Below are 109,118 nucleotides of genomic sequence, written 5' to 3'. Positions count from 1 at the left end.
CTAACCCTAATCCGATATGGTAATACCGATTTCAGCGCTACTTCTCTCATCGGAGAGGAGTACAGAAACTGGTTTAAAGAGCCCTTTATATCGATATAAAGGGCCTCGTTGTATGGATGGGTGCAGCATTAAATTGGTTTAATGCTTCTAAAATCGGTTTAAATGCGTAGTGTAGACCAGGTCTGAGTTTACGTGCTTTGAAGTAGGGCCTACAGCCATTGATACTGAACTTAATGGGGAATTTTGTTTAAAAGCTAAGATAGAGCGGGACTATTTGTGCACTATGGTAGTACCCAGCTTGAACTGGCCCCTAAACAAATAGCTACTCAGACTGGTTCAGCCTCATTGTCATGGAATTCTCTCCTGGCAAGTAAATTACTATAAAGGAAAAGTGCTATTTTGACTGTACATGTTGCTCTCATTATTGGATTTTTGTTTTTTGTGTTTTGTTTCCTGGGAAAGAATGCATTCAAAGAAAATGGACTGGGATAACTGTTGGTTGTGTGGGTTTTTTTTAAGCTTTTAGGTAATTTATATTGTCTAAAGGAATTTAACATTGATTCTTCCTTTAATGTTTCACTGACATGAAAAGCTAAAATGAAAATGGAATCTTCTTTTTGTGTTTGTCTCTATATTTCAGTGGACTGATTAGAAGGCAGTTGCTCCTCTAAAATAGATTGCAGCAATATATTTACAGGATATATTGAACTGAGGAGTGTAAAAGAAAAAATAAGTTGGATTTGCCTGGGTACCACTATTAACTTATATTTTTCTGTTTAAAAATCTGTATCAGATGGAAGAAGTACTGTCTAATGTTCAGAAATGTTGTAGGTACCTCTTAATTGAAAACTGGCATAACTGTATACTTGTACACTGGCACAGAATTTAAAAACAGTTTTGTAACTAACACTTCAGAGAATGCTCCTGTTTTCTGTCCTTTGTCAAATCACACAGCATTTGAGGTTCAGACACTTTTTAAACGTTGTTTCCTTGATATATTGTCATAGATCAAATACTAAAAAATGGTTTGGGAAGTCACAATTTATTTGGTGGGATTCATTTGAATATTGCCTAGTTCTGGATGTTCACTATTTTTTTCCCCCCAGCAATATACTATGACTAACTTTCACAAGCACTTGGAGAAATTTTAGGCAGCAGTCTGAGGGTATAGAAGAGATTTCCAAATAATCACATCAGAAATCCAGTGGTTTCTTTACAAAGCTGTTGTTTTATTCCTCTCTGATTTTTGCATGGTTTCTGTTAAGGTTTCAAGGTGCACAAAATGTCCTTACCTGAAACCCATAAGTGGAATTTGTACTGTTTTAAAAATGTTAGTTTTCTCTCTATATATATTCTGTTTTTTTAATACCGACTGACAGTAGTGGAATATCAGATTTCTAGATCAGTTGTTCCCACCATCATCGTGTTTAGGAAAATGATACACTCTGAAGATGTAAATGAATAAATGTATGAGGTATTTTTGTATTTGAATTATGTATCGTGTATGTTTTCCCCCACTACTTCATCAACCAAACAATAAGTATTGTTTTCTACTTGTGATAAATGAATGTTAATTGCAAATAAATATATTGTTTAATAGTTAACACATTTTTTGTTTGAAATCAGACTGAAAGTGTGTAATGCCTTATTTGTCGCAAATGTGTTATTGGTATGTTTTCTAAAGTTAGAATTTTTTAAGTTTATTAACTGTTCAAATCAGATTAAAAGTAGTTTTCCATATTCTTAAAGTGATTTGGCATTAGCTACCTAGGCATTTGCATGGCTCCCACCATCAACATAGTATTCGATCATCTCCTAATAGTTGTCACAGTTCCAGGGTAAACTATGTTTTGCCCCCTCTATGGTCGCCCCTTTAGGTCTTAGGTCTTCTTCATCCCTCATAGATTCTAGGATTGGAAGGGACCTTGAGAGGTCATCGAGTCCAGTCTCCTGCCCTCATGGCAGGACCAAATACTGTCTAGACCATCCGTGATAGACATTTATCTAACCTACTCTTAAATATCTCCAGAGATGGAGATTCCACAAACCCCCCTAGGCAATTTATTCCAGTGTTACCCCCTGCATAGGAACTTTTTTCCTAATGTTCACATCTAACCTCCCCTTGCTGCAGTTTTAAGGCACATGCCTTCTTGATCTCTTCTCTCCTGCTCATTACACCCCTGTGGGACCTTGCCGGGTCCCCCCTGCAGCGCCTTCCCTGCTCGGTGACTTTCCGCGTGACATTCTTGCTCAAATTCCAGCTGGAGCGCCCTCTTGGCCGGTGATTCCACCCTGTCCGATTGCCTGGCGCAGTGTCCTCCTCCGGGACCCCCGTACCGGCTTTAACTCTGGTCCCCTCCTCCCAGGGAACCCTCCACCCCGTATCCCTCTTCCCTTCAATCGTTGGCTTTACGCAGTCTCTGTTTAGCCCCTGCCCGTGGCAGGTTGCAGACTGATGTTCCAGCGCAAATCATTCACAGGCCAAAGAGGTTTGGGGGGAACTGGTGCCTATTACCCCACCTACGCTGGCCCTCTCTAGGCGACCCAGTAACTAGGGAGGGGCCTAGGAAAACAGCTGGCAGTGAGGAGTTCTCTGCCAGGGCTCCCAGGCCTTAGCCTTTTCCCCAACGCCCTCCTTTCTAGGGTTTCCCCCCGGGTGTTTTCCCAAGCAGCGCAGCTTCTTCCCTCCCCAGTTCAGAGAGAGGGACTGCTTACCCTTGGCTTCCCTTTGGCCGCCTTATTTTAGGCCCTTGGTGGCTTTTTTCCCAGTTTGGGCGTGGCCCCAGCTGCAGCCACTTCCTCAATCAGGCCCACCTTTTAAGAGGCTGCTTTCTTCCAGCCCCGCCTTCCAGGTATTTTAAAAACCCCTCAGGCAGAGCAGAGGGTCCACCACCCTGTAACCACACCCTGTTAAGATACCCTGAAACTGCTAGCAGTCTCAGGTTTTTCTCTTTTCCAAACTAAACAAACGACCATGTCTTCCAGCCTTCCTTCAATAGTTTCATCTATTCTAGATTTAATCTTTGTTTTGCTCTTCTTACTGGACCTCTCAATTTCACACTATCTTTCTTGGAAAATGCTTGGCCCAGAAACTGGACACATACTCATTGAGGTCTAAAACAAGCCGCAGAGTAGAAGAGATGACATTTCCACACAACATTTAATGCACCCAGAATCTTTCGTTTTGTTTTGCACAATTCACACTGTGACTCATATTAGCTTGTGGTCCCTATGACCCTAGTTCTCTTTCTGCATACTCCTTCCTAGACCGTTTTCTTCCATTCGTAGTGTGAAACTTGATTGTTCCTTCCTAGTGGAGCACTTGGGTGCATTTTGCTTGTGTTAAACTTCAATCCTTGTTTACCTCAAGACCATTTTCCACAGTTCCGATCTTTGAATTTATAGACCCTATCCTCCAAAAGACAGTTACAAATCCCCTTCATTCTGTACTAATATGCAAACTTAAAGCATACTTTTCTTATGCAATTATCTAAATCGTTGATTGAAATATTTGAACAAAGTCAGGTCCCAAAAACGACCCTTGCAGAGCCCCAGTTGTTATGGCCTTTTCCAGCAGGGATGGGAGCCATAAAACTTACTCTCTGAGTACGTTATCAGCCAGTTATGGCCACCCATCTTAGTAGCCCATTCTTAAATCGTATTTGCCTAGGTGTTACTATTAAAGAGATATTATGCGAGACTATTCAAATGGCCTTATAATTCTGGTCAACTATATCACTCATCACAACGCCTTCTCCCTTATCACAAGACTTTGTTATCTATCAAAGAAAGGCTATTTAGATTGGGTTTTGATACCGATTGTGTCTTTATCAAATCCTGCTGGCTTTTTCCCCTATCACCTTTCCAAGTGTTTACAGAGATTTTTTTAATTATTGTTGCCATTATCTTCCTGGCCAGAAGTTAAAAACTTAACTGGTCTGTCGTTTTCCTGGGTGTTTTTCCCTTTATAGATGGGGCACTAATTGCCTTTGTCCAGAGTTACTCGGAATCTCTCCCCATTCTCCATTGATTTCCGAGAGATAATAGCTAGAGAGCTCGAACCTCTTCCTATTACGCTCCTGATTATTTCTAAGGTGTATCTTCACGGCCTCGTGGACTTGCCAGCATCTAATTTGCTTAAGTTTTTACTTGTTCTCTCTTTATTTTATCTTCTAAAAACTTACCCCTTTCCAATTAGGCAACTTCACCTATGTTTAGGATTCCTTTCAGACTTCTCAGTGAAAGACCGAAACGAAGTCATTAAGCATCTCTGCCATTTCAAGTTTTCCTGTTACTGTTTCCCTCCTCACTGAGCAGTGGCCTACCCTGTTCATGGTCTTCCTCTTGCTTCTAATTGTATTGATAAAAAGTTTCTTGTTCCCTTTATTCCGTATTCTAGTTGAGCTCCTTTGTGCCTTTGCCTTTCTGATTTCCCGCTGCATTCCTGTTTTGCCATATTCATCTTTGTATCTGTCCTAGTTTTCATTTTTTATATGTTCCCTTTTTAATTTTTAGATCATGCAAGATCTCGTGGTTAAGCCAAGGTGGTCTTTTGCCACATTTTCTATCTTTCCTACCCAGCGGAATAGCTTGTTTTTGGGCTCTTAATAGTGTCCCTTTGAAAAAGTGCTAACTCTCCTCAGTTGTTTTTCCCCTCAGTCTTGATTCCCATGGGACCTTACCTATCAGCTCTCTAAGCTTACCAAAATCCACCTTCCTGAAATCCATTGTCTCTATTTTGCTGTACTCTTGTCTACCTTTCCTTAGAATTGTGAACTCTGTGATTTCATGATCACTTTCACCCAAGCTTCCTTCTACTTTCAAATTCTCAATGAGTTTCTCCCTATTTGTTAAAATCAAGTCTAGAATGGCTTCCCCCAGTAGCTTTTTCAACCTTCTGAAGTAAAAAGTTTGTCTGCAATGCAGTCCAAAAACTTATTGGATAGTCTGTGCCCCGCTATGTTATTTTCCCAACATATATCTGGATAGTTGAAGTCCCCCACCCCCACCAAATCTTGGGCTTTGGATGATTTTGTTGGTTGTTTAAAAAAAGCCTCATCCACCTCTTCCACCTGGTTAGGTGGCCTGTAGTAGACTCCTAGCATGACATCACCCTTGGTTTTTACCCCTTTTAGCCTAACCCAGAGACTCTCAACACTTCTGTCTCCTATGTCCATCTCCACCTCAGTCCAAGTGTGTACATTTTTAATATATAAGGCAGCACCTCCTCCCTTTTTCCCCTGTCTGTCCTTCCTGAGCACGTTGTACCCATCCACACCAACATTCCAATTGTGTATTATCCCACCAAGTTTTGGTGATGCCAACAATGTCATAGTTGTATTTATTTATTAGCACTTCCAGTTCTTCCTGCTTATTAGTCATACTTCTTGCATTTGTATATAGGCATCTAAGATACTGATCTTTTTATGGATGTGTACCTCTCTGTTTAGACCAGGAATTTAGGCTTGCAGTCTCCCTGAAGTTCACTGTGTTTATCCCATCAGATGTGACCTTAGTCCAGTGTTTGCTCTTCTGTTTCCCAGGGTCTCTGACAGAGTTACCAGTAACCAGCCAGCTTTCACATTATATTTATTTAGGACAAAAGTATTACATAGGCATGCTAAACTTATTGGATGCCACCTGTCTTCCACACAGAGACCCTGGCAGATTTCCAGTCCTTCAAAACTTTCCAGCAAGGTTTGACCTCTTTGTCGCAATCTCATGTCAATTTGAGGATCCAGTAAGAGTCCCGGAGACAGTTCAGCCTCCCATTTTATAAAAAAGGCGATTCTTTATCTGTTGTGTTTCTTGACCCCAGTGTGAACCAGTGTATGCAATTTCCCCAGGGGATAGTACTTTTCCAGAGTTGTTTACTAATCCTGGGATTTGCAGTAATTACCCCCTACTGATTTTAGTTCCTGCAGGAAGGACTGTAACTCTCATCCATGGAGGCAGAATACAATCCCTAACTCACAAAGATACATATAACATATATACATGGCACATCTCAGTATAATAGTCTTTTGGAGTTTCCATACTTCCAAGGACTCGCATCTATCATAACAATCCCCCTCTTTCTCATCTTTAGCAGAAGTACCTTGATTCATAGTGCAGGCAGGATGTTTTATGTCTGCACATAAGAGTGTGTGTGTGTGTGAGAGAGAGAGAGAGAAGAATTTACTTGGGGAAAGCTAAATTGCAAATGAATTTTGCATTTATTTCTGAATGTGATGAGTCCTGTGATTATTCTCATCTCTTGTAGGAGTCCATTCCATAGTCAGGGTTCAGTTCCTGTGAAAGTTCTTCTCTCCTGGACTCATGAGCTTTTCTAAATTAGTTGACCGTTCTCTTGCTCTAATGAAGTGACCCTGACATGGGATATATATATATAGTCATGGAGGAAGAGGTGAACTTGCTTAGGTTGAGCCAATTGTGTGTAGGACATTGAACTGTACTCTGAGGACTGGGTGATGTGCTGACCACAATCTTTGTTGCTAAGCAGACGGCTGCTCCTTTTTATTTCAGTCAGATTTTTCAGGGGGTGTGACTTCATTCCCACATACAAGTTGTAGAAATCCAGCCTACAGCACATGAATGTACAGATCACCATCAGGGCCAGAGCAACCATTTAGGCGACCGAGGCAGTCGCCTAGGGCACTGGCATTGGGGGGTGCCATTTTCTTCAGCAGCAACCGCGGCGGCCGGATCTTCAGCCACCCCGGTCGCCGCCGGCATTTAGGTGGAGGGAGCTGGGGCAGGGGAGCACAGGGAGGGCCGCCTGCAGCAAGTAAGGGGGGGTAGCACGCAGGGGAACTCCCCACTCCAGCTAACCCCTGCCCCGCCTCCTCCCGAAGCACACCATGGCTGCTTCACTTCTCTCGCCTCCCAGGCTTGCAGCGCCAATCAGCTTAGGTGCCGCAAGTCTGGGAGGTGGGAGAAGTGAAGCGGCCACAGCATGCTTGGGGTGCTCATGCATGGAGCAGGGGTGAGCTGGGGCGGGGGGAGGGGTGCCTCAGAGCGGAGGATGGGGAGCTGCCGCAAGGGGGGTGCCCCTGGGCAGGGGGAGGGGAGCTGCTGTGGGGAGGCGCCTCAGGGTGGGGGCGCAGGGTGGAAGTTTTGCCTAGGGCGTGAAACATCCTTGCACTGGCTCTGATCACCATGATTGTGCGTGATAGGATGGGGGCACAATCTTCTGGCCAGTAGTATATGGAGATGGCATCTGTGATATTCCTGTGTTACACTCGAGATCATAGATAAGCACCTAAAAGACTTAGGCTTTGAATGCTATTTTCAAAAGTGACTTAGGTGCTTACAAGCCTAAATATCATCCACAGTCAGTGGGACTTAAGGCATTTCTTCACTGCAGTAATAATCTCGTGGCCCCTAGTCTCAGAGCCTGAGTCAATTAACTCAAGCTTGTGAGATTTGGGACTGTGGAGCTAAAAATTGCAGAGTAGACCTTCCAGCTAGGTTTGGAGCCTGAGCTCTGAGACCTCCTCCCTCACAGGGTCTCAGAGCCCAGACCCAAATATCTACATCACAATTTTTAGCCTTGCATCTCAAGCCCTACAAGCCTGAGTCAGCTGACCCCGGCTCTGAGACTTCGTGCCTGCAGTGTAGACTTATCCTATTCCTAAGGCTCCTAAATCTCAAGTGCTTTTGACGATTTTTACCCTGTATTGTCACTGACATATAGAGTTCTATATTCTGTGTGCTCTGTAATCTAATGTAAAACCAATGCTATAAAACCCACGTGTCCTGAAGATTGGTGCCTTTTTTTCCAAACGTTATAGTTACAAATAAATACAGGTTGTTTCTGAATGTAATCAGTCCTGAAACGAGTGGTGTGTCAATGCAGCCATGTTAGCCATTAGTTTATGTGATAGGGGATATGTTAATTCTATCCCGACCATGCATCCGTGTCTGCACCACCAAAAATAAGTGTTCCCCAGCATCCGTATTAGATTTTTGTGTCTATTTGTACTCATGTTCCTATTTAACCTGTTAGTTATACATAAATATCCATTGATGATCTGCACATTTTAATGTTTAATTCTCACACTTCTTTATTTGAGCTGAGATTTCCAGATGGATCCAAAGAGTTAGATTCCTGATTCTGACTGAAAGTCAGTGGGACTTGGATGCCCAGCTGCTTTAGGCTTCTTGGAAAATCCTTGTCTTAGTTTATATGAGAACTGCTCTATTCAGCATAGCATGCTAGTTTCCAAAAAGTGATTTAAAATACAATAGTGTGTGAAGGTCAAAGTTTAGCATAAAAATGCCCCAGGAGAATGTTATTTGGTTTTGTTACCCCCACAGGAAAAGGAGCTCTTAAAGTCTGCTGCTGATCTTGCCATGGTATAAATCTGGAGTAACTCCACTGCATTCAGTTGAGAGAAACTGATATAAGCAACAACACAATCAGCCAGGCCCAGGAAGGGTGGTGGGAGAGGTGGCAGTTGTTCTCATCTCCAATCAGTTATATATTGCGGTGCTTTGCTTTGAGGGACTTTTATTTCATTTTATTTGGCGGGGGGGGGACTACAGCATTCTTAAAATGATAATACATGACCTTAACAATTAGGCATTCATTTGCCTAGCATTCTGACTAAATGTTTCTGGTGTCTTGCTTTGTGAAATTTGATCCTCTGTGATTGCTTTTTCCAACATTTAATGCTGGTTCAGTAATCAATGTTTCTGTGTCATTTGGACAGTGCTGAGAACAGATGGCTACAATATCCTTTCCATTTGTCCTTAGTCTTTTCCTTTGGGTTTACTGGTGTGTTTATCATCTGAAATTGTTTGCATTGGTTTTGATGTGACTTAGTCCCTCTCACCTTCTTTTGTATTTATATATGTTGCTTGATTGTATACTTTGACCATAACTCACAGACCTCTGCTGGAAGGTTCCATATTAGAAGCATGAACTACAGTACCAGGTATCATGGAAAGTGCTAATTCATCTAGGCACCTGCTGTCTTGTTTTCTTTCCTTGATGACTTTTTCTGATGACTTGAAAAGGTGGACTGGGAGGATTTTGGCTTCATTTCTTTGCAATTTTTTTTTAAAGCTAAGCTTTGACTTTCTTTTAGCACATGATGGAAGTATTGCAGGTCGGTCTATTCAAGATGCACCAGCAGAAGACTTGCACTATCGACCTCCCAACTGTCTTCATCCAGGTCTGTAAGTAGCAGAGAATGACCTCCCAGGCCCTGCCTAAATTAGGAAAATGGGAGGGTATTTTATAATGGTGTCACCGTGCCTCAGTGAGTCACAACTGAGAATAACAAACTAAGGACAAACTGCTGAGAAATAGGGCAGACACACCCCAAAATTGGTGGTTATTCTTCCACAAGATATACCAAACCAGCAACAAAAGTAAATGTCTATCTCACCACACTGGCTAACAAGAAGTCAGAAATGCAGCCTCGGGCATTCCAGTCCTGTATTCAACACCCAGACACTAGACTTAATGATGAGTGGTTACTGAAAACCAATTTCATCAAACAAAGGGTTCTTCTGATCCCAAAAATATAATAGGTTATTAGAAAAATGTTCTCATTTAAGTTTACTCCATCATGAAAGTTCCCATTCTAAATCTAAAACATATTTAGAAGTCCAAATAAAACACAGGAAGTATATATCACACTTGAATCCACTGTGCATTTGATTAACTACCATCAAATATGACCTGTGATACGCAGTTGGTTATAATGATCCCTTGTAGACTTAAAAAAAACCTTCTGTGTCTGGCATAAGACATATTGAAATGGCACCATAGGGTTATACTGGTACAGCTTTGAGTTATCAGAGGAAGGATGGTCCGGGGGGGACTAACCTAGAACTTGGAGACCTAGGTTCAATTCACTGCTCTGCCATAGACTTCCTGGGTGACCTTTGGCAAGTCCCTTAGCCTCACTGGGCCTCATTCCTCATCTGTAAAAACAGGAATAACAGCTCTTGCCCTGCCTCACAGGGATTTTGTGAGGATCAGTGCATTTAATATTTTGAGGCACACTCAGTTACTGAAGGGGTCACATAGGTACCTGGGTAGATAAATCAGTATATTTTTTGCATTTCCACTATCAGTTTACCCTAAAGACTATTACTGCAATAGTAGTGGTGGGGAGATGCCTTTTGGAAACAAGCCAGGGGCATGGATGTCCAGCTTGCTTAGACAATATGCTACGTGAAATTGAAGTCTTAGGATGTGCAATAGTCTCCAGGTCAGATTAGAGGCATACTGTTAGGGATCCTTAAACTTGTGTTCTCATCTCTGCTGTGTCTGTTTTGGAATACAGAGAGCTTCAGTCTCCAGGACTCTCAATCCGATAATATTCCCAAACGTGTGTGCATGCACGCTCTCTCTCTCTCTCTTATAAAATAAGAATATGGTATTTCTTGTTTGTGAAATGTGTTTTAAGAGACATAAGTTTGAAATCTAATCAGTTTTTTTCAAAGAGCTAAAATCTTCATTTAAAAATAGTACTTCAATTTTTAATGAGTGTTTTCTTCATCTGTAACAATTGATGGAAATCACCACCTTCTTCCCACAAAACAATTAACTCAACTTCATGATTTGCACATGGCTCTTTTTGGAGATAAGAGCTTACAAACAAAGGAACTTGGAAATTCTCTCTCCAACTCCTGCAGTACTCCAGATGTTTGACCTTGTTGTATCTCACAAAAGAAACTTTCCCTAGCCGGCTGCTAAGATAGCTATTCTCCTGCCCTATAGCAGTCAACTATTTCTACCAAGAACTTCAATAATTAACCAGTTGAATTAGGCATTTGAATAATAGGTTTTGATTTCTGCACATTAGTAACCTATATTTCAGGCATTAGAACACAGCATTCTTAAATCTACCATTAAACATGGTATTTTTGTGTTAAGACTGAGATAACTATACCAGCTATCAGAAAATCATAGGTCAACCATAAATTAAGCTGATGAAATAAACAGGAAAACGTCCGAACTAAAGTATCAGAGGGGTAGCCGTGTTAGTCTGGATATGTAAAAGCAGCAGAGAATCCTGTGGCACCTTATAGACTAACAGACCTTTTGGAGTGTGAGCTTTCGTGGGTGAATACCCACTTCATCAGACGCAGGTAGTGGAAATTTCCAGGGGCAGGTATATATATGCTAGCAAGCAAGCTAGAGATAACGAGGTTAGTTCAATCAGGGAGGATGAGGCCCTGTTCTAGCAGTTGAGGTGTGAAAACCAAGGGAGGAGAAACTGGTTCTGTAATTGGCAAGCCATTCACAGTCTTTGTTTAGTCCTGAGCTGATGGTGTCAAATTTGCAGATGAACTGAAGCTCAGCAGTTTCTCTTTGAAGTCTGGTCCTGAAGTTTTTTTGCTGCAGGATGGCCACCTTAAGGTCTGCTATAGTGTGGCCAGGGAGGTTGAAGTGCTCTCCTACAGGTTTTTGTATATTGCCATTCCTAATATCTGATTTGTGTCCATTTATCCTTTTCCGTAGAGACTGTCCAGTTTGGCCGATGTACATAGCAGAGGGGCATTGCTGGCATATGATGGCGTATATTACATTGGTGGACGTGCAGGTGAATGAACCGGTGATGGTGTGGCTGATCTGGTTAGGTCCTGTGATGGTGTTGCTGGTGTAGATATGTGGGCAGAGTTGGCATCGAGGTTTGTTGCATGGATTCGTTCCTGAGCTAGAGTTACTATGGTGCGGTGTGCAGTTGCTGGTGAAACTGAAGACATACCATTCCTGATATTCATGCATGTTTTTGCTATCAATCTGTGAACACAGGGGGCCTGAATCTTCTACCTTTATTCACTACAGGCTTGAATCCTGCACTCAAAAGTTACATTTTTATTACTAATATAATGTTTAAAAATGCTCATGAATAAATTGGTCTTCAATTAGCTGCAGAATGCAAATCTCTCTGTAAATCAGTCTCATGAATGCAAACCATAAAAAGCAAGGAAATAAGCAGGTGAGTCTTTCGTCATCCCAATTACCTCCCTTAAAATTCTCTTATCTTAACTGTCAGTTTACAAAGCTTTTTAGGAGGAATTTCCCAATTTTGGGGGTGGAAGGGAGACAGTAAATGGTGGCTACGTGGATGGAGAGATGAGAGAAGTCAGGGGCATCTGTGACCGAATGCACCCCAGGCATTCTCACCCTACATGCTTCTGCAATAATTGTCATATAAGATGTGTGTTGTGAGGTATCACTTGAAAACTAATAACTCACTGGTCAATAATACCATGATGAAACGTGTAGCAACATTATATGTTAAGTTATAAGCTGAAATGAGGTTTGAAATGTGTTTACCATACTGGTCTGGGTAAGCCAGTTTCTCAAGAAGAACAAGCTGACACTTCTACCCAGGTGACAGAGTTGCCCATCAACTTTGATGACAAGTGGTCATTCTTGGGCAAAGAAGAGGGGCAGAGACAAACAGTTCTCCATCTTAGCAAACACCAGCATGGAACTTCTTTCACCACCAGACTCCTTGTCTCTCTCCTCAGAGTGAGAATGAATTTTATTAAGGATTAACCTTCCGGAAAATGCATTTCAAAGGGTGACTGAACTGTGAAAGTGAAGGGCAAAAGCACACCAGCTTCTCTCTCCCTATCCATCTCTCTTTTATCTAAGAAGACAATAGAAACCGCCTTTGGGAGAAAATCTTGGCCTGAGAATTTGGTCAGCTCAGCAGTGTTACTGGGAACATGTGGTAGGGGATTTCATCTTGAACCAAGTCTAGTCTGTTAAATTTTAGTATTAGGAAATGTTTCTATCTTTATTTCTCTTGTAACCATTTCTGACTATAATGCCTTATACTTGTTCTCACTAAAAATTTCTTTTTATAGTTAAATAAATTTGTTTTATTCTTTAATCAGAACTAATCCAGTGTTGTGTTTTAAACTGAATTGTGTGGGTAACTCCAATTAAAGTAGCAAACTCTTGGACATTAATCCCCTTCAAGGACAACAAACCTAAAATATCTGAATGTCCAGGAGAGGGCTGGACAGTGCAGAACACAAGTTTTGGAAAATTTGGGACTGGGAGTGTGTTGGGTAACCCTGCAAGTGATAACAAGACTGGTGGAAACCAGTGTGAGACTAAAGTGTGTGCCTGTGTGCTGGCAGGCTGAAGCTATACACAGAAACTCAGGATGTGTTGCCTGCGTGCTGTTTGTGAGGGGCCAGGTTGGGAGCTACATCAACAAAGCATTGTTGTAGAGCAGGGCAAAGCATTGTTACACAGCACCTCACTGGTTAGGAGAACCCAGAAAGTCATAGCATCAAAGGCAGAGGTCTTGAGTTGGAGGAGATGGAAAATGAAGGTCTTGTGGAGGAAGAGAGGAGAGATGAACTGCAATGTGTGGAGCTCAGAGAAGTGGGAGGGAAGACGGATGATCAGGGCTACATGCTGCAGAAGGGAAATAAATAAGAACCATGCTGCTAGTAAAGATATACTAAAGGAGTTATAACTAACCACTACTTTCCTTTCATTTTCTTTGCTCTTTGTTTTTTTCTCTCAGTTCTATGAGGTAAACATAGCATTTTTGAATTTACACCAACGTTGTACAATCTGCTTTTAACATGCCATGTTACGTCTCCAACCTCAAACGTAGCCCATGGAAAGGACTGGTTTTACAGCAACCTTTCACCGTTCCCGCCACAAAATTCCACCTCTGCTTGGATGCCTCCCTAACACAGGCTTTCCAACTCATTTCTCTCATGACTGAAATGCTGAGTGATACCATCTTTATTCGTCCTACAGGAGCAGGCTAGGGCACAAACTGAATATGTACGTTTTTAGATTCTTCTCGTCACATTTTAAAAGTCAGTTTAAGCCTACAGTGTTAATTTTGTGAAACAGAGGTTTTGCATAATTAAACATCAATGGGAATTTTCCCATGATATTTGTAAAGTGCCCATGGCAACAGATTTTTATTCGCAGTTAAACATTTCCTGCAGTGTTTGCAAACAAACACTCCACCCTTGTGTTCCTGCATGAGAGTCAAAAGGAAAGGGAGGATGGGCCAGATCCAAAGCCCACTGAAGCTGATGGAAGTCTTTCTTTCATTGATTTAATTGTGATTTAGAAAAGGTCATATTAGAGCTGGTAAAATAGTATAGAAAGTGATTTCTGAATAAATGTGAAGATTTCACTTTACGGTTACTTTTGAGGGACTCGTGAGCATTCTGCTGGCAGGAGACATGTCTGAGGATATTTGTGACTCATGTACATATTATGAAATTTTAGCCTGATGATTTTTCTGGAAATTTGTTATTTGCTAATCACCATTGTAAACAGATTGGCAATCAGAAAACAGAAGAAAATACCATATGACTCATGTGACCCAGTGCATATAAATACCAACAAGCAAAAGTGAAGGTCAAAGAGAATAGTTTTCAAATAACCTACAAATGGACACTTATTGCCACAAACTATTCAGAGGATACTTTGGAAACCAGAATATGCAGATTATTAGAGTATCAGAAATCTGATTCTGTTTATGAATGATTCGTAAACTAAAAAGGGCTAAAATTACAACTACTATTAGTTGCAACAGATAATCTGATTAGCTTTACTGTCTACAAGCAATGAAATGAAACTGGCTAATCTATTTTCACTGTCAGTAAATAAATGTATATTTTAAAAGTTCTTTGTTTTAACAATCTATATAAGAACATATAGAAAAGTTAAAATCATACTTAAAAAATCTAACATTTTTCCTTGAACTACAAAAACACACCAACATACACAAACCACACTCTCATTGGCAAATTCCCTTAGCTTTCAGAATTGCCACCAGTCTTCTGAATGCTTAATCACTCGATTGTTAAGAAAAATTGAGAATGAGGGGGAAAAAGTCTCTCTGGAAAAATTATATTCATGTGGTCTCACTACATGAAGTAAAGACCCAAGTGTAGGAATATTGCCAGAATGACATTTTTAGAGATGAAGAATTACAAGAGAGAAATGTCTTCTAACGTTCCCTTTACTGCCCTCTTGGCTCACACCCTTCTGAGAGTGGTTTTATGCAGCTTGTTGCTATGAAATTACAAATTGTTCCTGTAAATAATGTTTCTATACATCTGATACATGCTGGCCTGGCATAAAAGCTCTGCACAAGATTGTAGGTGGGGAGGCAAAGTGTTAGGAGATTTGCCAGTCCCGTCCCTTGTGCAAGTTAGGCTACTCCTGGCTGTCTACCACTCACGGGCAATTTGGGCCTTTTCCCCTGAGAACACTCTGCACTGGAGTTAGGAATATCAATGGCAAAGAAGCTGCTACAGTGGCTTTGTGCCCCCAAAGCTTCCACAGAGAAGGGAGAATCCCCAGGGGTCTGAATCCACTGGCTGTTTTGTGCCACTGGAAAGAAGCAACCATAGCTGGATTGAAACTCTAGACACTAGTATTTTTGTACTTTTTAGACACTGTTTGAAGTAGGAGCCACAACTAATTAATTTGTTGGCTCTTATTATAACTCGCACTTCAACATTTATTTTTATTTTTTGAGTGCTATGAAAGTTTAGTTTGAGGCATCAGGAATAATTTAGTCTGGACTTAGAAGTATGTGAAAATGTTTGCTGCAATTTGATGCTTGTGCCTGTCACTCAAATAGACCCAAGCAGAAATACTGGGTTAGATCCTCAGCTGGTGTAAATCAGCATCGTTCCCCTGGCTATGATACAGCTACACTGCTTTATATCAGTTGAAAGTCTGGCCCCCCAGGAAAAAATTCTGCATTTCTGCAACAAACAGCATTGTGGCTTATGTTGCTGGTCTTTTTGAAGGGACAGCAGGTGAGGGACGCATCTGGGAGCCATTTGCCTTTGCCCATCCTTCCAGAAGGGCTGGATGCAATTCCCTTTGGCCCCAGTGAGCGCCATTCCTGCAGTTGGCTAGAATGGGCCACTTGACAGCAATAGGAAGTACTTCCTCGGTACACAGATGCTGTTGAAAGCTTTGCTTTTGCAATACTCCCTTCCCTTACCAGCTTTGGGAGCTCGTGGCCTGAACTTGTTTTCCCCACATGTTAACGCTTTATGATTCCTCATCCCTACAGCACCAGGGTGGTTGATCTACAGTGCTTTCGGTATGTCCTGTGTTCAGATTAACTAGTTTACCAGACAGAAGGCTACATGTACAGGATTCCTAGCCCCAGAGGCTTAACACACTTTTTTAGGCCCAGAATCCCTTATTTACATGAGTAGTCTTTATGCTCACACTGACAAAACTGTCTCCTTTAAAAATATGTAAATAGATAATAATCCTAAATTTTGGAGAGAAGTGATTTATTTGCCCTGTAAAGAAGCTAACAATAAACAAAACAAAAATACAGTGAAGTCAGTTAGGGCTATGTGAAAAGATTAGTAGTGAAAGGTGACTATTAAAGACATAGCCTATGCTTATTATGGATGCCATTGAACATATGATTACAACTGTGCTCAGACTTTCACAGATGATGTTCAGTGTGATTAAAAATACTGCGTAAAACCCAGTTATCACTTTTTTTATTTCACTTATGTAGTAGAGAGAGCTTGGGACCTGGTGCAAGACCTGAGGCCTGAACCAAAGTCACCAAAATCAGGGCCTGTCATAGAGCAGAACTTTGCTTACAAGTTCACTGTCCGGTACACAAACTTGGCAAAAACACAGCTAGTGTTGCAAAAACACAAGCACTCCTAAGAAGTACTAGGTATTCACATAAACACATTCCAGAAGGCTAGCACAGGTACAGGCCACCATAGAGTTACGGCATAAACACAATTGTGGGAGATGATACAGGAACACACTGACCTTGAGCAAGACAAGGACAGGACAGGACAGGACAATGGATAGAGATGTTTTGTTTGACCCAACAGGTACAAGGGCTAGGGTTGGTAACTGTCAGGAATGTTATACATAACTTGTTTGTAACAACATATAAAAGAGAAATGAGAGGAGGGGCACCTTTGTCCAGCCAAGGGGGCAAAAGTTAGTACCATTGTGATGGCCCTACATGTGTTAATGTATCTGAAGATGAGCCAGGGAGCTAGTACCATGTTTTGTCATCAACAAACTTGGCCGAGTGCCACCATCACTGAACCAAGTCTGTGGGTGGAGGTCTGCTGAGCCAGCTATCCGTGCAGAGCTGGGACAGCACACAGAACACACACACACACACATGCCAACTGACAACAACTTTATATCTTCATCACTCAAAAATAAACTTTTACATATTCAGGAAAATTGTAGAGGTTAGACACAAATAATTAGTGTTGCTAACAGTTAAACACCAGTCATGTGAATAGCACTGTGCTTATGTGTAAACGGTGTCTTAATTAATTACTTTACTTTTGTTAGTGCATCCAATATGAACACTAGATGAGGTGTGTAAGGTTGATGTATCTTTCTTTTTAATTTATCAGTACATACGTTAGCTTGTTTAGATGGTATCACACAACTATATATTTCAGGCAACATTAAAAAGGATTCACATGTTTACATATTTTTAAGGAAGACAGTTTTCTAAAATCATTGAAGAACACAATTGTTGGTACAGTTTATTGTAAATGATGATGAAATTTAAAGTGGCAGGACTTCTAATACTTGTAATATTTGTCCAGAAAAATCAACAAGCGAAGACCCAATGTTTTATTGAAGAGCAGAGAAAGATTGTTTACTCTCTGAATCCCCCCTATTACAGTAGAACCTCAGAGTTACAAACACCTCGGAAATGGAGGTTGTTCATAACTCTGAAATGTTGGTAACTCTGTTGGTAACATTGTGATTGTTCTTTTCTAAATTTACAACTGAACATTGACTTAATACAGCTTTGAAACTTTACTATGAAGAAGAAAAATTCGCTTTCTCTTTATTTTTTTAGTAGTTTACGTTAAAACAGTACTGTACTGTATTTGCTCTTTTTTTTTTTTCTTTTTTTTCTCTGCTGCTGCCTGATTGTGTACTTTCAGTTCCAAATTAAGTATGTGGTTGACTGATAAGTTCCTAACTCTGGTGTTCCTAACTCTGAAATTCTCCTGTAACAGATTTAGAGCATATGCATACAGCATAATAAAAGGATTGGCCACAGGCTGGTTGTGTCCTAGAACAAAAAAATCTAGGAAAAAGGTAGTTTAGAATATATGAAGTCATGCTAGTGCATAATCTTGCTACACAAAATCTATAACATGACATTGGGTCCAGGTAATGGCACTATTTGGCACACTCAATCTTGTTCAATACATAATTTACCATACCTTCCTCTGCCCTCATCCCATTTTTCAGCCCCCAAATCTGTAATTCTCCATACATGTGATTTAAAAAAATACATATTGCCTTTTCAATTCGCAAGCAAAAACAGTAAAAGTTGAAGGCCAATGGTCCAGTACTTATGTTTATTATTGTAGGGTTGCTTTTATGTATGCCTATGACAGGAAAATACAATAAAATGTGCGGAGAAATCTGACTTCAGTTTTAATCTCTCAATGGTTTATTCTGCATAGTGAATTCTTAAAAATAAGGATAAGAAAAAACAGACTGTCACTTTAAAGCTTTCAGGTGTCTATTCTAATCCATGTCACTTGGTGCTTCATGGATTCAGTGAGCTGTTCCACTGTTGGTCTTTTGGCATACTGTGCATCACAACAGTGTGGTCTGTGATACAGATGGGCCTACAACAAGCAAAACAGAATATAAAATAATCAAACATTCTGCATTTACAGCCTCAGAGTCATGTCCATAGCCATGCCCCTGCATCCCTTGCTGAGTTATAAGGTGTATCACTAGGTCAATTGTATAGCTGATGGCCCTTGATGGGCCATCAAGCAGGCTAGCCAGTGTTGATGCCAAATTGGGGATGTCCCCCGGATGCATGGCACAAGTTTGGAACTACAGACATACCATACATATAATTTACAATACAAAGGTGATACAAATGCACAAACGAGATTATCACACCTGGAAAATTATAACATTTTTGCAGATACCTTACATAGCATATCTGGCATAACTCATTGCAATTTTACAATATTCATAATATCCTAAAGTGTCCCCCAGATTCCACACAGTGTCACACATGCAGACATCTGAAAAGCAGATAGCAGTACAGAGTGACTTGTCCAAAACCCAGCCCTCCAACACTGTTTTGTTGCAGTGGTCCATGCTAGAGTAATAATCTTCCTTACTCAAAAGAAAAATGTTTCCATAATTCATTTCATGCTAGAGAAATCCCACATAGCATGTAGTTGTTTTAATAAATCTATGCAGTTGCGCTAATAAATAAATATTTGTTTATAAAGTGCACTGTAGCTGAAGACCATTGTTAACTTAATATTATATGATGCAGAAATTTTTTTTTTCCTTTTAAAGTTTTCTAATTCTGCATGGCAACATTGTGAGTATATTTCATGGATATTTTCCTTCCAGTGAGAAAATAAGTTCATGGGTTTCCCTCAGTACCAAAATGAAACAAAAGATTACAAATATTCCTACATGGAAAATTCTCTTGGGGGTTAATTGTGTACACAAATCTTAACTTTTCAATTATATTTCATATGGCAGTTTTTTGTAATCTAAAGTAAATGGTAGATACTAGAAAGAAATTATCTTTAGTGGTCTGTAATCTTTTTTCACCATACTTTGCTGGGATACTATGCAGTTTTAGAAATCTAAGAAGCACTGGCAAAGCATGCTATCAGATGAAACGTATGTAGTAGAAGTCAAGATGAGGTTAGATAGTCAGTTTATGGCCTAAGCACTGCTGCAGTGGTTTGTTCTTTGCTTCTTGATAACCAGCATGGGGGGATCAGAAGCACAGTTTGTGATTGGTTGGAGAGTTTAACTTCAGTGTTATCCACCAGTCTTGGGAGTATCTGCTCTCCCTTTTGCAGCCTGCCCTGACCTTGGCATTTCCAGTGAGGGCTGCTCTAGACACACAGGGTCACACAGCATGTTTCTCAGTATTTTAAGCCTACGTGTTTGTCTAATTGTCTGCTTCCCAAATCTCCACTGAACTGCTGTTAATGCACTATTCTTGCAATTTCTATCAGGAATCCTGTATACTACTTGAAAAATCTTGCTTGCTTCTCACTTCTTTTGAGGAAAACCTTCCAGATCCTGGGTGCTATCAGAAAGTAAAGCATGTTGCACACTGGGGTTTGTATATCTTAAACATTTCTCTTTGGTGTGGCTCTTGATATTATCCTAGAAGCCATAAAACAACAATAACCTCTGATAGGTTTTTTGAATGTTTTGGCAACCTCCTATTCAGTAGATATTCCATACATTTTGCATCTATAGCCTTGAAGAAACCTTGTCTTTGTCAGTGGGTAAAGACAGCTTTTGAAGCACAGCTTAATCATTAAGGATAGCTATGTACACAAAAATGTCACTTTGCATTTAGCAGCAGTACCTCCAGTTTGCACTTGCCTGTCGGAATTAGGAGGAAAGATTAAAAATATGAAATATCTGTCTATTGGCTAAGTGACAATTCAGAAGGTATAACAGTTTAAGTATTTGAAAGATGGAGGAGGAGGGAGAAGAATTATTTGGGATATACAAGGGATGGAATTCAGAATAAGGAGATGGCAATAAGGAAAATTCAGGCTGAACAGGTAGAAAATCACCTAGTAGAGAGATGCACTGAACTGTTGAATTCCCTTCAGAAGTAAGTGTAAGACTTGCTATTGTCTTTATTATACTACAGTACTGCCTAGAGGCCCCAACAAGCTTTGAGACCCATTGGACTAGGCACTGTAAGTACACAAGGTGGTACCTGTCCTGAAGAACTTATAATCAGAGTAGACAAGACAGCAGTGAGAGAAAGGAGGTGGGGTTACCATCATTTTCACACTGAGACACAAACTGTGGTTTGCTCAAGGAGAGAGAGAAAATCTATGGCAGAGTCAGGAATTAAACACAGATCTCCTAACTCCCAGGCAAGCACTCTAACGACATGACCACCCGTGTCTTTAAGGGACACTGACCCATGTTAAACACTGAACAAAGCACTAGCGCATTGGCTGGGGAATGGACTAGATGACCAAACAGGTGTTTTTGCCTTGACTCCTTTGATGCTATCACTGATGTGGCTTCTGAATTTTGAAATAACTGAAATTTTACTTTGTTGACTGCTAAAGGCTCATGCCAAAATCATTCCACCTTTAATAAAAACAATCATTAGAAGAAAGCCACTGCTTTCTCAATGACTGGCACAGTTTTGATACCTGACTATAAAAGCTTTTTTGCTCATTTATTGCCCCTCAGATTGCAAAAGACTTTCTTATAAAAGCTCAGTGGCTATTTCTTTGCTCCAATCTATTTCTGAAAATTTGCTCTAGTTACTGTTGCACTAACGGTGAAGTTGAGGAATTGAGAAGGTGAGTCTCTCAGGTTGAATGTATTTCTGTATAGCCCATTAAACATTCTGCTCAGCTACTCTTTATCCCATCACTTAATCACTTTGGTTTTAGCAGTGCTGCACTACCGTTTTTATAAAATCCATTTCTGTTTCGGAAATGTCAAGTGTTATTTCACTGTACCACATGTTGTATCATAGCATACACAAAATAGCTGTGATATGAATATTCAGACTATGTACCAGAACAGGTTGCCATATGAATGGGTCATGTAATGGTGATATTTCTGATAGCAGGATCACAGGACTGAAAAGCTGGGAAATACTATCATAATCTGTATTATGCAGTGGATTTTGTACCCCTTTAGTGAAAATACTGACCCATTGAAGTCCCTGGCAAACTCCTATAGACTTCAGTAGAATCACGATTTTACCCCTTATTTGCAGTGCTAGTGGTGATGGTGTATAATTAGAATTTTATTCCATCTGTCCATTATACATTCACCTGATTTGCTGGGCAGATGTGCATAAGCTTACATACAAGTTCACTAAAATTATATCAGCTAGAATTAAGGCATATGCAAATAATAATAATAGGAGCTATACCAGTCTCCTAGAGATCTTGAAAGGTCATTGAGTCCCCTGCCTTCACTAGCAGGACCAAGTACTGATTTTGCCCCACATCCTTAAGTGCCACCTGGACAGCCCCAAGGAAAGATTCAACTAATGGCTCAGTAGGTGCAGAATGACAGTAGAATGTGCTTTTAGTAGACTGATGGGTCACTAGCGTTGTTTACTCATTAGATTAGATCTCAGTGAGTAAAACATCCCAATGGTTATAGCTGTATGTTGTGTACTGCATAATATATGGGAAGCAAAGGGGGAAGAGCTGCTGCCAGGGTAGAGGGGAGTGGTGGAGCAGATGTCTGCTGAATTTGAGAAGCCAGATGGCAGGATTATTAGAAGATCCCCATGTGGAGCTATGTGTTTGAGGGAGGCTTTTTCACAGTCAGCCACCATAGTGCACTCTTGTGCTATCTTGAGATACTGTCTGTCTTGTGTACTTTAAATTATATATATTTTGCTTTGTGCCTGCTGGTATCTATTCCATTGTGCCTGCTGCAGATTATAAATACTGCTGGGCTGGGGGCTTTGCCTGCCGCTATGAACAGTGTGATGCTTGCTGTATGAATATGGCTGGGTGTTCTCCTGATGCTACCAATTCTGTGGCGCCTTTCAAACATCCTTCATACAAGGGGGAGTAGAAAAATAAAACAATTAAGAAGAAAAGAGCCATCTTACTGAGCAACAGTACTGCATAATTAATAACTTAGCAGTATTGGTTTCTGAACTGTGTTCTTTCGCTATCTTCTCTATTATGTTCCTTTCCCTCTGTGGACTCTGTATAGTCACTCTGCCTCCCTTGCTGTCTGAATGATTTTTATTTTTCTTTCCTTTCTATTTCCCACCAGCCCCTCCCCACATGGTGCCTCCTTCTGCATGAACATTTTGATCAGTAGTATTATTATTTTACTATTATTTTCTTCACATAATTCTAAGTGAGATTCACTGATTAAGTAGATATTCTTTTTTCTGGTTTATAAAATTTTTTAAAGGCTGAGCCGGCATGCAACCCAGCTAGAACTAGAGGGAAACCAAGAAAATAAATGGGGCAAGACCCACTGCTTGAGAACCACTTTTTTAATAACAGCATAGGCTTCATTCCACTTTCACACCACTACAATCCCAGTATGAACCTTAATTGAGTCACTCCTGATTTAAACAAGTGCACCATATGTACAGAACTAGGGTACCAGATAATTGGTTGTAATTTACAATATTATTTATTTAAGCAATTAACTTTTTTCCAGTTTGCCAAAATTTTCCAGAATTGTCATGTTGTTTAAGAACCCTTAGAAATTAAGATATAATTTGACTTTCTAGGTCTCTTGTTACAGAAGTGAAATAAGTAAAGACAGGTCAAACTTCGTTGTACTTTCCTAGAATCGTAAGGATGTATTTAATTATTCAACCCAACACCCAGATTCGTAAAAGTATTTAAGTGTTTCGCAAAATGAGAATTGGAGTCCTAAGTGCCTAAATCACTTTTGAAGATGGGACTTGAATGGTGAAGTCACTTGGGCCCAGATCCTCACTTCCTTTGAAATCACTGGGGTTAGATGCCTAAGTACCTTTGAGGATCTGGATCTAAAGCTTTTCTAATTGAGTGGAACAATGCCTACATACTGTTCAAAATCTGTGTCTAAGTCCCTAAATGAGGGGAGGGCAAGGGAGAGATCTTGTCTTTGCTTTAACAAATTGTAATATACTCAGATATACCAGGGGGGTTGGTATCAGAACCTAGATAGATAATTAATAAATTAAAGCCCCAGTTTTGTCAGAGTAGTGAATTCCATTCTTCGACAAGTTTGATCTAAACAGATGACACATTTAGAAAATACATTCTACTTAAATTCTCGCATTACAAGACATAATATATGTAAATGCTTATAAATTCTCTGTAAGCTTTACCTTCAATTCCCCACAAAATATCGTCTGAGATCCTGCCTTTTCCACATCCTTCTCTTCCAAACAGGACCTGAAAAATTTAGCTGACTTCTATGAACCAGAAGCAAATACTAAAGACTTGGAAAGCCAGAGGCATGTCACTGGTGAAAAGCCAAACCCATGTCTATATCTGAAGGGAAGTGTAAAGCAGATGGGATTTCTATCAGGGCACTGCACTACAATTTTGTCATATATGTTTCAAAGCCCAGGTATGACCACTTTTCTGTTACTAACCAGTACTCATTTTAGTGTGATCTTAAAGAGACGAACCATGGCCAGTGGGACCCACAATTGGCCGAATGTGCGGAACCAGCAGGTAAAGAAATCGGCCCGGCCCATCAGGGTGCTTATCCTGGTGGGCCGCATGCCAAAGGTTGCTGATCCCTGGTCTAAAGTCAGGCACCAGAAAATGAGGAATACACTACATGTGACAATGTCATGACTTGACTAGCACCATATCAGAATTCTGTGGCACAGGCAGGAATAGAATCGAGTTCTTTAGGCAGCACTGAACTACTTCAACCATAGACCATCTCTTCTCTTTCTGCAGTCCCCTACCTCATTCACTACACCAGGGATCGGCAACCTTTTGCCTGGAACGGCGAACCACGGCCAGTGGGAGATGTGATCGGCTGAACCTGCGGACGCTGCAGGTAAACAAACTGTCCCGGCCCACCAGCGGATTTCTCTGACGGACTGCATGCCAAAAGTTGCCTATCCCTGCACTACACACTTAATTTCTGCAACAAATGGAGCAGGGGTCCCATAGACAGTAGTCTCCTTAACTTACATACCCCTGATTCATCCCCAAACCAGATCCAGTCTGTGCACTGAAAGAGGCAGGCAACCTTAATTCTGGCATTTGCTAGCTTTCAAGTGCTTGACTTTACAACCTTAATAATGTCTTTTAATGTGTTTAGTATTATGTGTGTAATATAAGGAGAGAAATTGAGAAGCTTGCAGCATTCTGAATGCGTACACAGCCTTCAAACTTCGGAGTGGAATATAGTTTATGTATATTGCATAACCCTCCCTCCCCCTCTAAAAATATAAAACCAAACCCACAACACTGTTAAAACACCTGGCATGGAAAATTTCAGCCCACACAGTTAAAGTCCGGCTAAATTACAATGAACGACAGGATTTATAATAGGAAATGTCAAATAGCCTTCATAGTAGGCGGTGCTACCAGTCCCACCTATAATTAAATTAAAAATGTTTTTAATTGTATCATATACAAATCTTCCTAGGAAGGCAATGAATGTATAGTCAGGGCTTATTCTTGGGCAAACTCTAGCCAGAAATAACTTTATACTTTGGATCCCAGTGCTGGGGTGAGGGCTCCCTTACCTTGTGCCCAATTACCTTCTGGAATCTGGAAAGAGTTACGGTGTTCCAGTCACACCCTCACTCCCTAGCCAGCCACTCCTACTCCTAGGGCTCTTTGGGATGGTGGTTATGCCAGCTCCATGCCACAGGCACTCCTGTGCCACAGCAGTTCCACGGGTGTTGTCACCTAAAAGGAATGTCTCAGGTGTGGGAATCTCCCTCGCATTCTCTGCACTGAAGACTGATACAAAGACTTCGTTTAGCTTTTTTGGAATGACCTTATCTTCCTTGAGTATTCATTTAGCACTCTGATTGTCACTGTTTGGCAGGCTTCCTGCTTCTGATTTACTTATTTAATTTTGCTGTTAGTTTGTGTCTTTTGCTAGTTGCTTTTCAAATTATTTTTTAGCCTGCCTAATTATACTTTTACACTTAACTTGTCAGAGTTTATTCTCCTTTCTATTTTCCTCAGTAAGATTTGACTTCCAGTTTTAAAAGGATGCCCTTTTGCCTCCAACCACCTCTTTTACACTATTGTTAAGCCATGGTGGAATTTTTTTTTTTGGTTTTATTTATTTATTTGGGTATACATTTAGTTTGAGCTTCTGTTATGTTTTTTTAAAATAGTTTCCAAGCAGCTTAAAGGCATTTCACTCTTGTGACTGTTCTTTTTAATTTCTATTTAACTAGTTCCTTGTTTTTGTGTAGTTCCCCTTTTGGAAGTTAAATACTACTGTGGTGGGTTTCTTTGGTATTTCCTCCCCTACAAGAATGTTAAATTTAGTCTCTTTATGGTCACTAGTATCAAGCAGTTCAGCTACATTTTCTTGGGCTGGGTCCTGTGTTCCACTTAAGCCTAAATCAGGAATTGCCTCTCCTCTTGTGGGTTGCAGGACCAACTGCTCCAAGCAGTCATTAATGGTGTCCAGAAATTTTCTCTGCATCCCATCCTGAGGTGACATGAACCCAATCAATATGGAGATAGTTGAAATCCCCCAATATTACTGGGCTTTCTGGTTTTGTAGCCTCTCCAATCTCCCTGAGCATATCACAATCACCATCATCATCCTGATCAGTAGTATATTCCTACGGCTATATTCTTATTGTTCAAGCATGGAATTTCTGAATTTCCATGGTACTGTTTAATTAATTTCAGTTTTTTACTATATTTGACTCTGTGCTTTCTATCACATATCATGCTGCTCCCCCACTAGCACAACCTACTTTGTCATTCCTATGTATTTTATACTCTAGTATTACGGTGTCCCATTGATTAACATCATTCCACCATATTTCTGTGATGCCTATTATATCAATATCCTCATTTAATACCAAGCACTCAAGTTCATCAATCTTAACATTTAGACTTCTAGTATTTGTATATAAATAAGCACTTACAAAATTTGTCAACATTTAATTGTCTGCTTTTACGAGATATAATTGAATGAGACTCTTTTTATTTGACTTTCTCTCCAGTTCCCATCTGTACTTTATCTACTTCTATCCCCTCCTTTTTTACTAGAAGACTATCCCATTTAACAAATCCTCATCTAAAGAATGTCTATCTGAACTGTGTGTTCCTCTGCACCTGTCGGCTTTCTCCCAGCCATTAGTTTAAGAACTCCTCTACAACCTTTTTAATTTTACATGCCAGCAATCTGGTTCCATTTTGATTTAGGTGGAGCCCGTCTCTGCTGCAAAGGCTCCTTCTTTCCTAAAAGGTTCCCAGTAAGCCTTAATCCCTCCTCCTAACACCGTTATCTCATCCAGTGAGACCCTGCAGAGCCAGTTAGACAGGCAGAACCACATGTGGAATTGAAAGCATTTCAGAGAATGCTATCAGGGACTTTAATCTCTTACCTAGTAACCTACATTTGACCTCCAGGACCTCTCTTCTACCTTTCCCTATGTCACTGTTACCTACATTGTAGTACAACCACCACTCTTCTGCAGTCAGCCCTCCGGCCAAGTCATGTAATAATTCTAAGGTAACTAAAGGTCCAGTATAAAGTTCAAAATGTCCAAACTTCTGCTCATCTCAAATGCTCATGAAATCTTTTGCTTCTTTGCCCCTATAGAGACACTCTTGAACAGCTTCTTCCCCAGCAGGGTTACCTCCATTTCCCTTTGCTAGGGACTCTGAGCAGTTTACCTCCGAGGAACTCCTTGCTACTTTTAGGTCCTAACTCATTGCTCTTCTCCTCCTCCCCTGAGCCTCTCCCGGGGGGGCTCTAGCTATTTCGTCGCCCCAAGCACAGCAGGCAGGCAGCCTTCAGCGGCTTGCTTGCGGAAATCCCCAGTCCCGCGGATTCAGCGGCATGCCTGCAGGAGGTCCACCGAAGCCGTGGGACCAGCGGACCCTCTGCAGGCATACCACCGAAGGCAACCTGCCTGCCACCCTCGCAGCGACTGGCAGAGTGCCCCTCATGGCTTGTCGCCCCAGGCATGCGCTTGGTGTGTTGGTGCCTGGAGCCGCCCCTGGCCTCTCCTCTCCTTTCCTCTCTGGGTGATTCAGCTTGACTGCCTCGGACTTTTCCTGGAGGGGAACTCCCCTTATTTCTTTCTCTAGGGTCCACCTTTCTTCTGAGTTCCCAGCTCTATTTGAATAGTACTCACCCTGCTCCACCACCACAGCTGGGGTCAGTCTTTCTAATTAAGCCCCATTACACCCAGTGGGATCAGTAATGAACTAATGGCAGCTCCTCAGTAAAGCTAGGGATAGCTGCTAAATGATAGGCAGAGCTTGCCTCAAAGGACTAGCTAGTCCATGACACATCTTATGGGCCACTATGGTCTGGTTGCATGTTCCAGTGGAGTTTTTTGTAACCATGAGGCCACAAAATGATACATTATTGGATGTCACACCAGCCACAGGTGCTTGAACTAAAATTTTTACTACCACCCATTGTTTACATGTTGCCTCTTTCATCTGCTGTTTGTGGTATGCAGCATCTCATCTCGCCATTCTCCTTTTATTCAAAGATTTTAAGTTTCCTTATAGCAGCCTTTCTTAAATGTTTTGAAGGAGAGTGACAGCAGCCTTCCTGCTAAGCAACAAAGTTAGTAGTGGGAGAACACAGGGCACTCTGTGGTATTTCTGTGAAACAAGGCCCTGGGAGAACTCCAGGGGTGGAGGGGTATTTCTGCTGTGGCAGCACAGGTAGCATCTGTCTGCCTCAAAGGGCCCAACTTTAGAATCCATCAAGTTCCAAAGCGAGGCTCAGGGCAGCAACTGAACCACCTAAAGCTATGACAAGTATTTGTTTTGCAGTGCTGTTGAACACAGGAGCCCCAGTCACGGGCTGGGCACTGAAGAAGCACAACAAAAAGATGGTTATAGGTTCTTACGTGTCCCTAAACCTCTGACTACCTGATGCCGGGGCAGGGACTGGCTCACCTGATGATTACCTGTTCTGGTCATTGCCTCTGAGGTGCCTAGCATTGGAAGAAAGGCTGCTGGGCTAGCTGGACCTTTGCTCTGACCCAATATGGCCGTTCTTTCATTCCCTGCTCGGCTTACAACTCAAGGAACCAAAGTGTTGTGCGGGCTGGTCCTGCCACAGTGTGGGAGCACCACGGGCCAAGAACTGCCAGCTGCGGGGCTACTACCTAGGCTGGGGGGGCGCAGTAGGGCGCCAGGCTTTGTTTGCTGTTTAATTACTGCCCAGTGTCCCACGACCTGTGGACCGCAGCGAAGTGAGGCAGAGACCCCCCTTCCCCGCCTCCAGGTTTGGCCTCTGCGGGCCGCCTGCAGCCCCGCCTGGCCCCCGGAAGCCGCCGCGGTTGCGCTCCCCCAGAGTGGGCTGGGCGGCGCTGGCGGGTCCCTCCCCCTGCGCTCCCACAGCCCGCCGCACACCGCGCACACAGGCTCGGACGGCAGCAGCAGCAGCGGCCGCCGCCACCAGGCATGGCACAGGGCTCCGCCTCGCCATGGCAGCAGCAGCGCGACACAGCACCCTGGACTTCCTGCTCAGCGCCCCAGGTCAGCTCGCCCGCCGCGCTCCCCATTGCTAGCGCCCCGAGCGGCGGCTGGTGCTCCGCCGCTGGCCAGTCAGGCAGCGGGCAGGGGGAGCTCCTGGCTGCAGGCCCTCCGGCAGCTCCTGCCGCCCATGCGAGCGCTTCCCTGCTCAAATCCTTGCGCTCCTTCCTTCCAGATATCCCCCACCCTGCACCCCCCTTCTTCTAGGCACGCAGCTGATTCCCTCCGTGCAGGCATCCGGCTGCCCTCCCTCCGGCGTGTAGGTTGCTCCCCCCCTCCTGCAAGTCTCCCGTGGGCTCCCCTCCCCCATGTTGTAGGCCCCCCCCTGTCGTAGCCCCCCTCAGGCATGCAGCTCTCCCTGCCCTTTCTGTATGCAATTGCCTTCTCGCTTCAGGAGTGCAGGTTCCCCCTGCCCTGCATCTCCCCGTACGTGCGGAGCTCCCCCGCCTCCCCCCAGGCATGCAGATGCGTCCGCCACTCCGGGCGCGCAGCTCTTCTCATGCCTCGCCATGCAACCCCTTTCCTGTCCGTCTCCGTACAATTCACTTCTCCGACCGGTAGGGGAAAAAAAATACAAAGTCCGCTCGGCATCGGCGGCCTGCCTAGCAACGCATCTAGTGCAGCTCTGCTTCGCCAGCCTAGATGCAAGTGTTAGTGCAAATAAGTGGATTGTCGCTTAAAATTGTGTGCGCCAGGGGGAAGGATGTTGCTGCTATTAAGCATTTCTTTGGCGCGTGCATAACCTTTTTCTGTCCTTGGCTGGGTGACTGTCTCGTGGCGAGGTTATTTTTATTTTTCTGCATTTATCCTGGTGGGAAATGGGATCTGGCCAAGGTAATGCTTGGCCTAGTGTGGAAATAGAGCGAGGCAAAATGAAGTATTTGTGTTTGGGAGGGTTGGAGGGAAATACAACAATATGATATGGAGAGAGGAAACAAGGAAGTGCTCGGATTTCAGAGACCTGGTTTGGAAATGTGCTTTGTCGGCCTCTTGCAAAGGACAGGGGTAGCTAAGCTAGAAAAGACTCAGGTTTTGTTTTTAATTGTTTATCCTTTTGTTAAGGTGCTATAGGAAGGGAGTTGGTGAGGATGTGCATTCATGGCTTACATGCTGTGATTTAGCATGAAGACTTCAGTCTGTGAGATTGACTTATGCATGTACTTGTCTATTGGACCATATGAATTGGAGCTGTAAACTCACTGAACATTAAATCTCACCAAATGAGGGTCATTCCATCCTCATCGTATCCACTCACGATACTCCACACCTGAATGTAGCCATTATATGAACAACATACTCTCATATGTCAATATCTGTACTTTGACCCATTAACCTTTTACACCTCCAGTTGGGGATATTGCAGATTATGTATTCCTTATGCCATCATCTTAAACCGAATTTTACACCCCTTGATAATCTGTACGTTATTCCCTGATAACCAGAAACTTCTACAATTTAAACTCTGTACCGTTCACTTTTTTTAACACCTTAACATTTTAAAATCTGTTCTTATTAAAAACTAGATATTTTTGTTAAAAACCTCCTATCCATATTAGACTTTCTGAGGTTGCCTTGGGGAGGAGACATTACTGTAAAATGGGATGTCCTGAAAATCTGACCTGTGGCATTTTATTATGTAGTCTATTATGACTTGTCAGCGAAATGCTAAAAGTAGCATTTTTCTCTTATTTAAAATGGGGCAATAGGAATTTTTGAGGTAACATGCTGATTTTTTTCTGGGTCAACACAAAGTAGGGGGACGCACATCCAACATAATTTATTATAATTTTATAAGCTATCTCTGAATTTCTTATCAGGTGCTGGTGTGCAGAATTTCTGGCAGTAAGTAGTGATAAAAGTGAGCTCGGATCAGATTTTAACTACTGACTGCAGCCACAGACTGGTCAGTTGCATGATGGGACGGCAGGTTCCAGCCAAAACTCAATAAAAGTATTAATTTTATTTGGTAAGTTAGATAGGTGATACATTTCACTTTTGGAGAGCATTGTAGTAAACTTTGAGTGCCAGTCAAAGTCTGTAGATTGAAATTGATAGCTTCGTAAGGAGGCAAGTAAACACTTGATTACTTTGCTAGTTATTAATTACTCTGACAATACTTATTTTAAATAATTTTTTTTAGTTGTTGTTGAATGCACTCTTTTTTACTCCTGGGGGAATTCTGCACCACTGCACATGCACATAATTTATGTCCCTTGCGGTTTTCTTTGCTTTCCCGCAGAAAAACGACTTTCTGACTGGAAAGCAAAGGGAAGCCACAAGAGTGGTCATGCGACCCTCCCCAGAAGTATGTTGCAGGGCAGCCATCAGAGAGGTAGGGGATGGGGATGGGGAAGACCTGGGTGGTGGCTCCTATCCTGCGCTGGGCTCAGCTGATAATCCCAGCTGGGCTGAGGAGGATGGGACCCCCTCTTCCCCTGCACTGCATCCAGGGCTGGATAAGACCCACCCTCAGATGCAGGAAGCTCTGCACACTTACCCCCACCCCCTATTTCCTGCATCCATCGCTAGGGGAGGAGGGATCCATGTACAGGGAGCTGCTCCCCCATCCACCCAACCCCAGTGCATCCAGATCCCAATCCCCTCGTACCCCAGACCCTCCTGCTGAGCCTCATTCCCTGACTTGAAACTCTAACAATGAGCCCCACTCCCTCTTCACCTGGACCACCCCAACGAGCCACCCACACCCAGATCCCCACCTCACTGAACCCCAGCCAGTTGCACCTGAATCCCCACTCCAGTGAGCCCCAGTCCCCCAGCATCTGGACCCCTCACTGAGCCCCCCACATCCAGATGCCCCTGCCGAGCTCTATACCCCCCCACACACCCAGACCCCCAACCACATTCAGCTGGACCCCCCCCACAGAGTCCCATTACCATTGCCCCCACAACCCCCTCCACCCACCAACAAGCCCGTGTGCATCCAGCTCCCCCCTACACCTGGATCCCTGAGCCACCTGCACCCAGATTGCGCCACACAGAACCCTCTCAACCCACACCTGGATCCCTCACACACTAAGCCTCTCCATGCTTGGATCCTGCCTGCCCACACATGGTGCACATGGCTTGGAGGGGCAGAGCCCTGGGGTGTTTCTGCAGGCCCGGTCTTTGAGCTGTGTGTGGATTGGATGTAGCCTCACTGCTGAGTCTGTGTCGGAGGGGGTGCTGCACAGTGATCTCCCACATCTGTGCAGTTAATGGCCTGTCTCCCCAATGCCATGCTGGAATATCCACATTTATTTAACAAATATAATTTGCAAAATTTTGCACTGAGTTTTTATTTTTTTGGTGCAGAATGCCCCTAGGAGTACTTTTTCCAGGCTGTTTGGGTTTGGGACAGGCATTCCCCTGTGTTAAACAAATCCTTTTTAGGAATTCTGTTTCAGTGAAGATAACATAGATTCTAGAAGCTTCAGTGCAGGATGATACATTTTTTAGTGAACCATTGAGAACCAAAAGGATATCACAGAAGGGAAAATAATTGTAAAAATTTGTGTACTTAACAACATATTCTGTCCTCAATACTTTTCTATGCCCCCCCCCCTTTAGTTAATGGAGGCAATGTTTTCAGGTGTTACATCTGCCTTATTGTGTCTTTAAAATCCTACTTTCCTATTGTTTTTACAACACTTTTCTCTTTCCAGCTAGTGTGTGTGAAGTACTCACCTTAACAACAAAAGGGGAAGTTGACTAAACAGGGAAGAGTTATCCAGTACATCAGTGAATGAGGAAAACTACTTTTACTCTTGTGTGTTTCTGGAGGTGAACAGTCTTTGAAGAGGAGTGAGTCTCTTTTCCCCAGATGACAGTGTCCTCAACTCAAGTTGTGGGTTTTTTTTATATTGAATTTCACCTCTAATATAGTAGTGGCCCAAAACAAAATATTGGTATGATTTCTGTAGTGAAACCAGTATATATAATCTATAGAAATAAGTTTTGGATATAAAGGCTGAATCAAAGGTTATTAACTAGCTTGTTTTTTATCTCCTATATGGGCAGTACAGTTGTTGAACAGAAAAATAACAGCTGCAGCTAGCAGTGTTGCAGGTTGATGGTAAAGTGCTCTGGAATGTTATGAAACTGCTAACAAACTGTTGATGTATCTTTGAACAGTTCTTGTTTGTTAGAGTAATGTGTGTTATCTATATGCCTTACCTTTCTCTGCCATGGGACAGCAACTGGAGAGTCTTGTTTTAGTATATAACTTTTCAAATGTCTCCTACTCCCAAATACCAACTATATCATTCCAGGCTATTGAATGATATTGTGGTTTAGGAAACGTTAATGTATGGTAATATATTTAGTCATGACTCTCTGTGAATGGACAGTTTATATAAAAGTAAGAAGACCTTGTGATACCTAATTATATCTAGTACTTTTAGTAGGTGAAATATAGACAATATAAAGCAGATGATTAAAAAGTATACTTAAGTTTCTTTCCTCTGGATACAAGCTAGACTGGGCTTTTTTATAGCAGCCTATGGGGGATTTAGGCATTGTAGCACCTACTGGAAGTCCTAATCCTGAGTTAGGCACCCAGGCCCGCTATGCAATGTATGGAGAGAGAGGGCCTAAGAAAGAGATTAATAAAAGCCAACATGTTCAGTGGGGAGCCACCTAAACTCAGCATTTCCTATTGACTAGGAGAGGAGGAGTATTGTGTAAGTTCCTCCTCTCAAAGAGAGTTAGGTAACTAACTCCAGGCCAGAGGGAGACATCTCCCTCCACTCAAGGTTCACAGTTGTGAATCCTCTCATAGAGTTAGGTGTCTTAACAGGGTCAGCCTTCTCTGCTTAGTGATCTCAGGACTTGGGCGACTGTGCACGAGCCTAGCTGTTGAAATGTAGGTGCCTCAGGGACTCTAAACTATGGAAACTTTGATCCCTAAAGTGCCTGTGTGCCTACAGGATTAAGCAGTAGCCAAAAGGATTTTTATGAATTCCAATGGTATCTAAATGTTGGTATGTAAAAGGTGGCATTTACAAAACTCCTGTCAGCTACTGTAGGACCAAAGTTTCCCCCCTGTGAATCCCACACTTAATATTTGCCTAACTCCCTTAGGCATTTATGAAAATCTGATTGTGTAAGCCTATGCATAACTTTACACACTATGTAAAGCACATGTATAGATCTTCATAGGATTGAGGTCATAGAGATTTAAACAATAAAGTAGTAGCTACCTGTTGAACCAGCAGTTCATAAACTCTCTGTTGAATGAACACTTGCATTTATTTGGCAGACCAGTGCTTCCTCCATCTAGCTTCTCCTGTACCTCACACATTGCAAAAGACAAACCTGATCTCCATCTTTCCCAGCCTTAATTTGAAATGGGAGGGATATGATTTTGTGTTTAAAACTCTTGAGTGGGAGGGGAGGGGAGAGGAGGGGAGCGATGGATCATTCAGTTGAAATACCTGTCAAGCCCTGTCAGCAAGAACATGCAAAGTCTCCATCCTCCCACCCGCCTGTGGGATCATGACATAACAATTAGCTAGTCCTCTAAAGCGTCATCTAGGAAAAACAAGGAATTCAAGACTTCATGGTTATCTAGGCTGACTTCCTGTATAATATAAGTCTGGTAAATCCTGGACCACAAAAATATCCGGGCTCCCAAGTGGCAGAAAACATACCACATCCCTTGGTAAAGGGTTGGCAAGAGCGATACTGTACTTTAGAGCTTTGGTAGAGAACCTGGCTGTAGACTAGGTTAACTAATTCAAGAACTGTGAAGTTAAATATGGTGGTGGTTGAAGCTTGTTAGATTGCGGGCCAGGTGAAGTATTTTATTTTCTTCTTTCAGAGGGGTAGCCGTGTTAGTCTGGATCTGTAAAAGCAGCAGAGAATCCTGTGGCACCTTATAGACTAACAGAAGTTTTGGAGCGTGAGCTTTCGTGGGTGAAGACCTGCGTCTGACGAAGTGGGTATTCACCCACGAAAGCTCACACTCCAAAACTTCTGTTAGTCTATAAGGTGCCACAGGATTCTCTGCTATTTTCTTCTTGTCTCTCTATTTGGCACATCTTGGATTCTTTTCTGTACACAAATCTGTGTTTATTGGGTGCTCTTTATGGACTTGTTATCTGCCACACTTACCTGTATTAGTTATTTTAAACAATTTGAGGGGGGGGGAAGGTACTGTATTAGCATCTTCATTGCCTTTGATGTTTTATAATTTCCTCTTTCTGTTCTTTTAATGGGTTTTTCTTTTCCTTCTTGCTGGGTGAAAGACCCACAGAAACAGGACTAAGTGTCTGTGGGGGAGGAAGAGTGAAACTAACTCCACATAGTCAAATTATCACAGGGTATGTTTACACTATGGGGTTATTCCAATTTTACATAAACCGGTTTTGTAAAACAGATTGTATAAAGTCAAGTGCACGCAGCCACACTAAGCACATTAATTCGGTGGTGTACGTCCATGTACCGAGGCTAGCGTCGATTTCCGGAGCGTTGCACTGTGGGTAGCTATCCTATTGTTCCTACAGTCTCCCCCGCCCACTGGAATTCTGGGTGGAGATCCCAATGCATGATGGTGCAAAAACAGTACCGCGGGTGATTCTGGGTAAATGTCGTCACTCAATCCTTCCTCCGTGAAAGCAACGGCAGACAATCATTTCGCGCCCTTTTTCTCCTGGATTGCCCTGGCAGATCCCATAGCATGGCAGCCATGGAGCCCGTTTTGCCTTTTGTCACTGTCACCGTATGTGTACTGGATGCTGCTGACAGAGGTGTGTCAGCAGCAGCATTCATTTGCCTTTGCAAGGTAGCAGAGATGGTTACCATCCCTATTGCACCGTCTGCCATTGTAAATTGGTGATGAGATGATGGTTATCAATCATTTTGTACCGTTTGCAATTGGGAATTGGCGATGACGGTTATCAATCATTTTGTACCGTCTGCTGCCGTCATGGGTGCTCCTGGCTGGCCTCACTGAGCTCGGCCGGGGGCGCATGGACAAAAATGGGAATGACTCCCCAGGTCATTCTCTTCTTTATGTTTTGCTAAAAAATCGTCAGTCCTGCTGAATATGGGCAAGTCTACTAGAGAGCAGAGACACAGCCGCTCCGGTCCGAGCCCCGAGATCCGCAGAATTGAGCTGCATGCCATCAGGGGTGCCCCTGCAATAACCACACCCGTTCGCTTCCTCCTCCCTGCAAACCCTCCTGGGCTACCGTTGCAATGTCCCCCCATTTGTGTGAATGAAGTAATAAAGAATGCAGATAAGAAACACTGACTTTTGAGTGAAAAAATGAGGGGGAGGCCGCCTCCAGCTGCTTATGATGTCCAGCAGGACATTACAGGGTGCGGGGGAGAGGACGCAGCCTCCCGCTGCGTATGATAGCCAGGGAGTACAGCATTCTTTTATTTAGCACGACAGGGTCGGGGGTGGCGGTGGGGGGCGGGCGCTGATGGAGCTCAGGCTCCAGCTGGTATTCTGAGTCGGTTATCCAGCATTTTTGTACCGTCTGCGAGGGGGGGGGGGGGGGGGGAGGGGGGTGGCTGACGGGAGTCATCCCATTTTTGCCAGCGGCTCCCGAGCTGACCTCGCCGAGGCCAGCCGGAGCCTCCGGATGGTTTTGATGACGGTTTTTCCACCATTTTGTCCCAATGGCTGCATCAGGAAAAGGAAGGGAGGGGATGTGCTGCTGCTCATCGCCGCAGCACCGTGTCTACCAGACGCATGCAGTAGACCATCGGTGACATTGAAAAATGGCAAGAAACGATTTTTTCCTTTCTTTCACGTGGGGGGAGGGGGATAAATGACGAGATATCCTCTGACCCCCCAGACAGTGTTTTACCCATACAGCACCTGGGAGCTCAGCCAAGAATGCAATGCTTTTTGGGACGCGGGGACTGTGGGATAGCGGGATCCTCAGGTCCCCTCTCCTCCCTCATGAGCATCCATTTGATTCTTTGGCTTTCCGTTACGCTTGTCTGCAGCACTGTGCTGAGTCCCTGCTGTGCCTCTATCAGAGCCTGGAGAATTTTCAATGCTTTTCATTTAGTCTTCTGTAACGAAGCGTTGAGTAGAACGATTTGTCCCCATACAGCGATCGATCGTACTCCTGTATGGTCACATGTTGAGCTACTTTTTGGATTTGGGACTGCGATGGAACCTGTGCTGATCAGAGATCAACGCTGGGCAACAGGAAATAAAATTCAAAAGTGTGCAGGCTTTTTCCTTTTACTGGCCAGTGCATCCGAGTTTAGGTTGTGATCTGGCCTGAAAGCCCCATGGTGCCTCCCCCCCCCGCTACTTGATAGATAGTCTGCCCGGGGCCCAGTACCGTCGATTTGCGGCCACACTAACCCTAATCCGACATGGCAATACCGATTTCAGTGCTACTCCTCTCGTCAGGGAGGAGTACAGAAACCGGTTTAAAGAGCCCTTTATAGTGATATAAAGGGCCTCGTTGTATGGACGGGTGCAGGGTTAAATCGGTTTAACGCTGCTAAATTCAGTTTAAATGCGTAGTGTAAACCAGGCCAGAGTAAACAAAAGGGACTTTGCCCTCTACTCTTTTGGTTATTGTAATAATAGTAGTGGTTTTTAATTAGATGTGTTTTGTGGATTTTTAAGTTGATATCCCTTTAATGCTTCCTCCTGTTAGATATTTCTATTACATATTGTAGAAATAGATAACATTTCTTGCCTCTGAAGAAACCATGATAAACTGCTCAGGGTGGTTGTGACAGGGTGCTGAGTGAGAAGCACTTGATCAGCCCCTGCCACTCCAGGCTCAATCAAGGGGAATGGATTGGGGCTTGTTGCCAGTGTCTGCCTGCTAAGGAGCAGCACCTGCCAGCCTCATTAACCAGGGCTATAAATGAGGGCCTCCCTCCCAGGGAGGGAGGCCAGGCACACAGGGAGGTGGCAGCCAGGAGCCTTCTGGTCTGTTGCTGCTCAGGCCTGCACTTGGCAAAGCTGGCTGAGAAACCTCTGTGTAGGTGGAAAGTGGTGGTGGAAAAACAACTGTAAATAAAGAACACTGGTGTTAGATCAAGCTGAGGCATCTTGACTGATTGAAGAAGGCAACAGGGGCCGAAACCAGAGAGGCCCAGCATGTGCCGTGCTACAGTGGTAAACTGCTTCATCAGTCCAGGTTTTCTGCAGTTAGCAGCGGAGCTCAGCCCCAACTGCTGTAAAGCGCTATGCTCCTACCTAGTGCATCTTCCCGCCCCCAGTTGCTCTCATTCAGGAAATCTAGTCAAGTGTCATTGGTCCATTCCTCCTCTGCAGTCCAACAGACAGCCTGCCTTCATTCCAGGATTCAGCAGCCCATTTACAACACTGGAAGTACTAGACATGACAAATACTAATCATGTTGCTTAATGCACTTCTGGAAAGCTCTTGGGTAGTATGGCTTAAGAATCTGACAAGAATAATAATAGAGCTGGTGTTGGATGAACAGACATATCAAAGTCCTGAATCAAACATCTTTGTCTTCTAGTTCTATTTAATATTTTTGGATGAAAGAGTGTCATAAACAGATAGTAGAAGTTAATAGAACAGAAGTACTTTATATCTCTTTTGACTGTAAAGGGGTAACAAGTTCGGTAAGCCTGGCTGTCACCTGACCACAGGACCAATCAGGGGACAGGATACTTTCAAATCTTGAGGGAGGGAAGTTTCTGTGTGTGCTGTTAGTTTTTGGTGGTGGTTCTCTCTTGGTTCTGAGAATGACCAGATATGCAACCAGGTTTCTCTCCAGTCTTCCTGATATAGGTTCTTATAGATTCAAAATATTAAGTACTAGGTAGATAAGGCGAGTTAGGCTTATGTTTGTTTTCCCTTATTTGCAAATGTGTATTTGACTGGAAGAAGTTCAAATTTGTATTTTGTTGAAAGGATTTTAATTTGTACTTGTATACTTAGGCTGGGAGGGTATTCCCAGTGTCTATAGCTGAAAGACCCTGTACCTATTCCATTTTAAATTTACAAAGATAATTTTTACTGTTTCCTTCTTTAATTAAAAACTTTTCTTGTTTAAGAACTTTTTTTTTTTTTTATTCTGATGAGACCCCAGGGACTGGTCTGGATCCCACCAGGGAATTGATGGGGAGAAAGGAGGGAATAGAGGGAAGAGAGGTTAATTCCTCTCTTGTTAGGATTACTTTCTGTCTTAGGGAGAGTCTGGGAGGGGGAAAGAGAACGAGGGAGGAAGGTGAATTTTCCTCTCTGTTTTTAGATTCAAGGAGTTTGAATCACAGTAATCTTCCAGGGGAAGCCTGGGAGAGGCAACGGTGGGGGAAAGGGTTTACTTTCCTTGTGTTAAGATCCAGAGGGTCTGGGTCTTGGGGGTCCCCGGGCAATGTTTTGAGGGGACCAAAGTGTACCAGGCACTGGAATTCCTGGTTGGTGGCAGCACTACAAGATCTAAGCTGGTAATTAAGCTTAGAGGAATTCATGCTGGTACCCCGTCTTTTGGACGCTAAGATTCAGAGTGGGGAATTATACCATGACAAAGGGCCAGGTGACATTATGTAAAATGTGAACAGTTTTGGTGTGCTAATAGCTATAATAAAATAGTGGGCCGGATCCTCAGCTGCTGTGACTAGACGTGGATCTAAAGAAGTCAGTGGAGGGGAGCTATTCTATCTACCAATAGAGATGAGCTTGGAAAAACATACTGCTTCTTAGGAAAACCTGCATGAAACGTTCATTCTTTTTTATCAGCTATAGTTAAAAGTGGCAGTCAAGAAGAAGCAAATATCTTCTATTAAATCTGTTAAGCTTGTGGAGTGGAGCGGAGCTTCATTCAAGCACACTACTACCAGGAAAGTGTTTCTTGGGGCAATCGCATGCAGAGTTTACCATGCACACAATTATTTTATAAATTTGTACTAATTAATTTACAAGCATACTGAGGGAATTTTTTTTCTTTGGTCAATCAGTGAATTTCAGGCACTTAAAAGGAAGTAAGATGTATTCTCTTCCTCATGCATTGGGATTTGTAAGTAACATCCCAGGCATGTGTACATCAGTACATTCTCCAGTGTTGGTATTGGAGAACTTGAAATACTAAGTGGACTCAAAATGTAGGCTTTCCTTACCATCTGCTGTTTGGTCTTTTGCCGTAGGAGTTCATTAAATATCTTGCTTCTTCCCACAGCAAGATGTTAATTGAACCAAACACAAATACCATTCATATGGTCCTAAATGGGGAAATGCCCATTATAAGGCTAAGTGTGTAAAGCATAAAAGGATAATGTCACTCAGTGGGTTAGCCTAAAATGTGACCTATCTTTTCCTTAACTGTTTGCAAAGTCTGTACAAAGTTCTCTCTGTAGTTAAAAAGGCAGCCAAGTAAGAATTGGGAACCCTATAATAATGAGTGTGTGTGTGGGGATGGGGGAGAAATGATAAAAACATTCATACTTCAGTTTTGAAGTGTTAGTGAGCTTATTAATGCTAAACAAGCAGAGAAGGGGAAATGATTTTAAAATACCTACTGTTATGATTGGAAGCCCATAAGCAGTACTTGCTACTCTGTTGGTTCTGCAGCATCCATTAGCTGCTATTCCCAGAACATTGCTGGCATTATGAAGCTGTTGTACAAACAATAATGGTTAGCTGTAATAGGATGCTATGTAAATTGAAGTCCATTTTTTTAAATGTTATACTTCAGCTTCACTCAAATTGTAGGAGAAACAATTTTTTTTTCTTTTACAAGCCATCCTCTTTTTTATACTTTTTAGACTGTAAGTCTAAGACTAATTTAAATAAAATAAAAAATTAAATAAAATAAAAACCAAACTTGCCCAATAGTCTACTGTATTGTCTACGTAAAAATAATTGACGACAATAATAATCTCTTGTGTTTTTATGTAAAGAGCCTATTTCCACTACAGGCAAGTCTTATCTTAGGTGGGGGTTTCAGTCCCACTGCCCTTTAAATGCCCCCCAACCCCTGCCCAGCCGCTGGAACTGCGGGCGGGGTTTAAAGGGCTCCTCCAGGCCCTTTAGTTTGCCACAGGGCCTACCAGCCACCTCTGCAGCTGTGAGCCCACTGGGTGATTTAAAGGCCCTGGGACTCCCAGCCACAGCTGGTGCTCCAGGACCTTTAAATCTTGAGGCCACTCCTCCCCACTCCAGCCATACGCGTAAAGTTGAAATTGCGTATGTTAAATGCGCGTAAGTTGTGAGAGACCTGTATTATGATGATGATGTACTATTTGGTGATTACTCCCTCTATAGCCAAGCTAATGATTCGAATGTATCTGATGGCAGCAAAACAGACTTCTTTGAGGAAGAAACTTGATCTGAAAAGTTCTGAGACTGGTTATTTCCTTAAAGTACTACCACTAATTAGAACAATAATTGAAAGAAATTAAAATATAATCTCCAGTCTTAAAACTCAGGATGACTTTGTTTTTTCCCCCCACTAGGGTTTGTTCGTCTCTCCTCTTCCCCACCCCAAGACTACGTTTGCAGAGCCCCAGTGGTGGGACTGCTAATGTAGACAGTTAATCACTGGCATTTTAACCACCATGTTGCGTATTCCTGCTCTGAGGAGTTTTGGATGACGCAGTGGACAAAGGGCTAGTGGGTGCCTAGGTCTCAGTATGCTAATGCTAGGAGTGGCAGAGCTGAACCACTGGAAGAATTTTGCCAAAACAGCCTACTGTAGATACTGCTGAAGTGACTTTGGAACTACTGATGTTTTTCCATGGCATCTGCAGTCTGTGTCAAGACTGTGGAGAAGATGTTACAATCTACAGTCACTTGGATGGAGTGCTGCCTGTTGACTCATAAGTATTGCTTGCTTACAAAAGGTTGGCTAATGGTGATGGAGTGGGGGAAAGGGAGGATGGGAAGGATGCACTGTTGCAGCTTGCCTAGGTTCAGTCATCCCAGTGTAAACTACAGTAGTGGCAATTCTCTTGTGTAGATGCAGCTAGAGAGAAACTGAGTTGTAGTCAGTTTCACTCATTGCAGGGATAACTTTCTCTGGTGCAATGGAGCAGGAGTGAATTCTCCTACAGCCTTGGGAGCCAGTGTTTTGTTCTGTTGTTTCCATACTCTCCTCCAGGATTTGCCTTCCAAGGAGTTGCTGAAAGTATGTGTGAAACTTGATTTCAGATTACAGGCACTCTCTTTTTGTCTTGACTTGTTTTTGTTTTCTAACAGTGAGTATATGTTTACACTGCAACTTCCCTCTGCCCCTCAAGTAGCAAGTCTCAGAGACTGAATCAACTGCTTCGGTCTTGCACTGTGAGCTAAAAATAACAGTGTAGACATTCCTGTCCTATAGTGCTATCCCAAATCAGTTGACTCACCTTGTTACTTCCCTGCCACTGAGAGAGACTTTCTGGTGCTAAACTGGGTGTCAACTTCCTGTCACACCAGTCTGTTAGCCACCAACCAACCTCCTGTACTCCTTCGCTTTGCCAGGTCAACTTTTAGGTGTACCCCAACTCCCGCCCACTTGAAGAGTGTTCCCCTGTCACTGGACACTCACAGAAATTACCAAGTTTGCAGTCTCCAAAGACACATTGTACACACCAGCCTCTTTGGTTCAGGTGAGGCTTCACATTTTATTTAATATTACTGAGATGAGTTTATAATAAAACCAAGAATAAGTTTATTAATAAGAGCAGAGCTTCGAGTGGTACTGAGTAAGGATAGTGGAAAAAGAATTGGTTACAAATAAAACAAAAGTATAATATGCTTCTAAGAGAGTAAACTTAACTTTAGCCACGTTATAATCATTTGTCTCAAATAGTTTCTCGCCCTCAAAATCCTTCTGAAAAGCTTGCTGACTTTTCAATTAAATCAGGATCCAGACTTCTCTTTTTATGAATCACCTCCCTCCATGAAGGTTTCAGATAAGATGTCTTTCTCCTCATATTTCCCAAGTTTATTGTCTTAGTTTCCAGAATCAGGATGACATCCTGAGGTTCAGATTCCCCCTTGTTGGTTTCACATCCCTCTGTCACCTGTTTTTCCTGCTGCCTTCATATGCAAGTAAAACTTCCTTTGTGTTGTTTCACAATGCTTACTTTGCATTAGAGGCAACTATCCTCCTTCCAATCTGGAATAAAACCTCTCTCTCTTTTTAGCATAATATTAGTAAGTATCCATAATTTCCCATAGATTTCACAATGATATTAATGACCAGTTTGTCACTGGCTTTCATTTAATCTCGCACAACATTTTTTATAGACAGAAACTGTGACAGCAATATGTTAAGTATAATGAGTTTTTCAGGCCTGATAGGTGTAGTTGATATAGAGTAGTGAACCACCAATGGGGCTCTGTATGTTGCACCTCTTCCTTGCCATTGACTCAGTAGGATTAGCCACTGGCTGTAGCCATCGATTCTAAGTCCTCATAACCTGTGGACTAAGGGGCACCTGTCCCCCTCCTTAATAGCCAGACTTCCCCAGGCGTTGCTTCACACTTGTCTGGGTCACCCTGAACAGCAAAGAGTTCTGTCACCCCTGAAGGCGTGAAACCATCACCCAGAGTCTTCCGCGCACCTAGTGGAGTTCTGGGTTCCAGCTACTTCCTAGTTGTACTAGTGACTCACTGCTCCTAGCAGATCTTGGGCTACAACACTTTCTAGGTTTTAAAGAAGTGAGCTGTAGCTCACGAAAGCTCATGCTGCGATAAATTTGTTAGTCTCTAAAGTGCCACAAGTACTCCTGTTCTTTTAGCACTTTCTAGCTATGCCTCGGTTTCCTGCTCTAAGTGGAGCTCTGGCCTACAGCATCTCTTAGCTATACCAGAATCTTGCCCCTCCCTCCGGTCTTCCTGCTGTCAATGGAATACTAGCCAACAGCATTTCCTTTTTTTTTTTTTTAGCACACGTCTTCGCTCAACCTGCCTCTTCTGCTGCTTTCTTTCTTTTATTTCCTTTACCCTAAATAAGCAGGAACAAACGAAAACTCTAACCTTGTGCTTTTCTCCCTCACTTCTGAATCTGTTATGGTCTGCTTAGCAAGTGTTTGGCATGTGAACCTCAGCTCTCTGATATAGGCATGCAACTCCTGACTACGCCGTGATGTTTTCTCGAGACATCCAAAACTGTAGGTTGCAGTGTAACCCCTCTGCCTCAGTGTGAAAGAGAGATGCTGGTGCTAAACTCAGCAGGCCATGTTATGCTCCTTATTTATACCCGTGTAACTCTCTTATGTACAGTAGGGTTATACCAGGGTAGCTGGGTGACAAACGGTGACAAACAGAATGACAATCTTTCTGTTCAAAGTACAAAAAGGATTAGAATCCAGCTCCCCTTTGTGTTGTGTTGGCATTGGAATACAAAGAATACTAGAAATCAATAAAAACTTATTTTATTTTAAGTCAAGTGTAACCCTGAGTAGACATGTAGTAGATATGCTGAATGTGATGCCTTTTCACATTACATTCTGAAAAGTGACGACTGCTTTAAGCAGAGTGGATACAAATCAGTGAACAGATTTTGTATTTAAATACATTTTTCTTTTTAAAAATAAACCTGTCAAATTAAACTTGAAATTATGACAGCTTACATTAATGCCTACATTTAGTATAATCTTTTAACCCTTTAAATAAATATGCACTGGATATTAAGGAGGGGAAAAGTACTTTCAGTTTCTATTGGACAGAAAATCTTTTGCCTCTGGTTGCACAAGCACCACCCTCTAGGCTTCTGCAGTCCTCGTTCTCTCTGTACAGGTAGTGATAGGCACATGCCAATGCCCGAATCCTTGGAGCGATCTCTGCCATGTTCAGTCCCATATCCACTGGACACTACACAGTTACCAGATCTGCCAATCACAAAGGAACAGCACTTGCCAGGTTGTTAGTTTCAGCTCAGGATCAGCATTTTGCTTAACATCACAGATAGAGGTATATTGAAAACAAGAATAAGTTTATTATCAAAGATTCAAGTAATAGTGAGTAAGAATAGTGGAAAGAAATGCATTCATCTTAAACAAAATCATTAGATGCTTTCTAGAAACTAAATTCAACCAAAAGGTTAACCTCCTGTCAAAAATGCTTGTCTCACCCAAAGTCTGCAGCCAAGGTTGGCTGAGACCCCTACTTTCATGAATGCAAACATGCTGACTTTATTTCATAGGTGCTGGATACCAGGGTATCTTCTTTGCCTTCTAGAAATATTCCCCCCCAAGGTTTCATTGTCTTTACTCCTAGACAGGATACTCTCCATGGCTTGCTTTTTTCCTGCGGGCTCCTTTCCTGTGGAAATCACATCTCTTTGCTAACATTTGACTTTGTATGTAAATTGGCAACCATTGTGTTAGCTAGCAATGCTTAATTTATATTCCCACAGAGAGATGCACATTTCTTACCTCCTGTCTGTTCCTCGTCTGAGGCATGTCACCTTTTGATGACCTACTTTTTACCTTATGTGCTTAAGAACATAATTTTCTGGTACAGATACATAACTCCTTTCATAGTACATGTACATACGTTTCACAATGACATTTATGACCAGTGTGATACTGGCTTTTTGAAACCTCACATGACATGCTTTGATGAGCTAGAATGTGCACACCAGATCTGAGATTTGTGTAACCCCTCTCTACACCCATTTCAGTTGGGTTTAAGAGATTGTTGGGTCACATGCATATTCCAACAGTAATAAAAAAAAATCTGAATAAATGTATACTTAAACTATATAACTACTTAAATAAATGTGTATAGATAGTGCATCCACTTAATTAACCAAAAAAAAAAAAAGTACCGGATTTTGGTACTTGATTGCATATCAATGAGTTTTAATTGTTATATCAGCCAATGAGAATGAACCAATATTTGTTTCCCTAAACAAAATACGATTGCAGCATGAGATTAAAATCGAGGTGCCTTAAATCATTAAAATCAGCAAGCAGGAAACTTTGCTTTCATCAGTGATGTTAATCAATTCATCTTGGCTTTAAGTAATTATGTGATAAGTCCTTGGTCTTGCCCTTAGGTACACTGTATCTTGGAAAAGGAATTAAGTAGTTAATATCTTGCAGTATTTTATTTTCCAAGACACAGAGGTTGACAGCACAGTGGCATGACTTAAATACTCAACTACCAGTGCGTGAAAAAGTTATTGGATGCCTACTAGCAGAAGGCCTGAATCTGATAGGCAAAGGTAGATATGAAAGATGAGGGAAGCCCAACAGCCGTATATGGGGGATCAATAACGTTCGAAGAAGGCCAGAACTCCTGCTGCCTTGGATTCTGGGAGGGAGGAGTTACTTGAGGCTTCATCTCTCAGCATCTGGGTAATAGGTGTTTGAAATTCAATCCTTCCCTAGCTGCTAGAGGAAAGCAGCTTTCTGTCTCTATGTTTTGCATTGCCTCATTGCTGCTGAAAGAATGAATGGAGGGTTTCTGTTATTGAATCCCTCCCTCGGAACTGTTAGTTGCAAGGGAGAGAGCGTGGGTGTCTGCTAGGGTATTATTTTCTCGTCCCTCCCTTGTGAAGGGATAACTCTGCACCAGGCTAATCTTTCTTCCCATGCCTCTCTTTTACTGGGACGTAGCCAGTGTCTGCCTGTGATGCTGCTGGGTTGTTTTCCCAAAGATCAGTAGCTTGAAACTGATGTGATTCTTGATAATGTCACAGATGTCAGTAGAGTTCTGAATAGCAGCAGGGAAACTGGTCAGTCTCATTTAATTTCACTCTGCTGCTACTTGGCAAACTTAAGGATGGCAAAAGGGACTGGAGCCATCTGTGAACCCAGAAAACACATTGCTTTGTCTTACATTTGAATAGTTTATCATTTTAGCCAGAAGGACTATGTCATAAACAGACAGTGAAGGGTTAATGTCTCTTTTATCTGTAAAGGGTTAACAAGCTCAGTGAACCTGGCTGACACCTGACCAAAGGACCAATAGGGGGACAAGATACTTTCAAATCTTGATGGAGGGAAGTCTTTGTGCTGTTTGTTTTGTTCTTTGTTCTCTCTTGGAGCTAAGAGGGGCCAGACGTGCAACCACATCAGTCTCCATTCTTTCTAACACAGTCTCTCATGTTCATAATAGTAAGTACTAACTAGTTAAAAGGCGGATTAGTTTTATGTTTGTTTTCTTTATTTGAAAATGTGTATTTTGGTGGAAGGATATTTTACCTCTGTTTGCTGTAACTTGTACTTAGGCTAGGGGGGATGGAGTCCCTCTAGTCTATATAAGCTGAAGACCCTGTAAACATTTTCCATCTTGGTTTTACAGAGATAATTTTTACTTTTTTCTTTCTTTAATTAAAAGATTTTTTCCTTGTGTAAGACCCAAGGGAATTGGGTCTGAACTCACCAGGGATTGGTGGGGGGAAAGGAGGAGGGGGGTTAATTCCTCTCTGTTTTAGGATCCAAGGAGTTTGGATCAGTGTACCTCTCAGGGTAACCCAGGGAGGGGGAAGGAAGGGGAATGGTTTATCTCTCTCTGTTTTAAGACCCAAGGGATTTGGGTCTTGGGTTCCCCAGGGAAGGTTTTTGGGGGACAGGAAGTGTACCAAAACACTATGTTTTTGGTTGGTGGCAGCGCTATCAGATCTAAGCTAGGAATTAAGTTTAGAGGGGTACATGCAGGTCCCCACTTTCTGGACGCTAACGTTCAAAGTGGGAATAATACCTTGACACTTACATTTGGATAGTTTATCATTTTAGCCAGAAGGACTAATAAACTTTTTTTTAATGGAAGATTAGATTCTGTAGAAATAGCTGGCCTAAGACCTCATGCTTGCTGGGAAAAGCTTTCCATTTACCATTGCTGTGTAGTTTTTGCATGGTGGTGTGGTGTGTTCAACCCAGGCCGTACTTGAAGAACTGGTCTGCATGCAAACTGTTGCTGAAAAAGCAATCAGCTGTTCTAATTACAGCTGGTTGGGTGGCAAAAGAGCCCTTTCTTTATTTCTGTCAATATCAAACTTTTGGAAAATCTCTATTTTTATTTGCACCCTTTTGTTTTGGTGCAAGTCTCTGTGAGCATTGTCTGTGAAAGAAGTGGTATATCACTGTGCCACTGCGCTCTCTCTCTCTGTCTTTCAGCTATCTTGCAAGAAGTACGCCTTTTATGGAATTAGCATGCCAAATTCTGACAGGCATGATTAGTGTCTTTAAGCCTCTTTTCCCTCCTGGCTTAATTGAAAAACATTCTTTGATTAGTTGGAAGTATTTCCTAAAATGGTCCCAGCTCCCCAGCAGTGCTGAAGGGACCTAAAAGTTGCTTGGTTAAACTAAGCAAAACCATAAAATACTTAACACAATAAGAAACAACTTGTATGTGTGTGTGTTAATTGCATTAGGGCAACTGTTAAGTAGGAGTCATCAAAAATAGAAAAGGAATGGAGCAAGGTCATTGAATTCCAATGAGCAAGGAATATTATTTGTGCTGTGCACAAGCCAGGAAAAGTGCTTCTCATATTGAGGAAATGTAGTTAGGCTCTGTGAGTCAAGCAGCTGTTTTGGAGATTGATTTATCATCTCTGACAAGTGAGGCTAATGCATGTTTATGCAACTAAAAATCAAAGCAGATACTGAAGTGTGACCTTTGTTTGTGTTTCAAACTTTGAAACAAATGGCCCGCCCTTCCCAAATAGCTTAAATCTCAACCACTCTGAAAGTATTTTAAATCTGGCTTTGGGATAGATAGACTTTATATTGGACTGAAGATTTTTTAGTGATGACCAGTTACAAAAAACATCGTATGGGCTGGTGACTCTTGGGTCTGATTTGATTTGTCTGTCTGCGCTGGCCCTGATCCTTCAAGGAGCACTGTGATGGTGAACTCTAATGCTCACCCAGAGCACCCTTGCGGGATGATGGCTTTAGATGGTTAAACTCCTCAAGTCAGGGAGTATGTCTTCCTTGTGTCCTCCTGAGCTCCCAGTGCTTCACAAATAAAAACATGGGTGTGACTTCAGATGAGCAGGAGTCCAGAGGCCAATAAATACACCCCATACAAAAGGAAGAGGTTTTTTTAGTATTTAATGCCAAAATTGAGACATTTTGTAGCCAAATAGACCAACTCAAAGCAAGGTTTAGGCAGTTAATGTCCAAGCAACATGGTAGTAAAAATACCAGCACCTTGTCTAAGCGAGTGTTCCCACTATTAGAGGTGCACCAGTGGTCTCAACAATAGGTCCCTAGCCCCACCTCCCGTAGACAAAATGCCCAGATTTAGGTACATTATTTGGGCACTGCACTACTATTTCCCATGTTTTAAATAACACCAATAGTACACTAGATTCTTTGACTTGGTATTCTGTCGACTTAGCACTGTCCACGTGGGGACTTAAGTTAGCATAGCTACACTGCTCATGGGCATGCATTTTTCACACCCCAGAGGGATCTAGGTTTTGCAGACCTAACTTTCTAGCGTAGATCAGGCCTAAGTCTCCTCACCTTAATTTGCAACCCTGGCTTTCTCTGTCCTACATTATCCAGTTTAGCTTCTAAACTTGTTGGGGGAATGACCATATTTCTCATCTGTAAAGAGCCATGCAAACTATGGTACTATATAACAGGGGTTCTCAAACTGGGGGTCGGGACCCCTTGGGGTCGCAAGGTTATTACGTGGGGGGTCGTGAGCTGTCAACTGTTGTAGAATCAGCAATGATCTGTATGCTCTGTATAACCTGTATGCTCAAATGGTCTGTTACACTCCCCGCACCCCCCATCTCCTCTCCCTCTTTGAATACCTGTGAAGTGTCTTTCCCCCACCCTCCCTCCTGGAATGCTTGTGGGATGAATGGGCTGGTTGAACAGCTGGAAGATCAGAAGCGCTCCTAGATGTCTGGGGCTCTAATTAGGCAGCACTCACACACCCAATGGATGGACACTGGCTGAGGTGGAGTGTGACCAACCAGATGCAGCCAAGTCATCTCTAGTGCAGGCCATGAGGAGCTGATCCTTAAAAGGGGAAGAGGCTGTGTGCTCAGGAGTACACTCACAAGCTTGTACCTCCTGTGGAGGCCCTTCGCGGGACCCACTGTTGCATTCCATCCTGCCTCGGGAAGACTTACCTTCAGTGCACCATCCATCACTGTGCTGTGGGACACTTACCTTGAAGGATCCTGACATCTCCAGTGCCATGCCTTTCCTGGGAGCATGAGTATGCGAGTGTGAGTGTGATACCCTCCCCCCTGCCTTCTTTTGAGCTTAGCTATCAATATAATAAACATGCTGCTTTCCGCAAACTCTGGTGGTCATTAGTCCTCCTTAAGCTTACTAGCTGACCCAATTTCGGATAACATCAGCCTCCACCCCAAATCCCGCTTTGCCTCCAGCATTTATATAGTGTTAAATATAAAAAAAAGTGTTTTTAATTTATAAGGGGGGTTGCAGTCAGAGGTTTGCCATGTGAAAGGGGTCACCAGTAAAAAAAAGTTTGAGATCCACTGATGTATAACCAATGCTTATACAGCTATGCAGTTGTTAAGAATGGGAAGTAAAAAATGGGCTATCCAGTTGAAACTTCATGGGGGATTTAGATAGAATGGAATTTCCTCAGGATACTGGGATTATGGTTTCTAACAGACTTTACATTCTGCTTTTACTATGTTTAATTATAGGCTGTGGGGTGGGGGGCTGGCTACCAGTTTCTCAGTACACAGTCATATTCATATAGGTTTGAAACATTTTAATCCACAATGACTGTTCTTGTGGCAGAAGTTTGCAATTCATCTTGTTTAAAATGAAGTTTTTGTCTTTGAAGCCAAACAGAAATATGTGTCCTTTAGTGTCCTTTTTAAAGACTGAGTAAATACATCCTGCCATGTCAATTTATCAATTTTCTCAGAGCTGAAGTTGTCAGGCGCAGTTGATGCAGAACTTCAAGCAATTAGATGTCTCGCAAAACTAATGCCACTGTGAACATACACATTTTTAGTTATTATTTCACTTATGTTTTAGAGCAATGTCCTCTATCTTTTGTGTCTAGCACGATGGGCCTCTGGATGCTACTCTAATACCAGTAATTATTAACAGTTTTTTAATTCTGTAACCTGAGAATTGAGACTATAAATGTGCTTTAAAGGGACATCAATTTATACATCAAACTGGATTTTTTAACTGACCTTTTACAGTTCACTTCGTGCATCTGACAACCCCTTAAGGTATTTGCAGTGTGAGCACAGGCAGAGCGTAGCAACTAGACAGTTGTGCTTTGTTTTGTTTTACATGTATTGATGTCTGAATTTTCACAACTGTCCACTCATTTGTATATTTTGGAGGGGAAGGGAAGGGAGGGAGAGACTTTTTTTTTATTTTAATGTTATTTCAATTGACAAAAATTATCAGGGAATTCAGGCACACAATTGCTTCAGATCTCCTGACAATTTGTGTGACTTGCAATCACATTTTTAAAAAGAAACAAGGTTTCTCTTATACTCCCCTTCCTGTGTGAATACAAAGAGAAAAGTGAACATGTTCCTTACTAGGATTCAAGAAAAAAAGACAACTACTTGAGTATCTGTAATATAATGGAATGCAAATAGACTAGATCCGTAACTATGGTGAATCTTGTCCATGTGCATTGTGTTGAATTGATGGCAATGGTCCCAGTCCTGTAGCTCCTACTCATTTGTATCATATTGGCCTTGTAGCTGGAACTCATCAAAGCATTTTTGTTTCAGTACACATGAAAGGATAGAATCATGCTTGCCTCTCATAACTATATTCAGTTTGCACTGCTTGTGAGAATTAAACATAGCAAAAACTTTAGTCACTAAGGCGTTGTCTACAATGCCACTTTACAGCTCTGCAACTTTCTTCCGTGGGGTGAAGCATCCCCATGAGCACAGCAAGTTTCAGCACTGTAAAGTGGCAGTGTAGACAGTGCACTAACGCTGGGAGCTACTCCCCTTGTGGGGGTGGTTTTTTTACAGCACTGGGAGAGTTCTCTCCCAGCGCTGGTGCCGCGACTACACAGCCAAGTTAAAGCACTTCCGTGGCAGCGCTTTAATGTTGCTAGTGAAGACATACCCTTAGGAAAGCTGATGTTGCTCTGAATTCCCACAGGTAGCAAAAGTTTCAGAGCTAAGGTACAGTTTTTACAAAGCCTGGTCTGCACTAAAAAGTTAGGTTGACCCAGCTACATCACTCGTGCGGGGAAAAAAAATAATCCATGTCCCTGAGCCGTTTAGTTAAGCCAACCTAACCCCTGTATAGGCAGTGTTAGGTTGATGAAAAAACTATTTCATTGACCCAGCTACTGTGCCTCAGGGAGGTGGATTACCTTCGCTCACAGGGGAATCCCTCTTGTTGGGGTAGGTAGTGTCTACAATGAAGTACTCTAGCAGCGCAGCTGTGCCGCTGTAGCATTTCAAGTTCACACAACCTTTTAGTCCAGTGTTTTCCAAACTTGGTATGCCGCTTGTGCAGGGAAAGCCCCTGGCGGGCCAGGCTGGTTTGTTTACCTGCCGTGTTCGCAGGTCCAGCTGAGCGCAGTTCCCAGTGGTGGACGTGACGTCCCAAGTTTGGGAAACACTGCTTTAGTCACTTTTCAAAGTAGAATAGCAGTTCAAAGTTAACCTGCAAAAAGTAAAAGTTCTCTCTTCTTGGCTTATGATATGTAAATAAGATCTGACCCAAATTATAATCCTCCCCATCCCCCAAAATAATTAATTTTATTTTTCGGTGACTTGGTTAGCGATATGGATAGGTAGGACTGGAGTAGAAGATTTCTCAGTTTGAAAAGTAATCTTCTGAAAGCAGTTGTCCCAACTGCAATGGCTTTATCAGTTTTTTTTAAAACTCAATTTCAAACAGCCTAGATAAAAATTCCTTCCTTTCTGGGTTGCTCTTGTTTTCACTGTCTTATCACATCACTCCCTAGTGGGATGTGGTATTTTGTTTTGTTTTTTACCTTTTTTCCCCACTCCCCAGTCCACCAAGGAGTAAGTCAGCAAAAACAGTGAAGTCAAGACATGCAAACATAAAAGGCAAAGAACTCCTTTTACATCTTCTCCATGCAAAATTTCCCTTTCTCTAGCAGTCACCTTACTTTTATTACACTATCTCCTAGAAGCTCCAAGTGGGCTAAGCATTATGAGAATTAAAGAAATTCATTTTTACTCTTGGTCTGTATACATTGTGTAGTTTCTACATTCCTATTTTGATAGCATAATTTTAGAACTTCTCTACTACTGTGACCATCTATAAGGAAAAATAGCTCTCTGAACCCATCTCCCATATTATAGACATGAGGAACCTAATAAAACAGAGCAGGTACACAGGAAAACCCAATGTTGATCCACTTTCCCATGTACAGTTGAATAATAGGTGAGTCATTTCCACCCAGCTTCATGAATATTCTGCTTAGTCAGAGATATAAATCAACTTGAAATATTGGTGGCTGCTCACATGTGGAAATTTATTAAAAATCCAGTTCCCAAATGCCTTGATAGTCTTGGTACAGAGCTGTGCTTCCTGCATTCTGTGTCTGCATGGATCTAGTGTGCATAAAACAAAGGATTTTCCTATGGTGTTTTTCTTACAGAGAACAGAATGCTTCTAAACTTAGTAGTGGGGGAGGTGTTTGTTGCCAAGGCCAATTGTTTTTAGTGGACATATTTTCACCAACTTGAAGCAAAAAGTTGTTTGAAAGCTCATGTTAGAATGGGGTTTGTTATGCTCTTCATTTTCTTCTTAAAAACATCCCTTCAACAAAAGCTACAATTAAAAGCTATTATTACAAGAACAAACAGCCTCCCTAAACTTTAGAAAACCAGGAAGCCTAAGACTCTGCTCAAAATAAGTAAATGTGAGAAACATTTGAATGAATAAATTGTTTTGCTGCTATGAGAACCATCACATTTAGCGATGAAGTCTCTTCAGAGGTCGCTGAGCTCCCAAATTTCCACCTCTTCCTAAGAGTATATACATTCTTAGTTTTATAAGTTCCACTCCTGTAATCTGCTCAAGTGGGTGAATTTGCCCTTCCTTCCCCCCACCACAGCAATAAATTACCTTTGGGATGGGGCCAGAAATATTGCATGCTATCAGGTAAATGAAAATGTACTTCTTAATTATATGACTAATGCCCTTGATTTCTGCCATTTCTACAGCTGTACGTAATCCACAGATTTATTTGCCACTTCCTAAATAAAAAGAGTGCAGTGGGGGGGCCTCTGCCCTTCCCCCCTCAACCCCAGTTACTGTACATGTGCTGACAAATTCACATGTTGATAATACACATAGCTAGTGTCTCTATAGATACAAATTTCATAGGGCCATACTGTTATATCATGGGATATATACACGGTAAGAGCAAATGATAGTGTGTGGTAAAGGATCAGACTTGCTGCTATTGAAGCCATATAACTATGGACTACAGAGCACTGGTTTTATATATTTGCAAGTTCAAATTCATGCATCCAATGCCTTGAACTGTCACAAGTTGTCAGGCACTCAGATTGCTCTTTTCCCAGGCCACTTATATATTTTCATATTGTGTGGAGGGTGAATACATACTAACACCCACTGGCATAAATATGTGTGCTATACAGTAGTATTTGCATAGGTACGCTGTTTCAAACTATGCATATTCAGTGTCATATCTTACATCAGGTTTATGAGTTTTGCTTTGTGACTTAGTCCATGGATTTATTTAGGAAAAAAGCAGTCTTCAAAACTGGAGAGGTATTCAACAGTGGAGTCTTTGTGACACTCTATACCTCAGGGATGGGGGAGGCACCTTGTAAGCTCCATACTCATAATTTTTATATAATTGTGATATTTCATATAAAGCATGCCAGGTAAGGACTCGTGGGAAGGGCTGTGATCTGCTGAAAGCCATTGTTCTATCTAAATGTGTATATAATTAGCACATATGAAGTTATGAGATTGTGTTGTATGGTTGTTACTAAAATATGCTGTGAGTTGGAGAATTGCCCAGATATTAGATCCCCAGGAACAATAACAAGGGAGCTAACCAATGCCCGGGCAGGTGTCGAACAACCATCAGCAGCTGTTGTCGAGCCAGGGAGTTACAGTTCAGTGATTCACCTGCACAGGGCCACGCCAAGGGAATTTCTCAATTTTGCCTGGTGACTTTGCCCATCAGACATACCTGCACTTGTGTTCTCCAAGCACATGGAATGAGGATGTAAAATAGAGGACAGAGGCCTCATGGTTTGTCCTGTATCTTCTCCCAACTATGCTGAATGCAACAAGAACGCTGGAGCTGAGGAGACTAGTCCCCAGACTAACAGGAAGAGCCTGCATATGAAAGATGGTAACCAACCTGCAGTATCTAGTGGGGTGAGAAAAACTGCTTAGTCCAGAGTGCCTAGTCTAACAAGGTTGAGAATTTAGACTGCGTGTTTATCTTTTATTTTCCTTTGGTAACTACACTGACTTTTGCCTATCACTTAACACTTAAAATCCATCTTTTGTAATCAATAAACTTATTCTAATGTTTGTCCTTATCAGTGAGTTTGACTGAACTGCTTGGTAAATCTGCTCAGGTTATAAAGGCTTGTGTATGTCCACTTCCCTTGGATGAAGTAGTGAACCAATAATAAACTTGCATTGCTCAAGAAAGGATCTTGAGCAGTTCAAGATGGTATATTCCCTAGGGTTCAAGGCTAGGAGCGAGGGCTGGGGGGAAAGAGATTTGGCTGGTGTGATTGCATGAATTGTCCCAGAGCCGCTCATGAATCTAATTGAGTGTGGGGCTCCACATACCATTGTACTAACTGGTAACAGCACATGGAGGGGTTTGCTGCTTGTTACCAGTAAGTAGGGTGACCAGACAGCAAATGTGAAAAATTGGGACAGGGTGGGGAGTAATAGGAGCCTATATTAGAAAAAGACCCAAAAATAGGGACTGTCCCTATAAAATCGGGACATCTGGTCTCCCCTACCAGGAAGACATTGTGAGAGACAACCCAAATTAATGAGTTAAGGGGGCACAGCGGTCGCACTGTCCCTGGTTGCACCTCATCACAGTCTTATTTAATTTATTTTATCTGACTAGCAAGAACTAAACAGATAGATAGAAGTTCATGTTGTATTGAAACCATCACATCAATTGTGTTCATACCTTGCCATGAGTTTTAAGGAGCTCAGTCTGTTTATCTTACAGAGAAGTTTAAGAAGCAACTTAATTGTGGTGTAGGAGTAGCTACAGGGAGAGAACAAACCAGAAATTTAGAGGGCTTTTTTAATCCAGGGGATAAAGACATAACAAGATCAAACGGCTCAAAATTAAAACTGGAACAACTCGAACTGGAAAAAAGATGTGTAATAAACAAGAGGGTAATAAACTATTGGAAGAGATTGCCAAGGGGTGTTGGAAACTCTTTTACATGGAGACTTTAAATCAAAGTTGGATGTCTTACTAAAAGAGATGGTCTGGTTCAGCTGCAAATTATGGGGCTGAATGCTGGAATTACAGAGTGAAATTCTATGGCTTGTATTGTGCAAGAGATCAGACTAGCAGATCATAATGGCTCCCCCCGCCCATTTTGGCCTTAAGACAGCATTTAAATTCATTGATTTTTATCAGTCAGCAGCCTTTTGGCAACTGTAACTTCAGAGGAATGTCTGTAGCTATTTCAAACTGCCTCTTCTAGAAGCACATGGTTATGCAGACTGGATGTGTAAAACTTATGCAGATATGACGTCATTGTACATAATAGTAATTCTTGTTTTGTATTCTTTGATATCTAATCCCTTGCAGCTCCTTTCCTTTTAATGCATAAATGCCAAATACTTAGATAATTATCAATTCTGTACTTGACATTTTAAATAAATGCAATCTGTTAAATTTCCATGTGAACTGTAAAGAAATTTCTCTGGCCTGAACTTGCATCAAAATTTGAGCGGAATGGAAAGGCTTTCTTTCAGTTGAGTTGTTGTTATGGTCAGAAGATACACTTTGCCTTGCCTGGGGTTGCTCACTATATTGATCCTCCCGCTCTGAACTAGGGTAGGGGGGCAAGTTCACTTATTTTTAAAACGGGGGAGTGATGGGGGACGAGGTGATGGGTGTCAGTATTCCAAATACTTCCTGGCTACCCAGTGGTTATGATGATGCAGTTGCTGCAGTTGCTGCAGCAGCATCCAAGTGAAGGTCTGGAATTCATTTAGGGCATGTCTACACTTAGCTTCAGTGTAAACACTGCCTACTCTGACAAGAGGAGTTACTCAGTTGGCATAAGTAATCCACTTCCCTGAGAGTGATAAATAGGTCAGCAGAAGAATTCTACCATCAGCCTTGTGCTCTCTACACGGAACTTAGGCTGCCTTAACTATGCTTTTCGGGGGTTTGGATTTTCACATCCCTGAGCGATGTAGTTATGCCTACCTAATTTTCAAATGTAGACCAGTCCTTTGCGGTTTTCACTTTAATCTGCTGGCCTGGAAAGTGTTGTGTATATAATTAAACTAACTAGGCACCCATCAGTTTCATTTTCATGCTTCTGTTTCATTTCCTGGTTCTTATGATCTTGTAGGAGAAAGCAAGAAGGAAAGGAAAGAAACTGGGAGGGAGAATCTGATGGCAGGGAGTAGTGGTGGGGAGGATGTGTGGGGGATGGGATGGACAACACAAGAGACAGTATCAAGGGTAGAGTCTAAATTAAAAAATGCGGAACCAGTTTTCTTGCCAGGGAGTGACTGTACCAGTACTAGCAGTGCAGACAACAGAAGCAGGGGAGGGTGTTCAACACCCAGTCATGAAAACCTTCCTTCATAACACTGCTATAAACACCTGAGTCTAGTCTGTGCTAGTGCTTACACTAATGGTGTATCCATACTGCTGCTGGACAGGAAGTATAAAAATTGCTAGTGGATATGGAGCCAGGGAGAGGGTCTAAAACTTCCTAGAAAATGTAGAGTATGAAAGAAGGCAAAAAAGAAAAAGTTGTAGTTTTTTGAGGCGGGAGGGTAGAGATTGCATTTGATTATGTTTCAGCTGTCATTATAAGGGGAATAGCTAATTGAGCTAATTTGCCAAATAAACTTAGAAATAAAATCTCCCCAGTAAAGTGTTTGAATTTACAGCATCGCTTAACACTGCATGCATATTGTGGAGGTTTGGAAGGAGAGTCCAGTTACACTTGTGCACATGTGAACACTACACATGAGTAAAATTAGTAGCCGTGTCAGCACACACATTCTTCAGTGCTTTTCAGTAGATCTTGTTTTTTTCTTAATTCTAATTAAGCATTAATTGCAACCCGGGGACTGTAATGAATGAGATGTAGAAGATATGGTAAATGTGAACTCTTGCTTTGTTAGCTCTAACATTATTTGATCTTTATCTAAAAGGCAGTGCAGTGCCTTCCCAGCTTAATACATTTGGCAAGAGAGATGAATCACATCATTCTTGTGACCTGGTTGACAGAGAAAAATAAGGGAAATATTTTTTTGTTCCTCTCTAGAATTTCAGTTGGATTGGTGAAATTATATGGATGATAGTCCAGGTGTCTGAGTACAGCTTTTACATAATGTCAATCAATAATCAGGTTGGCAGTTTAGTCTAGTAGTCTCTGTACATGGTGGAAGATAGAGGTTCCTAAGTTTTAGGGCTTGTCTGCCTGAGGAAACTGACCATCTTAAGCAGAGTAATGGTTGAATAAAGTCATTTTAACACTGGAATAGTGTCTGCATATAGCTATATTGGCATAACTATAGTTATAATTATTCCACTATAGCTAAACAATATATTTCCCTGTGTACTAGACTAGCTGCTTGTTTTGCTATGCCTGTCTTGCTGGGTAGTCTTAGGGCAACAGAGGTTTAATTGGGGCTTGGTGTCTTTTTTTTTTTTTTTTTTTTTTTTTAAACTTGTCTCAGAGGGTTATATTTTGAAGCTTAATGCAATGTACATCAAAACCTGAGTTGTATGACACTTTTCTGCCAGTTTTGCACTGAGTCCCATGTAATTTTACCAGAATCACTATTTTAGCATGGAAAACTAATTCCAAGGTCAACTAACTTAAGTCACAATTTAGTTTTAGCATTTCACTCTGATGCAGCTTCTAAAATACCATAACGAGGAAGCAAAAGATGCAGTCTCTTTATTGTATGCACATCAGACTTTTGTGCTGTAGCTTGATTGTTTTATCTATAAAGGGATGATTACTGATTTACTAAAATGGATTTCTCTCTTTTTTTGGAGATAACACAGCAAATGAGTCTCAGATGTTACTTGCATTAACTCAGCGCGATCAAACTAGGGTTGACTTTGGACAAATGTTTATGTATATTGGATATGAACTCTAGCAGAATAACTGGATTATAGTTGGCAGGTTATAATGGCCTCCTCTTAAATAAGGAAATGACAATTCTGCTCCTCCATCTTTTGGGGTTGTCTAATTAATGTAAGTAAATAACTAAGGGAACAGGCCCTAAGTAATTTCATTTTAGTTTAGAGTTGGCCTGTGAAAGTCTACTAAACCCTGGAACATCTTTAGTTTGATGACTAAGGTCCTGAGCTTTTACTGAGTTCTGTGCAAACAGACCTCTCTGTTCCACAGACAGGGATCAGCACATAATTTGATTTCTCGCCGCAGAAAATGTCTGCCGCAATATGAAATGTTTAAAATTTTGCAAGTAGCAGGATTTTCGAAAAGGGCTATTATTTGGAAGAGATTTAACAATCTATAGCACAGCTATGATGCAGCACTCAATCAAGGGGAGAAAAGGAGAAGATGCTTTTTTTCATTTGGTAAACTACCAGGGTGGATTAAGGTGCCATAGAGTACCAAATTTTTTCATTTTGTTTTATTTTCACTTCACAATGTAGAGAAGGCGGATAATGCTCAAGATAATCAGTGGAGACCTGCTTCTTTAAACCTTTGGGACAGAGTATGATAGCATTTCTGGCATTCTTCTGTTATAATACAGGATGGGTTTGAATTTTTGTGTAGGGAAAACCTGAACCCTGACATCAAAGAAGGAATGCTGATAGGTTTAGGGAAACTACAGTATATAACTGCTATAGTTAGAAGGGGACAGACCTAGATCTAAGATTGATTTTCCTCAGGTGAAGAGAGAAACTCTAAGGTGAAAGTTTGTAGCTAAGGGATACAAAGCAATAGTAAGTACTAATGCATGTTTCTCACCACCACCACCAATACCAACAGTGAGTTGTATTTTTTAATTGACTGTCAAGAAGCCCTCCGACAGAGACTTCAGTCTGCAGGTACTCTCTGTTGGTCCTTACTTTTCTATCAAGAAAATACTGATTTATGCACTGTCTCAGATTGGATGTCCCAAATAAGTCACTTTTAGAAGCCTTGGCCTGTATATTTATTTTTTAAGAAAAAGTATCAAACCCTTCAGTTAGGAATACAAACTTGATAATGCAAATTGTTGTCTACTTGAGTCTTGCTAGAACAGCCAGAAATCAATAATACCAAGAGAGGTGTTAACTTCTAGCATTCATCTTAATAGTTTGGTAACTTTTAAGTTTCCCTTTTCACCTGAGGAAATCATCTTATTGCTCCAAAAAGGAATCAGGAAATGGCTCGTGTCTTGAGTGGAATTGATTGGCTCATCTTGCCCAGTCAGTCATTGTTATTGGAGAGAATGTTAAAAGTCCTAACCTGGGGAGAATACTAAATTGCGAGGTCATCGAGTACAGTAGCTTCTCTATTATCAGGTCTCATCATAATTAAAATAGTATAAGTTTGGAGTCTTCCTTTCATGGTAGAAGTGGTTGAGTAATATTAATCCTGTTAAACTACTTTGTCCTATGATCACCCAAATCTTAAAAAAAATCGTGTCTGAGGGAACGTCCTTGACCAGAAAGATGTCATAAAGGAGGGAGGGGACAAGGCACCCCCATAGGGTACAGTTGCAGACTCAAAAGCCGCTGCCTCAGTGGGGGAACAAGGGCGGTCCAGGTTATAGCTGCCAGACTGCAGCCAAGAACTATAGAACCTTTTTAAAATTATAAATAAAGCAGCAGGTGTGTGTAGTAAACTTAACCTTTGTCTGAGAATGTCTTAACTGACTGTATTTTCCCTTCATCTTGCAGCTGATTGCAATGCCATTCTTAAAGGTCTACAGCCTGTTTTTCAAGAGCAGGGAATGACAGAAACAATTCATAACTGGGAGGATCATGGTTACTTGGCAACTTACATCAACAAAAATGGAAGGTGAGTTGGATATTGGAGCCTGGGTTTATATTCTGACCAGATGAGTGAAGGCATCTATGAGCATAGTTATAACTGTGTGAGAAAAGCAGCATTAACACCATCTGAGCTTCTGAAAACAATCTATAAAAGGAACTGTATATATGAAAACCTCTGCCCAACCCTTCATCCCTAACAAAACACACAAACAAACAAAACAGCCCCAAAGGAACAGAACAGTTGGGTACTGGCTGAGACTTAGTTTAAATACTATACTTAACTAAAACTCTTTTGAACACACTAAATTTAAAAGGTGTCTTGCTGTGTCCTTGTTGTTTTTTCATTTCACCTTCTTCCCTATCTTTATTTGTTTTTTTTCCTTATTCTAGATCATGGTGTGTCTCTTACTGTTTTTCAGCCTTATTTTTCTCCCCTGTCCACGCAGTACTTGCTTTACTTCCTTCCCTATATATTTTTTCTCTTATTTTATTTCTCCCTTGTGGCTTCCGAAAGGATCATGGAGTCTCCTCAGCTGAGCTGATCCACTGTTCCTTTGTGTGTGTGTGTGTGTGTGCGCGCGCGTGTAGGTGTAGGCGGGGGGTACTTCTGTTGTAGCAGAATGAAATTAACCCAAACTTTATCCAGTTCCATTGCTACCCAAAACTCTGAACAGTAGCAGTGAAAACTGACCACTCTAATCAGTTTACCCTCTGTTGCAGCATAGGAAGCATCTGAGAAATAGACAGCCAGGAACTGTTTCTCTTCAGACTTAGGACAACCTGCATTAAATCACTTAACATTCCCAGTGTGAACTGAATTCCATCTTTGCAGTCAAAATGGCTAGTTTTTTTGTTTTTTGTTTTAATGAGATGATAAATTCTGCAGAAATCCAAAGTTACACTTCTTCCAACTCCCTTTGAGAGAACTTCCTACTTGCCAGGGATTACTGTGTTTGAAGCCCTGCTATCATTTATCACTGCTGCTTTAGCCTCAGGATTCTCATATTTCCAATGATAAGATCGTTATATGTAACCACATTTTAGCTTTAGAAAATTGCAGCATGTGAATGATACATGTACTAACTGAAGTGCATTCTCTGGAGAGAAGAAAAATGAAGTCCCCAGGGCTTCTGTTTTTCCCAGATCTGAAGAAGAGTTCTGTGTAGTTTGAAAGCTTGTCTCTCTCACCAATAGAAGTTGGTCCAATAAGGTCACCCCCCCCGCCCCCGGTCTCTGTAGATGTATTAACTTGGTATTTTTGCCCCTTTATTGCCATTGCTTTTGGCTATTTTACAAACCCATTGTTAATTTCCAAAAATAAATTGGTTATGGTATGAGTGGGATACACTTTCATATAAGCAGATCTAACTGAGACAAACTAATAAAACCAGGCTCAGTTTATTCCCCTTAGTTGTTTTCCCATGCGGAAATAGATTTTGTTTTGAAGGACTGCATATTTAAGTATAATTGGCCTATTTGACGCTTCACATCAATTAGATTAGCTTTACTGCACTCATGCTTGACCATTTTGTAACTTTGGCTCATCCCTGAAGGCAGAAACCAAAAGCTGTGCAGCTTGACATGGGTTTTATGCTTTGTGGGTTTTGTTGACTTGTGTCAAAAGACCTTCATATTATTCCATAGGCAGTGGCTGGAGTTAGTTACCTAACAAAACTATTTTGGCTTTGACAGGAAACCTTGTAACTCTGATATTAAGGCCTCAGTGGAGGGTGCTGTAATTGGACCCATCTTGCTGCACAATGTATCTTCTTTCTGGGCCTGCACGAGGAGCTTTCATACTGGGTTGCTGGGTCTTGTCAAGCACAAACAGTCCACTCTGAGTCAGAGGTGAAGCCCAGGAGGGGAGAATAGCCATCCTTAATATCAAAGTGCTCGCTTTGGGTAGTTTCAGTACTTGTCTATGCCCTGAACCAGGCAAAGAAAGCTGGGCCAATGCAGCGCCACATGCAAAAGTGCTAAACCTAGAAAAACGAAAATGTTTTGAACAATTCCCAAAAATATTGTTAAACACTGTGTATATAATGCAAATTGTAAAATGAGCATGCTACTTTTTAGTTGTAGATTCAGAGTATTACCACTGCTGTCGACAAAAATTCGTCTGACAAAGACATTTGAACAGCCCTTTGGAAAGCTGCAGCTGTTAAATGAATCAGAGCTGATTTGCGGATTAAGCTGCACTTTCCTGTTGTCATTGCCAAAATAACAGAGCCTCGTCCTTCTTTGTCTGAAGTTAAGCTAGCAAAAGTCACATTTGGCTAGTCTACCTGTTCCATTTAATTCATGATTTACTCTGACAAAGAACCTAATTGAAGAAGGCTCACTTGAAAAACATTCACTAATCATTTTGTCAACACAAACGTAGGAGAAATAACCATTCACACCCCACGCAGAGGCAAGACACTGCCCACTTTAACCAATCAAATCATTGCCAGTAGTGGTGTGAATGAATATTTTCTTTGCTGTACCAGCCTCATTGACCAAACACTGAGCCGACAAATATACCAAAGATCTCACAAGTGCATTGTGGGACCGCAGCAATTTTTGGTTTTGATCAATACCTTTAAAATTACTTTTGCAAATTGCATTAGCTTTTAAAATGGTGCCTTGTGTTAAGCAGCACATTTCTACCTGAAATGTTGTTACTGACTCTCATTACATGTAGTACATGACATTGTAGGGAAAATCATTACTGCACTTTCAGTGTATTTTTACTTTGTGCATATGTGCTGGCACCTTCCATACAGCAAAGGAACAAGAAAATAATGATGAAAAGAAAATGTAAAACTTCAAAAAGTGGCAATGGAATTCAGGGTGAAGGGGGCACTAAAGGTAGTATCTGTAACTGTTTTAAGTTTAATTTTTTTTAATTGATGGTGCCATATAAATGAATGCTGTATCTTACTGTGTTCTAGTGGCAGCTTTGATTGTGTGTGTGGGTAAACTTGAGAGTTGCATGTGGTGCCTGGGCAGACAGTGTATGTGGGGAGAGTGTGCTTCAAATCCACACTCATGGTCTGCCTGCACAGCTGCTTTAAAAGCAAAATCCCTCTTTCTCATTAAAAAAATAAAAAATAGATGAGATACTTCTCTGAGTAGCTGTGACCTTCACTGTTTTTTAAACCTCTGTTCAGCCTTGGAACAGAGTAGAGCACTGTGATTTATTGGCATTTTGTCAACCACGCTGGTGGTTCTGTAGATTATGATTCTGTCTTGTTCTACAGCAGGGGGGCGAAGGATTTTTTTGATCTCATGTTAACACCTCTTTTAAAAAAAAGCTAGTCTGGACACTCTCCAACCCTTTGTTTCAGGGCTTGTCTTCACATACAGCGCTATAGCAGCACAGCTGCGGCACTTTAGTGGAGATGCTCCTACGCTGACGGGAGAGCTTCTCCTGTCTGTGTAGTTAATCCACCTCCGTGAGAGGCGGTAGCTATGTCGTGGGAAGAAGCCCTCCCATCAACAAAGCACTGTCTATACTGGGGGTTAGGTGGGTTTAACTTCGGCACTCAGGGGTGTGGATTTTTCACATCCCTGAGCAACTTAGTTTATACTGCGATAGGTCTGTAATGAAGACCTGGCCTCAGGCTATAAATTGTATGGTTTACCCTCGGAATCATCCTAAGGTTAGAAGGCAAAATCAGATCTGTAGTCACTTGCTAACCCTGTCACTGTCTCTTGTAACATTGGGTATTTCTTAAATGCCTTAATTTTCCCATCTGTATAACTAAAATAACTACTATGCAGAAGTGATGTAGCGATGGCTTTCATTCATGTCTGTTAAATGCTCTGAGATCTGGTGGGAAGTGCTAATAGATGTGCAAAGTTTGATTTATAAAAATAATACCATTGAAATGTCTCAATCAGGATTGGCTTCTGTTCTCTCCACTTTTAAAATGTTGTCTTCTGTCACTTAGGTATTCCTCATAATAGGGATCTATCTAGGAAGATATTTAGGCTGCCTTATGACATGCGAAGAAGGCCTGAAATGGGGGTGTGATGGGTTGCCTCCCTCCTATCTCCCCCATAATCCTCTCTCAACCCTTAATTGAAGGGGGGAGGGTGCTGAATCCTTCACAAGGTGGACTTCTCTTTAATTTTTTATTTTAATTTAACAGGAGTTAACTAAACTCTTGACCCCAAATCTCCGTCCCACAGCTTCAAGCGATATAAATAAGTCACTTCCTAGTTCACAAGGACATGAAACCTGATGAACTGATGTCCTCTAATTGATTTCCAACCACCCCTAGCAGAAGGCTGGACAAGACAACCAACATGGGTGAGACCTGAATGTCAAATGTTAGAAACTAATAAAACAAGCAAACCCTGCTCCCCTAGCGTATGCATGCTCTCACCCTGTCTCCTATCCTCACCCCCCAACCCCCTCCAAAAAAGGCAGCTCTGTGATTCCTTCAACATGTGTAGAGATAAGGGTGGCTGGCAGCATCCAGGCCCACAGCTGCAGCAGCACCAAGGCCCCATGGCTGAAACTGAGTTCTGTTCAAACTCTACCTCCACTACCCCTTATAGGAGGGAAAGACTGGCTTGACTTGGGCTGTCATCTCTTTTCACTTTTCTGCCACCCCCCACCACCCAAACTGAATGTTAATAACAGAAGTCAGATGTAGGAAAGGAGAGTAAAGCAGTTTTCTTCATAATCTTGTAGATGAAAAATGTGTTGCCTCTGTTAAAATATGAACAGTATAATTTGGCATTTAAACAGGCTAGACTATTTTATATATGCAGTATTCTGCCAAGTGGACTCTTCTTGCATATTAAATAGTTGAAGTACCATCTAAACAGGCCAAAAACTGCTTGCATCTGGAATTACTGGAAAACAAAATCTTTGTATATAGTTTCCTGTGGGCAGGGAGAGTCACTTCAGGAGTCTCAACCTGATAGACCTCTAAGTGCTACCATAATAATAAATTTTTTAATATTTCTATTTTACAGACTACATTGACTATTTTCAACTAGTCTCGTTATTAATGTAAAAATTAGTCTTGTTTTAGAACTTTCAAAATTTAAACTCCAGTATTAATCTACTTTTCAGTCTTAAAAATTGCTGATTTTAGAAGTGACATCTTTGAAAATTCTCTAATAATGTAAGTAACTACAGATCTGATGCAATACCATTTCAAGTTGCTGAAACGTCTCTCTTTGATTTCAGTGAGCTTTAGATCTGGCTCTAAACAAGAGGCCTGAGTTGGTGGGATGTGGTAACAAGATACTTTATTAGATTCTGCTCTCATTTGCTTCCCGATAATTTTGTGACTTCAGTGGGGTTAAAACACACCCCCCAAAACCTTTAAGTGAGAGGACTCTAGCCCATTGAGTCAATTATCCCCTTCTGGTTGCCTAACCAACTCAAAGTTAGGTCTAACTTAATAGTGACAAAAATTTGTTTCCTTCTCTATAGTCTTTTTTTTTATAGATATAAGAAATACTGAGGCAATGCTAGCAATTCAAGAAAACTGAACACCTTTTGATGGCAGCCACTCTATGGTTACTTACAGTGTGATCTCTCACTGGTCTATCCAAAATGTCATATGCAATTTCAAATTCCCTGTGGAAGCTGTATGAAGCATTCTCATTGGATGTTGGGTGGTGAAGCTAGCCTGTGATCATTGGCAACTTGTGGAAACTGACTGGTAGTAAGAGAACACTTACCTTAGGAAAGAGGATGAACTTTGAACAGAGCGTAGTAACTTTTTTGATTTTGCTGAGTCTTATTTACTGAGGAAGCTAACAAGTCTCCTGGCCGCACCATTGGACTGTTGCTGCCCTACTGTTGTTGTTCCATCAGTTTAGGTAAGCAGATTCAAAAGCTGACTTTAGTTAAAATGGTGCAACTTGCCTTTAGAAAAAGGCTAAGAAAAAGGCTAGGACTGTCTTCTGTTTAGAGGCAGGAAGTATGGGCTAAATTTACAATTTGAATTAGAGACCCTATGAACCACTCAGATGCCAGTTTGGGGAAGAAAGGAGGCCAGACAGCAATCTTCCACTCATGTAAAGCCTAAAAGATCCTGTGGTAACGGTTAAAATAAAATATAGATAAAATCCACGTAGGTCTAGAAAAGCCTCTGCTTTATTTTCTAATATCTGCAATAAAATAACCTTGCCTTTATATTGTGTCTCTGTTTTAAAATGTTCACAAAGTATGTATGTATTGGGGAAGCAACTCCCACAGCTCTGAAATGAGCCACATTGGAGGTGAAACATGTTGTTAAACCGTAATAGTAATGCCTCACTTTAGGACAAGAAATTGGAATTACTGGGGGGGAATTTGGGTAGAGGAGATGACTACCCAAATTAATAACTTGGCCAATGGGAGCTGAAATACCTCCAGTTGTTACAGTATGGGGATAAACTTCTGAAATGGCACATTTGATAGTGCAGTATTCTCTGGCACCATGCAGAGCATGGGTTTAGTACAGAATAGTAGGAGTGCCACACAGCTACATGCTCTAGCACTGCGGGTGGTGGTTAGGGATTAGTCTGACTCAATTGACTTAAAAAGTCAATAGGAGTACTTCCATTGAAGTATTTGATCAAAAACCATGCAGTCTCCTGGACTGAAGGCATTGTACATACCTATAGGGCTAGTCTATAGCATGCTTGGGCAAGCACACTTCATTAAAATCCCTTTCTGTAGTGGAGGGTGTCCAGCTGTTGGAAAAAGTTGTCATGTAGGCTTCTGCATCCATGCTTGACTACTACTTTCCAGCAGGATTGTTGCCAGCCAGGGTTTCTTTTATAATGTGTCCAGAGAGCCTTAAGAAACAGACCAAGAGAAAGGGCTAAAAATGCTTTTAGGGATACACATGCATAAAGGCTAGAGGACAGTAATGGCAGCTCTTTATAGAACTGGTTTTTGGGAAAAAAGAGGAAAAGATCACAGATGTTTTGAGTCTTTTATGTTTCTCCTCTGATATGTGGCCTGAAATCTTAAATGTCAAAAGATTTTGACCATCTCTAGGTTCTTAACTTAATAACTTCTATATATGACTGGGGAGTTATCCTTTTCTGGTAGCTGAAAACTTGCTTATACTATTGCAAATCTTGCTTTTCTGGAGCCAATCTCCTGCTAACTTTTACCAGATCCTAGCCATCCCACTCACGAAACAAAAACTACTCCAGAGTTTCCTGGCTTTGATGTTGCTTCTGTAGCATTTGTGTACAGGGCAATGCTATAGTGTGCAGAATCTTGCAAAAACACCAGCTCTTACACCCAAGCATTGATGCTGGTGGAGTGTTCAGGGCTGTCAAAGTAAATTTGGGGAACATTCTGACAGGCTGGCTCTGCCATATAAGAATGGATAGGGGGAAAGATGGTGAATCTGAAGATTAGATGGGGACTGCAGTGGCAGTCCCCATGATTGTTTTAAAAATAAATGGCATAACCTGATTGGTTTTTACTATTGTATGTATTTCTGAAAAGGTGGAGAAAGTCTCACTGTGCATGTATTGCTGTTGCTTATGTCCATCAATGTACTGAACATGCTTATAACTAAGTTGCTCTATTGAAGATTGTCACTAACATTTTACTATAGTGTTGATATGGAATAAAGAACCAAACCATTGTTGTTAGAACAAAGTACCTGAGAGTGCTTTCTTGGAAGAGAATGGTAATGTCCCAGTGTTTCTAAAGTGATGGAACAGCATCCTGGTGACTAAGCTGATCTTATAATTACAAGACAAACATGAATCTGTCACAGGAGTGGCCAAACTTACTGATCTTCCGAGCCATGTACAATAATCTTCAGAAGTTTGAGAGCTGCAAGATGTGCGCAACCTGCCCTGTGGGACGGCACCTGCCAAGGTGCGGCGCTTCTGGCCCATCTAAAGCCCTTAGATTCCCTCCCTGCAGGGCAGAAGCCCCTAAGCCTCCCACCTTGCTGCAGGGCAGATGCCCTGAGCTCTTCCCTCCGCCCATTCACCCCCCCAGTCTGGTAGGCAGAGAATGGAGGGTGTGGGGGGGGGGGTCCACGAGCCGTACTTTAACTGTAAAAGGGCTGCATGTGGCTCACAAGCCATAGTTTGGCCATGGCTGATCTATCACATCTCTGTCCATCTACTTTCCTCCATCAAACTGAACCCACAGGTTGCTTATTATGCAGAACTTATTTACTAGATAGTAGAAGGAATTAGACTGGTTCTGTGACTTTGGTGAACCATGGTTTTAATGGTGTTAGTTTACAGATGTCTCATAGATAGTCTTAAATATTAGTGGGAAAGGCCTTGTATGAACTGTTTCTGATACCACCTGATTCAGAGGGAAAACGATAAATCTGCATATTTTTAAAAGTACTTTATAGACGTTACTGGAGATTTAAAAAAAAAAATTACTCCAAAAGGGTTATGCTGCATATCCTTCTCCTAAGTGAGGTCCTGTATAGAGACTTTGGTGAAGTGAGACATCGTAGGCTATCTCTTGAAGGGACTGGAGTTCTATCTTAAAGGCCTTCTCTTCTTTTCTTAAAAAACCCCAACAAACCAAACCAAACCCCACTGATATCCAAAGCAAATGGCCGATTGGTGGCCTCTAGGATAGAGCAAAGGGTTTTGTTGTTGTTGGTTCAGTTCATGTCATCCATGGCCTCTCCCTTTTTAATTTTTAGGGTAATAGCTTTAAAGCTAAAATTACTGGAAACTTTTAATCACTTTAAAAATTTCCAGTACTTAAACTTGCAGAAACTATTACCTGCTCTTAGTACTCATTTTTGTCACTTAATTGTGTGTGGTCATCTTCTCTCCCCTGCTCTGTAAAATATGCTTTTTATTTCTTGTGAATAGTCATTAATCTGTTAACATGAAAGCTGTCTGCAGGAGGTGTCTCTAATACTTTTAAGTTCTCTTGAAGTGAAAGAGAAGGGAATAGCTAATTGTTTTCTGAAACTTGTTTTGTTTTTAAATATCTAACTCTTAACTCTCCCAACAAATTATCTATTCAAAGAATAGAGACTGATGTGCAGTGCATTTTCTCTCGTTATGTCTGTGTTGGTTTTTATGCACTGCTGTGGTTTTGTTTGTTTGTTTTAAGATTAGTTGTATGATTAGTTTAAGATTATGGGGTGGCTGGCATGCCCCTGTCAACTCTGTTGTTCAGTTACTTTTTGAAAGAAACAGAGAGAGAAAATCATTTGTTGACAATGGAGCTGGAAAAATTACCAGACTTCTGAATTGCATTGTATTAAGAAACAGTTTTTCCTCTTGGTAAACCACAGTGTTGTTAATAAATGAAATCCTAATCACTATAATTTTTGCTTTGTAGTTTTTCCAATCTGAGAATTTACCCTCATGGATTAGTATTGGTGGATCTCCAGAGTCACAGCGATGATATGAAAGGAAGAGATGAAATTGATCATGTAAGTATACCATTAGCCATCTCTAAGCACATAGAAGAAATCCTAGCAGCTTCTTTGAATATGTCAGTGTGGGTCCCGCTATAGGTTCGTGTCCACAAGATCTGAGTCTTTTGAATAGCAGTGTTTGTTGGGGCTGGCCATGCATCCTGTACTTCTTTGTGCTCTCATGCAAGAGTAAAAGTGACTGTCACCCTCCCTCGGCTCTTACCACCCGTGGCAACAAAATAAAACTGTGGTGTCCAACCCACTACCTCTTAGTGTTGGCTAAATTTTCTTCCTGCCTCTGTCTACCTGATTTAGACTCAAGAACTAACACACACACACACACTCTCTCTCTCTTTCTTTCTCTCTCTCTCTCTCTCTCTCTCTCTGCATATGTGTGTGTATATATGTACATACTTGCTCTAGTATATTAATAGAACTGAATTCTTTCAGGATGTCTTTTTGTGGCCATATGAGGCTGCTTAGGACATTTTATCTAGATAGATCATCAGATGGCTGGTGTATCTCTCCCTCCAGATATGAAGGCCCACTCCACCAGGGCACAAACAGTGTCTTCTGCTAGTTTAGGAATATCTGCAAGGCAGCAGTGTGGAGTAACCCACTGACTTTTGTCAAGCTTCATTCCCTAAACTTAGAAGCCAGGTCAGATGCCCAGTCTGGGAGAGCTGTACTACAACTGCTGTTCAACTGAAGCACCTTATTCCCACCATCCGGAGGTGACCCTGCTTAGTGGTAGTGCAACCTTCCACACGTCGCTGTGTCTTAATGCCAAGTTGGAGAATCAGCTACTTTTTTACTTAGAGAGAGAACCTCTGTATGCCCATTTGATCCTCGACCTGCGGGCTGATATTGTCAATAAAGGTGGCAATTGTGATAGTAATTGCTGTAATGTGGAAACTGTTCACTAGGAATTGGGCTAAGACTACTAACTTCACATTGGCTTCAGATCTGTTGACCAGATCTGTATTGGTAACTTGCAAGTGAAAGGCTGTGTGTCATTACTTTCCTCTTAAGATACCCAGTGTAACAGGGTGTGTAAACATTGCACTGAAAGGGCCTGGGCCAGTGTGGGCTCTGTGTGCTAAGGTAGCTATGCCAGTCATGCATGGTAAAATGGAAGCTGCCGTCAGCAAGGAGGAGGCCCTGAGAAGGAAGTGGCTGCTGAAGCATTAGAAAAGAACCTCCTAAATGTCAGAGATTCTACACCTCCCTTTCCTCTTCCCCCCTCCCCCTCAAGCTCTGCAAGGAGTCAGGTGAACCCCAGGGAAGCCCAGGAAGGAGAGACAGGCTTGGCTATCTGGCCCAGAGTCCATAAAGCTGCTATCCAGGCACCCCCAAAGTAAGGGGGTGCTACTGACTTCTTTCAAACTCAGCCTCAAGCCTAACTCCTTCCTTCCATCTAAACACAAATTATGTTAACCCAGGGCTTGGACCCTGGCTCTCAGGACGCCAAGAGTCTGAGTCAAGCCAGGATCCAGGCTTCGAGACCTGTTGCTTTACAGGGTAGACATAGCGCCACTGGACTTGTCTTTGGGAGTCCACCAAAGGCATTCCATGCTCCCATGTGGTGACATTCTGTGTCCTCTTGACAGTCATGTGTGGTGGTCAGTCAAGGTTTCCCACACTACACCATGAACCAAGGGTTAGAGGGGCTATGTGTTGGGAGTGTACTAGGAAAGTTGGGTGGCTGGAGTCAGGCCCACATAATGCAGTGTAGATGCAGATTGGGACCCAGGGTTCAACAGTTCCTGGCCTGGGGTTACAAATGAGTGTAGACACTCAAGCCGTAAGTTAACAAACTTAAGGAAGGTTAACTGGAGTTCTGCTGGCTCTGGGCTTTTACCTGTCGGATATGTCTACACAGCAATTAAGCATCGGTGGCTGGCTAGGTCAGCTGAGTTGGACTTGTGGGGCTGTAAAATTTCTGTGCAGACGTTCAGCCCTTCAGGGCTGACTCAGGCCATCTGACCTGGGCTTGTGGGGCTCGGGTTGCGGGGCTGATAAATTGTGGTATAGGTGTTCTAGCTCGGGCTGCAGCTCGAGTCCTGGGACCCTCCTACCTCACAGGGTCCTAGAGCCCCACATCCAGCTTGAGCCGGAAGTCTGCACTACAGTCGAACAGCCCCACAGCCTGAGCCTGGCAAGCCCAAGTCATCTGGCATGGGCCATCCGCGGGTGTCTAACTGCAGTGTAGACGTACCCTAAAAGTCTGGGGGCTGGGCTTGGGGTGATAACTGGGCGTGGCCAGGGGCCCCCACCCAGCTGTATAAGGCGCCACAGGGAGACTCTCTTTTTACACCTTATTTAACACAATTTCAGATTACTGTATCGTGGGTGGGGAAGTGTATTTCTGACCTTTGTAAACTCAACATCTTTCATGTTTCTTACAGCTACTAAATAAGATAGAAGAAAAAATGAAAGAGTTGTTTCACAGCAGTATCAGAAGGGTAAAGCGGTATGTTATTTTTAATGTATCATCACCTTTTAACTTGATTTACATTAACATTGAAAGTGAGTAAAATCCTGCTTTGTTACACAGGTGTAAGTAGGGCTCAATTCTTCAGAAGCCAGGGAATCACTCTGGACTGACACAGAATTTGGTTTTGATCCTCTAGTGTAGTGGACAGGTCTGTGGACATACCTTTTGATTTACTGTTAATTTTTGTTTCTAATCCTCAGATTTATTCAAACGGATGCATATATGTAAATATATTTTTGTATACTCATTTGAAAATTTCATATGGCAGTTAATTTCTATAATAAATACCTGTTCAAAGAAACACTGTCAAGACTGGTAGGTGCAAAATTCACTTTTTTGTAGCTAGCAAATTCCACATGACTTTTTTTTTTAAAATGAGAGATTTTTGGTTCCCAGACACATTCTATAGAGCTGTGGTGGAGTTTGTAAGGAAACTCAGTTTTAAGTTTCTAAGAGGCTATTAAAATCACCAATAATACATTTTTGCCTTTAAAAAAAAACTATAAATAGTGTATGTATGTATCATAGATTATTAGGGTTGGAAGGGACCTCAAGAGATCATCTAGTCCAACCCCCTGCTCAAAGCAGAACCAATCCCCAAATGGCCCCCTCAAGGATTGAACTCCCAGCCCTGGGTTTAGCAGGCCAATGCTCAAACCACTGAGCTATCCTTACCCCTATTTAGTGGGAGCATGCCTGCTTTTTCAATACCTATGACTGTGGTGGTTTTATTTCAGAATTGATAAATATTGCCACTAAGCTTGTTAAATTGTGCATAGCATAAGCCATTGTGTAATACTAATCCTTTGCATACTGTATAATAATTATGGTTCATGAAGAGAGAAAGGGAATCCAAAATAAAGAAAAAGTAGTCTGAAATATTTTCATAACAATTAAGTTGAATAAATAAAAAATTGGAGAAAATAGCATTTTCATTTGTTTGATATTTTGATGCGCACAGATGGTGAGGCTGTTTTGTCCATGTGTGTTTATTTTATAAGGACAGCAAAGGTCTTTCACTCTGGAAGCAGACCAGCCAGAAATTGCAGTTCCTGATGTTTTTTTTTTTTTGCTTTCTCATATTTTTGTGTGTGTGTGTGTGAGAGATTCTCTCTCTCTCTCTTTCTCCTACCGTGTATTGCCATCTAGTGTCTCTCAGAAGGTATAATTTTGATTTTTGTCCTTTAGAATCACTGGAAATTCAAAAAATGAATTTATTTATTTTTTTCAAAAAGCTTAATTCTCCTCAATAGGAAACAAATTAAATCAGCGTTTATGCACAGAAGCATAACAAAAGCATTTTGATCTGTTGGTGTCACCTTAACATGAACATTGAACGTGAATTTGTCTTTTTAAAGCTAACTCATTTTTTAAAACTGAACTTATACTCAATTAAGAAATTGTAAAATGAATTACTAGATTCATCCAACTTTGAGGCTACATATCTGAACCAGACTTTCAGAAATTAATGCAAATTCTGGTGAAAACATCCAAATGTGTTTTACATCTATGTTAAGAATAAAGGCAGACAGTGCTTAAACTTGTTTGGTGTCTTTTTGCCAATGTTCTGCATTTGTTTCATTAATTTCATTTTCTAGTTTCAAATTAAGTGTCTAGTGTTATACAAATCCTCTTCCCCACTATAAAAGACTGATTCACACACAGGTTGCTAGAATAATGCTAAATTAAAGTATCAACACCCAGATTCTCCTATAGACACTAGCAATCCTTGTATATTTGACTGGTAGCTAAAATATTTAAAACAACCTTCTTGAGCATTACACACAGATTGGAATAACTTTTGTATACAGTGCAATCTTACTGAATACAAGAAAAATGTAAAAATCACATTTGCAGATTTTAATTCTTTTGTATGAATACTTTTTGGATAGTATTTTCTTGCAAAATCGTAGATTAAACATGTCTTTGAGTAGGTGTCCACTACATTCAGTTATGATATAAGAAATGATAAGTCAATGATAAGTTATGATGTAAGTCAATGATGATAAGAAAATGTTAAGTACTGTGGGGGTGGGAGAGCATCTCTCATGTACTGCATTCATGCTAAATTAAAGGAGAATGAGGAATGTTTGTTAACTTTCAGATTGAATTGTGAATAGTTTTTGTTTTTCCCTTCTTTAGATTGCCTGCAATTGTGAGAGGAGAAGCCATTGATAGATACTGGCCCACGGCTGATGGGCGTTTGGTAGAGTATGACATAGATGAGGTTGTTTATGATGAAGAGTCGCCTTATCAGAATATTAAAATTCTACATTCGAAACAGTTTGGGAATATTCTTATCCTCAGTGGGGATGTTAGTAAGTATGGTCTCTTTACAATGTTCTGTTGGTCTGAAGCTATAGGTTATTTGGATTCTATCTTGTCAGAACACACCTGTATTAGTTTCCCATGGATGTTGTGTGGAGTTTTTGGAGAGTGCGTGTGTGTGTGTGTGTTTTAAAGGCATTTTTTCAAAGTATCAAACAGAAAGTTTCAGATAATAGTAAAGAGAGATCTCTCATATTTATTTAACCCTTTCCTAGGCTGTGCAACCTCTGACAGTTACTTTAAGGGACAAGAAAGCAAACTCAGTCATCCATCTTTTAAACAACTGCCCATTATTTTAAAGGACAAATGAAATGATTTTCCCTAGTCTGCCTTAGGGTTTCATATTGTTAGATGGCTCATTTTCCCCTTTAAAATATTTGGGCTGTTGGCCACTATCTTTCTCTTTTGTTAACTGATTTTCTTTGTTTGAGGCCAGCTAGGGGCAGCTAATTAGCGGTCTCAACCTCCCAACAATACTGCTACTACTTCGAGTGCTTGTACATGTCCTTTTGGATTTAGGTGTGTGCACGCCTCGAGCACAGCTGTTGGACATTTTTCCCCTAATGGTATTCGTTGGCTCGGCTCTGGCATCTCCTGGTGATGCATGATCATAGAACTGATATAAGGGGCCTCGCTGAGCCTGCACTTTTCAGTTCCTTCTTACCACCCATGGCAGCTGTTGGAACTGCTCTCTTTGCCTTTACAAAGTGTCTTTAGTGGTTCTCTCTATAGTTTTCCTGTACATAGTTTCTGAGTCTAGTTTTTAGTTGTTTTACTGTAGTAGGGGTAGAGCTCCTCTCAATGCCTGGAGAGGGTGTCCGTTCCTTCCCCAGTACCTTGGCATGCCTCGGTCACTGGGGCTTAAACAGTGTGCTTCCGGTGGCAAGCCTTGGCCTACCAGCGACCCTCACTTGAGTTGTCTCAAGTGTCTGGAGGAGGGCCACAGGAAAGGACACTGCCAGATCTGCCGTGATTTCAAACCCCTCTGGTGCTCTTCGCAGGCATTGTGTAGACAAATATATATCTATCTAATAAAATGATAGCCCAGGGAACTGCTCAATTAACTGAGGTGTAAGAAAAAGTCAGTTAATTAGCAAGAGTATGCAGTAATGCCCCCACCTGCAATTGGCTGCTTGTGGTCACATCTGCACAGAGTTCATTGACTCTAATGGGGTCATTATGTAGATCTACCCATGCAGAATAAATGGTGGGATGAGGGTGGAAGTAGCCATTAAAATTCCATGCAGGGAAAGCCCTTAGTTCTGGCATGTCCTCACTTTGGAGAGCTGGATTTTGTAACATTAACACTTGTAAGCATGTTGGTTTTTTTGTTCTGGAAGAATATAAAATCCATGCTGGTTTTCATACTGACATTACACAGCATTGCTTTAAGATGCATCTGGTCTACTATATTTAATGATTAATTATTTCAAAATGCAAAGCTTCTGACCAACTTTCTCTTTGTTCCTTCCAGATCTGGCAGAGAGTGACCTGGCATATACGCAAGCCATAATGGGCAGTGGGAAAGAAGACTACACTGGGAAAGAAGTGCTGATCCTAGGAGGTGGTGATGGGGGTATACTATATGAAATAGTCAAACTGAAGCCAAAGATGGTCACCATGGTGGAGATATCCTTTCAACAAATGACCATTCTTGTTAATAATACAGCATACTCTTCCTTACGTATCTTGAGACCTCAAGTTAAATGTCTCTTATATGAACTTTGCTGGGAGACTGGCTCTCTCTAAGCCAAAAAATAGGAATAGTTTTAGACCCAATCACTGCAGCATGCAGGCGCTGACTGTGAGATCTGATCCTGGCCATGGAATATATATTTCCAAGTTCCTAATCCAAACCATAGCTCTCGGACAGCATTTTCTGCACTTAGAGCTGAATCCCGATTTTCTTATTTAGGTAACTTAAAGCCATTAATGTCAATGGGAATGTCACTTGATTAAAGACTTCAGGATTTGGTTCTTGATGATGATGGCACATGTGTCAACCATATCCTCTTTCTCAGATATCAGTTAAAGAAAATGATCCAAAGGTGGCTTCATAAATAAGATTTCAAAGTTCCATTTTCCAGATATGATTTGCTGTTAGTCACTGTACATAGGAAATTTCATTAGCTATAAACCAAAATAATTACCATCATCATTGTACTAAAACATTACGCTTTTAAAATGTATGGTAAATTATGGTGCCAACAGTGCTGGTTGGAAAGAATTTTTTTTTTTTTAATATAAATAATATCTTAAACCTTTAATTGAGGTTGGAAATTAATTCCTAAGCCTAGATGTTGCAGGAAATTATATTCCTATTCCTATTCCTCCATAAGTTTGACTGTATCTCTTCGATAAAAGGGACAGCCCCTCCCCCCCCAAACTTTGGTTAATAAAGGGTGAACAGAATTTAATGCTCCTTAACTAACATCAAACATTGACCAAATGGTGATCGATGGGTGTAAAAAATACATGCGTAAAACATGTGGAGATGTCTTAGACAATCTTAAAGGAGAATGCTATCAGGTAATCTATCTGTCACCTTCATTGCAAGTAACATCTAGATTTAGATCTGGCATGTATTGTTTTGGGAAGTTTTTTGTATGCCATCTGACTTCTTCTTAACATTTTCTTTCCTACTATTTTAGGTTTAATCCATATCTGCATTTCTAAATCATAGTATATTTTGTACCAGGGTTTAGATTCAAAACACCGATCCATTTATCTTGAGATATTTAACTCTCCATCTCCAAACCCGCTCTGCTTTTTTAATATTTACAACTCACACTTGGAATAATAAAGAAACTTGAAGGATAATAATGCATACTGCCATCACCAAACCTTGTTAGTAGCTGAGTGAAAATAGGTAATATTAATATAAAAATAGGGTATTGTATATAATATCTCCCAGTATAAACTGGCTGAGAAGTAATGCAAATTATAAACTTAATTCAATGCTATTGCATCATTCAGAATCTCAGGTATAGTTCACATGATTGGGGGGGTAATTTGGTTTTATCTGTGCCATTATTTGCTTGAAATCTGTTGGCAAATTCTGTTCATATGAGTAAATATTCTATCATTGGAAAAAAGAAGAAACTGGGTTACTGAGAAGGGTATGTGACATACCATGTCTGCCAGAGCAGGTAAACTAGCCCAGATCTACTGGATCATAGTTTGGTATCTTATCTGCAAGGTTATTCTTCCTAAGGACATATCCTTGAACATTAGCTAGTTTTCTTGGAGAAAAACCAGCAAAAATTGCATGATATTTTGCATGCGTCAAGTGCCGTTCATCCAAGGATCTCAAAACTTGCCATTATCTTGTGAGGCTATTAACTACTTCCTCATCTACAAAATGGGGAATAACAGAGGCACAAATGATCTAAGTGGTCACCCAGCAGTCAGTGACAGAGCTGGGCATGGAACTTTTGGTTCGCTGCTGCATCACTCTGCTGCCCGATACCCCCAGCATTGCCTTCTATATGGAGATATAAAAAGCTAAAATTAGAACCTTATGTTAAAGTCTGGCTTAATTCTGACCTCTTTCCCTATCTTAATTCCTATACATCATATTAGTCTAGTCAGTTTAAGAGGATTTTGAACACTTATTAAAACAATAATTTTTTAGGTTCTGATAGAAGACTGTGTTCCTGTACTGAAGAGGTATGCCAAAGAAGGAAGGATGTTTGATTATGTAATTAATGATCTGACAGCTGTTCCAATCTCCACATCTCCTGAAGAAGGTTAGTTCTTTGTTTATACTAACTGTTTTTAACACTTGGCTTTCTTGACAGTTCACAGCAAAATATTATTTTGGGGTTAAAATGAGGGGAATTTTTTTACCTTACGTGATGCTTCTTGGAGGTACCCTGGGTTGTGAGGAACCTTGCTGCCCCTTCTGCCCCACTCTCTGCCCCTCCTGGCTTCACCTTGAGGAAACCTTGTCTGTACCTGCCATGGGTCAGCTCCCCAACTCCATGGGCAGCACAAGTGTCAGCTATCCACCAATCCTTCGTCGATCCCAAACTCATCAACCCAAGGGCCAAAGTGACCATTTACCCCTTCATGTCACAAGCTGTGGTCTTACCTACAGCTGAACTGCCTGTCCAGTACAAAGGCTGGTCAGGAATGTGGACTTTTGCAGTCTATGACAATTATCCCATCCCCATGCTACTGGGAGAAGACTTGGCCAATCAAGTTAAGCAGTCCCAGAGAGAAGGAATGGTTACACGCAGCCAAACCAGACAAGCTTCCAGACCCATTCCTATTCCTGAGCCGTCCACAGAGAACCTGTCTGTGTTACCAGAGACCCAGACTGAGGTAGTGGACCCGGATACCATGTCAACGGCTGAACCAGCCACAACACCTCCAGTCCCAGACCCGGAACTGGAACAGCAACCAGCACCAGCACAAGCAAGTGCAACCACACCTTCAACCCCAACGCCAGAAGGGACCAACGAGCCTGAACTGGCAGAAGCAACAGACAACCATACCGAAGAGGCTCAGGCAGAGCCTGAAATACCACCAGGTGCACCAGCGGACAGCGGTACACCAGCTACAGAAACAACTCCATCACCTACATCACTTCCAGAGGGACCAAGCCCAAGTCCCCAGTCTGAGGAAGAACTGGTGTCCCCGGCTTCAAGGGAACAGTTCCAGACTGAGCAGGAAGCAGAGGTCAGCCTTCAGAAAGCTCGGGCAGCGGCACGGAGCAACCCACCGCCTCTCAGCTCTTCTGACCGATCCCGGGTTATTATAGACCAAGGACTTTTATACAAGGAAATTCTTTCTGGTGGACGCCAGGAAGAATGGAAGCCGCACAAACGGTTGGTGGTTCCAACTAAATACAGGGGGAAGCTCTTAAGCTTAGCCCATGAACTTCTTCGTTGGAGTCTAGCTCTCCAAGATTTGAAGGCCCACTCCACCAGGGCCAAAATAGAATGTTTGGAGGCAGTTTTTTCAGCCTGGATTCCCCAAATACTCCTTGGGGGACCCCCTCTGTGGACTCCCCAACTTCCTTTGCTTTTGTTTCGTATCAGGCCAGATATCACTTAGAGAAAATTGTGAAAAACAGGATTTTTATAGATTGCAAATGTTTGATATGGTTAGATTCAGTATTATTAGTACCAGCTCAGGGTATTTTTTGGCTATATTTGGATTACAGTGAGTAGGGATATAGTATGCAGGTAGAATAGAGAAATCTGGAAGGTTGCTGAGCAAGTCTGAAAGTTGAGGTCCTTTTTAAAAGAGTTGAAGACTTCAGAATTATTATGTGCTATATCACTATTCTATTAAAATATGGATATGGAACACTTTAGAGAACATAAGATACCTTATCTATGGAGAATAGAATTTTCCTTGCAGAAGACACAATGTGGATGGAATGGCTAGAAGAAGTTGAAGTCTTATTGTGCTGTATGTTGCAGGACAGCAAGATCTCAATATTTTCATTAGGTGGCACTATTTTAGATTCCTCTCCAGTAATGCCTTCAAGATGACAGATAACTGGTAGCTTGAGTTGCCGATTGCAGTTATGCTTGCGAAACAAGTTAAGTCTTCTTGAGGGTTAATTTAATGTATGCATCCAGTGACTTAAAGAATCACCATTACATTCTTTCTCCTGCGTATTATTCTTATTTTCAGGACTCTGGAGCTTTTCATCCTGAACTGCTTACCTATATGCACCTTGCAATGTGAAAAATTAGAGCTGATGGGGGAATGTCACTTACGCATGTAACCTCCATAGTTTAGGATTGCATGCTTGCTTCCTCTGTGCCCTTGGCGGGGTGGAAACTGCCTTACCTTATTGGTAATGAAATACTTTTCTGTTGGCATTCTGGGCTTAAAAAGTCCAGTTACTGGCACTGAAGAGCTGATTTTTTTTTTCCTGAAATTTTCTTTGTTTACCACTTTTAGTTTGACTTTAAGCACAGTCAGCTAAATAGTGGGAACTCATGAAAATAAGTGTGGGAATTCACACTACAGGCTATGCAAAGTCTCTCAGAAATTCTAAAAAAGACTGACAAAAATCCCAGGAGCCAAAGTGCTGGTAATCAACACTTTATTTAAACTAATGATAGAGAAAAATAATCATCCTGCTGAAATACTCAGTAGCAGTGCTTAAATATTAGTTATGTAATGCTTAGCAAGCCACTAGTACTTGAAGATTCTAATTCATTCTTTATATCCAGATTCTACGTGGGAGTTTCTACGATTGATTCTTGACCTTTCAATGAAAGTCCTGAAACATGATGGAAAATATTTCACGCAGGTATGACACTGTGATTAAAAGTAATAATTCTACATTCCTTCTCTATGTATAGTGACTTACATTTTCAGATCCTGAAAAAATACTAGCTGACTTTTTCTTTAATATATTGCTAAGGATATATGTATGAAACATGGTCTTTGCTGCTGCTGACTCATTTGTTTCTGGTGGTGCATGTTCTCAGCTGAGGTCATAGTGTATTTGTCTTGACATTTATGAACAATTCTTCAGGAACTAGTTCGCTTGTCACAGAGGATTATGGCTTCAAGTGGTGTTTAAAAAAGTAAGAACTGATGAATTGTTAAACAAAGAACCAGTTTTCATGCCAGTGGCTCTAGTAATATAAACAAAAGATGAGAACTTATGTTGTCCATAAGAGGCATGAGTGAGTTGAGAACTGACCTACTGGATGCTGAACCAGCAATAAATGGAGAGTTAATAATAAAGAACACCTCCCCGTAGTAATGTTTAGATTGCTAGCTCCAACTTCAAGGACCAGATTTGCAAATATAAATTTTTGCCTGCATTTTTCCACGCACAAAATTAGAGGCAACTTTTGAAAACCTACTCTAATTTTGGCACTTGTAAAAACACTTCAGGTGAAGACAGTGGCAAAACTCTGATTTCTAAGTGCCCACTAATGTTGAAACCTCTGAACTAATATTCATTAACTTAAAGTTTTAAAAAAATATATAAAAGCCTTTTAATATATTAACTGATGTAAAACCACTTCAAGTGTAATTCTAATCAAACTCTCACTGGAAGAGACTTTTTAAATACTGTGATGCTTTCTTGGGGTGCCCAAAACCATAAGCCACTGTTACCCCTCTGCCTCAGCAAGAGAGCTTTGCTGGAGCTTAAAGTGTGTGTCAGCTACCTGCCACACCAGTGTGTCCACCTCACCAGCAAACTTGTCGAGATTCTGTCAGTCTTAACCTAGCCTTGCAGGTAACATTCAGTGAACCCCAGTTCCTGAAACCCCTAGGAGAGTGCTCCTCTGTAGTAACCAGCTCCTATCATTGGACATTCACCAAAATTACCAAGTTTACTCCTCTAAAGAGACAGTGCATGCACCAGCCTGTTAATTTAGCTGAGGATCCACACTTTAATGCACAGCACTGGGATGATTTTATGATAAAACCAAAAGTAAGTCTATTAATAAGAATAGCGATGTAATTGACAGTACGCAAGGATAATAGAAACAGAAAATGATGACAAAACAAAAATTAAACACATTTTTCAGTGTGTAAAATTTAACCGATTTACGATCTTGGTCTCAGGAAATTCCACTGTTACAGTCAGATCAGTGTCTTTAATCCACATGGCTAAGGGATCCACCTTTCACAGATTTCTGTGTCCTCTGATGAAGTGGGTATTTGCTCACAAAAGTTTATGCTCCAGTACATCTGTTAGTCTATAAGATGCCACAGGACTCGTCAGATCCAGACTAACATGGCTACCCCTCTGATAACCTGTGTCCTCTGTGTCCATTAAGGGTATGGCTACACTTGGAATTTCAAAGCGCTGCCGCGAGTGTGGTCGGAGCGGCAGTGCTGGGAGAGAGCTCTCCCAGCGCTGCACATAAACCACATCCTCTACGGGTATAGCATGTAGCGCTGGGAGCCGCGCTCCCAGCACTGCAGCCCTGATTACACTGATGCTTTACAGCGCTGTATCTTGCCGTGCTCGGGGGTGTTTTTTCACACCCCTGAGCGCGAAAGTTGCAGCGCTGTAAAGTGTGAGTGTAGCCATACCCTTAGTGATGGTTTCTTGCTTCTCTTTATACTTCTCCAAACTCATTGTTTTGTCTCCAGAGCAGGATGACCCCTTGCTGTTCATCCCATCCCCCTGCTGACTCATATGTAAATAGAGCTTCCATTGTTTTGGTTCCATATAGTCTAATTTACATTAGGGAGAGGGAGATAGCTGCCTTCCCTCCCCTCTGAGAGAAACCCTGTTTCTCCCTTTCTCTGATCAGCCTTGAATGCATAATATCAATGAGTATCCATGCTTCCTCACAGTATTAATACATACATTTCACAATGATATTCATGACCTGTGTGTTGCTGGCTTTCATAAAAGACATTACTTAATACATTTATACAGTAACTCCTCACTTAAAGTTGTCCCGGTTGCTGATCAGTTAGGGAACATGCTAATTTAAAGTTGCGCATTGTTACCGTAGAACGTTGCTTGGCAGCTGCCTGCTTTGTCCACTGCTTGCAGAAGGAGCAGCCCGTTGGAGCTAGCTGGTGGGGGCTTGGAACCAGGGTGGACCGGCAGCCCCCATCAGCTCCCTGCTCCTTAAGTTCCCTGTGCAGCAGCTGTCCAGCAGGCTATCAACTGACCACAGTTCAGCTGTTCTGCCCCCATTGCCATGTACTGCTCCTGCCCTCTGCCTTGGGAGCCTCCTACTTGCTGGCGGGGGGAGGGGGGTGGAGGGGAGGGATAATATCTGCCTCCCTCCCCTTGCTCCTGCCACCCGCTTATCCTATCTCCATAGAGTAGGGAATGGGGGACCACAAGACAGTGCTCAGTACCGAGGGAACTTGCAGGCAGCAGCTGCTGTCTCAACTTCCTGATCTAAAAAGGCAGTGCACTTAGAGTGGGGTCAGCATACTTAAAGGGGCAATGTGCATTTTTCAGGAACATAACTACAACGTTAAGCAAGGAGTTAATGTAGTATAATAGTATTGTATACAGTAATCAGTTGCTTATTTTGGAGGTTTCAGGCCCCTGTTCTTCCTCTGGGATGTCTGGACTCTCCTTATCACAAATATGTAGTCATAACTGCATGTATAAGTTTTGTATCATTGTTTTAAACATAAAATGTTTGCTGCTATTTTCTGATCTCCAGCACATATCTGAACTGTAACTCTGAAGGTATTTTTTCCTCCCTATGCACTCAGCATAACTTGTCTTTTAATATATCTATCATGCAGGTGTAGTATGTTGAAATATTTGTTTTCACTTCGTACTCTACAATAATTCTTGAATGGCAAACAAACCATTTGTTGGTCTATCTGTGAACTTAATGTCTATCTAAGCTAGGAGTTTGTAAAGGAAATGGCTTTTATGCTAGACTGCAGTGCATAAATTCACAAAAAAATAAAGTTTGTCTACAAAACCTGCACTAACCACCCCCACCACCACTTATTTTGTGTTGTTTTCATTATTGCCCACCTTAATGTCATCAGAGTTTAACTCATTACACTTGTAAAATATAGTAAAATCAGCCTTCTATAACTGTAAACTTAAAATTGTATCCATGGTTTTAGGTATTCATGAGGAATCTGCCAAATTTGATTATTTTAGTAAAAGTTAACGTTAGCAATATTAACCACTGTGGTATTGGAGCCTAGTTTAAGACATATGTTGAAAACTGCAGCGTGTTGAATGCTATGATGTGTTGATAAGTGCTTACTCTTGAATTGGTCTCTGTATTGCAGTTTGCCAGGCTGTGTGGTTTGGTAGTGGAGGGTTGTTTAGTTTATAGATCCTGTTACATAGTGTTACTCCAATTTGCTATGTCTCAGACTGCTGTCTGGGTCTGTATGGTGTAGCTTGTATTTACTTAGCAAAACAACTTCATTTTCTCAAAGAAGGCTTTTGTAAAAACTGAGATTGCCTTCCCCAGGGAGCTGAAAACTATGATTTAGCCTAAAAATAATGTATTAAGTGGCACCGGAAGAAGTAATGGTTTATTTGCCCATCTATTCATTCTGGCTTGTTGCGTCTCCCTGTGTTACATCTTGGCTTTTCCCGTGATGAGGAGACACATCTTAGCAGAAACCAAGGTGTCTAATAATGGAATAGACTTCCTACTTATTACTGGTCAACTGCCACACAGTAGCTGACTCTACAGGGCTCCAGATGAAATCTGTTGTGCTTTGTGCTGTAGTGCTGGTGTTTGAACACTGGCTGTAGGGGTTGCCAAGCGTGCTGTGGAGTTAGCCTTTCAGGTTGGAAAGCTGTCAGATTAAGGGCTGTGGGTTTAGAGTATTGTTTCTTCCTAGTGTCTGGGCAAACTTTCTTCCACAACATAGCTTCATTTACAAACCCAAACCTTCCATCTACTTTGGATGTGACTTTCTCAATGACTAGCTTGTGTTACAGACTCAGATTACTTGTTAGCAATGATTTGTACATATTTCACTATGCTAAAGTTTACCTTTTTAGTATCTTAATTCTTTTTAAAGCAAATATACTTGGAGGTGAATTAAATTTTTTTTTTTTTTTAATCAGCAAGCTGGAAACCTTAATTTAAATAATCACTGGTTCTTAATTTTGTTTTGCGTATGTACCTTTTGAGTTATTCTCCTAAAGAAAGATTGATTCTCATGGGATAGTAATAATTAAAACATGTTGATTTGCAAACAAATATAGTCTTTTCACTAAACCAGGAACTTTTTGCTACTCAGGTGGGTACACTATATCTGTACATGTTAATTTAAGCAATTGTATAGCTTAACATGTGTTTAGGAAAATTCTGAGCTCTTACATTTTTTGTATTAGAAAATGGTGAAAGATACATTTCTTATTAACTAACTCATTTTTTACTTTGTGTTTTGTGTTTATGCTGAATTTGGACGGAAATTTGCATTTAATTAAAAAGGCACAAAAACATCATTTAAAAATTTTTGTTTTTATTAGTTAAATAAAAACTACCTTACATGTGATGGATATAGAAGAAAAAAAGTTTATACACACTGATTATACTGTACCACAACTGTATCGCTATAAGCTAACAGTACAATTACATGTATTGCACTACATTAGGCTCTGCAGACTGTACCTGCAGGTAAGAGTTTTATGTAGTGCAAATGCACAGGATATAGAGCCCAGGAGTTTCAAATAGATAGCTCCTTGACAGTAGCTAGGGAAGTTCAAGAAATATCAGCAGTTACTAGCAGGTAAATAAATATAGACGCGCTAGCGGGAGGGAGGTGGTAATAATTGTAGGCCACAGGATAAAAGTCTGAAAGAGTAGTAATTGAATGTACCTTGCTTTTGCGTAGTGATTTTTATCCTCCGCATCTGGCTGTGTAATCTGCTCCTTTTTCCTCTTCCAATATTCTAGTTACTGTTCCCAGGCTAAAATTCAGTCTAATGAATTTGTTTATGTGCTGTGCATATGTGGTGCTTTGGTTTGTTCTGAAATCAGAACTTGCTGTTTTTTCCCTTATTTCGTAGGGTTTTTATTTTTATTTTTTGAGAGTATAACGTGCATTAAGGGGAAAAAAGTCACCAATCCCCCAAACTGGTCACATGCTACTATTCCTAATTAAATAACTTAAGTTTCAAATTCATGAAAGTTTCACTGGCACACCAACATCCTTGTTTTTGCATGACTGTGTTGAGCAGGTAATACATCTGTATACTCCACATGAGCAAGAGGGCACGAAATAAATGGAACTGTAGGTGTAACTGGCTAGGGGTTTGTCCATCACTGTTCTTCAGGAAAGCTGTGAAATATGTGCAGAGGCCGTCGACTGTTTATCTCTCAGGTCTTCATTGCCAACTGGAGCTACATCTGGAGCCTGATCCAAAGCCCACTGAAATCAATGGGAGGCTTTTGGTTGATTTCAGTGGGCTTTGGATCAGGTTCTTGCAGAGAAGAATTATCCAGACAAGATGTATGTCTGTTGGAGGATGGGTGCAATGAAGGTAGTAAAATGGAGTGAGGCTTCATTTGTTTGGTTTTTTTTCCTCTCCTGCAAAATTAGCACATTATTCTCAACAGAAATTGCATAATAGTGAGGGTTTGGGGGAACATTTAGCCAGGTTCTGTGATGTAAGATTTGTTCATTATGTTTTTAAACAAGGCAGGTTTTGTGTTTTTCTAGGTTTGGCAGGAGGCTCTGTTGAACCGGGAATACATCATGAAAAGGGGTTGAAATTAGATTGTATCTTACATTCTTTTTATAGCTGTGATTTACATAGTTATACTGCCCTCTCAAGATTCTCAAAGTATATTTGTTCTTTCGCTTGCATTCCATTCCACAGCTTGGTCATTCCTTAGACATTCAGAGACTGAATACAGCAGTGGCTTTCAACCTTTCCAGACCCCTTTCAGGAGTCTGATTTGTCTTGCGAATCCCAAGTTTCACCTCACTTAAATTACTTGCTTACAAAATCAGACATAAATATACAAGTATCACAGCACACAGTCACTGAAAAATTGCTTATGTTCTCATTTTTACCGTATAATTATAAAAAAAAATTATTTGGAATGTAAATATTGTACTTAGATTTAAGTATATAGTGTATAGAGAAGTATAAACAAGTCATTGTCTGTATGAAATGTTAGTTTGCACTGACTTCACTGGTGCTTTTTATATATCTTGTTGTAAAACTAGGCAACTATCTAGTGCCCTCTGGAAGACCTCTGAGTACCCCCAGGAGTACATGTACCCCTGGTTGAGAACCTGTGACTTAAGAGAATCTATGAGTATTGTGCAGTATGATCTTGTACCACTAGGTGGAGACAAAAGACTAATATTGGCTAGCAACTTTTCAGCACACCAGAGTCCATGGAAAAGTTTTGAGGGAGAGAATTTTGAGGATTTATTTGCATTAACAAGAGTGCTAAGACAGACTTGGCTAGTTGTAGGATTTTTTTTTATATTGAAGACAGTTTGAAAAGAGAAGATTAGATTTTTAACATGGCTAATAGTTGTGGTAGTATAGTAGTGACCATGTGACTTTTTATCCTCGAATATGCTTGACACGTGTACAGCACATAAAAACTATTCAGTTTCCTCTCAGTTGTTCAGCTTGCACTTCTGGCTCTTACAACCTCACTCTTTCAGTAGTTCCTCAGGCATCATAGTTCTGCAGCCATACACAAGACCTGAATTTCCAATGGAGCTTTTAGGGGTCTGCAAATAAAAAAAGGTTGAAAACCACTGGCCTAAGTGACAGGAGCATAAGTCCCCCTCCAAATCACTTATGTGCTTTTGAAGAGTTGTCAAAACTTCCTCAAAACTACCTTTTTGCATGCTGTCCATACCTGTTGGAAGGTTCTCTAACAGCTGATGTATGATGGCTGTTTTATTATCAGTCATCGTCTGTTTTGTATAACCCAACCGTTTTAACTGATAGCCACTATTCTTGATGCCAGATACTTACCCTGCCAATCTAACCTTCTCAGCCAGTAGCTGTTGTCTTGAGCCTGTTTGTGAAACGAAAACTTCAAAAATATTTTTGTATGGGAACTGCACTTCCTTGTCTGGGTCATTTTTCCCATCCAGATAAAAATGTTCTCAGAATGTTTACGGTGGGTTTTTGTGCATTCCACTAACTACTGTTGTGAAGATCAGATTTCTCCCCCCCTTGCCATTTGTCATGCTGCTCCTTCCCAACCATTCTCCAATATAATAGACATCTGCCCTTGTAAATTCTTCAGACCCATTGGGCCATTGCCTCATAGCTGTTCTCCTCTGTGTGTGTGTGTGTAATTTCTTGTCAGTTTCTTCTTTTAAAATTCTTCTGACCAATGCTACTACTTTTGAGGCATGGTTCCTATATATGTGTGTGTATTCTACACATGGGTACACATGTGCACCATGCATACCCACATATGGATAGGGATAACCTCCAGTTATAGGTATTTTTGTGATCCCAAAATGAACTGTGTTTTCATAAAACACTGCAGAGTCCTCCTTTGAACCCATTCAGCTCCATTATCTCTTGATAACTGCCCCATCTCCCACCACACACACATACTTACTTAGCCAAAATGGTTTTCTGTCTTGGTGTAGAATAGATATCTTCTGGCCCTTAGTCACACTGAAATAAAAGGGAAAGGGAATATTGGCCGAATTCAACTGCTTCCTTTGTCCTAGTCCCATGTAAGAGAAGAGCTATTGATATTACCCTTCCTTTTTCCTTCCAGTAGGAGAGCTGGCTGCTACCACACAAAGCATGGTGGTAGTGTGTGCGCTCATGTGGCAGAGGAAAGAAAAAATGTTGCATGGGATAGGTTTATCTTTAAATATGAGGTGGGGAATTGTTGACACTAATATTGTGTATGTGGTGGGGATTTAACTGGAGCTGGTTGAAGGTGTTTGAGGAACTTCCTGGAGCTGGGGTGGGGTAGGGTATGGTACATAAGAAAGGGACAAACTTTTCATGAAAAGTTTTGACCCTCTCTGTATTCACTATTCATATTGCAATAGTGCTTTGAGGTCAGCCTGGCAGCTTCTTCACTGTGCATATAATAAATGATAGCCTCTGCCCTAAAGAGCTTACGGTCTCTAGAAGGTGAGACAATTTACATTTGGGGAAAGGCATGGACAGTGAAAGGTGTAAGTATTCTAATTCATGTAAGTGATTTAAATCTTACTGTATAGAAATGTGTAGTCTTTTTATAATGCAAGTAAGCTTACTTAAAATTCCCCGTGTCTAATAATCATGGTAGGTACTCTCCTGTTCAGAAAGCTGCAGAGCTGTCTCATCGTGGCACCTATAAAGAAAAAGCCAAAACCAAAATAAATTGGGAAAACTTCCCTCAAGATAGTTACAGTACAAAATAGAAAAGACTTCGCCAACTCTGTGGTGTGCTGAAAGCTTTTGCTGAACAAAAAGGGGGGAAATTAAGGGCCTGATTCTGATCTCACTTATTACCGTATAAAACAGGAGTAATTCCATTAGTCAACCTGTTTAAACTGCACATCAGTATAAGTGAGATGGAATGAAGTCTCTCGCTTTGTCTAATATTGCCCATTACTGGATACAAAATAGCTAGGTGGAAGAAAAAGTGTACTGCTACACCCTTGAATTGTGTTCCTTAAACCTACACTCATTTTTTTAACTGTTTCCCCTGTCTGACTGAAGATGGTCATTTGAGTGTTAGTCTTGATCCCCCTGTCTGAATAATTTCAGTGGTGCAGGAATGTCTCCTAAATTTGCTCTAACTTAGCATCATATCTGCAACCTAGAAGTAATCTAAGTGAAACCTTTTGCTACAATTCATTAAACTATTCTGGTTGCCTGTCGCTGTTAGTGAGGGGGGATGTTTCTGGATAATTTGTTTGATAATTGGAATAACCATATCTACATTTTCTTGGCAGTGTTTTTTGTTTTGTTTTTGGCTTGTTAAATAAAAGTAGACAACTATTTTGAAACAAAAGCAATATAAAACCTGCATTTCTATGTGTCAATTCAAAGAGGGTGTTAAAAATACTGTAAAATGGAATGTGTCTGACCACTCATAGGGCAAGTCTTGATTTGAGGAGTGGGAGTTTGTGGGTTTGACAAAATGTAGAAATTACACACTGAAGTGTTTTGTTCTTTCCTGTAATTTGTTTGCCACATTGGCTATAGTGATTCCTCTGTCGTATATGAAGACAGGAAAAGGGATAGGATACTAAGATGACAGTCTGGGAAACTAGTCTATAGAGAGAGAGAGAGAGATATTTTTTGTGTCATTGTGTGCCTTATTGGTCTCACCATTAAACTTCCTCCGTAATGGTGGTATGTTCCATAAATTACCAAGTGCTATTTTCTATTTGTGAATCTTAAATTACACACACAAGCTGTTTTGGTACTCTCATTCAATTTGATGTCAAAACAAAATTATATGGTTGGTAAAGGACAGCTGAACCAAATAACCACTGCAGTCCTCTGCATAATAATAGGTTACTAAATGAGTACTACAGTAGTCTCTTCAGTGTATTGGTTTATACAGTTGTGCTAAGTTAAAGTTCCCAACTCTTACCTTTTATAAACCTCTTCTTTTCCATTTCCTGATACCTATAGTATTCGTAAACCTGTTCAGAAATAAGTAGGAAACATTGCAATGTGAAGTGTGCTATCTTGGGTCATGTAATCGAGAGTGCGTTTGTAAATGAAATATCATATCAGTTTTAATGATCACTGTTTTACCCAACTCTCTCTGGCATTTCAGCAAACTGAATTTGAGCACCTTAATAGTAGAAGACGATGTTTAAAAAAATACTTGGTAAGACAGAAAGCTTTCTTTATTCCACCCATGGAACTTACAGTATAATGCAAAAAGTCAAGGTACAATAAAATAAAAGTAGGATGGCATCTCTCCCTATCTTCCTTCCAAACTCCTCTGAACACTTTCAGATTTGTTTCAGATACACCATAGTGGAGAGGATCCTTGAAATAGTAGGAAGCAAAGAAACTGTTTTATACCTTTTCATTCCCGAAGTTAAAACAGACAGGTTGGGCTTACTTTATAGTTATTATCTGGGGCTGCCACATAGAAGAAACAGTTTTGAAAGAAACTGCTCTGCTATACTAGATTAAATATAAGATCGGCTTGGTTCAGTCTGTTCTCATTATGTATGTCTGTTGTTCGGGCTGACTTTTTTGTCTCTGTGTCCAAAAATAAGCTTATATTAAGTTAGGGCTATTTTTTAACAAATTCAAAGCTGTCTTGGAAGAAGAAACACAATAGTAAAATTGTCATTGGTGTCTTAAGTAAAGTCTATTCTCAAAAAACAAAACTCTGTAATGCTTTAGCAAAACATATAAATATTGTATGTGAAAGATCATTTGAAAGTGCTCCGTTAGTTAATTGTGTTTTTATCATCAAAGTTGTTAAAAGAGCTTGGTCCGCACCTTCAGATGAGAGGACTTTGAGAGTGAAGCCAGGGGCAGCCCTGCCTCTCAGTGGAGCTCCTTTCTGCACTCCTAGTCCTGGGTGCATGGCCCTGGTGGTTTTTATGAGGGTTTTTGATACGTTTGTGAATAAAGAGTTGCTCTGACGAGTGCCAGGCTGTTGAAGACGGGCGGGGGGCAGCGCGTGCACATACCTCAGCAGGAGGGAGGAAGCACTTGGGAAATGAGTGCCCTCCCCTCCCACAGCCCAGGGCTCCCCCCTGCTCAGCCTGGTGGTGTAGTGAGGAATGGGGGCCAACAGTGGGGGAAGAGGGCTCCCCATGGGCTAGACTGGGCTGTAGCCCTGGCATGGACTGAGGAGAGGCAGCTGCCACGTGGGGCACTGGGGCCACTGGCCTTGATTTCACACATGGCTGGTGGTCTCACAGGAGAGCCCAACTCTGCTACTAAGCACTTACTGGGCCTTCGGGTGTCCTCCTGGGTGCCAGGCCCTGGCTCCCCATGAGGGGCTGAGTGACTAATCTGCCCCACCCCTGCAAGATGGGCAGGGTGTTGAGTGCAAGGGGGGCAGGGGAACAGGTCTCTGTGCTCTGATTGGCCGAGGGGGTGGGGGACAGGGCATTGTTCACACCCGAAGGCTGATCCCCCGGTCCCATCTTGGGTACCAAGGTGTACGGTTGTGACTTAATCAGAGGGATTAATATTAGAGAGGGAGAGGAATTATTTAAGCTTAGTACCAATGTGGACACAAGAACAAATGGATATAAACTGGACACTAGGAAGTTTAGATTTGAAATTAGATGAAGGTTCTAACCATTAGAGGAGTGAAGTTCTGGAACAGCCTTCCAAGGGGAGTAGTGGAGGCAAAAGATATATCTGGCTTCAAGACTAATCTTGATAAATTTATGGAGGAGATGGTATGATGGGATAGCCTAATTTTGGCAATTAATTTGGCAATTGATCTTTGATTATCAGCAGGTAAGTACACCCAGTGGTCTGTGATGGGATGTTAGATGGGGTGGGATCTGAGTTACTACAGAGAATTCTTTCCTGGGTGCTGGCTGGTGGGTCTTGTCTACGTGCTCAGGGTTAAACTGATCGCCATATTTGGGGTTGGGAAGGAATTTTCCTCCAGGGCAGATTGGCAGAGGCCCTGGAAGGTTTTTGTCTTCCTCTGCAGCATGGGGCATTTTGTCTTCCTCTGCAGCATGCTGGACGATTGTCTGCAGCTTGAGGTCTTCAAGCCACAATTTGAGGACTTTAATAACTCAGACATAGGTTAGGGGTTTGTTATAGAAGTGGATGGGTGAGATTCTGTGGCCTGCATTGTGTAGGAGGTCAGACTAGATGATCATAATCGTCCCTTCTGACCTTAAAGTCTATGAGTAATACCCAATAAAGGGTGACATTTAAGTCTTTAGAATGAGAACCAGATATGTAGCAGTGGTAGTATTTCATGTCTTTCCAGTCAGGTACAAATCATGCAAGTAGTCTGGAAGGAAAAAAAGAAGATTCCTTAATATTTTTAAAAATCTCTTTAAATCTCAGACTATTCCAAAAGTTTCTCAAAACGGGTGAAAAAAAATGCTTTTGCTTAGGCAGAGTTTGTTACTGTAGGGTTTCTGCCTTTGTCTCTTTTCCATGCAAATTTAAGATTTAAAGGTCTTCTAGGGTTATGATGGGTAGGTTTTGGGGCATGTAAGGAGAAGGTCATTCTAGAAACTGTGAAGCTGGTACTGATGGTTGAATTATCCAATTCTAAAAATGTTTGAAAGATTAGAAAACAGCTTAGTGTCTGTTTAATTAAGACCAATGGTCTATTCTTATGAGCTCTATAGTAAATAGTGACAGTGCTGAGGCTTAGTTCTTCTCGGAACATGTTTTTAAGGACTTTTGTTCAGACCATATATCAGTAAGATTTGATTATACTGTTACATATAAGTTCCTTTTTTTTGTGTCTGCTATGATAAATGGGACGTATCCATTGGAAATTATAAAAGGGTAAAAAAGCTATTGTTGCTGCTGAAAGTAGAGTTGAAGATCTCTTAGTTCATGCTTCTGCTTCTAGTGACTGGAGGTCTGCAAAATATAAGCTCTTTTCCTGCCACATAAAGTTAAGCAGCATTGCCTTTTGTTCAAGTGACAGAGGTAAGTAGCTTTTCTCTCTTAGATGGAAGGTTGGCTTTTCCAGTCCTCATCAAGATAGCTGATAACCATATGTACTTACCTGTGTGGACCTGGGCTCCCTGTGCTTCACTGCAGAGTCGGCTGAATCCAGACAAGGAGCAAATAAGGAAGCTGAGTCTGCAACTGTATAGATCACCTGCCATTATGATTGCGGGGGAAGGAGTGGCGTGGCTGAGGATGCAGTAGTAATTCCTTGTGCAGGTCTGCAGATCTGGAGAAAAGATCCATCCCCTTCTTCTGACCCATCTTGGAAATCTCCAGTACAGGCTCAGAGTGTGTGTGTGTGTGTGTAATGTTGTTGATTTATATGTATTTATATACACTCCTCTCCCCCCACCCCCAGTACATATATATATTGTGTGTGTGTGTTTGTGTGTGTGTATAGATGTATAAATATATATAATGCCAGTTCAGGTTTTATTGTTCATTGTTTTCTCACTTGGACCATATGGATTTTTTTTATACTTCATACAAGTCTAAGTCCTATGTAGCTATGTTTGTTCCTTGAAGAAGAAACACCTTGTCAAGTGCCCCCCCATAAAACCAAACCCCCCCACACACAATGCTAATATTTATTTTACAGGTTTAGTTTATTGCAGCAGGGGTAGAATCTTACTAAGCTGACCCCAAAGATTACAGATCTCAAATTTACCTTTAGCAGGAATGTGCCAATAAAGATTTCCTGTATTAATCTATTGAGGAGAAAACTGAATAGAACAAAAACCTTGCATTTACCCTCTATGTAACTCCTAAGAAAAGGGAACTTTTTTAACCAAGGGCTGTAATGCTGAAAGACCTCAGCAGACCAGCCAAAGGTAACTTCATTTTTTTTTTTTTTTTGGTTTAGCATTCTTAGTGGGTCAACAGATGACATCTAAAGCAATGTTTAGTGTCTTCCAATTAAGAGTATTTTTGAAGTATAAGGTGCACTCAGATACTCTGCTGAATGCTAACATGAGAGTCCAGACATAAGATAGATCTGAGAAATAAAGGTAGTGTTTTCGAGTGTGGAATAACAACATTCTACTTGGGCATAAGACTGTAAAGAACTAATAGACATTTTGTTATAGACCATTTTCTTAGATGTTCCTTTAAAATAGAATATATGCATGTTGTGGAGGAAATAGTTGATTGTTTGAGACAGTAGAGATCCTGAATTAGTTCCCCAGTTGACTTTTCTCTAATAGGGATGTGCTGAATGGGACTCCTGGAAACCTTTTGGTAAATCTCCAGCACAACCAAATTGAAATGAAGACTTTCTTGTTTCTGATGGAGTTTTGGGGGCTGCTAAACTATCCCTGTCAGGTGACTTATCTTTGGGAATCATAAAAATACTTCTGAAGAACCCTTTAAAAATAAACAAAAGGAAAAAACCCTAGAACTTTAGAATGAGCAGATTGCACCAAATGTGTGGTGTGTTTGTATCAGTCTTTTGAAAGAGGAAATGCCTCTGCTGAATCTTCATCCCATGTCCCTTCAATGGGTAAAAGCCTGGGTTGGACTGTCAATATGCTCAATATATCTTTCAGGAATAAAATATAAACATTTCCAGCAAATGTCACTGAATAAATTTGTTTATCTAGCAACATTACAGCTTTTCCTGGTTAAAGTGATGAGAGAACATGTTTTTGTGCAGCTTGGAAAACAAATGAACTGCAAGTATGTGCTTAAATAAGGAATTTTCATTGGAGCACTTTGTTAAAATATTGGCAGAGCAGAGCATCTACACTGTTTCAAAATTGGTTGTATTGCCTTCAGTTCTGGAATTGGTACCAAAATCCACAAGTGGGCTGGATATCATGGAACAAATGACAAACATTTTTTATATGGAACTCTTTCTTAGACTTGCAGTTTCTACCTAAAATAATAGCCTACACTATGGACTTACCTTCTTTTCCTGAGATGTTCAGAAGGGATTGACTTATCCCTAATTTTTTTCCGAACTAGGTACACAGAAGTGGCTTCATACCTTCCACTTAATCACCCTCTCTACGTGCTGACCTCATACCTCACTATCTTAATTGCCTGTTGAAGAGTATGATTCTTAAACCATGGCTTTTCAGTTTTTCAAGTTAGTCTCATAAAAGGGTATATACCCCAAGAACTGCCTGGCTTGTTAGGGTAGGTGGTTGTTGTGGAGTTTGTTACTTGGAATGGAAGAATATGATTTTTACTTTGTCCTTCTGTGGAGGTGGTGGTGTCTTGGCAATAGTCTTATGAGGGGAAATAATAGCAGGTCATTTAGATTTTACTTTCTTTTTGTAAGCAAATAATTGTTAATATCTTTGGGGGGAGAAAACCGCTGTTGGCTGCTTAGATACCAAAAAAGGTATTTTTTGGGAAGCACCTGCATTTCAGTAGCATGACACAAAGGAACTGAAGGTAAGGCAGAAATTCCTCTGCCGAATCTCTGTTGTTTCAACATATTGTTTGACAGATAAGTAGATTAAATTGTTAAATGTAGATTGACTCATACAACATAGCCTGTTTAAGATTTTAATTAAGAAAAACCTGACTTATAATGCTGTTTACTAATGTATGGAAGCAATCATAAAGAAAATGATTATGGAGTAGATGATGTTCATATAAATATCATTAATGTCTGCTGAAATTGGAAGCACTGATGCAGTGAATGCTCCTGCTAATGAGAAGGGAGTCAGACAATCCTCTAGTACTTACAAATTCATTACAAATTGTGATTGGATAGGTGTCTTTACATGAAAGGATAAGTGAGATGGAAAAACAAGTTATTCAGACTTCATCTTGCATTTAACATTGGAAGCACTGTGTATTAAGAAGAGCTCAAACATATCTCGGTAGTGCAGAGCAGTCTAGAATTAATTTATACATGTGTCTGTGCCTATGCACCTATAATTTTTCTTTACTTTGTTGTAACTAGGACTTGATATATATATTTTTTTGTTTTTGTCCTCCTCTTAGGGAAACTGCATCAATCTGACTGAAGCCTTGACCCTCTATGAAGAACAGCTCAGCAGGCTTTATTGCCCTGTGGAGTTCTCAAAGGAAACTGTGTGTGTACCCTCATACATGGAATTGTATCCTTAACAAATATAAAAGGTTGAGCCTGCAAGATTAATAAATCAAACAACTCCAGTTCGTCAGGTTGGAGCAAACTAAATAGTTCTTTTCTTTAAATGAACAAGACAACACTTTTAAATGCCCTAATCTAAACACATCTTGTAATTGCTAAACAGGAAGTGAACTACTGTAGTAATGGTTGGGGGTAGGGAGGGAATGGCTTAAAAGTGCCATGAAACCACAGTTCCCATTTGATGTCCTTGTGAGAGAGACCCGGCACCTTTCAAAATTGGGCCACTTGTCCCTTAACTCTCCTATAAAGTTGTCAGTTGTGGGTTGTACCTCCACAGGATAAATTCATAAACCTTTGCGAATGAAAAATCAAGGAGTCAGGTACTCAGCCAGGATTTCAAGGCCCAGGACAAGCTGCTCCTCTCTCCCCTCAAGTCCCATCCCTTCTACTTGCCTTGTCTCTGTCCCTTCACCTTGATGATTATTTCCCCTCCTTGGTCTAAATAGCCACTTCCTGTGGAGAAACAGAGGTTTAAGGCATGAAAAAGCTGCTCAAGTCTTCAACTCCATAGAGGCCTGCCCTGGAAGGGTTGTGCTTGCCTTGATTATTGCAGCTCCTCCTCTGTAATCTCCTAGAGTTTCTTTCTCCAGACTCTTGCTTGGTGTTGCCCACCTTTTCCTGTGTACCTAGGTCTGCTCTGTTTGGTTTTTAAAGGGTTGAGTGGTTTCGCCACAGTCTACCTCTCTGTCTCTGTGTGTTTTCTCCCTGTACAGCTTCCTTTCTGTTCCTGTGCACTGTCTTGGTACGGTTGTTTTCAGAGCCTTCTGTTCTGAAGCCCTGCCCTCTGGAACGTTCTTCCTGTTTCTTTTGACCTTACTAACTATCCATCAATATTCAGATTGCATCTTAAAGCATCTTTAAGACAAATAGAAAAGCCATCTCTTTTGGCTTTACCCTTATGATTAACAGCTTTAATTTATTTAGTGGAAAGTGTTTTTCACTGTCTATTATATAGGCCATCCCTTGCTTAGTTTAACTCAGTAAATGGTTTGAGTGCATTTTGTATTAAAGACGTTTAAGTGTTTGTTGTGTTGTTTGTGCAGCAATATTGCAAAATGCTTCTACGTGAACTATGGCAAGAACTGCTACTGCATTCCTCTGGAGAGTATATTTAAATGTTTTTGGTGAGGTAATTGGCATGAAATGCCACTAAAGCTAATTCTGTTAATTCTGGCTACTACATAGTCATAAATAGGCTTCAAAGTGAACAGCTCTTATAAAGGTCAGGTTTTCATTCATTCTGTCTGTCGACATTACAAGATAACACCATATATTCAGAAATGCTAATAAGGGCAGCAGGAGTCATACTGTCTAGCCTCCAGCATGTTTGCAGGACATTACTTTTGTTTGTTTAACTTAGACGTCTGGTATGCATTAATGTTAATGGCATACATTTTATTCTAAAAAAAAAATGGAAAACTAGATATTAAAACTAATAAGTATTCCAGATAAGTTGACATAAGAATGGGAAGGAAATCCATCTGTTCTCTGTTTAGATCACTGTCATCTGTTAGTGCTGCAGAGCAGTGCACACTACTCTCATCCTAAAATTTGCCCTAGTCTTCACCTTACCTCCCTCCTTCCCATGCCACAGGGAGGCAAGTAGATTTACACAGAAGTGAATCTAATCTTCCTTATACCCCATGAATATCAGAAAACAGGGAGCTCAAACAGATCACTTCTCCTTGCCATTCAGGGGGAATGCTGCCTCTTCACATCTTCTGCACAGTGGAAGTGTGTTGGTTGTGCTGTATCTGGATCCCTCTGCACTCATGGAGAAGGGGACAGAATCTGCTCCCAGCAGAATGAAATGTTGTGCTAACTGCTTCCAGTCCAGTGTACAACAAGAAGAGGGAAACATTATGGAGAATACTCAAAATCAAAACTAAGAAAGTGTGGTGGCAGTCAAAGTAAGAAAGGGACAGAAATGACACAAACTATAAGTAGAAGTCATGGCATTTGTGGAACAAATCTTTTCATACAACTACCGGAAAAATTCATGACCCTAAATTAAAAACATGAGTGTGAGGCAAAAAGAGGTACTTCATAAAAATGGCGTCTAGCCCTAAGTGTCAAAGGGGTCCTACTTCCTGGGATCAAGAAGGAATGATGGGGATATTACCCATCCTGTCTTTCTGAGATCTAATAAACGGGTTATTTGGAGATTAATTTCACTTTCGTTCTAAAAGTGCTTCTTTGACAATATACTACACAGTTTGCTTTGTTCCTTGACTTTTTTTTTTTCAGATGGGTGTTCTACACTATTTGGAAGACAAGAACTGAAGTGTGAAGATCAAGATATTCTAATTGTGTGCTACATGGAGCATACAGGCTCCCCGCGTGCTGCGTATTGGCATCTTGAACCTTTAAATTATATGCTGTAGATGATCCTGAAACTTAGTCTTGCTATTGATTGTGAATTCTTTAAATGTTTTTTTTATTATTATTTTAATTTAAAAGCAAATGGAAAATGTATATTTTGATGAGGTAGGGTGTTATTTTTGAAAGTCAACTTAAAGATGAATTAGCAGCAAAACTATAGCTGCTGAATGCACTGAACCTTTAGAATGTGATCCTTTTTATTTTTTCGTAGATCTTCACAAACTGATTTAAAAAAGACATCTTTAGCATTTCATTCCTGAGGGTAGTCCATGTGTTTTTTTTTTTCCAGATATTAACTCCCTTATAGATTATGGTGCTTTTAAAGGATGGTGGGTTTCTCTTAAGTGAATACCACAGTGCTTCCATTACAGAAAATGTGAAGGGCATAACTTTTTTTAAAGAATACCCTATGCCCTTAGTTATAAAGGGAAGGAGCTAATTTGAGGTTTCATTTGTTTACGCCTTAGTTTCATTCATCATGCTACTGTAATCTCCTCAGCAGACAAAGCTCTGACCTGTCACCACTTAGAATTACTTAGCCCTGTCACATTTATGAGTTTGATTTTAACATGGATTAAGGGTAGGTTATAGAGGCATTTTCAGCACCATAACTTTGAAAATTAAAGCCTATTTTCATTCCCACCAGAATGTGGGATGTTGAAATGTGTAATGAGGCTTCTAGTAGGCAGATACTCCTTACTTAGCTTTATGGCAGAACATTATGTCCATAGAGAATGAAAGTCGGGTAAAAGGGAAGACGAGAGAAAGTGATTTAGGTCCTTGTGCATTCATATTTTGTGTGTGTTTAGTGTATTCACTTCACTAGGTTAAACTCTGATCATATGGATTCAGGTGTCCACAGTGACACTAATTCAGGATTAGGCCCAGACATAGTATTCACTGGTAAGTCAAAATTCCAATGGAAGGAAGATTGCATTATTTTTTGTGGGATTTTTTAAAGAAAAAAATTTCTTCCCTTCAATATTTCTGCACATTATGTGAAATTATATTTTTGTAAAAGCTTGCTATTTACCGATTGCCAACTTTATTGTAAGCAGAACATTAAAAAGATTCCACCTCAGAGGAGGTAAGAAGTCTAACCCTTTGGTATGTCTGAGAGAATAAAAAAATTCACTGTCCCTTCCTGAGTATGCAACATCTTTAAACACCAGGTTTCCTATGTACTGTAGTTTGAGGCAAAGTGGTGTCCCCCCTTCCCCCCATTAATAATGAATTAAGATTGTCAGATAACTAGGTTTCCAATTATTACACTCTGAAGAAACAGTACAACTGATGTGTTCTATCATATCTGTCAAAACTACTAATGAACTGTAAGTAGCCTCTGAAGAAATCCCAAATGATATTAGTTAGAACCCTTGCAAAAAATCCCCGTTGCTCTTCACTTGGTTTATATTTTTGTATGTATGATTATGCTATTAGAGAGACCACTTTAACTTGGGAAGCTAAGGGTAGGTCTATACTACCTGCCGGATCGGTGGGCAGTGTTCGATGTATTGGGGATTGATTTATCACGTCTTGTCTGGACACGATAAATCGATCCGCTAATTGATGCCTGTACTCCACCTTGGCAGGAGGAGTAAGCGGTGTCGACAGCAGAGCCGCGCCAGTCAACTCGCCACCATGAGGACTGTCAGGTAGGTCGAACTAAGATACTTCGACTTCAGCTACGCGAATAGCGAATAGCTGAAGTTGTGTATCTTAGTTTGACACACACACCCCTGCTAGTGTAGCCCAGGCCTAAGTGAAGTTCTTTGTATTCCCTGTTTTAATTTACTGCTTTAAGTGATTGCAAGCAGCATTACTTATTTCATACACCTGGGGCCAAATCACTGCTTGATTTACAGCCTGTGCAATCCCATCAACTCTTAAAAGAATAGTCTTCTTGTAGGAAAGTGGAAAGAGCCTTCTCCTGGTCCCTAGGCATTCATGGCAGTGTCACATTCAGAGCACAGAACATTGTAGTGATCATACTGCTAGACCCTGAACAGTTGTAATTGTGCATTTGTGGCTGAAGGTTGAAGTCAGTGGGATTATATATGGAGTGAAAACTAAGGCCTTGATCCTGCAAAAACACATGTGCTTAACTTCACATGCCTGAGTAGCACCGTTAACTTGGTTGTGATGACTCATGTAAGTAATGTTAAGTGTGCATGCATGGATGCACCTAGGATTGAGGCTTAAAATAGCCTGTCTCTCCATGTTTGGAGTGATTATACTCCCCCCGCCCACAAGCTTGTGGATTAGAATATGATCTAATACACTTGATAGGTTTTTAGCGCCAAGACTATTGCTTTGTTTTGCATAGATACATGGAATTAGGGCTGTTTGAAAGTGGAAAGATGCTGTAAAATCAGTCCCTGGAATGTTCAGTGAGGGAGAGGAGTCGTAAATTGGTGGGTGATGGGGAGGTGAGAGGAAACATTGTTTTGAAAGCTGATCAGTACATATGACAATTTTCTTCTTATATTGATATTGTGAAAAGAAGGTAGGGAGTGTAACTATTTTGTTTTGGAATGTTTTTATGTAGACTTTCTTAAAGTGATCGATGTAATAGCAAACAGACTGGCAAACACTGAACACTGCTATTTTTCTCTTTACATTACTACCTTGGTTAAAGCACTGTCGTTCATTATTTATTTGTTTTTGCTGTAGTGTAAACTTAAACAAAATCAGCTTCATATGAATGTCAGATGAAACTTGCTATAGTTCAACAACACCTTACATTTAAAGCCAATTGGGACATAGTTACGAGTGCCTCACTACACATGGAAACAGAATGAAAAAATTGTTTTTATTCTTTGCACTAAATGCTGCTTCCACCAAGAAATGTGATTAAATATTTAAAAATTTGATTGGTAGTAATTGGACTGTGGTGAAAGAAGACTGCTGGCATTGTATCTACTGCACGAGTGCAGTGCACATGTTAAAATAAAGGTACACTCTTATTATCTGTATGACTGAATTGTTAAATTCACTTGTGGATTCCCGTATTCAGTATTAAAGACCGTGCAGTGGTCTAATGTGGTGACCATCAATGTGTCTCCATTCTTTTCCAATCCCCACCCAATATATATGCACAATATTGTTTAGTTTTGTGTCCTTTTATTGAGACATTAAAGGAGTTTTTCCTGCCTCTCATGATCAGTAATTTAAGGTTTTTTGTTTTTTTTCCATCACGCAAGAATGTGCTAGGAACTTTATTGTGACCTATAAAAGAAGAGGTCCCTGCCATGTACAGCTTACAGTAAAATTTCCAGCCTCCCCTGTGATGGGGAAACAAAACAACAGGACTGTAGGAGGACATGAGTTCCAACAATATAATCGTGTGATTACTTGGTATTGACAATGGCAAGTGCAAAACTGCATTTATTTATACATATGTAATGTTAACTTGTAGGAGAAATTGTAGAAGTGACTATTCAGAAGGGATTTAAATGGAAGTTGATGGTTTGTATGTATGCTGGGTTGGCAAAATGGCTTTAGAAGGACATTCCATACATGGGGAGGTATAGAGAAAGATGCTGAGGAGGGGGCATCAGAAGGGAAAAAAGCGTCAAGAATAGCAAGTTTGCTACACAGCATAGGAGATAAGAGTAGAGTTAGTATGGAGGGCCTTCTGAAAGAGAGAACAAGTTTGAACCTGCTAACAGGACAGTGAGCTAACAATGGGTTTCAAAGAGGGGATTCCTCTGGTCAGTGCTGGAAGGTGACTTTGGAGGCATAATGCTGGATGGATTTTGGTGAGTGGGATCAAGATAACTGGAGAAAAGGAAGTTGTAGATGTCCTGGTGGGTGATTATGACATTGGTGCAGAAAAGAAGAGAGCAGGTTCTAGATACTTTGAGGAAGAAGGCAAGATCTGTTTGCAACTGTGTATGGTGAGAGGAATTGAAGGTCATTCTAGGTTGCATACTTTGGCAATGGAGAAACCACGTTTGTTGACAATAATGGAGAATGATGGAGAAGATACAAGAGAACATAAGAATGGTCATACTGGGTCAGATCAAAGGTCCATCCAGCCCAGTTACCTGTCTACTGACAGTGGCCAATGTCAGGTGCCCCTGATGAAGTGAACCTAACGTAATGATCAAGTGACCTCTCATAGACTTTAAGGTCAGAAGGCACCATTATGATCATCTCCACGCTCTGACAAACAAGCTAGGGACACCATTCCTTCCCCATCCTGGCTAATAGCCATTAACTAAGCAAGCCAAAAGGCAGATCACGAAGACACTCAAGGCAAGATGAGCTAGGCCCTACCAAGAAAACAACAGAAGCATGGAGGACCAGCCACAGAAGACAGATAGCAACTCCAGAGAGAAACACCAACAGCAAGCTGCAAGAGAGCGCGACAAACGGCAGAAAGCATTTGACACTGCGAGATTGGAGGCAAGCTAGCGCAAAATGCTTCAGCCACTCCTAACCCTTCCAGCGCAGTTGTTGGCTCATCCGCCCACAGGAAATTTCCCAATACAAGCAGGTGATGACCGGCCGAACCTTCTTTAGAATATTTTGAAAGGGTCGTGTATCTGGGTACAACACCTGAAGCACATGTACATGCTAGAGCCTGAGGTCACACATCCAGTGGTACCGTTGGCATACGTGCGCGGCTAAAAATAAGCCAAGGGGCTAATGATGAACGATTATAACTGTTCAAGTCCAGGCAGAGCCAGAATTTTTTAGGCCGATAACCGCTGTCACGCCCGCTCGGCAGCCTTCAGAAACAAATAAGTGGAAACTTAGCAGTGGGCGTCATTTCCCGCACGCTACGTCCTACTACATGGGAAGCATTGCTTGCACGCCTGGATAGCAGATCCAGGCTCAAACCTTTAAACAACTAGCCGCCACCTAATGCAAATGGGACAGTTCTTGATGGTGTTCCTGAGGACCATAACATGCGCCTACATCCTAGATGGAAAACCCAACTCTCACCGCAGGCGGGCCGAGATTGGAGCCAATGGATGGATGGCTGCAATAACCCAAAGCTACTGCTAAAGGCTGGAGTGAAACCCAGGAGAGACCACAACCGACAAAACCTACAACTGCAGCGCAACGCTGACAATAAACCCTACACCGAGGCCAACCCAAAACCCCACCTACAAACAGGAAATGCACAGACACCCTATCCTTCCACCTCACCAGTACTTTCAGCTACTACTTTCAACCAGCTCGACCCGGTATCTGCGAGCATGCTATCAGTGATATGGAAACGCGGACATATCAGCCCACACTGGCCCAAGGCGCCAATGGCCCCCCAACAAACCCCACCCGGTGCATAGTCATTGCACCCCTGTTTAGCAGACCAATGATCCCCTAGCGCCATCATACCTCTCAAATCCCTTGGAGCAAAGGGGAAAATTTAGAGTGGGCGGAAAGAGGACCGCTGGAGAGACACGGTGCACAAGTGGTCAGCTATCCACCAATTCCTTTCGTCGATCCCCAAACTCATCAACCCAAGGGGCAAAGTGACCATTTAACCCCTTCATGTCACAAGCTGTGGATTTGCCTACAGCCTTGAACTGCCTGTCAGTTACAAAGGGCTGTCAGCGAATGTGGACTTTTGCAGTCTATGACATTATCCATCCCCATGCCTACTTGAGAAGACCTGGCCAACAAGTGAAGCAGTTCCAAGAGAGTGGAATGGTTACACGCAGCAAGCCAGGCAAGCTTCCAGACCCATTCTGTTCCTGAGCCGTCCACAGAGACCTGTCCTGTGTTACCAGAGACCAGACTGAGGTAAGTGACCCAGATCCCATGTCAACGGGCTGAACCAGCCACAGCACCTCAGTCCCAGCCCGGAACTGAACAGCAACCAGCACCAACACAAGCAGTTGCAACCAACACCTTCAACCCCAACGCCAAAGGGACCAACAGCTGAACTGGCAGGAAGCAAAGACAACCATACCAAAGAGGCCTCAGGCCAGAGGCCTGAAAATACCACCGTGACCAGCGGACAGCGGTACATCAGCTACAGAAACAACCCCATCATCTACGTCACTTACAGAGGGACAGCCCGATCCCCAGTCTGAGGAAGAACTGGGTGTTCCCCAGCTTCAAGGAACAGTTCCAGACTTGAGCAGGAAGCAGATGGACAGCCTTCAGGAAGCTTGGTTCGGCAGGCAGCAACCACCGCCTCAGCTCTTCGCACAAATCCCGTGTTTATAGACCAAGGACTTTTATACAAAGAAATTCTTTCTGGTGGACACCAGGACATGGAAAGGTGGCAGCCGCACAAACGGTGCGTGGTTCCAACTAAGTACAGGGGAACTCTTAAGCTTAGCCCATGGATCATTCCAGTGGCATTCTGGGGTGAACAGAACCAAGACAGGTTGGGGAAGTTCCTTCTACTGGAGGGGATGGGCAAGAAGTTGCCCGTATGTCCAGTCTTGTGAGGTGTTGCCAAAGAGTTGGGAAGCCCTCAAGATCTTGGTCAAGGCCCTTCTCAGCCACTCCCATAATTGAGTCCCATATTCAGCGAGTAGCTGTGGATATTCTGGGTCCTTTTCAAGAAAGACAACCCAGTGGGAAAGCAGCTACATACTGACTTTCGTGGACTTTGTACACGATGGCCAGAAGCAGTGGCTCTAGGTAACACCAGAGCCTAAAGCGGTGTTGCCAGGCCCTAACAGACATTTCGCCAGGTAGGTTTGGCCCCGATATCCTTACGATTCGGATCTAATTTTCCTGGCAGGCCACCATGAAAGACCCGTGAAAAATCATGGGTGAATCACTGGTTTGCCACCTCGTACCACATTCAAACCAATGGCCTGGTGGAAAGGATTAATGGAACTTTGGGGGCATGAGCCGTAAATTCTTAAATGATAGCTTCCAACGACTGGACCTAGTGTTGCAACAGTTGCTCTTTTGACTTACGGGGCGTGTACACATCCCAGTTAGGGTTTCCACCCTTTTGAACTTGTGTATGAGCCATGAGGTTAAGGCCATTACCAGTTGGTGAAGCAAACAAATGGGAGGGTTTCACCTTCTCCAGGAACTAACATTCTGAGCGTTGTAATCACCTACAAAACACATGCGCTCTGCCATTCTTTAAATCCTTGCTAGAGAGAACTCTCTATAAGGATACTCAGGAAGATGGCTAAGTAAAGGCCTGGTGATCTATATGGGAGACATACCTAGATGTACGTCCTTCAATGACAGGAGACAGGTTATGGTCTTGAAGGCGCACGCCATAGAGATGTGAAGCTTATCATGGGAGGGGGCTCTTCACGGTGGGCCAGAGCTCTTCTGTCGGAAGCTGCTGTTAACGTGTACCTCATAGGCATTTCCCAATTCCTTCACTTAAAACCCATGAAGTGTGCCATGGATTATTTAAAGTTTTCTTCGTCAGAGGTCCTTTTTGAATTCTCAGAGACCTATCAGTTGTGTCATGTGTTACAGTCAGCGGAGTGCAGAGGACGGCGGCAGTGGTTCCTGATATGGCGTCTACTATGACGCGTGTGGGAAAGAAGGCTGGCTGTGGAATAGGTGAACCTCTCAACCCAACCCTGGAACGTTCATAAGCAGCGGCAACAATCCAGGAGCTGTGCACCCGCACTTTCGCACCATATGTTCTCAGCAGGATGGACCTGAACGGCATTACCATTCCATTGACAACAGACGTAATGCTCACAATAGAACACCACCCTTACCGGGTATTCCCCTTCACGCACAAGCTGCTATATAGCAGCGGAAATCCAGAACATGCTACAAATGGGTATAATCCGCTCATCGTACCAGTGTCATGGGCATCTCCAGTTTTCTGCGTACCCCAAACCAGATGGGGAATACGCTTTGGTGACTACCGTAAGCTAACATGCGGTAACTTGTCCAGACCAACATATCCAATGCCACGCACGATAGCTATTGGAAGAAGTTGGGACATGCCCAGTTCATCTCCACAATAGACTTAACCAAGGTCTGGCAAGACCGCTAGATATGAACCTGCCCAAGGAAAGGTCAGCATTCGTCACCATGCCGGGGGTATATGAATTTAATGTACTTCCTTTCAGGCTGCGAAATGCACCCTCCATTCTTCCAGAGGACTGTAGATGGTCTATAGCAGGACTGGGGAGAATATGCAGTTGCCTACCTCGATGATGTGGCCATTTTTGTCAGCACTCCTGGCCCGAACACCTAGAACACCTGAAAACAGGTCTTTGACCGTAATCAGACAGGCAGACTAACTGTTAGAGCAAAAAGTGTCAAATAGGCCCAAAAAACAGGAGTGACCTTACCTGGACACCAGTGGGTCGAGGACATAAAACCCTACAGGCCAAGTGCGAGCTATCCAAAAGTGGCCTGTCCAAAGTCAAAGAACAGGTCCATCCTTCTTAGGCCTTGCCGGAACTTAAGGCAATTTGTGACACTACAAGCCAAATCGCTGCACCACTGACGACTCCTGACCAAAGAAGCCCAGCCAACTACAGTTAAAGACTGATGGTGTGTCAGGAGCCTTACCCAATTAAGGCGACACTCACGTCTGACCCTGTTCAAGCCCCAGACTTTGACAAACATTCCTAGTAACACTGATGCATACTGAGCGTGGTTATGAGCACTTCTCAATAGCAGGGAGGACCAGATCCAGAACTTCCATCCTGTTCGTGTTTCTCAGCAAGAAACTTATTCTGAGAGGGAAAAAGCCACTGTCAGTCTAGTGAAAAGAATGCCTATCCCATTGTGTAGCCCTTGGAAAGCTACGCCCATACGTTTGGGACAGCGGTTCCAGCGTATCAAACTGGTGACCATGCTGCCGCTAAAGTGGCTACCACAAGGTTCATCATGAGGAGAGATTAAAGAGGCTAGGACTTTTCAGTTTGGAAAAAGGAGAACTAAGGTCGAGGCTATGTCAGAGTATATAAAATCAATGAGTAATGTGGAGAAAGTGAAAAGGAAGAAAAGTTATTTATTTGTTCCCAAAATATAACGACTATACCCACAAATGAAATTAATGGGTTAGCAGGTTCAAAGAAATAAAAGAAGTTCTTCACACAGTGCCACAGTCAACTATAGTGAACTACTTGCCTGAGGAGGTTGTGAAGGGGACTATGGACTATAACGGTTCAAAAAGAACTGATAAATTCATGGGAGGTTAAGTCTTT

The 109,118-nt window shown here is 41.5% G+C and overlaps 1 protein-coding gene across 1 annotated transcript; it reads left to right on the top strand.

Annotated features, from left to right (window-relative positions):
* The first annotated feature begins 28,973 nt into the window (after positions 1 to 28,973).
* Positions 28,974 to 103,055, top strand: SMS (spermine synthase). Its single transcript, XM_032781220.2, has 11 exons — positions 28,974 to 29,208; positions 61,160 to 61,280; positions 70,548 to 70,641; positions 73,035 to 73,099; positions 75,266 to 75,441; positions 76,926 to 77,080; positions 77,891 to 77,980; positions 79,086 to 79,200; positions 81,649 to 81,728; positions 97,446 to 97,561; positions 99,865 to 103,055. The coding sequence occupies exons 1-11, from the start codon at positions 29,157 to 29,159 to the stop codon at positions 99,905 to 99,907; spliced, it is 1,107 nt and encodes a 368-aa protein (XP_032637111.1). The 5' UTR covers positions 28,974 to 29,156; the 3' UTR covers positions 99,908 to 103,055.
* Positions 103,056 to 109,118: the final 6,063 nt, after the last annotated feature.

The sequence above is a fragment of the Chelonoidis abingdonii genome, chromosome 1 (assembly GCF_003597395.2).
Source record: "Chelonoidis abingdonii isolate Lonesome George chromosome 1, CheloAbing_2.0, whole genome shotgun sequence".
NCBI classification, from domain to species: Eukaryota; Metazoa; Chordata; order Testudines; family Testudinidae; genus Chelonoidis; species Chelonoidis abingdonii.
The sequence above is the reverse complement of the archived record's forward strand: the minus strand, read 5'-3'. Positions and strand labels throughout refer to the sequence as shown.

What these genes read in the sequence shown, in the direction of transcription:
- SMS (XM_032781220.2), top strand. Translation starts at nt 29,157, where the DNA reads ATGGCAGCAGCAGCGCGACACAGCACCCTGGACTTCCTGCTCAGCGCC. An exon ending in ATGGAAAATATTTCACGCAG is followed by an intron (nt 81,729 to 97,445) that starts GTATGACACTGT and finishes TCCTCCTCTTAG; the next exon opens with GGAAACTGCATCAATCTGAC. An exon ending in GTACCCTCATACATGGAATT is followed by an intron (nt 97,562 to 99,864) that starts GTATCCTTAACA and finishes TTTTTTTTTCAG; the next exon opens with ATGGGTGTTCTACACTATTT.